At 37.2% G+C, this 120,866-nt stretch overlaps 4 protein-coding genes and 2 long non-coding RNA genes across 6 annotated transcripts; 3 read left to right on the plus strand and 3 right to left on the minus strand.

Moving 5' to 3' along the window:
* The first annotated feature begins 4,672 nt into the window (after positions 1-4,672).
* LOC126825280 (uncharacterized) lies at positions 4,673-16,182 on the plus strand. Its single transcript, XM_050554869.2, has 10 exons — positions 4,673-4,715; positions 5,575-5,689; positions 6,869-6,993; positions 9,375-9,465; positions 10,444-10,565; positions 12,213-12,303; positions 13,263-13,384; positions 13,743-13,830; positions 14,612-14,736; positions 15,126-16,182. Exons 1-10 carry the CDS (start codon positions 4,682-4,684, stop codon positions 15,197-15,199), a joined length of 987 nt encoding a protein of 328 aa, XP_050410826.1. The 5' UTR covers positions 4,673-4,681; the 3' UTR covers positions 15,200-16,182.
* Positions 16,183-19,677: 3,495 nt separating this feature from the next.
* Positions 19,678-22,096, minus strand: LOC126825293 (uncharacterized). Its single transcript, XR_007681870.2, has 3 exons — positions 22,018-22,096; positions 20,852-20,976; positions 19,678-19,765 (listed from the first exon to the last, which is right to left on the minus strand). It is a non-coding gene; the product is annotated as an uncharacterized LOC126825293 (long non-coding RNA).
* A 19,470-nt stretch (positions 22,097-41,566) lies between these two features.
* Positions 41,567-42,262, minus strand: LOC126825292 (uncharacterized). The gene is made up of 2 exons (XR_007681869.1): positions 42,143-42,262; positions 41,567-41,837 (listed from the first exon to the last, which is right to left on the minus strand). It is a non-coding gene; the product is annotated as an uncharacterized LOC126825292 (long non-coding RNA).
* Positions 42,263-75,961: 33,699 nt separating this feature from the next.
* Positions 75,962-86,376, minus strand: LOC126825268 (sialate O-acetylesterase). Its single transcript, XM_056101693.1, has 9 exons — positions 86,327-86,376; positions 85,746-86,065; positions 84,506-84,644; positions 84,095-84,260; positions 83,815-83,900; positions 83,519-83,649; positions 82,976-83,133; positions 82,541-82,736; positions 75,962-75,967 (listed from the first exon to the last, which is right to left on the minus strand). Exons 1-9 carry the CDS (start codon positions 86,367-86,369, stop codon positions 75,962-75,964), a joined length of 1,245 nt encoding a protein of 414 aa, XP_055957668.1. The 5' UTR covers positions 86,370-86,376.
* A 2,457-nt stretch (positions 86,377-88,833) lies between these two features.
* Positions 88,834-95,280, plus strand: LOC126824261 (sialate O-acetylesterase). The gene is made up of 9 exons (XM_056101694.1): positions 88,834-88,881; positions 89,112-89,431; positions 90,695-90,833; positions 91,098-91,263; positions 91,726-91,811; positions 93,417-93,547; positions 94,131-94,288; positions 94,438-94,633; positions 95,041-95,280. The coding sequence occupies exons 1-9, from the start codon at positions 88,839-88,841 to the stop codon at positions 95,278-95,280; spliced, it is 1,479 nt and encodes a 492-aa protein (XP_055957669.1). The 5' UTR covers positions 88,834-88,838.
* Positions 95,281-107,653: 12,373 nt separating this feature from the next.
* Positions 107,654-112,701, plus strand: LOC126824262 (sialate O-acetylesterase). Its single transcript, XM_056101695.1, has 6 exons — positions 107,654-107,685; positions 109,322-109,407; positions 109,938-110,068; positions 110,521-110,678; positions 111,370-111,565; positions 112,693-112,701. The coding sequence occupies exons 1-6, from the start codon at positions 107,654-107,656 to the stop codon at positions 112,699-112,701; spliced, it is 612 nt and encodes a 203-aa protein (XP_055957670.1).
* Positions 112,702-120,866: the final 8,165 nt, after the last annotated feature.

Genomic DNA, 120,866 nt, shown 5'->3' on the forward strand with positions numbered 1-120,866 from the left:
AAATTTCCCCCCACATCTGACACAAATTTAAAATTTATAAGAATTCAACTCTATATTCAAGTCAAATTTATTGATTATAAAACATACGTTTGAACTGATCCGCCATTACGAGAGCCGAACATGCGCAGACCGCATGTTCTTTAAATCGCAAAATTCTACTTAATAGGGATGAATAGGGCGTTTAGATGACATCGTCCGGTTAGAGATCGTTCCAAACGGAACTACTTTTGAATAAGAAAACTCGCGTTAAGGGTGTCACTCGTTAGAGTTTAAAATGGCCTTAAATTCTCAATTCTGATGTTAGCTAAAGATGGCATGGTTGGTGGTTGAAAAGAAGTAAATCATGGACAAAGATTATATTATATCTGTCCTTATACGACATAAGAAATGAAATGAAATAGATAGGGTTTAGGGTCGTACTACTACTACTGGCCTAATGGGCACGGGCATACGTCATACTGTATGGCGTATGCCCGTCGTTATTAGCCTAGTCGGAGCAGACCAGTAGGACGTTAAACCCCATTTCATTTCTTTTCATTTGCATACGCCATACTGTGTGCTATGAGGGAACTTTTGACAGGACAGCGACGCTACGACAAGCTCTTATTTCGTATACCAACTGTTTCTTTTACGTGCACACCAATGTGTAAACGGGACCTTGTGTTTTTTTGACAAGTCCCCATGCCTGTCAAACTGTCAAGGGTAAACCACACCTGCAAATCCCGAGGATCTTTCTCGGCCAACACCGGTAGCGAACCCCATGACCTCCCGATTAGACCAATATAAAACCTCAGTGATTCATTGAAAAACAAAACATCATATCGAAATGGAGCACTGGATAGTCCTGTTCAAAATCGCCTCGCCTCGATTGATTGCTGGCGTCACGTTAACGTTTAAGATCCCGTTCAGAGTAGTAGTAGTAGTTGTTAGTAGTAGTAGTAGTAGTAGTAGAAACAGTATTAGTAGTAGTGGTAGTACCAGCAGCAGCAGCAGCGGCAGTAGTAGTAGTAGTAGTAGTAGTAGTAGTAATAGTAGTAGTAGTAGTAGTACCAGTAGTAGTAGTACCAGCAGCAGCAGCAGCAGCAGCAGTAGTAGTAGTAGTAGTAGTAGTAGTAGTACCAACAGCAACAGTAGTAGTAGTAGTTGTAGTAGTAGTAGTTGTAGTAGTAGTAGAACAAGCCAGCACTGGCCCATGGATAATCTGTAGACCTAATAATGAAATATTTAAATGTAGTTTACAATATAGAGGCACAGTGCTTTGGAATTCTCTCCCATATTCACTTAAAACTATTAAAAATCTTCATTTATTTAAGAAAAATATCACTAGGCATGGTATTTCTTCTTCTTAACCTGTAGCCTATATTTAATATATCAACTACTTACTACATATTATCTATCATATTACTTTTAGTTTTGAAGTTAAACTATTTAGCTTATCAATATATATTTGAATGTTTTGTGTGTGAGTATTTGTTAAGTGTCTTGTTCTGTTAGTCTTTTTCATTTCTTTGTTATAAAGGGCAAAATTGTAAACAGACTCTAAGCCTAATTTTTCACCTTTGAAAATAAAGATATTATTATTATTATTATTATTATTATAATGGACTCAAATTCACCTAACTTTTATTTGACCCCCGCCTTTCGAAGAAAGCAGGGGACTATTAAAATAGGTTCGTCCGTCTGTCTGTCTGGCCGTCCGTCTGTCTGTCCGTCACATATTTTGGGACACAATAACTCTCCTTCTAATTGAGCTAGAATTTTCAAACTTGGTGTTGGTGTTTATTAGGTCAATGCTTTGATGGAGTTAGAAGATGATCATTTTCTGCTTAGGGTAAGCAGAGATAAGCAATTTCATTGGTTGATGCTTTGGGACACAGTAACTTTAGTTCTGATTAAGTGAGAGTGAGCAAACTTGGTGTATAGTTTCATTAAATCAACTCCTTGTCTAAGTGCGATAATGAACATTTTCTGCTCAGGGTAAGCAGAATGATAAGCAATTTGATTGGTCAAGACTTTGGAACACAATAACTCTCCTTCTAATTGAGCAACAATGTTCACACTTGATGTGTTTATCAGGTGGATGGCTTGACAGAGTTAGAAAATGAGCATTTTCTGCTAAGGGTAAGCAGAGATAAGCAATTTGATTGGTTGAGACTTTGGAACACGTGTTTATCAGGTGAATGCCTTGACGGAGTTCGAAGATGAGAATTTTCTGCTAAGGGTAAGCAGAGATAAGCAATTTGATTGGTTGATGTTTTGGGACACGATAACTTTAGTTCTAATTAAGTGAGAGTCAGTGCCGGACTGGGCCCACCTATCCACCTTTCCATGACAGGTGGGCCTAAACTCATTAAAAAAAGGTGGGCCTAAGCCTATGAAGAAAAAAGAAAAAAGAGAAAGAAAAAAGAAAGGAGAGGGGAAGGGGAGGAAAGAAAAGAAAGAAGGAAGGAGAGGACAGGACACAGGACAGGAAAAAGAAAATATAGGAAGAAAATGATTGACAAACAAACCAAAAAGGAAGTGTTCTACAAGGAAAGAACTTTATGAGTTTGACCTCATTATATCGAGAACCGTGTAATAATGATGGTGTTCTTAGGTCATTCTGTTATCTAATTGTATCAGGAAATCAAAAATTTGCCTTCTTCTGCTTTTATCTGAAATGCTTGAAAAATTGGTTTGCGGTTGTCAATTTTCAAAATGTTCGAGGGGGAAGACCCCCCCCCACCCCCTTGGACGCGCTCGTGACGCGCCTTTGGCGCATACTTGTGTGACCCTTGGTCAATGACCTGACAGGTGGGCCTTCACTGACAGTCCGGCACTGGTGCGTGTGGTGAAAGTGTATCGCTTCATCACAACAATACCTTGACTAAGTTTTCTGCTGTTCAACCGTGTTGTAGGCGTTCATTAGGTGAATGTCTTGATGAAGTCTGATGATGAACATTGCCTGCTTACGGTAAGAATAGATAATCAATTTGATTGGTTGATGCTTTTGGGAACAATAACTTTTGTTATAATAAAGTGACAGCTATAAAACTCCGATGGGAGAGGGGCGAGGGGCTCCTCAAGAAGATTAGCAACGATGAACGATAAATTCCTGACCAACGTACACGATCACCATGAAGGATCACATCTTAACATTGGCCAGAAAGGCTAAAGTGTCTGTTGGGTATGGCTAGTTTTGGGTCAAAAATACATACTTTATTGTATTTAAAGTCCTTCGATTATATTGAGACGAGGGTTGGGGATAGGTACTCCCACAAAACCCCCTCTGATTAATTCCCGTCAATAACCTTTACGATCAACATTAATAATTCCTTAACATTGGCCAGAAAGGCTAAGGTGTCAGTTTCGGGTCGAAAATACATACTTTATTGTGTTTAAAGTCTTTCGATTATATTGAGACGAGGGTTGGGGATGGGTACTCTCACAAAACCCCTTCTGACAAAACCCCTCTAGATACAGATTATTTAAGACGAAAAGCTTAGTGGGTTGTTCTTTAAATCCTTCGATTAGATTGAGGAGAGGGACGGGGATGGGTATTCCCACAAAACCCCCTCTGACAAAACCCCTCTAGATACAGATCATTTAAGACGATTAGCTTAGTGGGTTGTTTGCGAAATAATTCTAAAGCCCAAGTCGTCTAAAGAACAGTTTTATTCCGTATGAGTACATGTGCATTTCCCAAAACTTTTATGATAATTTTTCTGACGGCATATGTAACAAAACGTGGGTCACTGGAATGTGTAGGTTCAAATACACTATATACATGATGTTGCTCACGGATGTATCAAATTGTCAATGAGTCAACTGGCGTGGTTTCGATTCCCCATTTGTACGTAACAAGGAGTAGGGTCGCCTGTCCAACCTCGTGGGTTTTCCACCCACTGCTAAAGACCCCTACGCGCAAGCGAATTATGGATATAAAATTGAACCATATGTTAGTCCTGGTATGACCTAGTTTGTGTGGACGTTAAACCCCCCCTCTCTCTCTCTCTCTCTCTCTCTCTCTCTCTCCCTCTCTCTCTCGGGTGGGACGATTTACCCAATACTACCCAATACCACCCAATACCACCTCAATACCGCCACAATATCACCACATACTACCCAATACTACAACATAATGATGCAAAATAGACATATCGTTTTATTTTTTTCAAAATATTTCAATTTTCTGTAATTATCGAATATTCGTTGTAATTATTATACCGATGTGCTGCTAATTGACGATATTAGGTTTGTATTTTATAATATTGGGTAGTATTTGGTAGTATTTGATAAGTATTTGGTAGTATTGGGTTATTATTTGCTTGATTTGGGTGATATAGGGAGGCAAATGGAACAGCCAGACATCGGTAATCACATTTGAAGTACATTTCCCACGATATATCTCACTATTTTTGAAAAAGATCAAGTAATATGCTCATTTGGCACCATTATGTTGTAGTATTGGGTAGTATGTGGTGATACTGGAGTGGTATTGGAGTGGTATTGGGTAGTATTGGGTAGTATTGGGTAAATCGCCCCTCCTCTCTCTCTCTCTCTCTCTCTCTTTCTCTCTCTCTCAAATTAGGTATCAAATTAGATGTGACGCATGACGACCAATCTGTACTATGAACCTCAGATAAAACTGATAAGTTAATTACATGTTCCTCTTTTAGTTTATCGTACGACATCCATCAAGATGAAGATATTGATTTGTACAGGTTTATTGGCAGGTAGAATTTTTTTAATGATTTTGGTTGTATTTTAATGAACAATATGTGAAGGCTTTAATCTTCTTTTTAAAATAAATAGCCATTTTTGATGAAGTCACGACGAACAGAAATGAAATGAAAAGGGGTTTAACGTCCTACTGTTCTGCTCCAACGGGGCTAATGAAGACGGGCATACGCCATCAGTGTGCTATGAGGGAAATTTTTCCCGGACAGCGACCTACTCTTATATCGAATTCCAACAGCCAAGGGATCTTCGTATACATGGGACTTCGGTTTTTCGTTCCATCCAAACGACTAGGCAGCTGTCCTTGTTAGGCCCTCCGTCCTGCACCACTGACAAGGGGAAACCACGTCGGAAAATCCCGATGTACTTTCTCGACCAATGCAGGGATCGTACAGTTTCGTCCGCTCGGCTTTACCATATCACGTTGTCGAACATCACGAGCCGTTTTCAATGCTTTGAATCGGAAAATTATCATTATTTTGCTTTCTCTATACTGGCTCTAATTTAAATTAGTTCAGAATTCATGATTAAAATTAGTACAAAATTCATGATTAAAATTAGTACAAAATTCATGATTAAATTAGTTCAGAATTCATGATTAAAATTAGTACAAAATTCATGATTAAATTAGTTCAGAATTCATGATTAAAATTAGTTCAAAATTCAGGATTCAAATTAGTTCAGAATTTTGGATTTAAATTAGTTCATAATTCAGGTTTTAAATTAGTTGAGAATTCAGGATTCAAATTAGTTCATAATTTGGGATTCAAATATGAAATGCGATAAAATGAGTCTCGTATCTAGAAATCTTTAAAATGTTATCGTATCAGTATAGTTATTTTGTCTTATTTTCAGTTTTAGGTATTGTCACGGTATATTCGACACAATGTACAGAAGATGCTAAGGAATGTCAGGCCGCCTGGAACAATACTCTTCCAAAGATTGGTACAAACAAAACAGCTAAATGCGAGTAAGAATCATTTTACAGAATCTAATAAGAGAGAGAGAGACGGGACTAGGGGTCTTTAGCAGTGGGAGGAAACCGGAGGACCCGGAGAAAACCCACGAGGTTGGACAGGCGACCCTACTCCTTGTCACGTACAACCGGGGAATCGAAACCCCGCCAGTTGACTCAATGACAGACCGTATGATACAGCGCGCGTGCTAACCATTCCGCCACCCCCCCCCCCCCTAAAGTAATAAGAAGCCCAAGAGAAATTAAAGATACATTATGGGAGATAAGATAAAGAGCTGGCAGTTCTCACAATAATAGTTAAAAACTAGATAATGTAAAGGCAATTTGCTGAAAATTTCAGTCAAATTGATCCACTATGAACCGAGAATTAAGCGACTGAAATTTCGGCCTAGCCTCGATCACCATTACTCAAGTCTGTACGATAAAAAACATAGTCTCGATTACCCATTTCATGATTAAATTTATGAATGCAAGTCGAGCAGCAAATGGGATCAAAATCCCGTAAATATCACAGGCTAGCGATGCCATCGAGAGTTGATTATGGTCTGGATAAGTTAATTAATGTCTAATTAATAATTTAGATAACATTTCGGGCCTAAAGAAAGACCTGCAATCGGCAGATTTAGCTCTTGCATAATGTATGTTTAATATAAAATTAAATACAGATCTTTTTCCAGATAATTCGTAAGCACGGTTTAATAACGTGTATTTATTTTTTTTTAATTTTCATTTATTTATGTTTATATATTTTTTTACTGCCTACAAACGAAATTAAATTTCCTAGACTTTATATTATAAGTATATACTGTTATGTTATGGCGTGGTTTTCCCCTTGACAGTGGTGAAAGATGGAAGAGTGTCTAGCCATTCATATCGGACGAAAACCGAGATCCGGTGTAACAATTGGCGTGCACGTAAACGAACCATTCTAAACAAGGGTAAGCGGTAGTGCCGCTGTCGGGGCAAAATTTCCCTTATAGCACATCGCGAGACGTATGGCCATCTTCAATAGCCCAGTCCGAAATATTGACCGTTGGAAATATAGTGTCGGGGCAAAATTTCCCTTAATAGCCCAGTCCGCACACAACAGAAATAACCCCTAATTTCACAAAGTAGACAGTGTCAAAAGGGTGAATAATACAAGTTAATTCGTTTCATTAAATTATTTTTCAGTGCTCTTGTGTTGGAATATGAATGTTTGAGATTAACCGAGAAGGACTGTATAGCAACAGATGCAGCTACAATTCAATATATCCTGAATAATGAAGTGATTCCAATAATGATATTAGATTGTCCAGGTATGGTAAAATGGTACCAAAGACGTCTCCGGCAATGCTAAACGCATGCGCATTGTTTCAGTTACACTGTACACTGTGTGTGAGAGAGAGAGAGAGATAGAGAGAGAGAGAGAGAGAGAGAGAGAGGGGGGTGTTAAGGTCCACTCGACACAATTCGCTTTCTGTTATGAAATAATACAAAACGAGGCTAAATCTGGCAGGGCGCCATTTGCGCGTTGAAATGATTATTTTATTTAGATTATTTAATTAGGTCTACAATCTATAAACTAACAATAGGTACATCGATAACCTGGCTTTATAAATTCAAGATAAAAATCGATAAACATCAAATTATACAATAGAATCTACATTATATTATCTTATCTAATATACTTGATGGTTTGTCTCCATATCTACATCAAAGATAATCTAACATCCATATTGAAGCGCAAATCAGAAATTTCCTTGATTCTGATTGGTCGAAAGGTGTGGTCGAATGGACAATGAACTCCCTCTATTTTAACAAGGCGATTAACTGCGTTTAAAATTCAGATGTGACGTCATCCTTTGATGTTGGTGTACCATTATTTAAAATAATTTTACGGGCAATGTGCCAAGCGTACATTATTTATACTAGTTGAAATATTGGACACGCGTGACGTATTTCATTGAAATGCACGTGCTGGATAGTGTCTGTAATTTAAGTTGTTTAATGGTCTCGGGCAAGACATTGCGTAATAGATATAGATATAGCCCTCGTGCTAACGCACTCGTGCAATATCAATATATTACTTAATGTCTCGCACTCGACCGGTAAACTACAATAAATATTACAGAGTACTTTGGGTTTTTTCATTTCTGTGCTCAATGATCTTCCTCAAATCAAATCTTTATTGACAAATATCTCGTGTCTAGATATCCAAGCATGGTTAAATGGATAATTAAACTCGTCTCTAAATTCGAAACAGGAAGTGTTTATCTCCAAATTGTACATTTTATTTTTGTAATATCCGTATGTTCTTGTGTAGATGTCGAAAACATAATCTAGCCTAAAATTGCATAAATATTGCACATTTTTTTTCATAATATTCATAATATTGTGTTGATGCGTGTATATTGTGGGGAAAGGTTGCCAGAAAAAGACCCCTCCCGAATTGAGCTTATATAATTGATTATTGAATCTATTTTTATTATTTTCCTATGGCTGAATGGTTAGCACGTGCGCGCTGTATCATAAAGTCTGTCATTGAGTCAACTGGCAGGGTTTCGATTCCCCGGTTGTAATGACAAGGAGTAGGGTCGCCTGTCCAACCTCGTGGGTTTTCTCCGGGTCCTCCGGTTTCCTCCAACTGCTAAAGACCCCTACGCGCAAGCGAATTATGGAAATAAAATTGAACCATATGTTAGTCCCGAAATGACCTAGTTTGTGTCGAGTGAACGTTAAACCCCATTTCTCTCTCCCCTCTCTCTCTCCCCCCGCTCTCTCCCTCTCTCTCTCCCCCCTCTCTCTCTCTCTCTCTCCCCTCTCTCTCTCTCCCCCTCTCTCTCCTTTTTCTCCTCTCTCTCTCTCTCTCTCTCTCTCTCATGTATTGTAAAATTAACAGCTTGCAACAAAACGAAACATGCTCTCCCCAACCTCCGGATGTGGAAATGAAATGAAATGGGGCTTAACTTCCTACTGTTCTGCTCCTATACTGGGCTAATGAAGACGACCATACGCCATACAGTGTGCAATGAGGGGAATTTTGCTTGGGCAGCGGCACTATCGCCTACTCTTATATCGATTCCAACTGCAAACTGCCAAGGGATCTTTTACGTGCATTCCAATGTATACACGGGACCTCGGTTTTTCGTCTCATCCGAAGGACTAGACAGCTGTCCTTGTCAGCCCGTCCGTTCTGCACCACTGACAAGGGGAAACCACGTCGGAAAATCCAGATGAACTTTCTCGGCCGATGCAGGCATCGAATACCCGACCTCCAGGCTAGCAAGCCAGCGTCTTAACCACCTAGCCACCATATATAATCTAAAATGCCCAGTAGACATTTCACTTTTATAATTTCCCCATGTCCATGTTGTTGTGTGGTCATTCGTCCTGCACCACTGACAAGGAGAAATCAAGCCGGAAAATCTGGATGAACTTTCTCGGCCAGGCTAGCGAGCCAGCGTCTTACCCACTTAGCCACGCGTCTTAGAAACACTTAGCCCCACCCCCTGGAGGTGTATACAATATATTAACATGTGCGTGTATAAAAATATATATATTATTTTTACATTCCCGGTACATTATTATTATGTTTCAAAATATTTATGGGCATACAAATATGAGCTTAGATAATTATTAGTAATTATCTATATATAGACAGCTGAAGATGTAAGAAAATTTCATTAATTCTTTTTAGAACAGTTATGTAAAGCGGAAATACTAGGCTGTGTTAACCAATGGAAAAGTAATACTACAGCTGATGGCGATAATCTTCCCGCTAAATGCAGGTAATAACCACAGTTTACACATTATGTATTGGGGTGCCCGCGGTGGGTTCTGTTTTCAATTTATCAAATTAATAGCCTTTCTGTTTTGGATAAAGCTAAAATTATAGGAGATTACGTCCAACTGTCTGAAAAAAACGGGATAAAAAGACGGTCATGTATTATGGTTAATGTTTCGTGTGAGATTGTCATTTTCTAAACTTAAACAAATGAAACGAAAATGAAATGTGGTTTTAAGTGCTACTTTTATGCCTTGACTAATGGAGACGGATATACGCCGTGATGAAATATTTCCCTATTCCAGCGGTCAGGGGTTCTTTTAGAAACCGAGCGACGCTTTAACTTAGTTTTATCACCTTTCCCTTCCACTTGTTCAAGCCCAGTGCTTGATTGGTACAAAGCAGCAAGTCCTTCAGGCGAAGTCTAACAAACCATTGACCTTCATTGGCGTCAAGCAATACAAACGTTACGCCACATTATTACTAAGGCTAGCTTGCTGACTTCCGTTTTCGACCTGTGTTGAAAACAGTCGATGCATAACTACGGACTGCGCGCATTAACTAACTGACTAAGAAATGTGACCACATAACTCCTGTTTTATATCATTTGCGCTGGTTACCTGTTAGTATCGAATTGATTTTAAGATTCTATTACTTATTTTTAAATATAATTTAGCTCCTGTTTACCTATCAGATCTTTTAGAACTTTATACACCTCGCCTTTTAAAGCCCAAAACTGTTCAACTAGCCTCCTATGGTTCAATTCAGTTTTCCGAAGGGTATGCATCTACTTCATTTAAGTTCTATGTAGGCGACTCTATAGAGACGCAAGCATAGCCTAACCGCTAAGTCGAATTGGGAACTGGGTCCAAGGAAACGCCCTATTACAAAAGCAAGTGTAGCAACGGTCAATAAACTGGTATTTTCGTTTTGGTCTAATAAAAAAATACGATGTCGCCCATTATCATTCTTTTATTTTCAGAGATGCTGCAGCGTACGAGGCGTGCTTAAATGGTATTCAAGATTCCTGTACGGATCAACAAAGAGCTCAAATATTGTCAACACTGAATATGCTGAGACCACAGATAAATAAAGCTTGTAAAAGTACGTATATTACAAACTAATATAAATATGATATAGACATAATGTATCTTTCATTGTATCTTTCATAAACTATGGCCAAAGCGGCAACGTGAAGTTGGCACGTTATTCGGGATTCGGCAATAAAACAGGTGACTGCTGGAGATGACAGCCCCGTGCACTCTAACAAATCAGTCATTACCATACTCGCTAATCGGTCACCCAACGAGGAAATGGTCGGATGCAAGATAGATCCTTCTGTTTTAGTGGTGAATCCCGAATCCCGAATAACGTGCTGGCTCGTTATTCGTTATTCGTTATTGGCGAATCCCGAATAACGTGCCAACTTCACGTTGCCGGCCAAAGCAGGCGAGGATTAGGGTTAGAGCTAAACGGCATTTCATTACCTTTCAATTTCTTCGAAACTTGAAAAGTCTTGGGGTTTCTTTTGAGAATTGTTCATAGAGTGTTTTTGGTTCATCATACCCAGGATGTATCCCTCATGGGTTCTTTTGTCAAAAGTTGTGCTCAAAATAATCGACATACGTATAATACAAACCAATAAAAATGGAAGATTGGCATAATGTGTGACACTACGAGACACTATCCTGTGTCGCGGTACCAAACAAAAAGGCCGATGTGACTATCTAATCAGGAACTTCCAGAAAACCGCCCGTGATATTAGGGTATTTATTCAAAACCAAATTAATTTACCACAATCCAATAATACTGACACGCTTTCAAAACACAGACGTGGGTTTGTTTGACTCCCTTATAATCAACCAGCAATAAGTTGTCCTTATTTATTTAAAAAATAGAGACGGGGGGGGGGGGGGGCTTGTTTGACCAAACTATAATTCACAAGACAAGGACAGCTGTCTAGTCGTTCGGATGGGACGAAAACCCATGGTCCCGAGTACACATTGGCGTGCACGTAAAAGATATATTGGCAGATGGAATTCGATATAAGATTAGGCTGTTCGTACAAAATTTCCCTCATAGCTCACTGTATGGCGTATGCCCGTCTTCATTAGCCTAGTCGGAGAAGAACAGTAGGACGTTAAACCCTATTTCATTTCCAATCAGATTAAATTATAGATGTATATTTCGTTTCGTTTTTTATACTTTCGATGGCCTACACTACATGAAGATCTGGCAAGTTGTACTATAAGGTCGTGCCAAGAGTCGTACGAGCGGCTTTTGATACTATGACGTCAGACATTGATTAATCAATCAACGTTGACGTTTCTAGTGGTTTACCCAAAGTTCCGTGCATGACACGCCAAAAAGTCGCCGTAACTGACCGCTTCATTGGCAATTTATCCCTCACTTCAACCAAAACACCAGTAATATAACAACTATTCCAGATCCTTTTGTCGGGAAGACGAGTAAAACGAAATTTTGAACTATAAAAAACGAAACGAAATAGGATCTGTGTTTTAATCAGATTGTTTCATTTCATTTTTTTAAAATTGTTTGATATATATATATATACTGTAAAACATGAAATTATTGCGACATGAAATTATTGCGAGTTGGGGTGGTGAAACATAATTGCGACATGAAATTATTGCGAATTTCTATAGTGGGGAAAAATTATTGCGACATGAAATTATTGCGAATTTTAATAATTTTTTTTAGTAAATTTGTCTATAAAATATATGATTTCAGATGAAGATTGTTCAGTACAAATTAATACATGTGACACTGCATGGAAGGCGGCGTTATCAAATACAGGGGATGGTTTAATGCGTACTTGCATGTAAGTTAAATATACATTATGAGAGATTAGATAAAGAGCTGGTAGTTCGATCTATAATAGTTCAAAACTAGATAATGTAAAGGGTATATGCTGAAAATTTCAGTCAAATTGATCCATTCTGAAGTGAGAATTTAGCGATTGAATTTTGGCCTAACTTCGATCATCATTACTAAATACAACCTGAATGAAGCCGTGAGAAATTTGATGTTTTAACAAATACAAATGACGTATCGTGTTAGCGTCACACACAGAGAGAGAGAGAGAGAGAGAGAGAGAGAGAGAGATGAATGGGGTTTATCGTCCATTCGACACAAACTGGGTCATTTTGGGATTGACATATGATTCAATTTTATTTCATTAATTCGCATGCGCGTAATGTTCTTTAGTAAACCAGTGATTGTTGTCCCATATAACTGTGTCAGTTTTGTTATGTTTCCAATTGCTAAATGCCACTAAAGGATTAAATACATTGATTTATTTTTAGTTACTCCTTATTTCAATGTATACTATTTTTTGTTGACAACACAGTCGGTAAATATTCTTAAAGCCTTGTAGAACCATGGACCTTGTATTATAAGGTCCATGGTGGTCCCGTGTATACATTGGCATGCACGTAAAAGATCCCTTGGCAGTTGGAATTCGATATAAGAGTAGGCGATAGTGCCGCTGCCTGGGCAAAATTTCCCTCATAACACACTGTATGGCGTATGCCGGTCTTCATTAGTCCAGCATAGGAGCAGAACCGTAGGACGTTAAACCCCATTTCATTTCATTTCATAAGGTCCATGGTAGAACCAATGAATTTATCAATCGTTTCAGAAAACATGTCACGCATATTGGGCTATTAAATATCAGCTAATAAACTCCTGTAAACTGACTGTGATAATTATAATATTATTAAAATGATCTAACTGACAATACAATATTGAATTGTATATCTGATTCGAAACTGATTTCAGTGCAAATGAGGGACTTGAGGTATGTTTAGAGCGTATAGAGGTAGAGTGCAATCCTGCTGAAAAAGTTCAGTTGCAACAACTCTTAGATGCGACAATACCAATAATTAATTCAAAATGCCAAGGTGAGTAACTCTAAAATAATTCGAAGGTGGGTAATTTTAAAACAATGTTAAATAAAAAAGTTCTGTTTCAAAAAAAAAAAAAAAAAAAAAAAGATAACCATTAGAACGTGCATGTTATGAAAATGCAAAAAACGGTCGGGAATATGAATTCCTTCACACGGCGCAGTACAAAGACCCCTTGTGGAAAGGAGGAAAGTAGGGATGCAGTTGTCTGAAATCACCAGAGGATGAAAATAGGTCCGGGGACGGATCCAAATGGGGGTTTGGCGGGTCCCCCCCTTCTCCGCGCTCAGCTACATAAGTGTCACGGTCACGTGCTTTATCCTTTATAATTGGTTGGTTTCTTTTTAACTCGAAGGTCAAGGATGTGCCCCGAAGCTTTTCCAATGTACAGATAACTGGAATATGACCATAATGAGTGCTACTGATTTAACTCAAAAATGCAGGTAAATTCTTCATCATAACATATATTTTTTTTTGTTGTTTTGTAATTTAATTCGACAAATTGAACCTAATGACCAAATAATATTTGCATCACCACCCTCACAGTCCACCACTCTGTCCAAACTTGTCGGCTTCAAAACAAATAAAAAACAACCGATCAGACCGAGCACTTTTGGTGGCATATAGTCACGGCAGCTTCTTAACGTGCCCCATTGGTGTGATCAGTTATTGTGATCAGTTACATCGCAAAAGCGTTCTCGAAGAGTTGTGATGTGACGCCAACGATAGCTGAAAGGCCCGCACTGAAACATACATTATGCAAGAGCTAAATCTGCCCATTACAGGACTTTCTTTTGGCTTCAAATGTTAAATAAACTATTAATTAGACATTTACTGACATGACAAGTTATAATCAACTCTCGATGCCATCTGATGGGTCCGATTTTCAACAGATTCGAATCCGATCTGCGGTTCAACGACTGTTGATGATTAACCGAAAAATTGAATAATCGAGACGTTGTTCATTAACTTAACAATGGTAACAATGACAATCAAGGCTACAGTGATTTTTAAAATGATTTCTCGGTTCAGAGTGAAGTAATTTGACTGAAATTTTCTACATATTCCCTTTACATTATCTTCCTTTTTAACAATAATAGTGTGAACTGTCAGTTCATTGTCTAATTTTCCATAATGCCGCTTTAAAATACATGCAACATTTGAAAAAATATTATACATGATTTCAAAAATTAGTAATTTACTAACCCTTCCGTTCTTTTGAAGTGCCGACAACAAGTACGAAACATGTTTAAAGGCAACTAAAGGTTTGTGTAACGCCGACGAAAAGGCTGCAATGGACAAAGCTATGAGCGAAGTTGGGCCATATATAACACAGCATTGTGGAGGGGGTAAGTACCAGTATAAAAATATATAAGAAACCACCGAAAACAAATATTGATTAGATGTGAAAAGAAATGAGGTTTAACGACTAATGAAGACGGGGGCATACGCCATGCACTGTGCTATGAGGGGCATTTTGTCCGGACAGCGGCGCTACGGTCTACTCATATGTCGAATTCAAACTGTAAGGGTAGTTGCTTTCGTTTTTCCTTCAAACGTAGAGTGTGGACATTTTGTCCACCCTAACCTTAATATGGAAGCGCAGTTTGTTGACAAGATTTTGTGCTTGGAATCTAAATGGTGGTCGCTTTCTTTTCTTTCCTTCAGACACTGAATGTTGAAGTTCTTTTATCCTAAGCTATATGTAAATAAATGATTTAAATATTTTCCACTGCAGGTATGGATGTTAAACCCTGGACAATAACTGTGTTTTTAATGGCTGGTGTCGTGTTGATGAAATGGTACCTATAAATAACCCCAAACCGAACATTTAATTTTGATAATCCTTAGACTGTCTTTCTTGTGTTAAATGCGTTTGTTCGGGAACAAGATGGCCGATGTCTCTTATGGCTGAGATATATACTATAAATAGTTTCTGCACACCATGGATGACAAATCACAATTTCGCTTGAACACAATCACTAAAAACCAAACGATATATATTTCTGGCGAACATTTTATTTCTGTGTCCCTATTCTCAATAACTAAACTATTTAAGAATACGGTCGTTTCATTGGCTGAAAGCTAAAATATATACGAGGAATTTAACCCTCAACCAATGAAAACACAGCATTCTTAAAATATTTTAATTTAAGTTTTCATGAATAAAGTCCCTGATTTATCTCCCTTGTAGCACAATAATACAAAGTTGTAGATTAGTGAAATATCTTCACATTTAGCTATATGAAACGTTGCTTGACTACGTTGAGAGAACCCCCAATGAAACGTCTCTTTAATTAATATAGTAATTGTGTGCCCAATTACGTTTTTGTGTTTATTATGTAAGTAGTAGATCATTTGGAGTTTGGGGGACAAGGGTGCATGAGGATGTGATGGGGTCATACTCATAACACAAAAACATAATATGGAACACAATTACTATTTTATTTAAAGCGACGTTTCATTGGGGGTTCTCTCAACGTTTTCAAGCAAATGATAGTAATGGTGTTCCATATTATTTTTTTTTTGTGTGTTTATTACGTGTGTCAATTGCTAAATGCCGCTCAAAGAAGACTTACTTAAGTGATTACTTTTTATACGGGTGTCTTATTTGCGAGATATTTGATAAAGATGACCGCATGATTTGTGGGCACAAGCAAACTTTCGATTTGTAATCCGTGGTGAGAGGATTCCGGTAATAATTATGCGTATTATATAATGAAATGATACCAAATTGTACATTTGGTATATGACGTTATAATATTTATATTGACTGACAGCAGGTGTACATAGAATGAATATACATACTTATCTCGTACAAAATTTATATAAATTTCTGAAATAAATATTTTGTTTTTTCTTTATCATCTGGATTGATGGCCGTAAACGAAATACACCAATGGGGCACATGCCATAAAGATGAACCTGTGGTCAAGACAGAAATTTCTGAAATAAATGTTTTGTTGTTCTTTATCATCTGGATTGATGGCCATAAAAGAAATACACGAATGGGGCACATGCCATGTAGTGTGCAAAATAAAACCTACCAGATGAACCCGTGGACAAGACAGGGATTTCTGAAATAAATGTTTTGTTGTTCTTTATCATCTGGATTGATGGCCTTAATAGAAATACGCCAATGGGGCATATGCCATGTATGTGCAAAATAAAACCTACAAGATGAACCTGTGGACAAGACAGAACACATGGGCATTGCAAACAAATAAACAACTAATATCAAATCAAGTAAATGGATCCGGGGGCAAGTCGTAAGCATCCACTGCGCTGTACAGTCCCGAGACTGTAATGAGGGACATATTCCCCCGTTTTCACGTACTCTTCGTCGAATTCTCTCCTACGTGCATGAAAGAGAGAGAGAAATGGGGTTTAACGTCCACTCGACACAAACTAGGTCATTTCGGGACTAACATATGGTTTTTAATTTTATTTCAATAATTCGCTTGCGCGTAGGGGTCTTTATCATCTGGATTGATGGCCGTAAACGAAATACACCAATGGGGCACATGCCATAAAGATGAACCTGTGGTCAAGACAGAAATTTCTGAAATAAATGTTTTGTTGTTCTTTATCATCTGGATTGATGGCCATAAAAGAAATACACGAATGGGGCACATGCCATGTAGTGTGCAAAATAAAACCTACCAGATGAACCCGTGGACAAGACAGGGATTTCTGAAATAAATGTTTTGTTGTTCTTTATCATCTGGATTGATGGCCTTAATAGAAATACGCCAATGGGGCATATGCCATGTATGTGCAAAATAAAACCTACAAGATGAACCTGTGGACAAGACAGAACACATGGGCATTGCAAACAAATAAACAACTAATATCAAATCAAGTAAATGGATCCGGGGGCAAGTCGTAAGCATCCACTGCGCTGTACAGTCCCGAGACTGTAATGAGGGACATATTCCCCCGTTTTCACGTACTCTTCGTCGAATTCTCTCCTACGTGCATGAAAGAGAGAGAGAAATGGGGTTTAACGTCCACTCGACACAAACTAGGTCATTTCGGGACTAACATATGGTTTTTAATTTTATTTCAATAATTCGCTTGCGCGTAGGGGTCTTTAGCAGTGGGAGGAAACCGGAGGACACGGAGAAAACCCACGAGGTTTGACAGGCGACCTTACTCCTTGTCACGTACAACCGGGGATTCGAAAACACGCCAGTTGACTCAATGACAGGCTTTATGATACAGCACGCACGTGCTAACCATTCGGCCCCCCCCCCTACGTGCATGAAACGCCTAAAATGCGCCTTGTTTTTTCGTTCCATCCGAAAGACTAGATGCAGTTCCTCCGCTCTGTCCCACTGAAAAATCCTGAGGAAATTTCTCGACCAACATCTGGATCGAACTGAGTCCCAGCCCCATGACTCATTGGTCCACCATAGTTCCCCCAATGAATTCGAATGAAGCAACTAGTACAAATGTTCTACAATAAAAAAGATTAGATATGCGAAAGGGTGGGTGGTTGACTTCTCAATAATGTTTGGGATTAACAACGCAGGTGGAAACCTGTAACTCTCTCCTCAGCTCCACCTGATGCAATCTGGTTAAAACACAGATCCTATTTCGTTTCGTTTTTATAGTTCAAAATTTCGTTTTACTTGTCTTTACTACACTTGGATCTGGAAGAGTTGTTATTTAACTCGTGTTCTGAATGGTGTCAGGGATAAGCCAATGAAACGGTCTGTTACGGCGAGCTTTAGGCGTGTTTTTCACGGAACTGTGCTTAATCCACTAGTAACATCAATGCTGATTGGTTAATCAAATGTCTGACGTCAAAAGGGTTATAAGTCGGTCTTTTGACCCCTGACGTGACCTATCGCTATAACTTGTCAGATCTTCATGTAGTGTAGGCCATCGAAAGTATAAAAAACGAAACGAAATATACATCTATATTATAATCTGATTGTACCTGATGCCACCTCTTATCAGATTTGTGATATATTTGTGGCCTGTGACAGGTTTATATATCTGATATTATTACATTCATCTTGAAGGTTAATTCAATTTTCCCACTTGTGAATATTAATTTTAATTTCGTTGTAAAGGGCTTTGATGTCTCTTTGATAGGTATGCGGTGTATTGGTGTACTGTTGTATGTTATCTTTATACGACATATGTATATACAGCTTTATGGATAACATTCACTATGGATAACGTTTCAGTGAGAGTGTCCGGCGTAGTTCCTCCTTGTCAGTGATGCAGGACGGAGGGCCTGGCAAGGACAGTTGTCTAGTCATGCGGATGAGACGAAAAACCGAGGTCCCGTGTACACATTGGCGTGCACGTAAATGATCCTTTGACAGTTGGAATTTGATATAAGAGTAGGCCGTAGTGCCGCTGTCTGGGCAAAATTTCCCTCATAGCACACTGTATGGCGTATGCCCGTCTTCATTAGCCCAGTTCGGAGCAAAACAGTAGGACGTTAACCCCCATTTCATTTCATTTCAATGAGAGTGCTCACACCGTTATCAATCAATGATGCTGCACCGTCGTATGTTGGTTCCCCGTTATGATACGCCGTCTAATGGATGGGTCAATATAGTCTTCGTTCTTTAGATTGCTCTCTTTCTCGATCCCTTTATTTCTGACTTTGTGTTTTCTCTCGAATATTACTTTATTTTTGCCTCCATAAACTCTAGGTGTTTTTGGCCCTATGACCACAGATTAAAATGAATGGGTGCATGAAGCAAGCAGTGTATGTTTGCCACTCATTTTAACATTTACAATTTCATATTTTTAAGCTATATTTTGAAAATGTATTAAAATAAAGCCCTAAAATAGATGGTATCTATAAACAGTCCTACCTTGTTAAAGAATAATCCTATTAATCCTATAATTCACTATTGCCAGTTGAGAAATTGGCAAAAATATCATTTTCAACTTCAAATTCAAACGTTTGAAGATAGCTATTCCATGTTGGGGAATAGGAAAACAAGGGAGGTAAGTGGGAGGTAATTGTGTTATTATTTCCGGTGTGAAGATTTTTAAGTGTGAGAAAGATAACCTATGACCGTATAATAGTGAGTTGACAACTTATTGAGCAAAAGACATATAAATATTTATGTTTTGACTTTCTTAGAAAATATGAAATTGTAACTTTAAGGAGATGGTGTGCTGCTGTGGGTTTAGCCGCTGAGTAGACATGCTCCACTGTGCATAAACTATTATCGGATTATGCGATAAAATATTCCAAACAAATACACGTAAATATTTATTATTTTAAATTTATTTTATTTTTTAAAATACTTCTTTCGATCCTTTATCTATAGTTGAATACTGCCATAAGTGTAATCATACAACTAATGAAGAAACCATTTGGTGAAACAACACTGGAACTACTATCTATTAAAAAATAGAAATCTTAATTATAATATCTTATATTTAGCAACACTGAAATCAGGTACGAGCGTAGAACTATGAACTGGGAATCCTTCATTCGGGATGTTATCGGGGCACTCTTCAAATTGTAACGTCATATCAAAAATGCACTATGCGCAATTGTCAAAGGTACAGGTTTGTCAATTTTTGAACTCTTACAGCGTCTCCCCAAGACGGAGAAGAAGATTAACAGATGATATTTTTTACTTTTGTTTGAATTACGCATCTTACGAATGGTTGAAAATAAAGTCTACTTTCGTTTTTAAACGTTAGACTATCAGGAATCGTTACAGGGTTATACAGCTATCATTATTAACTCAATCTGATTAAAATACAGATCTATATTTCGTTTCGTTTTTTTATACTTCAGAAGTAAAACGAAATTTTGAACAATAAAAACGAAACGAAATAGGATCTGTGTTTTAATCAGATTGTTATTAACTGTAAAACATACCGATATGAACCGTAGTTTTGGTAAAGATTACGGGCGAGGAAAGGTGCAAACGGATATGAAACAAATGTAAAGTATATCCAAGCAGACACACCGATTATCAATATCATTAACTGTAAAGATCCTCCCGATAAGAATCCGAAAAACGGTCATTTTGGTAAGTATTAAGAGCTCTGTCGAGAAGAACTGTGCCATGTATCTGAGCAGAAACAGGGATTAACACTAGCTGAAACAGAACCCAATCAGAGCCACAAAAAATCGAAACGTTGAAAGGCGCAAACCGCAATGCAAGGTATTCTGTCAAGTCGGGCAGTGGGCTTAGACACGATTCGATGACAAGGTAATAATCTTTATGTCGTGTAAAAGAGAGAGAGAAAAAAAAATGGGGTTTAACGTCCACTCGACACAAACCAGGTCATTTCGGGACTAAAATATGGTTTAATTTTATTTCAATAATTCGCTTGCGCGTGGGGGTCTTTAGCAGTAAGAGGAAACCGGAGAAACCGGAGAAAACCCACGAGGTGGGACAGGCGACCCTACTTCTTGTCACGTACAACCGGGGATTCGATCGTGTAAAAGAACTAAACTGCATAATTTACCTGGACAATAATTCAATATATCTCTTTTAGCCATGTCTAGATAATTACTAACATCCATTTTACCAGATTGTGAACACATCAGATTATTTATCTTCTCGACACAAGTCTTAAATTGGTTACTTGCTCTGTTAAATAGGATAGAATGTTACAAGAACACCTGACAACACCTGTCGTATATTTGGAAAGGTCACATAGCTAACAATTAATGTCGTACTACCGGATGACCCGGTAGTACACGGGTAGAGCCCTGAACCGGAAGTAATACCCATAGTTTTGGCCCCAAGCCTGACAAAACAGACACACGTGTCTAAACAACTGGGTTGTTAGTATTAGTTTTTAGACACAACGGTTGGAAATGACTTCGATACCTTTTATAAAGTATAGATATTCGATAGTACGACGTTTCAACCACCACAGTCAGGACTGCAGAGGTTATATAGGAGCTAACCGGTTAGGGTTACCGATGTTAAATAGGTGCTAATAGGAGCTAACCGGTTAGGGTTACCCATGTTAAATATAAATACATGTAGGTGCTAATAAAAGCTAACCGGTTAGGGTTACCGATGTCAATAGATGCTTATAGGGTTACCGATATTAAATAGGTGCTAATAGGAGTTAACCGGTTAGGGTTACCGACATAAATCGAACGCACGATTAAATAGATAGGGCTTTGTTGTTGTTTAATGGAGTGGGGTATAAGGCCGTACTTCTCTCCACCAACGAGCTAATAAAGACGGGCATAGTGTGCTATGATTGATATTTTGCCCATTTCCTTCTACTCTTGATCAAAGTCTACTTGTCAGTGGGGCTTTTAATTATACACGGGACAACTAATATATCATTTAGAGTTTCTAGATGAGAGAGAGAGAGAGAGAGAGAGAGAGAGAGAGTAACGTCCACTCGACACAAACTAGGTCATGTCGGGACTAACATATGGTTCAATTAATTTTATTTCAATAATTCGCTTGCTGTAGGGGTCTTTAAAAGTGGGAGGAAACCGGAGGATCCGGGGAAAACCCACGAGGTTGTACAGAAGACCATACCCTATGTCAAGTACAAGCGGGGAATCGAAACCAAGCCACTTGACCCAATGCTAGATCTTATGTTCAAACGCCCCACCCCCACCCATGAAACACAAGATTTATTTTTGTATACCGATATATTACCTGCAGCGTGACATTCCTGTTTGCTCGGATCGACCTTCTCCCATATAACAATTCTCCGCTTTGAGTGTACAAACGTCAGCTGTAAGATATGTATTTAAAGGTACAAACTAACGTGCCCATAAAGCCGACACACACACCGCCCCCAAAATGGTGAGGCGCATCATAATGAATCAACGATTAACACCACAACTTGATTGACGGGCGCCCAAAACGGCGTGATCTATGAGGTGCCTTATCCCGGAGTGACGCCCATAATGCCGAGATTGGTGGGCCGCCCACGACGAGATCATGGCCATAATATAATGGCGGGGCGCCCATAATGCCGGTGAGATTGGTTAGGTGCCCTCGAATGAAGGAGTTACAAAAACGGCGTGATTGCCCCCCCTCCCCTCGAAGGGCATGTGTTATATGCGCCCGTTATACAGCGCGCCCCTGTATCATCACGGTCAGCCGATTCATTTTATCTTCGGTTTATCTTCGTATTGTTCGCAGCTAGTATCATAGATCAGATTTTAATTCAACTTGTACCTGAAAACGGCATTTTATTGTCAGATCTCGATACGAAAATACAATAGAAATGATCTCAGGGATGGACTGAGAATGAGTCTACGAGCATAGTTGACTCGGGGCTCATGGAGAAGTTAAGTTTCTCACATAGTTTTGAGACACTTTTTTTAGTTTGGGGGCTCTTTTTAGTCATTAATATAGGTCGTTTTTAATGAATTTGCAAGATTTCACGCGTTAAATTTGTAATAAGCTAGAAACATCAGGGTATGTTCTCGAAAACACCATTTACACTCAGTGTTTTCAAATAAATGCCCCCTTAACTGGGGATCCCCATTTTTAAGTTGGCAGGAATTATATATGGACGTAGATGAAAAGATAAACTATAACACATACTTATGTAGAGAAGTTACTGATTTATTTAGGCGATGTTATTGTTATTAATGTTTAAATAATATTAAAAAATGCGTAATACCTGTTTTTAATTTGTGGGATGAAACGACCCGATATATGTGGAATGAAACGCCCAGTGTAAATTTGGGATGAAACAGCCCAAGATGAACCGGTAGTGGGATGAAACGACCTCCTCCCATTCCGACCCTAATTGGTTCTAATCAGTTGAAAAAGAAAACTTACGTTTGATTGTTGTTGGTGTGGTTCCTCCACCTGTGGAATAATATAAAGATAGTGTCATTATTTTTAAAATAATATAAAGACAGTCTTGTTTTTTTTAAACTAACAAAAGCACAGTTAACATCTCATTGCCGCACAAAATTCTGAATCAGTTAACCTCAACACATTCACGACAGCAAAACTCTGGTCCAGTTTACAATCACAACAGCAAAACTCAAAAAAATTTCAAAATGCAATTAAATAAAATGAAATGTTGTTCTGCTCCTACTGGGCTAATGACGTCGGGCATACGCCATGCAGTGTGCTATAAGGGAAATTTTATCCCGGCAGTGGCGCTAAGGCCTACTCTGATTTCGAATTCCAAGGGGTCTTTTACGTGCACGCTAATATGTACACAGGACTTCGAATTTACGTCCCATCCGAACGACTATACGTTGTCCCTTGCGAGTCCCCCTGTCCTATACCACTGACAATCCCGATGAACTTTCTCTGCCAACGCAGGGTTCAAACACGGGATGTCCAGGTTAGCAAGCCAGTGTCTTACTCACTGAGCCACCGTGGCTCACGGCCACCCCCACCCTGCAAAAAATACAATTAAACAATCACTCTTATGTAGCACTAGATTGAATAGACGTGTATACTGCTCGAGAGAAAAAATATATACATAGTATAAAATGAAATCTATCATAATGTGTCACAGATGATTACGAAAGTCTTCTAATATCTCTGTAAAAGATGACTCTCTTCAACAGGTGAAGTCACATCGCGCGGCGTCAATCATTTGCTCAATGGCGCGTGCATTGTTTACATAAGACGTTACTTGTTCGGGCAGAATGGTGCCTTTTACACCTTTCAATGCCCATTTACACTAAATAGCAAATAATTTTACCTACATATAGAATTTAATTTGTAGGTGGAAAAAAAGTTAATATTTGGGGCTCCTTAAGTTGCATCGATGTCATCGTTATCAGTGATTGTAGCGGCCTAGCGAATATTCACTGCTGATCAGTGTGGAAACCTACATCTAAAAATGTAGACATATAACATTTTATTTTTTCCTAATCTTTGTATTTTTTATTTGAATAATAATCATAAGCCTATCTTTTATAGAGTAAATAATTTAACAATAGTTGCTGACTACTGCCATGTTAAACATGGTTATAAATATGTCTTACCATAGCAATACTGTTGGACTTCTTTTTTAGCCATGTCCAAAAATTCCATCCACATTTCTTGATCATATTCATTGCACTCTTTCGCTGGAATGGCCAACAAACATTTCTTGAAAAATCGACTGGCCCTTTAATTAAAAACAAGTCTAAAATTTTGAAAACTACAAAAAAAAAACCATGGGGCAAACGCGTTTGAAAAGACTGGGGTACGAATAGTTCCAGGGGACGAATTGTCCAGGAACCAGTTGTCTGGGGACAAGTTGTCTAGAAAGGAATTGCCCCGTACCCCAATATGGTGAGTTTACCGCCGACTCACTAACCAGAAGGTTCTGGATTCTATCCTGGTTGTAGCCGAGACAGTTTCGCGGGATTTTCTAACCCAGGTTCTCCGGATATGTCATGTCAACGGTGTATAGTCGTTCGGAGGTACGAAAACCCCTATTTTTCTGCAATGACTGGGTTAAGCCATGCCCTATGTATTGAGGGACATTGTGTCTGGACAGTCGTGTTTCCCTCTACACTTCCAATTCTCGAATTCCAACAGAAAACGGTACACAGGACCTCTATTTTTCGTGCCTCCCTAATGACTAGGCGCTGCTCCCTGTCAGAGCCTCCGTCCTCCATTGGGAGAAACGAGTCTTGGATTGAACGCCGTGTTCGAACCCGGGGCCTGCTGGCTAGCAATTTAGCACATGACCCACAGGGCCACCGCGGCTCCCGTGAACGAATCTACTAGATACATGGACATACTTACTAATATACTAACTACATGAACATAATTACTGATACACTACATACATAGATATTCTTACTGATACACTACATACATAGATATACTTACTGATACATTACATACATATATATACTTACTGATGCACTAACAGCATAGATATACTTACTGATACACCAACAGCATGGATACATTTACTATTTTACTAACAGCGTGGATATACTTACGTGCAGTGATCTGATGTCTTATTAAACATATCCATGGTTTTTGTACCACACACTTGAGACTGTGCGTAACAAGTTTGAGCTGTCAAACAAAAAAAAGGTTACTTAGTATATTTATACATTACTCCTCACTGCACCACATTTTACAGGAGTAAACAATAACTTCTAAATATCTATCAAGGAGCTGCCCGTGAATCCACAGGAGTGGTTTTAACTGTAAGTGTGTAAGGTAAGGGTGGCGGGATGGCCGAAAGGTGTAAACCGTGTGCATTAGATCATAAGGTCTGTCATTGAGTCAAGTGGCGTGGTTTCGTTTCCCCGCTTGTACGTGACAAGGAGTAGGGTCGCCTGTCCAACCTTGTCGGTTTTCTCTGGGTTTCTTACACGACTAAAAGCACATACCTCAAGCGTATTAATGAAATAAAATTGAATCATTTGTAATGATAAAGTCTCTCTCGCTCGATTACTCCATTAACTTTAACTAAAACTTTCCAATGATAAGAAATTTGTCAATATCGTTCAGGAATTTGAGCAGCAGTGGGGTGGGTTGGGTTGGGGGGCCAGGTCGAGAGAACGTTAATTCGGCGTGAAATCTGGGGGATTCTGATAAAGTCAGAAGCTCTGAGGTAATATTTTGCTTATTTAAGTGTATACATGTATAGGATTAGAGTGGGGTGAGGGCAAAATGCCGACAAAGGTTCACAGGTTTGTTTTTTGTGGGGTTTTTTTTTTGGGGGGGGGGGGGCGCGCTATTTCGGTGAATGTAGGGGATAAAAAATATGCTCTGTGCGAGTATGTGATTACATACCGACTGGTGTATCTAAAAAAAAGATGAACATGTCAAAATAATAAAATAACAATATAATAATTTAAATTGGGGGTGGGGGTGAATTTATGCCCAAAATTAGACTGCCAGTAAACGAAACTATACGCCCACATGCAGCTAAAGCGTCCGGACAGTTAATAATAGTCTCAAAGTATTTATCAAGAACTTAAGAAAATATCTTTGACTTCTTGATATTTATGTTTACAAGATTTCAGTGCCATGCTAAAATTTCATTTGATTCTGGCTAATGTAAGCATTAACAACAACTCTATATTTAAAGCAATTTGGAAAAAAAACCGTTATGACGCAGATACTTACACGTATTGTAAGGGGTGACAACTCTTAAATTAACTGATGGAGTCAGACCAGTAATTCTCACACGACTGACATCAAAGTTCAATCAATGATTTTTCGGGCGGATAAATCAACATTTTACAATCATCTGATAATCAACATTGACTATCTCAATTTTGTTCTACGCCAGTTTAATGGAATCCATTGACTGTGACGTTATTTTCTTATAATATATTCGTAGGTGATTTCCCTAAATTCATGCCTGTTTACCTCCTGATCATTCCGCCTCAAAATCACCAATATTCACGAAAAACTGGCAAAAAATGCCAATTCAAACGCCTGTCTTCGAGTCTAAATCAAAAAGTCATCAAGAATCTGTGACCATCAGGTCTAATGTAAGTTTTAAAACAACCCCAAAAACTGAAAGTATCTGAATCTGAGCGAGCGAAATGCAGGCGTATAAACATAATTAAACAAATGCGTTATTGGCATTATTTGATAATTTATTTTTATATCTGCGTAGATGGTGTCTTGACTGGTGTTTTTTTGTATGTTATGATGTATGTTTTGATGCTAAATCAATAAAGAATTACATACCTGATGTAGATGTTTCCGGAGGATCTTAAACGAAAAAAATAATCTTAATTTAGTTACGATACTCATCTACGTTTATTTGTTATATACGGTGACAATATTCATCTGCTCATCATTTACCAACCGTTAAAATATTCATTTGCTCATCTTCAGGAACGTGATCATTTACCGGCAGTTACAATATTCATCTGCTCATCATTTACCAACCGTTACAATATCTAAATATGTGGTCATTATTTACTTACCATTACAATATTTATCTACGTCTACGGTTATCCTTACTTACCATTACAGTATTTATCTACGTCTACGTTTATCGTTTACTTACCATTACAATATTTATCTACGTTTTGTTGAGCGTCTTGGTTAATCTGTGCTATAAAAGACTTGTCTTGTAGGGAACAACCCTTTAAGTTTATAGATGATACACATTTTAACATATCACGATAAACACTGAAATATATGAAACACAATATACACTGAAACATACATATCACATCTTAACATAGCAGACGAACCAAATAAACGTGTTAAAGCTAATTAAACAATACTTACGTACATAGATCTTTACCAGAAGTCTTCTCAGCATCAGCAGTGGTAGCACAAACTTGAGCTCTGGTAACACAACCCACGACTAATGCAAATAACAAGATTATATCTTTTTCAAAATTATAATCATTTCGAACCAAAATTGTTATGTATTATTCACTCAATTGGTGGTTATATATTTACACAAATGTTGTAATGAAAAAACGTTTAAATTTAATGCTGAATCTTGAGTTACCTGGTGTAGTTGTTGCTATAGTACCTGAAAAATAAAAAAAATATAACTGAAGATTATAATTATAAACAGTAGATCCAGGGTCAGATTTAAATGAAGAGAAGCCCCCCCCCCCTCAATCCCCCACCCTCACGACTAGAGGAATAAAAGGATGTGTTTTAAAAACAAAATGATCAAAGCTGAGGATCATGTAACCGTGAGGTCCGTCAGATATTCTTCAAATCTTTAATACCGGAAACTTATAATAACATAAATAAGCATTGATGTAATAATGTACAATATAAGAAATAAAACAATGGTAAATAAAACAATTAATAGATTAATCATACGATTGACATGTTCACCAGACAGGCCATATTGTCAGTTAATAAGGGATTATAATAAATTAACATGTCATTAGGATTACAGAACATTTCACCCTTGAGTCACCTTTTAATAGCACACATACAATTAATGTTTTATAGGAATAGAATAGTTATTGTCCCGACATTTTAAATAAATTCAATTTCAAGGCTTTCACTTTTAAAATTAATAATACATTATCTTAAATATTCAAGATTTAAATTATAACACATAACTACTAAAACCTGCACGGTTATAATCATGACCAGTGTTTAAGACTACACCGCTTGTAAGAAAGGCATGTGACAGTGTCGAAAATATTACACCTTGACGCGAGGTCCACTAGATCTTGAGGCCCTAGACTTCAGCCTGCCAAGCCTATAGGTAAATCCAGCAATGCATAGATCATATCTGTGATATATGTAAATTCATACGCCGTTGATATAGCTGTATCAGAGAATCGCAATGAGATGTGTATCTTTTTCTAAAGGGTACAATATGTATGAAGGCCATCAGTACACTGTTTATCTATATAAGTTTATCCTTACTTACCATTACAATATGGACCTATATTTATCCTTACTTACCATTACAATATTTATCTACGTCTACGTTTATCGTGTACTTACCATTACAATTTTTACCTACGTCTACGTTTATTGTTTACCTACCATTATAGTATTTATCTACGTCTACGTTTATCGAGTACTTACCATTACAATATTTATCTACGTTTTGTTGAGCATCTTGGTTAATCTGTGCTATAAACGACTGGTCTTGAAGGGAACAATCATTAAGGTTTATAGATGATACACATTTTAACAAATCACGATAAACACTGAAATATAGATATAGATATTACGATATACACTGAAATATAGATATAGATATTACGATTAAACACTGAACCATACATATCGTAATAAACAATGAAACATACATATCACAGCAAACGCTGAAACATACATATCAGAATGTATTAAACACTGAAATATAGATATACACAGTTCGTTATTCGAACCTGGAAAACATTACCTACATTAAAGATCATCAAAGATCTCCATTAACTAAAGGGATGATATATATTTCTTATCATTTCAACTACATGGGCACCATTAAAACTCTGGCACTCTAACTTTAAAACAATACTTACGTACATACATCTTTACCAGAATTCTTCTCAACATCAGCAGTGGTAGCACAAACTTGAGCTTTGGTAACACAACCTACAACTGTTTAATGAAAATTTAAAAATACAAATATATCCACTGAAACCACAATGAAGACACTATTTAAAGAAATATTTTAAAACAGAAATTGGTAAAGATGCATTATGTAAGATTTAGATAAAGAGCTGGTCGTTCTTGATACGATAATAGTAAACAGATAATGAAAAATGAATATATTGAAATGACTGTTTAAAGAGAGAGAGAGAGAGAAATGGGGTTTAACGTCCACTCGACACAACTAGGTCATTTCGGGACTAACATATGTTTTAATTTTATTTCAATAATTCGCTTGCGCATAGGGGTCTTTAGCAGTGGGAGGAAACCGGAGGACCCGGAGAAAACCCACGAGGTTGGACAGGCGACCCTACTCCTTGTCACGTACAACCGGGGATTCGAAACCACGCCAGTCGACTCAATGACAGACTTTATGATACAGCGCGCGCACGCTAACCATTCAGCCATCCAACCCCCCATGACTGTTTAAAGAACTAGCGTAGATCGTTTATTGTCGTAGTAACGGTACTTGACAACCGAGACTAAGTCTCTATTATCCATTTTATCGTTAAATTATAAATCTCGCGGATGTTCAAATCCATTTAAATCTCGGCCATCCGATATTCTAGAGAGTTGATTATAGGTTTGTCATGTGAATGATTGCCTAAAAAAAATTATTCGCACACTTAAAGATACATTATGGGAGATATTTATAGAGAGTTGGTCATTCTTGCTATAACAGATCAAAAATAGATGATGAAAGAAGAATATTTTGAAAATTTCAGTCAAATTACTTTATTCTGAACAGAGTTATCATCGTTGTAATATTTGACTAGAAATGGTAGTGAAATATGCCTTCACCTTGGCCGATCGTTTGGGTGACAGGCGTTAACTCCACCTACAAATCTTGATTATCAAGTAAAGTTTTCAATGGCATGCGGAACCGCTCTACAGCGGCCTCGCTAAGTACACTCTATCATTTAGCCTCGATCTAACTGACGTATTCTCATCAAGTTGCGCCATATTTGAATTAATCAATAGGTGAAATCCTATTTAAATCCGAGCTGTAGCCGAACCATCCGTGGGTCTACAGAGTTGATTTCGGGCTTGTTGTTTAAATAAAGATCTAATTTATAATTTCTATAACATCTGAAGCCTAAATTAAGACTTGCAATAATCAGAGTTTGCTCTTGCATAATGTATGTTTAATGGCGACATAAATTAGACATATTATGATTATTTTAATCTGGGATATTCTAGTGAGTTGATTATAGGTTTGTCATGTGAATGAATGTCTAACTAATAATTTAGCGCTTACATAATACACCATTAAGTAATCATTCACACAATTAATGGCGACATAAATTAGACATATGATTATTTTAATCTCGGCTTACCTGGTGTGGTAGTTGCTATGGTGCCTGAAAAATATAAATATAATTGAGAGAGAGAGAGAGAGAGAGAGAGAGAGAGAGAGAGACACACACCCACACACACACAAAAACTAGGTCATTTCGGGACTAACATATGGTTCAATTTTATTTCCATAATTCGCTGTTCGCGTATTGGTCTTTAGCAGTGGGAGGAAACTGGAGGACCCGATGAAAACCCACGAGGTTGGACAGGCGACCCTACTCCTTGTCACGTACAACCGGGGAAATATAATTGAAGTTGTGATAGAATAAATAAACATAAAATACTTAAACAATAGACTAGGAGACTACAATAGGTATGTATCATTTGCATAAAGTTACAATATGTTTCAAGGTCATCATTGATTCAAAGCTACAATATGTACCAAGATAATCATTTGCTAATAGCTACAATATTTATCTATATTTATCCTTACTTACCATTACAATGTGGACCTATATTTATCCTTACTTACCATTACAATATTTATCTACGTTTTGTTGAGCATCTTGGTTAATCTGTGTTATAAACGACTGGTCTTGTAGGGAACAATCCTTTAAGTTTATAGATGATACACATTTTAACAGATCACGATAAACACTGAAATATATGAAACACATTATACACTGAAACATACATATCACATCTTAATATAGCAGACGAACCAAATAAACGTGTTAAAGCTAATTAAACAATACTTACGTACATACATCTTTACCAGAATTCTTCTCAGCATCAGCAGTGTTAGCACAAACTTGAGCTCTGGTAACACAACCCACGACTAATGGAAATAACAAGATTATATCTATTCAAGATTATATCTATTTAAAATTATATTTATTCAAGATTATATCTATTCAAGATTATATCTATTCACGATTATATCTATTCATGATTACATCTATTCAAGGTACCAATTAATGAAATATTTCAAAAAGGATTCTTCAAATAACTATTCACTCAATATGTGGTTACGTATTTAGATATATATTGAGCGGAAAGGCGTTTTATATTTAATGTTGGATCTTAAGTTACCTGGTGTAGTTGTTGCTATGGTAGCTGAAAAATAAAAATATAATTGAAAATATGATATAAATAAAAAAAACAAAAACCCCAGTAAACTGTTGTAGTACTACGGTCTTTACGATCATATTGTATCTTTAACCAATTATTGGGTTCACATACACACATTGTATAGAAATAATGAGTGGAGGATTTAAACATAAAAAGAGTTATAATTTGGTAAACATAGATGGTTCCGTGGGAATCAGAATATCATGTTTAACATGTGACTGGAAATTTACTAATTATTTTATGATCAGTAGTGGAATACAGCGTTTTATCAGTGAAATAAAAGTGTTATTCCACTGGCTAGCAGTAGTCCATGTTGTTTTTACCTAAAATGATTGTAAAATCATAAAATAAATAAAACATTTGTCGTTTTGTCGTGAATAACATATTTTATTTCATCGAGAAGCAAGAAAACGTTTATATTTTCACTCATGCTACGCATTCGTGAAAATATAAGTTTTCTTGCTTCTCGATGAAATAAAATATGTTATTCACGACAAAACGACAAATATCCTCTATGTAACCATCCAATCATATCAGCAATTGCACAAATCTGAGCGTGATAGACTTCAAGGCCAACGGGTCCTATAAAAGAGATTGCCAGGCGTTTTAAGATTCAGATATCATTGGGTTCCGGAGAGATTACCATCTAAGTTCCTAGACCATATGATGTAGCAATTTCTACGGTTATCCTAACTTACCATTACAATATTTATCTACGTATACTTTTATCGTTTACTTACCATTACAATATTTATCTACGTCTGTTTACTTACCATTACAGTATTTATCTACGTCTACGTTTATCGTGTACTTACCATTACAATATTTACCTACGTCTACGTTTATCCTTACTTACCATTACAATATTTATCTACGTCTACGTTTATCGTTTACTTACCATTACAATATTTATCTACGTTTTGTTGAGCATCTTGGTTAATCTGTGCTATAAACGACTTGTCTTGGAGGGAACAACCCTTTAAGTTTATAGATGAAACACACTTCACCAAATCACGATAAACACTGAAATAGATCAAATACACTTTAAAATATCACAATAAACACTGAAATATCCATATATTTCCTAAGTATTAAGGTTTTCGGCTGGGGTGTCGAAGGTGCACAAATTCTTTAGGGTTTATTTTCTCGAGAGCGAAGACCGAGAGAACATTTTGTATCCCTAGTGCTCTGGAATGGCTATGTTTTGCCTCATAAATTACACAAATATTATATACTAAAACATAAAATATATTAATAATATCAAAATAGTTTAAACATGCATTAACTGTCCCCTTGTGCAAAAGATGGGGTATCTACTACGGCCTCGAAAATTGTTAAAGATGAAGTAACCCCCGAGATCCTTAGACAATAGTGTTGATAATTCTTATCTTAAAAAAAACCTGTACTATTTATGGTGAAGACATTTTCTCTGCCGCGGTCTTGCTCGTGCACTTGTCAAAATGACGCAGAAAAGGAATGATAAAGAGTTACCTCCCTTGCACTGTAATACAAATTATATTTCACAATAATATGAAATAAACCATATTATGCATAATCTGTAAGTGGCATTTGGTGATTGAGAAACCCCCTTAAACAGAACAGAATTTTTATGGGAAACAATCACTAGAGATTGTTCTAGAAGTACGACGTTTCGAGCGCATTTTGCTCTAAAATTGCTTAAATTCTATTTAAAACTAGATGCCGAAATATATTTATAAATAAACAATACTTACGTGCACACGTCTTTACCAGAACTTTTCTCAACATCAGCAGCATTAGCACATTCTTGAGCTGTGGTAACACAGCCCACGGCTGATGAAAAATACAAATATATATCCACTTATGACACAAAAAATGTATTGCAGGTATAGCCAAATTCCTGGTTAAAAGTAGAAATGAAATCATATCGGGTTTAGCGGCACTATGACCCACTCCTATGGCAATTTTTTCCCGGGAACTCGTTTTTTCGTCCCATCCGAAGAACTATATGTTGTCCCCTGCTCGGCCCTCTCTCCTGCACCACTGACAAGAGGGAACAATCCCAAAGAACTTTCTCGGCCAATCCCGGATCGGGACCTCCAGGTAAGCGATCCAAAGTCTTACTCCCGAGTCATTGCGGCTTCCGGTAGTTAAATATGTGTACTCTCTCGCCAGTTCACCCCGTGAAACGCGTTCTAATTTTCGATTTGAAAATTTTGAGATACGATAGGGTTCTTCCGTACACCCAAATGAACAACCCAGGGTTTTAAATAATTTTTTTTTCATGTTTCGCGTCCGAAATAATTAAAGTTTTTGCGTCATTATAGGATTCATCCTTACGACCCTGTGAAAAAGAATCCGTGGCGTGAAGAACTATTCAGATATATTTAAAATATGTCAATAAGTATTTTGACATTGGTACACATATCCTGCCCCACGCACAAGACTCGGGCATTGGGGGATATAAATACACGTATCTCTTTAATAGCAAGATATAAGAAATTTACTAAAGATTTTGATTTCAGTATGTTTGATAGTCCGGTGTATCTATATTGTAACCTAAGATTGATTGATGATTTCAGTATGTTTGATAGTCCGGTGTATCTATATTGTAACCTAAGATTGGTTGATTAAAGGAAAGTAAGTAGTCAGGTTGTTTAAAATTTCAGCTCAAACGAAATATTAAATCGAAATGAAATGAAATGAAATGAAATTGTTAAATTTTAATGCCCTACTTTTCTGCACCGACTGGGCTAATAATTGTACTTCATGCGGTGTGCTATGAGGAAAACTTCGTCCAGAGAGCGGTGCTACGGCATACTCTAATTTCGAATTGCAGCTGTCGAAGGATCTTTTACGGGACAAACGACAACCCTTCGCCCTGTACCACTGACAAGGACTTTCTCGAACAACACCGGGATCGAACCCCGGCTTCTCAAGGTTAGTGAGCCAACGCCTTATTCACTGAGCCACCGCGGCTCCTACTTATAAATTAAACAGTTTCGTTTCTTTAGTAGTAAACATTCATTATGTAAAAGCTAAATCTGCCTATATATTCTATATATTCATTTTGCATTACCTATTTTTGAAATAGCGAGAACGATCAGCTCTTTATCTAAATCTTACATAATGGCCCTTTAATACATATAATATACTTACCAGCAGCTGTTGTTTTTACAGTACCTATAGCTTGAAAAACAAGAATTAACGTAATTTTAATAGCATCAACATTTATAACTGGTCGGTAGAGTCTACGGAGTATATCGCATTTCAGAAGATCCACGCCACACAAACTAGGTCATTTCAAGACTAACACGTGGTTCAATTTTATTTCAATAATTCGCTTGTGAGTGTGAGTCTTTAGCAGTGGAAAGAAGCCGACGGTCCATGAGAACACTCTCGAGATTGGACATGTGACCCTACTCCTTGCCACGTACGATCTAAAGCGCATGCGTTAAATCATTCGGCCATCTAACCTCCAACGTTTATCCAGATCAAACAATATTCTGACAATTCGGTTAATTCATTACTGTTTTAAATCAAACTCAGTCGTCCAAGCAGGCCACAAAGGTTATCGCGTATTTATTCTTCTGTAGGCAATTGACAATCCATTAGTTTCTTGGGTCTAAACCTAAACCTGTGTATAAATTTCAAGCCTTTTCAAATTGATCATGGGCATAAGGTCTGTCATTGAGCCAAGTGACTTGGTTTCGATTCTCCACTTGTACGTGACAAGGAGTCGGGCCGCATGTCCAACCTCAAAACAGCTTGTCTCGGTCACCAAGAACCTGCTAGTATTCAACGTATTATAAACAAACATGGATATCGACGATGAATTAGGATTTATTTAAAAAACATGGAACATGAAGAGAGAAATAATAAGAAAATTTAAGTGTATTGGATATCAAACTGGCAATGCAAATGGATTTTCTGAAATGGCAATTCTTACATTACTTTGATGGGTGTCGACATCTTGTTTTAGGACTAATTACCTCCCTTACATTTTGTTCATGATAATGTAAAAGACAGGATAATCTAGCCAATGACCTAGTTATTCTTAAATGTTGACAACCCATTTAGACTAGTATTTGTAGAATATGTTTTCTGGATGATAGTGACTAAAAACCATCAAGTTATCAAAGTTAACTTGACAAATTCATTTAATTTAACATTTTACTAAGCGACCGACTTTTACAAAGGCATCGGCGTTTTTCTTGTTCATATATAACGACATTTTTGGTAATAAAGTTTAATAATATTGAAATTACCTATAAATATAAATAAAGTCTTCAGATACTCCATATTCATACTATCGCCCACCTGTACCTGTATTTAATATCAATATCTGATATGATAAGCTAATTTTATATACTTTATATACTTTAAACTATTGATAACAATCGATATACAATTACAAGGTGCGTGGTGGGTTGGGTTTGTCAGGTGATAATTACTGTATACCTTGGTGTGCACGTAAAAGATCCTTTGACAGTTGGAGTAACGAAGACGGGCATACGCCATACAGTGGGCTATAGGGGACATTTGACCCACACAGCGGCACTACGGACTACTCTTATATCGAATTCCAACTGCAAAGAAATCTTTTTACGCGCACGCTAATGTGTACATTGGACCTCAGTTTTTCGTCCTATCCGAATGACTAGACAGCTTTCCGTCCTACGCTACTGACAAGGGGAACCACACCGGAAAATCCCAGTGATATATATAAATTATATATAAATAATTCTAAATAATGTCTTTCTACCGTCTGAGGTGTTGAACCTAGCCTTTGATACGCTACATGATCTGAGGTCTTCCCAATAATAATAATACATATATTAATAATCTTTATTCGAAATCTTCATCAGAAGATAAGAGGGGGGGGGGGTGACTAAATGGTTAGCGTGTGCGCGCTGTATCATAAAGTCTGTTATTGAGTCAACTGGCGTGGTTTCGATTCCCCGGTTGTACGTGACAGGGAGTAGGATCGCCTGTCCTCCGGTTTCCTCCAACTGCTAAAGGCCACTACGCGCAAGCGAATTATTGAACTAAGAATCAAAGCCCGAAATGACATAGTTTGTGTCGAGTGGACGTTAAACCCCATTTCTCTCTCTCTCTCTCTCTCTCTCTCTCTCTTCTATCTCTCTCTCTCATCAGTAGGTACACGAATATATATAATATATAATAACATAGAAACAGTCGAACATGACAATTAATCTTTTAAAACATTTACCCACAGCTATTTATATATAATTTATCGTGAATGAAAGCTTATTTACTAAAGTAATTTAATAGAACTGATATAAATTAACATAATTTGATTACGTTTGTACCTTGAACTTAAATTAAGCTGTTATTTACAGGTTGAGGGAGATCTGTCATACAAACCGAGTTAAAAATATATAAAGCACTTTTTTTAAGGGACCTAAATCGCTAATATTTGGCACCTAGAAATTGACATCATAGTTTGATGACATCATCACTGTGTATTGTTTTCTCTTTTACCTGTATATTTAGTTATTAATATACATTAGCTCAGTTATAAATACATTTCATGGTTCAATTTAAGTTCAAACGAAAGTGGAAATCTCCTTGTAGTTATCTCCCTTCCATAGGGTCGACTCCAATAAAAGATCAATGCAAGATCGGTGGAAGCGGACGTAAAATACAACTAACTAACAACAACAACAACATTATGGTCTTCAAACTCGTTTGAGAGAGAGGGAGAGAGAGAGATAAGTCGTTTCCTAGCAGTGGAAGGAAACTGGGGGACCCGGAGAAACTCCACGAGGTTGGACAACCGACCCTTCTCCTTGGCATGTACTTGTTTTATAAGATAGGATGGTAAATAATATTCAGGGGAAAAAAACACAAAATGGTGGGATAGCAGAATTGTGAATTTTTGCGGTTGAGTGATACCATAAAACTTATCTTATTATTCGTTCAGATGGCAGTGGGTGGGTGGGTGGTTGGCGAGTTCATAGACATGAAATAGGGTTTAACGTCCTACTTTACTCTACCGACCGGGATAATGAAGACGGGCATAAAAGAAAATGGGGTTTTAGCGTCCTACTTGTGCGAATGAAGACGGATTTACACCATACAGTATGCTTTGAGGGTAATTTTGCGCTAAGACCTACTCTTATTTCCAATTTTTAAGTTATATTTTTAAAATTTATTAAAATAAAGCCCTAAAATAGATGGTATCCATAAACCGTCATACCTTGTTAAAGAATAATCCTATTAATCCTATAATTCACTATTGCCAGTTGAGAAATTGGCAAAAATATCATTTTCAACTTTAAATTCAAACGTTTGAAGATAGCTCTTCCATGGTGGGGAATAGGAAAACAAGGGAGGTAATTGGGAGGTAATTGTGTTATTATTTCCGGTGTGAAGATTTTTAAGTGTGAGAAAGATAACCTATGATCATATAATAGTGAGTTGACAACCTATTGAGCAAAAGACATAGAAATAATTATGTTTTGACTTTCTTAGAAAATATGAAATTGTAACTTTAAGTGATTCTTTTAAGTGAAAGTCAACGGGTTCACGGGAGCTCGGTTTTTCGTTCCATCTGAATATCTAGACACTACCGAAACAGGTCAAAAAGAACATATGAATTGAGATAGGAACTAGAATTTGGGCTTCAATTCGTCAACTCTGTACTTATATTTTGTTTTGTGATCGGAACGTATCCGCCTATTGTCTGACCTTCAAACGATAAACAGTTTGCATCTTTGAAAGCCTTTTAACTTTCAATTCAGCCCAGTTGGAGCAGAACAGTAGGACGTTAAACATCATTTCATTTAACTTTTAAGTACAGACATGTGGATTTAACAAAGCCACGTGCACTAAAAGCTCCATAATGTCCGTCTGATTGAACAAGTTTTGACACATTAAATCGTAGAGAAATAAGTCACCTTTTTTCATTGGCATTCGACACGTGAGTCTATTATGTATACCAAGTTAATCAACTGTATGTAATCACTAATGATAGCTTATTTTTGTTACTACTCTTTTGTTCAAAGTTTCACCGATTAATTGACACACGATCTAAGCTCCGTGGCATTTAGTAACCAGCTATTTTATATAAAAATGGTGTTCAAGCTACCGTACAACGATCTGTTTATAAATACTGTAATAAAAGTACCGTCAATTGTTGCTTTTTTTTTTGTTTGTTACTATCAAGTGGTACTTTCCACGCTAAATTACATCTGTTGAAAGCGGTCACGTGTGTGTCACATGACCAACCACGAGGTGCTCTTTGCAGACGTCGGGCTTTTTTCTTCTAATAAATGATATTTTCTCGGTCAGTTCGAGAAAACATCAAATGTTTTTTCATTAGTAAATAATAGATATTGAAATACACGTGTCGGTTGTTATTGTCTGCACGTGATAATATCGACTGACATTACAAAAAATACAAGCTGAGGGACGGCGATGACAAAACTCAAAAACAGTCCGACCAATCGCCAGAACAGAGATATTTGTTGCGCCATTATTTAAAGGGGCAATTACACTTTTGCTAGCTTGACAGCTCCAGAAAATAAAAAAACAGCCTTATTCTAAGTACTAGATGTGTTAGTGTCCTACCTGTTGTGTAAATTATCCATTAAATCCTATTTTACTTGTCCAGAGGGTTCAAAAATATTTTTAAATGCAAGTCACATTTGAAAAGCTTTACGTCAGGCTTTTCAAATCATTTAGTTGAATTTTTCCAATTTTTTAAATTAGGTGTGTTAAGATGAAATTTGTATCACCAATTAATTGGAATATTGTAAAATAGTACAATTTGTTGACCAGAATAAAGATTGGGACATATTATTTAGTTACAACTAGAGTGGTATTGAGCCTTTAAGGCGTTCAGTCATATACTTATAAGCGGGTTTTATCTAAAATATATAACTACACAAACAGGGCCCTGTTTCATGAAATTTTAACTAAAGATAAAATCCAAATTTTAGTAGATCCGTCAATTTTGATTGGCTAAACACTAAAATCAATCTAATATTATCCAATCAAATTACTAAAATTTGGATTTTATCTTAGTTAAAATTTCGTGAAACAGGTCCCAGGTTAATAGCATTTTCTGAAATCTAAAGCCTAGTTCACAACCCGCCGTACGTCTTTTAACACGCATGGGCAGTAGGGTTTGGTAGCTCGCAAATTTTGTATGTGCAGGACCAAAAGTCTCTACGGCCAGTCTGCGATCGTCTACGGTGTCGAATACACGGAAGTGAAGCGTAAGTCTAACGTTTGGGTTTACTAAAATTTCCTGCGTAGACTGCCCGTAGTAGCACACACGGGTTGTGGGCTAGTCTTTATACGAAGAAGCTTACCCGAAAGTGCAAAAAATAATAGTTTGCTAAGTATAGGCCTGGCGTTAAGTTATCGAAAGGGTAAGCCTACTCGTTGTCATGCACGACAATCGTCAGTACCTATAGGTCATGTTGTGTAATTAACTTTCACACTGATCAACAGTGAATATTCGCTAGGCCGCTACAATCACTCATAAGGATGACATCGATGTGACTTAATGAGCAACAAATATTAACTTTTTTCCACCGACAAATTAAAATCTAAAACATTTTTTTATGTAGTAGAAATTATTTCCTATTTAGTGTAAATGGCTATTACAATGAGTAAAATGGGCCAATGATTGACGCCGCGTGATGTGACGTAGTCATCTTTCTCTGTGAAATAGATTGATTAACTTTGTGAAGTGAACCAATTTATGTCAATATATTTTTAAGAGGATAGCAGGAAGGTACAAGAACGGTGGTGAGGTTGTGAAATGAAATGAAATGGGCTAATGCACCATGTGGGCTTATGAATACGGGCATACACCACATTGTGGTATGAGGAAAATTTTGCCCGTGACCAGCAGCGCTACAGCCTACCCATATTTCGATTTCAAACTGGCGGATTATTTTCGTCCCATCCAAATGATTATACGCTTATCCTTGCAGGCCCACCATCCTGCTGCAGACGGTGAACTAGTTTCGTCCCATCCAAATGACTATACGCTTATCCTTGCAGGTCCACCATCCTGCTGCAGACGGTGAACTAAAGGCTGGAAAATTACAAAGACTTTTCTCATCCAATGCTTGGATGAAACCGTGGACAAGTCTCGTGCTTACGCAACCAGCGTGACTCTGGTAAGGTTGGGAATATAGGGTAAAGACTGCCACAAATTTTACAAAAGTCATCGTTTACCACCTGCACTGTTTCGTGACAGACTCTTTCTATTCTCCCTTCCCCAAACTAAAATCACTGAAACATTCGTCCCTGTCTCAGTGCTGCAGGGTGGCCAGATTCTTCCTACAATACCTATAAGTACATGTACCAGGTTTGGGTTGCATTTGAGCTTTCGACATAACCATGTAGCACTTAGTTAACTGGTGGTTGTTCAAGATCCGCGAGAGAGAGAGAGAGAGAGAGTTGGGGTGGGGTGTGTCAACGTCCACTCAACACATACTCTGCCATCTCGTGAACAACAAATGGTTCAGTTTTATTTCAATAATTCGGTTGCGCGTTGGAGGAAGCCGGGGAACTCAGAAAAACCCATGAGGTTAGGCAGGCGACCCTACTCCTTGTCACGTACAAATGTAGGATCAAAATTCCGCCACTTCACTCCATGACCGACCCAATGATCTAACGCGTTAGACCATTACCTCCCCCCCCCCCCCCCAACACACACACACACACATACACACTCCCCACCCCTCCCCCTTTAAGTAACAAATGAAGACATGTAAATTTTTGAATATATTTTATATAAACAATGTAAACAACATTTTAATAATATTACAAAATACGAAACAAATAGAAACAAATGGAACAATTTTGGTATATTGCAACACAGGAATGTCATTTTTCAAGAGCATATTTCAATTTTAAACTTTTGAACATTTGACGGAATGTCTTTCTTTTCTTGAGAATGTTTCAAATTAATGGTCTTGTCCAGGGTCTTTTTTATTCACTGGAATCTTGAAATGTCATACTATAGAATATTCACTAAATACATTCTGAAAAAGACAAAAGCAAAGGTATTAGTATATACATAGTTTAATACTTGAAATGTAAGTTATATACAATAAGAGAGCCGTTTTCTATTTAAGACCGTCTTCATTAGCCCAGTCGGCGATATCACTTCGGTGGAAGCGGACGTTAAATATACCTGTTTCACACACAGCCCAGTCGGTGCAGAAAAGGGTGACATTAAACCTCATTCCATTTCTATTTTAAGATATAGATGATAATCAATCAAAAACATACAGTTTCTTTTAAATATAACATAATAGAACCATATCAAAACTTGAGAAATGCCTACCTGTTTTAGAATAGATAACTCGGTGCTTGTTCCTTTCCAATTATTGTCCATTTTATAACTATATACCAATAAATAGCACCGTAATCAATATCACAGACAGGCTTCTTTATAAATAAATCTGTAATAAATAACAAATAATCATGAGTGATCATACATATCGTCAGCATTCAGAGCTAGCTCTATTGTTTTCCGGCATGGTTCCCCCTTGACAGCTGTCTAGTTGTTCGGATGGGACGAAAAACCGAGGTCCCGTGTACACATGTGGCGTGCACGTAAAAGATCCATTGACAGTTGGAATTCGATATAAGAGTAGGCCATAGTGCCGCTGTCCAGGGAAGATTTCCCTCATATCACACTGCATGGTGTATGCCCGTCTTCATTAGCCCAGTTCGGAGCAGAAAAGTAGGACGTTAAACCCCATTTCCTTTCATTTCTATTGTATGTAGATTGGCCAGATAATATCCAATCCATAAAATGTATAATAAACCAGTGATTGTTGTCCCATATAACTGTGTCAGTTTTGGTATTTACCTTAATTGTAAGGCCATCGGAACCGAGAAAGAAGGGTGTGTTCATTATTTGTCCATTAGCTTCAAATTACCCCTCTTTTGGCTCCCGGCGCTGACAGACTCCCACCGCCCCTCCACATTATAAGTGCTGGGACTTATGTTTTTATTAACATGTGGTAAATAATGTTCATATTATTTCTTGATATTTTTACTTCAATACACACCTTTTCATGTTTAACAATCTTTGGGTCTTCTCAAGCTTAAATAACTCGCTCTTTTTTGTTGTTTTTCGTAATTTTTCCTGGGTTGAGTGGGTTGATTAAAGGCTAAGGGCATCATCTGACATACAAAAGACCTCATGGCATCTTCAGTTATTCCAGAATTGTCACCTGAAATTACATAAACAATAAATTAAGCTGATGTTTTTATGGACTTACACAAAAGTTAAAACGGTTGTTTAGAAAAAAAAACTGTATACAATTACCAATTACATTGTATTCAAACCACAAAAGACATGACACATACGAGTTTTCTAACAATTGTTCACAAATACGTTCTTTTATTTGTATACAAAGAAACAAGTTGCTACGTGCGAGTTTTTTTAAGTTAAGATATCATCTACCCGATCCATGACCCTATATTAAGGGTACCCTCTCATTTGCAGCTGTCGTTAAGCCACTTGTATTGTATATATAAAATATAGGTTATAGGTAATACTAGTATTTCAACAGGTAAACTGAGCTCATGTCAAAACACCGTAACATATAAGTAATGTGGGAATATTAACAGGTGCGCGCTCTCTGATTAGCTGCCTTTATGTCAAACATTCGGGGCCTTTCATCACTAAGGGTCACAGTTATGGTATGACAAGTGTGTAGTGTTTTTATCTCTATAAATATTTGAAATATTATCACGCATCGTATACAGTATCATGTTTCATAACATATTTGAAAGCAAATTCCTTTGTATAACCTTTGTAGCTGTGGGCGAGAGAGATAAATGGCATTTAGCGTCCACTCTATACAAACTAAGTCTTTTCTGGACTTATATATGACCTGATGAAAACCCACGATGTTGGCGACCATAGTCCTTGTCACGTACAAGTCGAGAATCGACATCACGCCACTTGACTCAACGCGTTAACCCCACGCCAGCATCTGTGGGCGAGTTATTATGGATAACGTGCTTAGTATTTAAAAATAACCAAGTCGGTCGTTACAGGGGATACTTTGAAAAGAATGCATTCAATTTCAAAAGAATGCAATCAGTCCGACAACGGAGCAATTGTTTGGGAGTTCAACAGATTTATCAGTCGAGTAAAATTATAAAATTGAGTAAAAGATGTCAAAGGTTAAGCCTGCTTACAGTTACATCTGTTTGACAAAACTCTAAAACAATTATTGAGTTCCACAATTATTGGGTTCAACAATTACTGCTCACTTTATAATCTTAGTTCTCGAGTTGACATGTCTGCTTCAATAAACGCAGTGTCTTTTAATTCTGACGTTTGAATGCAAATTGGTCCAGCTCTTCAAATGGTGATTGGGTGATCATGATGTCATTATTGTATCATGACGTCATGATTGTGACACAAATAGCCTACATTAATTCCGCTTTCCAACCAAGACATAATTAGGTAGGATAAACAGTGTAACATATGGTTATTGAATTGAACCAAAGATTGGATTGATAAACTGATTCAATTAAATCTCATGTTACCCAGGGCAACATCGGTAGTTAATGACTTGGCTTAAACTTACCAGTTTTCTTCTTAAATCTATCTAAGAGAGCTTGATGGAGTTCTTCAATATATCGAACAGCTTCTTCAACTACTTCCACTTTCGTCACTTTCTTTTTACTGGCCACTGAAGGAACCAGAGCTCGGAGTTTTGAGTATTCTCTTTCCCGGATTCTTCTGAGATGAAGCTTGAGATGCTTCTTGGCGATGATCTGAGATGCAGATTGGTTAAGACGTGCTGTCACTGCTCGTACCATCTGAAAGTAGTCGAATAAAATAAATAAATACAACTATACACGTTAAAAGTATACCTTGTCCAATATACAGAGACACGTGAAAGAAATTAGTTCCATCAGGTCCAAACTAATTTCAGGGACGTACATAATACCAATAGTCTCAGTGACGTACATGTACATAATATTAATAGGCTTAGTTTCATCAGCAGAGTCGTCATTAAAATTCAATCATACCTTTTACAGTGTATTCGATAATTGAACAGGGTCATTAATTTCTATTAAAAACAGTGGGGTTACCAAGAAGATTAAAGGGCTAGAGGAACCCCTAATCCTTCACACAAGGGAAATGACAAACAGCTGCAAGTTATTGCTACTCTTCCAAATAAAATAAAATTAATGGATTCTTTAACATCAATTATTAGAGATGTTATCTTGAGTTTTACTTAACGCACTGCTTATAAAAAGCCTTTTAAGAAGAGGTCATGCTGTAAGTTTGTTTAAGGGTTTTTACGGTTGACCACGGAACAACAATCCCTAAAGATTATAGAACAATGGCCAATCGTTTACCATTGCTAACATAATTATACAATCTTTCTTTTTTTTGTAATGACTTGTTTTGTTGTGGTTGTGGTACCTTTAATTTGATTAGACAAATACAATACATCAAAAGAACCGAACCTTGTTTGAGAGGTCCAAAGATTTGTTTAGGTACAAAGTTAACATAATTTATCACCTGTCGAAACCCCTAAGAAAGATTTCCAAAAAGATATTTCAGTATTGTCATTTTTGTTACAGATCTCATATTTACACATGAATATTCGGTTGTTGTATCCGACAAGATCAAACTGAAGAACAAACCATAACACATACTTATTTGGCCGACGTTTCGAATAGTGTTCTCTCAACGTTTTCAAGTAAGTAATTGAGAACACTTTTGAAACGTCGCCCTAATTGTTCTTCCATAAGTATGTGTTATAGTGTAGGCTCTATCCAGTTACTATATACCTCTAAAGTATTATTTAAACTGAAGCTTACAGACCTCAATAATTTTTAATTTATGAATTTTTTTTAAAAAAAAAATCATTAATTAAAATTCTATTCCTATGTTCAAACTGGTATTTTTAAAATAGCGAATCCGTGTTATACACATCTATAAGATCGGAAGAAATCTGACAGTTTGACTTTCAATGGATCTGGTTTTATCACCTGTCCCTGTAGCAAAGTGAGGTGACCAGTAAGATACAATCTCTTTCTTTCTCTATTAATTCAACTTTGATATTAAATCATGAATATTTCAGTAGATGTCGTTAGTGAACAGTCGCTATAGTTAAACCCGAAACAGTTTGTTTTTTTCACAGCTAACAATACCGAGAAGATACCAGATGTCCTCAACGACTTCAGGCGGACTTGGGTTCCAAATTACTAGTCTCATGCCTCAAGTATTGATCCAAAACTAATAATAAAGCTCTGAATTCCAGTAAAAATACTGAAAGCTGTATTATTAATAACCACTCCATAATTAACGCGTTGTTCATATAGCCAATATCTATAGTTACTGCCAGTGTCATGATTTAAGAAATTAACTAATATTAAAAATAATTTGGAGGTCAGAAGATTTCAATAAGATTTGAAAAGTCTTCAATATGTTACATATTCTGCAAACTATGCATATTAATACTCCACTATGCATAGCCTACATATGTGTCCGTCTAAAGACTCGTGACTGTCATACTTACAGTGATATGTGTTGTGACAATACTCCGATAGAAAACTCTCGACAAATAATATCCTAAGTGATGATACACAATTGAACTTCACAGCTAAGACAAGTTCAGCAATGACAAATTTCACTGAATCGTCGCTATTTATCCTGTTAACCACATCACTGCCCTTGATAGTAACGCTACTCGAATGAAAGTAGTTCTGGTATTCTAATTTGCATAATCAATGAAGCGTGAGCGTAACTATGTCCGAGAGGCTGGATTATTTGTAAACAAAGCCCTCGCGCTATTATACCGATAGACCCTTCGCATCGATTACATAATGAATTGCGTGGCGTAGTAATCCCATGTGTAGCAAACCCAGTGAATCGTCTTGAAAATGGATTTGTATGAGCGTGGGAAACTTACGGGGTGCAAGTCGGGCGAAACGGAGTAATAATCGACAGGCATTGTATCCAAGGAACGGCTGGTCATTTACTCATATATTAAACAACTGTCGTCTTTTACGTGCACTTGTGATTATCCCAGCGTTTGCATTTCTTAAATACTATGATTTATTTCTTTGCCGTTTGATAAACCAAAGATGCCTTTCTGTCCAACATAAAAAAAATGAATGGTTTTCAGAAAAATGAACAGATTGTTTTATTTGTGCACGATTTATAATGTGCCGTTTTCTTTAAGTTTATATTTATTTACCCAAGAGGGGCCATTGTTAATAATTGTTCATCATTGTTATTACTTGTTCATCATTGTTGTAAATTGTTCATCTTGGTGTAGGATAACCCATTCTTATTTACCACGACAAGTTTACGTTAATGACGTCATTCAATAGAAATTTAAAACACGTGTTATTATTCAAATTACGTTCTTTTAAAAATTTACATCACATGATAACAACTATACATGACAATAGCAGGATTGTTAATGATAGTGTCAGCATCTATTCCATTGCCGTAATTCATTGAAAATAGCGCACGCCGATCGCCGAGTTAATGAAACGCGGGTGATTTTAATAAGTATAATATTACCGAAACATTGGTCATTTGTGTACTCCTTTTGTTCATTCCAGTCAATTTCTAATTAGAAATGTAAATTTTTTGCACATGTACATTCTCGTTAATGTATATAACCCAGTAATTGAGTTTTTAATTAAAAATGTAAAAAAAAATTCCACATGTTAATTCTAGTTAAAGCATAAACCCAGAAACTTAGTTTCTAATTACAAATGTAGATGCTGCATTTTATCGTTATCTTTAAACAATGGACTAAGAAATTAATTTTTTAATCGCTACTGTCGAGATATTTAAAGGCTCAATACCACTCTTGTTGTAACTGAATAATATGTCCCAATCTTTATTCTGGTTAACAAATTGTACTATTTTACAATATTCCAATTAATTGATGATACAAATTTCATCTTAACACACCTAATTTAAAAAATTGGAAAAATTCAACTAAATGATTTGAAAAGCCTGACGTAAAGCTTTTCAAATGTGACTTGGATTTAAAAATATTTTGGAACCCTTTGGACAAGTAAAATAGGATTTAATGGATAATTTACACAACAGGTAGGACACTAACACCTCTAGTACATAGAATAGGGCTATTTTTTTTTTATTTTCTGGGGCTGTCAAGCCAGCAAGAGTGTTATTGTCCCTTTAAGTTAGATTTTTTTTTTAAAAAAGATAATCCATTTTGGTGAACCTACTATTCTGTGTTGAGGGCTGTCATTATTTTTTTCCCCCAACATATGATAAATATTCATTTCCACTTTTAGTCTACGTTCTACCGCAATTATTATTATATTACTCATTACAAAGGTGGGGGGTTGGATGGCTGAATGGTTAGCGTGCGCGCGCTGTATCATACAGTCTGTCATTGAGTCGACTGGCGTGGTTTCGAATCCCCGGTTGTACGTGACAAGGAGTAGCATCGCCTGTCCAACCTCGTGGGTTTTCTCCGGGTCCTCCGGTTTCCTCCCACTGCTAAAGACCCCTACGCGCAAGCGAATTATTGAAATAAAATTAAACCATATGTTAGTCCCGAAATGGCCTAATTTGTGTCGAGTGGACGTTAAACCCCATCTCTCTCTCTCTCTCTCTCTCTTTCTCTCTCTCTCCCTCTCTCTCTCATTACAAAGGTGGGAAAATTCAGAACTATAACGAAACAAGTAATAATATTTTAATGCGAATTTACCAATGAAATATACAGTTCCCAGGAATGTCGTGGGGAGTCAGAGAATAGAATAATATAAAAACGGAAGGGAAATTTAAATATATTTTGAACTAACTTCAGTTTTTATTGGCATCAATCGAATTATCGAACCTGTATTTCCCCTTTTTTTGGACAGAATTATGGGTAAGAACTTATTTTCTATTTCACACGAAAATATTTAAATATTATTGGCAGTGGAATCAAAAATAACAATCAACACGCTTCTTTAAAAAACGTGTTCGGCTACACAGGTTGAAAACTCCGATGAGAAAAATTATTAAAACCATTCAAGCACACTTATAATCTATCGATTCGAGTTTTTTTATTAGGTACCTTTATGTATGTAGCATATCGCACACCGGTCCCTGTAAAGGTAAAATGTATCGATTCCTTGTCGACACCGACCGTAACCAATTCTCATAGAACTACTTTCGTGGGAAAATGTCCGATGCCTTTTTTCTCAGCAAAACATCTAATAGTATTTTGTCAAAGCTACTTAAACTTGAAAAGGATGTCGCCAGCTTTTTTTGTTTTCTTTTCAGATGGATTATAGGTCCCGTACAATGCCAAACAGAGGTAGACATCTAAGAAAGGGAGATTTTATTGGATTCAAGATAGCAAACGATGGGCCTCGGTATTGTGTGAATGTCGCCTGCTTCCGAAACTCGCGTGGCAGTTCCCGCGCTCTCGGCGCGTGAGCTTCGGCGTCAGGTGTTGCAGGATTCACAGTAAATTAGCGGTAGGACTATCCCCGGACTTTTTTTTTTTTTTTTTTTGATATATTTACGAAATAGACCAGGCCGGCAGATTTGTATCGGGCATGGGAGATTTCATCTCAACTGAATACATATGAAACATGTTACCACCCCAGTGAACGCACAGTTGCCACCAGCCTGTCAAGCACTGCTTTTGTCGTCGTCAGTTCTTCAAGCACATGTAACATATGCCAATCCCTGAGAAAACTCTAAAATTTACAAAACAAGATTTGTTTTAATTGTGTCCCTTATGGTAACTCAAATATATTTTTTTTCGTGTGCTTTTCTACACAAAGAAACGCCTACGCAGATTCGGAAAAATTTATGGCATAATGTATCATTTTGGTTCTCAATGAGAGAAGCTGGCAACAGTCGGTTTTCAAAATTTGGGTATTATGACTCTAAGCCTTTATAAGTATCAGTTCTACAAAGGAAACGTCAGATTTTTATATAAATCAATTGAACCATCTTGTGCTCTGATAAAAAAGTGTGTGTGTGGGGGGGGGGGGGGGCATAAAAGGGTTATCGATATTATTTATGTTAGTATATTTTTAGGACTTCGAATTTTGTCTAATGGTTTGAATTGTTCGTACTTGGTTTTATTTGATTTAAAGAATACTTACGGATTGAGACGTCACTTATTTTATTCTATTTATTTGGTAATTTTATCTCATATGCATATTCATGGTAATTGTTAGTTCCGAGTACAGTTAATATATTAACGCAGCAACGAGTTTTTGCAAGCCAGAAAGTCGTCATTAATCACCCTTTGTATACTAATTGTTGAATATGCATAACCCCAACTTACAATAGTCTCGAACAACACCCATTTCTTGTCTCTTGGTAACATAATTTATACCTTTGCATATTCATTTATAATTCTAACGGTTTAAACCCCAACTTGCACTAGACTCGAGTAAAATCCACTGTTTTTATCTCTTAATAACATCGCTTACCTTTATTTAAACGTTATTTTGGTGGTCAACTAATTTAAGAATCAGAGTTTTCAAACAAAGCATTTGAGAAATGTGGAGATTTATAAGATTCCATAAGATTGTAGATCGCTATACATAATATATTTTGTTTTAACTCGATGTACATTTGGGGCATGCTTGGTGTTTTGAGTCTTTTTTTTTTGAATTAATAACCATATTGCTAATTTAAAGCCGTCTTCTTTAGGCCAGTAGGGGCAGAACAGTAGGACTTTAAACCAAATTTCATTTCATTTACTGCTACTTTATGAATTAATAACCATATTGTTAGTTTAAAGCTGTCTTCATTAGGCCGGGAGCCACGGTGGCTAGGTTGGTTAAGCCGCTGGCTCGCTAGCCTGGAGATCGGGTGTTCGATCCCTGCATTGGCCGAGAAAGTTGAGGTCCCGTGTATACATTGGAAAGCACGTAAAAGATCCATTGGCAGTTGGAATTCGATATAAGAGTAGGCGATAGTGCCGCTGCCCGGGCAAAATTTCCCTCATAGCACACTGTATGGCATATGCCCGTCTTCATTAGCCCAGTATAGGAGCAGAACAGTAGGACGTTAACCCCCATTTCATTTTATTTAAAGCTACTTTAAAGATGGTATGGCTAAAGTTTAATGACCGCTTCAACCAGTGATATCACTTGATATTACATTGTAAGTCATAAACTTGACACAAGTTAATCGTAATACAAGATGACAAACAGCATTCATTATCAGCCTGTCTAAGTTATAAAGTATTGTCCACGTGTGACATGATCTAAAATGACGGAAAGTAGTCCGGTTTGACCCTAGGTACACCGGTGTATATACCTGAAACTATGTATTCAATAGATGGGGTGTAACGGGATCGACAATTACTCTAGATGTCACAACAGTAACTGACGCTGTGACATGTCAGTTTAGCTTCACCACGCCACGGTACGGCTCGAAATACACGTATGACACTAGCCCTACCAGTTGGTGTCACAAACAACATCTGTCGGGCATGAACAGTCGTCGTGCTTGTACAATCATATAATCTATCGTGAGTAAGATTTATAACTAATCACTGTACGTATAGTTCATTGTATTGGACGAATTGCGGACGGTTTTATTAAAATTTAAAAAAATAAATATAAATAAATCTAGAGTAAAAATATATTGAACTGTATATATATATATATATATACCTCATTAAATTGTATATATGAGTGTAATTTGACTTTTGTAAATAAACTATTTTTTTTTAAAAAAAAGAAAAAAAAAACAGAGTAATTTAAATAATATTCCTATGATAAATAATTAAACGCAGTTTTAGTTTAAAACAATGGTATAATTTTTTTAGGTTTCGTACTCGCCACGTATCTAGATCGTTGTATTAGAGGAATCACGGCAAATAAGTAAAATTTACAATAGCAGTAGGCCCTAATTTAAATGGACTCAATAGGGACAACCATATCGTAACGCGTTGCACGACAATGGAAACCTAGCATAATTTAGATAATGTGTCTACGATACATAATTAACCGCATTTTTAGTTTTAAATAATGGTATGTTTTCTGTACTATGTCACGAATGATTTTAACTGTGAATATTCTTCTTTTTAATTTATTTGTTTCATGTTATATATTGTGTGCGATTTCTTTCCAATTCTAGTTAAGGTCGCTTTGATGTGTGCGGCTTATGAATAATATGTAAGACGATTGATACATTCTGGCGCAGGATCCTCATGGGTTTTACCTCATCTACCCAGTCTCTTTATATTACCCATAGATACATAGATAACAAATTTATTTTTAAATAAAAACTATTTTATTTTTAAATAAAAAACTATTTTATTTTTAAATAAAAAAACTATTTTATTTTTAAATAAAAAAACTATTTTATTTTTAAATAAAAAAACTATTTTATTTTTAAATAAAAAACTATTTTATTTTTAAATAAAAAACTATTTTATTTTTAAATAAAAAACTATTTTATTTTTAATAAACAATAAAATGAGCTGTTGTGCCAAATAAATTTATGATGTAGAGCTGTTGCAGGGTTCTCCTCTTAAACCGCGTGTCTTTATATTATCTATTAAAGAACAATTAGATTTGGCTCGGCCTTCGCCTGTTTCATTCTCTTATCTTCATTTGTGTTCGCAATGGTTCATCAGAATATATCGATTGCTGTTTATGACCCTGCTGACGATCAGTTTTATGACACACGGAAAATATGGCAGAAAGACGCCACGCTAACAGGTGCCTGTATGAAACCAGTGCTAAATGTATTGTATACTTTTACCGTAAAAATCTGAACACGGATTTTTATGAATGAAAACGTCGCATCCATAAACCATATGCTATCGAATTTGTGAATGAAGAAAGTCTTTACGAAAAAAACAGAACTATCCATAGGCGAATGTTTGTACCCTCATTTCCTTTGAAGAATAATCATTCTCGCCTTACCGTCATTATTAAACTAAATTGTATACATAATTATTATGTAGAATGTTAATTATTGACCTATATTTGACGAATTCAAAATACATAACAAAACGTTATCAGTTAATTTGAGTCCATTTATAAATATTCGAATGAATATAAATTATTGATAATTGTGATTCAAGAAATGTTAATTGATGAATTCAAAATAAATATTATCAAAGTTATCGGTTAATTTGAGCCCATTTAATGACTGAATATATATTGATAAATTTGATTCGGTAAATGGATATGTGGATTCGGGGGTGTTATTGTTTATTAAAGTAGGTATATTTATCTGAATTATTTAATATCTTAGACACAAACCAACCATAACCAATTATTGGAGAATGTTAAACGACAGGTTCTCTACATCAAACACGGTTATTTGTGTTTTGTTATAGACGTATATAGCATGATATTATACTGTTTAAAATCCATTATTGTTTTTTCATAATTCACATACATGACAAAAGCATTTAAAAGAGAGAGAGAGAGAGAGATAGAGAGAGAGAGAGAGAATTTAAAGTCCACTCGACGCAAACTAGTTCATTTTGGGACTAACATATGGTTTAATTTTATTTCAATAAATCGCTTGCGCGTAGGGGTCATTAGCAGTGGGATGAAACCGGAGGACCAGGAGAAAACCCAACAGGTTGGACAGGCGACCCTAATCCTTGTCACGTTCAACCGGAGATTCGAAACCACGCCAGTTGACTCAATGACAGGCCTTATGATACAGCGCGCACGTGCTAACCATTCGGCCACCCAACCCCCTTCTCAAATAAGAGAGCCACCGTGGTTTAGTGAGTAAAACACTGGCTCGCTAAGCAGGAGTTCTCAGGTTCTCCCCAGCTGTTGGCCGAGAAAGTTCCTCGCGGTTTTCCGATGTGGCCCCCCCCCATCTCTGGCACAAAACAGATGACCTGGCAAAGACAGTGTCTGGTCGTTTGGATGGGGCGAAAATCCTAGGTCCAGTGTGCGTACACATAAACGGGCCCTTGACAGATGGAATTCGAAATAACAGTAGTAGGCAAAAATATCCCCATAACATACTGTATGGCGTAAGCGTACATTCCATTTCATTTCTTTTATGATTGACACATGACACCAGCTTTAAAAAATAGAATGTATCCCATTCGTGAAATTAAATAAATGAGTTTTGAAAAGGAAACGGTGGGTAGTTAAGCGGTACAATAAGACACCCTTCTAAACAATTTGGAAAACATAAAAAACGAAATTCGGAAACTTAAACACGGGATCTTAAAACATGATTTTTATAAATGTATATTTAAAGTTACATTATGTTAGAGCCAAATCTGTCTATTGCAGTTTTTGTTTTATTTTGGCTCCAAATGTTATATGAATTATTATTTAAACATTTATTCACATGACAAGCCTATAATCAACTCTCTACATCATCGAATGGCTGCGATTTAAACAGATTGAAATACGATCGACATTTAATAATTTAATTCAAAAATTGAAAAGCGAAACTGAGTCTCGATTAACAAGTAACGTTGCTACGATAATAAACAATCTGCGCTATATCTTCCAACTCCCATAGCCATTTTCAGAATAAAGTAATTTAAATGAAATTTTTAATATATTCATTTTTCATTATCTATTGTATAACTATTACAACAACAAGAACTACCAGTTCTTTATCTAAATTTTACATAATGAATCTGTAATGCAAATTTGATGGGGTTTTTTAAAATTATTTCTCATTTCATATAAAAAAAAATTAAGATGCCGCTGCAATTACCTAGATCTGCAAAGTGTTCAAAATTGAAATTCTATAACATATCCATTATTTTTATTATGATCTCGTTTTTAAAAAAAAAATCAACAAAGATCTATTGGCTGTTATTTCAATGCGTAAGACAAGATTTGGTGATAACCTGTTATATGTTTGAGAGTAAATCTCACACCTTGTGGTGACAGAACAGCTGGCAAGCCTGTAGGAGAAAATATATATGGTTAGAGGTTAATATGACAACCAAATTAAAACTGATATCATCGGTGAATCTATTGAAATATGACACCTTTTTATTGAAACAGTTTACGTGCCTTTACAGACACCGGTTTGATTTAAAACAAATTGTATAAATTTTTGAAATTTGAATCATAACCGTCGAGATTTTTTTTTAATTTAGAACACCTTTCTGCGAGATTTTAGTTAACTTTTCTACGATATTTAAAACAATTCTACAATTCTACATAGTTAACTTTTCTACGATATTTAAAACAATTCTACATAGTTAACTTTTCTACGATATTTAAAACAATTCTACCTAAAGGAATATTGGATGACATTTGATAATTCAGTAGAATAGGTTTAACTTTTCCATATTGCCTAGGTGATTTTAAGACTAACATGATTCTTTATATACATAAGGAGTGGATGTTAAACCCCATTTTACGTCATTTCATGTACATATTTAGAGAGAGAAATGGGGTTTAACGTCCACTCTTTTCACATATAAAGAAGCATGTTAGTCTTAAAATCACTTAGGCAATATACTAGAAATGAAGTTTAACGACCTCCTGTTCTGTCCCGACTGGGCTAATGAAGACGGACATACGCTATACAGTAGGCTATGAGGGTACGGCATACTCATATTATATCGAATTGTCAGGGATTCTTTTACGTGCACGCCAACGTGTATACCAGACCTCAATTTCGTTTGATCCTTAGAACTGGGAATACGGCTTAATCCTCGAAAATCTACAATTATTTAACAATAAATTTTAAAAAAAAAATTAAAAAAAATATTAACGATAGTTAATATCAAAGCTTCGATTCAACTGGATTAAAAAGAGACCCAACAAAAGATTTTAGCGAAGATTACAGTTGGTGTCGGCTTTTGACCATACCCCGTTAATAATGCTAAAGGTTGTGAAATTTTCATTGAATAATCTTTGTAAACGACGACCAGAATTGGGTCATTATTGGACTAATGTTTCTTTTAGAGATCCAACTTCTTATTGCAATATTGTGGAGTTCATCGGGGTTTCCCCTTGTCAGTGATGCAGAACGGAGGGCTTGACAAGGACAACAGTCTAGTCGTTCGGATGGGACGAAAAACCGAGGCCCCGTGTACACTTTTGCGTGCATAGATCCATTGACAGTTGGAATTTGATATAAGAGTAGGCAAAGTTTCCCTCATAGCAAAGTTTCCCTGTCAGTCTTCATTAGCGTAATAGGGGCAGAACAGTAGAACGTTAAACCCCATTTCAATTCAATTCAGAATCTCTCAAATGACATTCGTCGACTTTAAATTACGGCCAATGGCTTTAAGTGAACGTCGGAATCCATTCCTCTTTGTTTCTCATAGGACAGTCAACTTAATTGGTTGATTTTAAAAAAAAGTATTGATGTCATCTTTATTTCTCGATTTCATAGTTGTTCAGTTTGAAATCTGTGGTTAAATTTTGAAATCCTGTGTTTTATGAAACAAGAGTAACGGATAGTTAAAGACAGGTGTGAGATGTATATATAGAGAGAGCTATGAATCTGTCAATTATAATACCCACTAAAAAACTTGTTATCAAATACAACTTGATAATGTTGCGCTTTGTGGGTAACCGCTGACAACCCCATGGCGAATGGCGATTATAAAATATCGTGAGAATATCATAATAATTACAAATCCCTCTTTTTAATGTTTCATTGATAAAATGTGCGATCATTGACAAGTTTCCGGAGAAGTTCATGAATGTAGCTTGCACCTTTTCCCTCCATCTACCAGCTGACGTTGTTTCCCGAGTGTCTTTAAAACTTAAAGATAAAGGCTGTTACAGCTCTTGGCGTAACAATACACCACCCCCTTCAAATCACTACTAGGTCAAGATAAGATCCTCGTTTATACATAACTTTAGACGAAATAATCTCACCCTTCAAATATTTCTATAGGAGTAACATAAATGTAACGAGGACATCGCCCCGTCAGGTGTTCTGCGCGTCCCCTTCTACTACAAGCGTCAAAATTATCATCGCTTCCATCCTCTCATTCATTCATACCTTTCTTGTGAATGAAATGAAAATTGTAGTAAAATCTTGTTTTGTTTTGAAAGGAGAGTCTGTTACGCGATGTAGGCGCTTTCACCTCGTGTCAAAGATACGATTTCATTCACACATTCACCAAATGTTAATAACATGAAACGATCACATTAATCTTTTTTCGAATTATGTTACAGGTTATCAAAACAAAAATTCATTCAAGATTATGGAAATATAAAAAAAGTCGAAGATTTTTTCTGCACAGGTAATAATACACGCATACATTAACCAACTGTTCATAAAACTGTGGTTTCATCTTTATCTTTCTTTCATATGTTCATCCACGATTTCAGATTCGTGAAATAAAACATTTCTTTTCCGTCTTCATTAGCCCAGTTCGTAGCAGAACAGTAGGACGTTAAACTCCATTTCATTTCATTTATGACACGTGGAAAGAAATAAAATTGGTTTTTGACGTCCCACTTTTCTGCGGTGTGGTATTAGGAAAGTTTTGCTACAGCCCTTTTTTAGAATTCCAACTCTCAAAGGTTCCAACGTGTACAAGGGATTTGTTTTTTTCGTCTCATCCGAACGACTAAACGTTGCCCCCTGCCAAAACCCCCGTCTTAAACCATGCCGAAAAACTCTTTAAGGACACTTTCTTAGCGCGCGCTTTTGAGCATATCGTCTGTCACTGAGTCAAGGAGTAGGGTCGTGTGTCCGAGTCCCAACTGCAAACTCTCTCTCTCTCTCTCTCTCTCTCTCTCTCTCTCTCTCTCGGGTATAGAACAGAGGGCATGGCAATGTACAACGTAAAGTCGTTCGGATGGGACGAAACATCGATGTCCCGTGTACACATTGGCGTGCATGTAAAAGATAGGAGTAGACCGTAGTACCGCTGTCCTCGCAATGTCCGTCTTCATTATCCCGGTCAGGAGCAGAACAGTGGGACGTTAAACCCCACCTCATTCATTCCATTTCTCTCTCCTTTCGGGTTATTTTGGGTATCCCCAAGATAGTAAGTGCAGGATGACCGCACTGCACGCAAAACTAAACAGATAAGACAAACCTGCGAACAAGATAAACCATACAAATATCAAATCAAGTGAATAGATCCGGCGGCCAGCCGCGATGTAAGTGTACAACAGGGAAGGGTTTAGTTCCAGTACACGGCTACCATTACCAAACTTTACCAAAAAAAATCGATAATGCACTGTTACTTCATCTGAGAAGGACAAAACATTTTATTAGTTCTAGTTTCCCGATGAATAAATTTGTGTTGGTTCTCATACGGGAAAACAATTTAAAAATTATGAATATTAGTTTTATAATGTGTATATTATTCATAACAAAATAATGGCGTTTTAATTTGTAATCAGTGACATGTGAACGATGGATATAGAGATATTAAATGGTTATCGACTGTAAAGTCAATGCGGGTATTTTGCTGTGCATCTCTTTGAAATATTTAATAATCAACAATATTTTCAGAATCCAGAACAGCTGTGGATACATATGTTTTGTCGCAGTACCATTTACTTTTATTAACATCATACGAGCCTGCACTTAAGCCTTAACAAACGATTAGTTAGCCTGCATCCCTATAACAATGAATAATTCAATGAACATTAAATAATGTCGATCAGGGTTAAAGTTATATATTTGAGATGGTACCCAAAACAACATCGTATGTGTTTTGCCAATATAATCTTTTAAAGGGGCATTATGTAAGATTTAGATAAAGAGCTGGTCGTTCTCGCTATAATATTTAAAAATTAGATAATGCAAAATGAATATATTGAAAATTTCATTTAAATTACTTTATTTTGAGCGAAGTTAACAATGGTTGTAGTTTTGACAAGATGTTTGAATTGGTTGTAACCACCGTACTGGTCATTCAAGCCTTGGCCTCGATTTTTAATTTTTGAATTAAATCATTAAATGGCCGAACTGTTCTAATCTACTTAAAATCGGAGCCGTCCGATGGCATCGAGAGTTGATTATGGTCTTGTCATGTTAATAAATGTCTAATTAATAATTTATATAACGTTTAAGGCACAAAGAAAGGGCTGTAATAGGCAAATTCAGCTTTTACATAATGCCTATTTAATTACAAAATACAAAAATTTGGAATAGCGAGAATAAAAAAAGAATGAAAAGGGGTTTAACATCCTAATCATCTGCCCAGACTGGGCTAATCAATACAGGTATACGCCATGCAGTGTGCTATTTAGAATTCCAACTATCTGCGGTTCTTTTACGTGCACTCCGATGAGCATACAGGACCTCGGTTTTTTTTTTTGTCCCTTTCTAGCGACGATGGGTAACCACGCTAATAAATTCCGGGGAACTTTCTCAGACCTTCTGGTTATTGAGTCGAGTGACCCATTACGGAGCCAACGTGACCCGAACAACGAGATTTGGTTTAGCTATTCAACTATCTATCGCACACTAGCCTGGAGGTCGGGTGTTCGATCCCTGCATTGACCGAGAAAGTTCATTGAGATTTTCCGAAAAACCGATGGGACGAAAAAACCGAGGTCCCGTGTACACATTGGCGTGCACTTAAAACATCCCTTGGCAGTTGGAATTCGATAATAAGAGTAGGCCATAGTGCCGCTGTCCGAGCAAAATTTCCCTCATTGCACAATGTATGGCGTATGTCCGTCTTCATTAGCCCAGTTCGGAGCAGAACAGTAGGACGTTAAACCCCATTTCTATCGCACTGTGCATGTAATATAATGGTGAAAATAATTTACTCTCTGCTGAGTGTGAATAGATTGTCCGATATTTCGGACAAAATCACACTCTGTTAGCTCTCAATATTTTTGTGTTCAAGAAACATTAAGCACACTCAAAAAATTACAAAAACTCATGGGCGTGGGGATGGGAGAACAGACTAAGCGTTTGTAAAATCCCTCTCCCGTCGACTTGGCCTCAAGTTTTCCCGAAACGATACGCAGACACCACAAGGCGGTAAGAACCCGAGTTAGTAAGCCAGGTCTGAAGAATTGTTAATTAATAATGTACAATGCATCGGCTTTGAATCTTATTCTTGTTTAACTAATACAGGTTAAACAGGGCTATTGTGTAGCATCAAATATAAGGACACACCGATGTGATTTTCTTTTCTGCGGGAGCACCTGTTAAAATTTTCTTCTTATTTCTTCAAGAAAAAGATTAATTTAAAAATCAAAAGTAGTTGGTTGCACTGTTAAGAAGCTTTTAGTTTCCAATTTCTAAGTTTTTGAATTTTAAATTCATGGGATTCAAGAACTGAGAAATAAATTGTTCTGGCCTAATGAATGCACCGCACCATTGACGTCCATCAAATAATCAAATCACCTGTATGAAAAGATAAAAAGGAATAACAGAGTACGCGCCATCGATTTTCTTAAATAAAATCCGAGTAGTTTTATATTTCATATTATAGTATTTTTTGTGCAATAATTAAACAATTTAGATTTAGAGATATCCATTGACAATTCACGTTAAACACTCACATGACAAATTACACATGTATTCGCCAAAAAAACGGTGAACCTTTGAATAAGGCTGATTATATAATTACTTCACCTTTCAAACTATAAAACATCATTTAACTGGAGGAGGTTAACGAGATCATGAATAAATGAATAGATATGCTTAATGTTACATGATTTCATCTCTAGAAAAGACCGTCGATCTTTCTTTTTCCAAATATATGCTATGAACTATTAAATATTCAAATTTGAATGTGCTTCCCTAAATAATGAGAGGGTTTCAGGATCTATTAAATATGCGAATTTGAACATGCTTCCCTAAAAAAATGTACAAAGGATTTCTGAAATTATAAATATTACCTACAATATTTTATATTAAATCTGTCTGGAGGAGTCATACAGGGTTCTGTGCTAAGCCTGGTATGCTTCATTGTGTTCATAAACGATACTGTAAACAAAAACTTTTTCAATTTCCCTTTGTCAGTGGTGTAGGACGGATTATTTCGTTTCATTTTAACATTCAAAGTTATGACAGTGTCCGAATTTAGATTATATGTACTACCCTAAATTAAAAAAAAACAATATTGAATTCTAATTCGTGTTTTTAACTTTGAATATTATGGATAACATTGAGTTAGAGGTTTGGCTCCTTTAAAGTAGAAATTTAAGGATTAAGGAACAATCGGTGGAGTATCGTTGAAATATAATAGGGTTGATATTAACCCGAAATTTAAAAAGAAAACTCATTTATTAAATATGTCCGGAAGGATGACTTAAAACACAAATGATGAAGGTTGAAATGCAAATCGGGGAATTAAAAACGTAACAAATGTATTTGTCCGATAATATCAATGGGGTCTATATGGTTTTAGCGTTAAAGATTTCGAATTGTAAGATTCAATGCTTTAGAAAAGCCATGAAAAGCAGGAGCTTGGAAGGTGATGGGTTTAATTGTTTGGTCCATACCTTTGAACTTGTGTTGAATTACCTGTTAAAATTGAGGAAAGATTAAACCATTTCAAGTCATCCGATGAAAAACATAGTTCACATTCTTGTTGCCGATAGCGGCTAATATACCAGGATTGAGGTGTCACCATAACTTTTCATTGGATAATCTGCCCCTTTTTGACCCCTCGATTGATAATGGGGCGTATTTACTTGACTTGACCTCGGACACGACTGGACACAATAACCCATGTATAGAAACACGACCATGAAAAGGTGGTCGGTTGTCCTTAACAGCAATAATCAATGATATAAGGAACAAAAGCAAGGGCTTAGACTGAAAGTTTGGCATTGGGTAACGCCAGGCACGCACAATATGCCAAGCTTTGACATGCAAACGAAATCAGTTGAATGGATGACTGCGACAAAACGTGTTCAATGAACAGGTCATCTTCGGTGATGGTTTCTAGAGCTCCATGACGGTGGGCGAGACAAAAGCTTGTTTCACAAGTTGACAAACTAATAGACATAACCGGAGAATCGAGCGAATGCTGTGGGGAAAAACTACAATTGCATCTGAGATGAGACAGAGATTTCACTTCAAGATAGACCGTAATAGGGAATCGGACGAATGCCAATTTAAAGACTACAATAGCATTTAAGTTTGATTTCTGCCAAACAGAGCTCAACGGGGATTTTAAGCAGCATCCTAAAAAACTACAATAGCATTTAAGATAATTCCAGATTACCCATTTAGATATAATTTTACTTTGTTGAACATTTGGTGCGTTTATTTTTAGAAAGATGCAAATTTTGATTACCGTTTTGGACCTACAGCCATTAGTAAATCAGAGTAATAAACCGTAACAGATACTTATGGAAAACAACTACTAATATATTTAGCAACTGGATAGAGTAATAAACTATAACACGTACTATAATCTTTTAGTAGCGTTTAGTAACAGGATAGAATAATAAACTATAACACATACTATAATCTTTTCATAACTGGATAGAGTAATTAACTATAACACATATGTACTATAATCTTTTTGTAACTGGACAGAGTAATAAACTATAACACATACTATAATTGTTTAGTAGCGTTTAGTAACTGGATAGAGTAATAAACTATAACTTATACTTATAGAAAATAGCTGTACTAATACATTTTTTTGAAGGGTATTCTATCAATTTATTGTGGTAATGAGAAAGTATTTGATCTGAAGGGGTAATTGTGGGATCTGATACCAAAGACGTATGAAAAGGTTGTTACGTTGCCCAGGACTAAAGATAATATTCATAATCTAAGTAGTGTGTGAGTGGGCGTATCTGTTCCGAAATCATCTTTTAAAGTCTGGTTACTATACAGTATTACTTTAAGGTTATGTTTAATTTCTGTACATTTATAGCACTTAAAACAGATTCTCTGATACTAGATCTGAAAAATGTGAGCAACGGGTTGTAAAAATGAAATTATTTCATCTCTCAGCTGGTGCCAAAGATGTAAGAAACAGGCATTATGTTGCTCATAAGGTAAGTAGTGTGTGGTTGTGAGGATGACATATATGTTCTAAAATCATTTTTAAGTGAAATTATTTGATCCCTGAAAGCAACTGCATAAGACGTAAGTCTGGAAATATTACAAAACTGCCATCATTATTATTACTTGGTTTCTCCAACAAAACAGATTGTGCTAATATTCTCTAGCTGATAGGACTGTATTGACAAAGATCAGCAAACATTATATTCAGACAATTTATTGTAAGAACGGATCTAAATGAACAGTAATAAAACTAATTTGTACATTAACTACTTCTTTAAATGGATGTATTAAGATTCCTTTAATGACGTGTACCTTATACCCTTTAAAAGAGTAATGAACCTTGGTCATGCAATTATCGTAAATCGATCATGTAACTCGATAAAGCCATTTGAACTGGACATACTTTTATTGTGCCTGATTTCGATTAAATCTCGTCCCTAAAATAATCAAATCAAAGACATTGCTTTACGATCAAAGCCCTAAATTACCATACTTCAAGGTATAAAAGGGGTTAAAAAGAAACCGAGAGTTTTTGATAAGATTGTCCCCACCCACCCAAGTTGTACAAAATCCCACTAGATGTTCATTTTCCTTGTTATCGGCTTTTTTAATACCCACCTAATCTGCTTCTAATTGTTGTTTAGAAGTCCCTGTTTAGGTTTATCTCATCTATAAAGGGCAGACCGTAGGACAATAACTAGGCTGTTTGAGGGGCGCTACTTTTGATGAGGACACTTGAAAGGTAATCACCGCGGGGGTTTACAGTCACCTGGGAAAGAATTTGTGGTCGGCCAGGTAAAGAGTTGTAAAGATTAGCTGCGCCCAAAGGAGATAAAATTACCAGATAAAAGGACCATTAAGATTTTATAATGAGAAAATTTCTCCAAAATTATATGATCTAGATGTGTATGATTTAACGATCACCACATGCAACTAAAATGAAGAAAATGAAACATTATCCTATTTCATATTCGAAGGTGCGTTACAATGAAATTAATTTACAAATTTAATGTTGCTGTAACCCCGTCTACTTGTTTGGATACAATTCTGTCAGTAATATTTATCTATAGTTCAATATGTTCTTCCGATTAAATTGCTAGTAGCCTAATTTCCATTCCAATCCATTCGCTTGTCGGAAACACAGCAAGTATATAAAATTAACGAAAAGAAAGGAGTTTTTTCTGCGATATTACCCCGTTACATCAACCTATTTAACCCGCACACAAAGAGAATATAGTTAAAACGATTTCGTGTTTCTTAAGATTCAAGATGAGCAGAGAGAGAGGGGGGGAGAAATGGGGTTTAACGTCCACTCGACACAAACTAGGTCATTTTGGGACTAACACAGTGTTAAATTTTATTTCAATAATTCGCTTGTGCGTAGGGTCTTTAGCAGAAACCGGAGGACCTGAAGAAAACCCACGAGGTTGGACAGGCGACCCAACCTCTTGTCAAGTACAACCGGGGAATCGAAACCACGCCAGTTGACTCAATGGCAGACCGTATGATACAGCGCACATGTGCTAACCATTCGGCCATCCAATCCCCCTTAAAATGAGCAGAATTGTTCATGTAATGGTAGGCTTGTGGGTCCCGGCGTTGGTCGAGAAAGTACCTCAATTTTGCCGCGTGGTTTCCATTTGTTCGTGGTGCAGGACGTAGGGCCTGACAAGGAACGGTGTCTAGTCGTTCGGGTGGGCCGAAAATCAGGGGCCCCGTGTACACATTATCATGTACGTAAAAGAATTCGAAATAAGATTGGGTCGTAGCCCCGCTGTCCGGACACAATTTCCCTCATAGCACACTGTATGGCCTTGCCGGTCTTCATTAGGCCAGTCGGTGAAGAGAAGTAGAGCGTAAAACCCCATGGGGGATCACGTGGCTAAGTGGGTAAGACGCTGGCTCGCTAGCCTGGAGGTCGGATGTTCGATCCCTGCATTGGCCGAGAAAGTTCATCCAGATTTTCCGGCGTGGTTTCCCCTTGTCAGTGATGCAGGACGGAGGGCCTGTCTAGTCGTTCGGATGGGACGAAGAACCGAGGTCCCGTGTACAAAATTGGCGTGCACGTAAAAGATCCTTTGGCAGTTGGAATTCGATATAAGAGTAGGCAAAATTTCCCTCATAGCACACTGTATGGCGTATGCCCGTCTTCATTAGCCCAGTTTAGGAGCAAAACAGTAGGACGTTAAACCCCATTTCATTTCATTTCAGTTAAACCCCATTTCATTTTCCCCGTACTACTCTATTCTTGTATACTGAATTCAAGAAGGTCATTGGGTTGATGATGGGTTCTGAATATTTAACATTTTTTCTATCGCATAATTGACTTTATTTTCTTAACGTTAACCGGAAAAATTTCTGTAAATACGATAAAATCAGTGAATTCATTAGATCTTTTATCCATAGATTTGTGACAGGTAGCGAAACCTCTTAAAAGGCCATCGTATACCAATTGTGTCCAATTTGCCTTTAAACCATCAATGTGTGTGTGGCAGTCGTTATGCTAATTCTCTCGCATTGAAATGATATTATATTAATGTGTCACGCCTTTCATATCGAGTTTATATTATTGTAAGACTTAGAGGCGATGGTAGAAGGCTCGAAAAAGAGGATATTATTTAAACTTGTATGGATAAGCGAGAGAAAGACATTCCAATCTCCTCGCTTGATCAGTAGGGGCGCTTATTGTTCGTGAGTTGAGCGCTAGCAAAAGTTACTCCGGTGAATAGCTGCACACCAGTAGCAGATGGTCCTGTCTATTAATCTAAATTTTCACGTCTCTCGTCTCGCACTTTCCCACGGCCAGGTAAAAAGAAAGATATAAATGAATATCTGAACACACCTGGGTATCTACACCGTGCAAAAATCTTCTTCTTCTGTGGGAAAAACTTACACGCCATCTGCCGTTTATGAATCTAATATCCCCTTTTTCCTGTACACTTTTTGATGTTATGTTAATTTCAATCATGATCTGTTGGTATACATTTACAGTTTTTTGTTCAGACCCACAATAAAAATAAAAGATTTAGAAAGATTATTGTATTTGAAGTGTTAAAACATCAATGATTTTGGTGGAATGTTTTCTAGAGAAAAAAAAAGAACTAACTGAATTCTGTTAATTGTCTATCGGTATGTATCTTTGAGAAAGAATGAATGCGGGGAAATTGACTTTATACGGGGAATTTGTCATTGTCCAAAACCCGACTTATTCTATCCATGAGTTGTCGTGGTTTAGTGAGTAAGACACTGGCTCGCTAACAGGTTATCTCGGGTTCGCTAACGGTGTTGACCGAGAAAGTCGAGAGTTTACGACGCAATTTCCCCTTGTCAGTGATGCATGGTAGGTAACCTGACAAGGACAGTGTCCTGTCATTCGGATGGACAAAAAATCGAGGTACCTATTACACATTGGCATGCACGTAAAAGAAACCCTTGATAGTTAGAATTTCGTAATAAGAGTAGGCCGTGGCCCTGCTGTGCGACCGCTGTGCTGGCAGAACGTCCGGGATATCATACTGCATGGCGCCTTTTAGCCCAGTTGGTGCAGAAACGTAGGGCGTTAAACGACATTCCATTTTCAGTCTTACTTGATACATGTGCACACCTCCACAAACAAATATATAATGAACGCCCACTGACTAAAATATAATGACCGCCCACTGACAAATATATAATGATCACCCACTGACAAATATATAATGACCACCCACTGACAAATACATAATGACCACCCGTTGACAAATATATAATGACCGCCCACTGACAAATATATAATGACCGCCTACTGACTAACATATAATGACCGCCCACTGACTAACATATAATGACCGCCCACTGACAAATATATAATGACCGCCCACTGAGTAATAACTATAAAGGATAATAAGTAATCATTAATTGAACACCTTTCTCACTAGTGTACTAATAAAGTGATGTCAGGTCCGAACAGTTTTTATAACAGCCGATCTCTTACCACTTGTATTTATCTAAACTGTGAACACTTTTGTTGAACTTGTGCAAATGTGAAACGGAAACTACTGGTACTTGAGAAATTGGGGAAACCCCGTTTTTTCCCCTTTTTTCCCAAATGGGATAAAGCTAGAAATCGATGCTACATGAGACGTTTCTGACAATCGGAATTCTAACTTTCAAGAGTTCTATCAAAGAATCAAGAGGTATTTTCTACAACATTAAGTGACAGCTTTGCATGTACAAAATAATGATGGAAATGAAATGGGGTTTAATATCCAACTTCTCTACACGTATGAAGACGTCATACGGTGCGTCTTGAGTTAAATTTTATCCGAAAGCAGAATTACGGTTTACTCTTATTTCGAAATCTAACAGTCAGTGGTTCATTTTAGTGCGGGCCAAGGTACACATCCGGAAGACTAGACGCGGTTTCTTGCCAGACTCTCCGTTCTTCAATAACCTACGAACAAGGGCAAACCACACAGGAAAACCCCATGGCTCGAACTTGGGACCTCGTGGCTAGCAAGCAGGCGTCTTAGTCACTGAGCCACCGCGACCCCAGTAATTATTGAACTCTGTCAATGTAAACCTAGATTTTTATTTTCTTTCAAATTTGACAAACCCTAAACGGGTTGTTTTAATACGTTTGAGATGACGTTGATAAGTTGCCAAACTTTAAAGACGCTTTATTTTATTTGTTATCAGATTTTCACAAAATCTAATAAAAAAAATTTTTTTAAACAAATTTCTGTTGAAACTATAACTATATTACCACACATGTAAAATACAGGTGCACGAAAACATTATCTCTCACGGTAATCTATAATTATAAAATCCTATTTTATGGGACTTTTTTATCAAAATTATAGTAACGCCTTATAGTATACATAGATATATAAAGAATATACACAAAGTGACCAGTAAAGCATTAAGAAATATATAGGATGTCTATAGAATATAGCGTACTGTGTGGTGTAATAATCGGTATAAATGTAACCGTTGTGTATATTCACCATCTGCCGATTATAAAGACGTATATTATTATATTCAATATACTGTTATATATCTATATGTTTATATATACAGTGTCAACAGTTGGTTAGCAGACGATGTTGTTTTCCCAGAAAATCAAAATTTCAAACCTGTTTTTTTTTTTTCTTTTTTCCTTCTTTTTATAGATATATATATTTATATAAAATAGATTCAAAATTTTGAATTTTTGAAAAACAGTTGGGTAATGTACGGTTAGGTTTAAGTTGACATCTATTCTTTGAGAAATATTATAATTGATAGCTTCAGTTTGATAAATAAACAGTTGGTATATGTGTCCGTTAGAAGCAATATTTAAATGAAGATGTTCGTATTTGAAGAGATTTTTGAATTGACAAAAAGCAAATTTGGTTAGTGTTATTTATAAGTGCACTTAGAGCTTTTCTGTTTTGGAAAATAATGGAGTACAATTTATATAAATGCATTAAAAGATTTTCTGTTTTGAATAATAATGGAGTAGTGGGATAACTGGTACATAATTTTAATATAATATATTATTTTTTTGACATGCAGTTTTTCATCTCCTTTGATCGTTTGTCATCACTAAAACCTAATAATTCATTTTATATACTCCACAACAAGTTATCCATTAATCAATTAATCAAATAACACACTATTTATGGATAACAATTACTATGGTTTATTTCACTGCGACGTTTCAACAAGATTTCACAAGTCGTTATCATTTTTTCATTTTATTTATTTGTGTTATATGCTTGATAACGACTTGTGAAATCTTGTTGAAACGTCGCAGTGAAATAAACCATAGTAATTGTTATCCATAAATAGTGTGTTATTCGATTATGTTCCAATTACTAAATGCCATTTAAAGAATAAATCAATTAATCAATTTGTATTAATTCTTTAGACAAATTGGTCTTATTGAATGTTGTTATTAGCATTAAACTTTATAATCCTTAATTAAATTAGATCCCCTTTAGGTACGTGTAGTTAGGGGATATCTCTGGTTGTTCAGCATTAACTAAGTGTTGTTGTGTACATGTATATATTGTCTTGTCATATTTTCATATTTTATCATTGCTTGATAATGACTAGAGAAGCCTAGTCGAAACGTCGCTCAGTAATAATATGCAATAATTGTATTCCATAGAATTGTGACCTGTATATGCTGTTTTTCATCACAGTATTTAAAGCCCCAGCCCCAAGTTCGCAAAACAATCTCAGACTTAAGTTAAGAATTCACTCAAAATTGTTCGGCTAATTTTATCTAAAATAGAGTCCTTTATAAAACTTTTGCTGTTTTAATGTATCAATAAGAATCTATGAGTAAAGTTTTGTGTTTCTAGATCAAAGATATTTCTCATAAACAGTGATTGAAAGAACATTTTGTGAACCCGGGCCCGGTGTGCCAGTTTTAGCAATAGGAATCACTTGCAATTCCTATGCAATAAGCCCATCGCCATATTGTTGTCTACGAACATTTAATAATAGGCCTGTTTTAAATCCGACGGAATCCAAGCCGGGACCTTATCTGGCGTTGGGTTTTTTTATATTTATTTGGCCCAGAAAGTTTTCTAGGTTGGAATGGTACGAAAAATCGAGGTTGACATACGTGTAAAGGGGCCATTCACATCTGGAATGCGATGAGGAGTAAGCAGAAACGCAGCTGCGCGGACAAAATTGCCCTAACTGCGCCGTCTTCGTTATACTAGAGCGTTGGGGGTCGAGTGGTTAACTCGTGCGCGTTGGATCAGAAGGTCTGTCATTGAGTCAACTGACGTGGTTTCGATTACCCGCTTGTACGTGACAAGAAGTAGGGTCGCCTGTCCACCCTCGTGGGTTTTCTCCGGGTGCTCGGGTTTCCTCCCACTGAAATAAAATTGAACCATGTTAGTCCTGAAATGACCGAGTTTGTGTCGAATGTACGTTAAACTCTCTCTCTCTCTCTCTCTCCCCTCTCTCTCTCTCTCTCTCTCTCTCTCTCTCCCTTCATTATCCTGGTAAGTACAATAGAATAGGATGTTAAACCCCATTTCATTTTTTCAAACGCACCAATTAAAATCTAATTTAACAATAATCTTCCATCATTGATAGTTATAGAGATAGAATTGTATCGATGTAGCGAATGGTGTTAATAATATTTAGATTAATCATCACTTATATAATAAAATCATAAAAAAAATGGCCATCGGAACATACACGGGCATACTAGACCGTTGTTTACATATCTTAAAGATCAAGATCTGGAAAGAAGATAGAAATTTAGGTAAAGCCTCGTTCTCTTTTTTACATTATCGACTTGTGTTGATATTTTTGTTAATTCAAAAAAGACTCGTAGGAGATTCTCTATTTACCATCACTTGTTTAGATATCTTAGAGATCTAGATCCATTAAAATGATAAAAAATCTAGGTAATTTTATGTTACATATAGCAGTTGTTCCTGTTAGCACAATACAGTTATTGTAGTGTTTACTTTTTGCTGATGGATTCATAAAACGGCTATGGCCACATTTAATATTTCCAATATGAAGGTTTATTCATTTTTTTTAAAACTACAATTATGATTTAGATCAACAAAACCGATAAAATTTAACCAACATATGGAATATTTATCAGAAGTTCCTACAAGCACAATACTATCTTTCTATAAAATAAATCCGTTGCGGACACCTTTCTTGTGTTGATGCGATATTACGATGACTTTTTTTCTCGCCGTTTTTTTTTCCACTTTAAATATGGTGAATACGTTTTAAATGATGAATATATTTTTTTAATGACGCTGTTGCACATTGGTGCCAAATTCAAATTATTCTTGAATTTACTTTTTCCATTTATGCTATATTTTTTAAAGTTTTTAAACAATAATTGATGGAAATTATGACTCTTTATTGTGGAACTACTTTCGATAATTTTCATAAATGTAGCAGCTGGTCCTGTCTGCCAAAACACTTTAATTGGCAATTTTGTCTGTAAAATATATTTGAAACACCTTCTTGCAAACTGGCTTACTCTACTAGGTTTTTGTTTGGGGTGCGGGGGTCGGTGCTTGTCGTCATACTTTTCTGCATACGCTATGCAGTGTCTTATCTTATGAGGGAAATTTTGCCCGAACAGCGATACTACGGCCTAATCTCAAGGATTTATTTACATGCAAGCTAATATGTACTCTGGACTTCCGTTTTTCGTTCCATCCTAACGAATAGACGTTGTCCTTGCAAGCCCCCCCCCCCCCGCACAACTAAACAACTATCAAGGGGAAAAACGCACTGGAAAATCCCGAGAAATGTTCTCGAAAACACATTGGCGTGCACGTAAAAGAACCCATGATCGTTCCTTACTCACTGAGTTACCTCGGCCCCTTCTGGGTATACCTGATATGTAAATATATTCGATCAACAATTACTGAAATAAAACAGCTGTAATTAGCCCGACAATAGACCAAGGATGGTACATAACACACCTATCATCTTCAGGTGTGATCATCACATATTCAAGGTGTCAAAAACCACTTAACCTATCATAGCAATAATCTATCGTTTAACATACAATTACCATTTCAAAATCAAAACTTGCCAACCACATGATTAACACTAAGAACAAAACACATGCCAAGATTTCAAGTTTTTCTCACCCGGTAATTACAATAAAACGGTAATTTGTGATAAACGAGGGAACACAATACGAAATCTACACTTGGACAAAAATAAAAACACGTTTATGGTTTTATAATTGAACTGCTAACAGCTTAATGATTATATACAACAAAACGGCAATCATTCCCTTGGATGGGTTATCACAGTTTTTGACCATTTCGCTCCAGTGGTCATCATTGGTGTCAGAAACGAGATGACCATTTCTAGCGAGTATAGCCTCCTCACGCCACTTAACCCACTGTCCATTCAGATGTCAAAAAAGCAGATAAACGTTTTGATGGTATAAGTTGGGAATTGTTTGACCATAACGGTGAATATGATAACGTTTGGACAAAACGTGTCATAAACATTGTTGTTGGCCCTTTGTAACATCTGCAACAATATCTGAGAGATAAAGGAACGTTTAACGGCTGTTGCATTGGTTACCTATAGCAATAAGAAAAACATACAACCCACAAGGACTACCACCCCCACCTCCGCACACCCCCCAAATACGGAATTTATTACCTTTGAATCATAAATGAGTTACAACTTAGGGATAGGAGGTTTTACGCCAGCTAAGCCTGTTCCCGTACCACATCCAGATATCCCGTATAAAAATATTGTGTTTATAAAACCAAGAAATGAAATGAAATAGGGTTTAACGCCTTACTGTTCTGCTCAGAACTGGGCTAATGAAGACGGATAAAACCAAGATATAATTAATTAATCTATTGAATACCTAAGCCTTTATTAATCTACCGGATAATCTACCAGATCTATTTAGAGACAATAGACCACTAATCGAGAATAATTCCCCTTCAGATTCAATAAATCCATTTGACATATTGCCAAAAAGAATAAACACAAAACCCAAAGTATATAATTATAGTATAAAAATGAAGTGAAACTATTGCCTAGAGCTTAATGTCGATACTTACAATATAGGTCTTTGTGAAAATCAAAGTCAGAAAATTAAGATAATTTTGAGAATCAGAACATGACAATAATACTTAAACCTTTCGCCTTAAATAATGATAGTTGAAGGAAGATATTGTCACACGATAGAGGTATTCATTTTCATATTGCCAAAAAGAATAAACAAAAAACTCAAAGTATATAATTTTAGTATAAAAAAGAAATGAAACTATTGCCTAGAGCTTAATGTCGATACTTACACTATAGGCCTTTGTGAAAATCAAAGCCTGAAAATTAAGATAATTTTGAGAATCAGAACATGACAATAATACTTAAATCTTTTACAGTTGAGAGTAGATATTGTCCTATGATAGAGGTATTGATTTTCCCAATATTACGAGGGGATAACAAGAGAGCGAGAGAGAGAGAGAGGGAGAGAGAGAGGGAGAGAGAGAGAGGTGGGGTTTAATGTCGACTCGACACAGACTAGGTCATTTCGGAACTTACATATGGTTTTATTTTATTTCAATCATTCGCTTTATCGTAGCGGTCTTTAGCAGTGGGAGAAAACCGAATAACCCGGAGAAAACCCACAAGGTTGGACGTACAACCAGGGATTCGAAACCACGCCAGTTGACTCAATGACAGGCCTTATGATACAGCGCGCACGTGCTAACCATTCGCCCCCCCTCCCCCTCCCCCCGAAAGGATAACGAGAATAGAAAATGTACAGGTTGCATTTAATCCCAAATAATATAGATAGTCCAGGATCTGACTGATAATCAATAACATTTTCACAAAAAATATATTTTTCTCTTTATTTCACATAAACAGCTTCATTCTGGTATTTATTTCATAGGAATTTACAGAAAAAAAGAGCATCTACGATAAAATGACTATTTTACGTCGGTGGCCACCTTTGATGACGTTAAAACGGGAAAATCCTAATTGGTGGTAATTGTCCACCTAATTCAAAATTTTTACTAAGGCACCTGCTAAACATTTATGAAAAAAGAATCTCCCTTTTCAAACTTCCTACAGAACGCTAGTTAGATTCCGGATTACATGGGAATATGACCATTGCCCTGTGGCGTTAAGAACATTTAATGATATGCGAACAGATGAATTAACACTGCCCTTAGACCGTTAATTAAATATATTGTTCTATATTGGGTAAAGGGTACGCTTTTGTTTCTTTTCAAATATCGATTGAAAGGCATTTGGGTGCTCTTCTCCAGAACACAGACTAATGCATTATTAATCTCTAAGTTTATTCACCAAACTTTAATTATTAGCGAGCGCACTTTCAATTTTAAGTGAACTCAAGAACGAGTAAACACTCGAAATGTTGCAATTTCAGAAATAGCATAGACGAATGACCATTTGTGTAGGACCAGACACGCGGCCATTTTGAAGAAACCGTCGCGCCATCCACGCGCATGTCATTAAATAATTTCAATGAACAGACAGCAAGAGAATTAAAATAAACAAGCGCCTATCGTCACATTAATAAGATTATTGTGAGAAACGTGGGGAAACTTTCCTTGGGGCAAGAAATTGATTCTTTGACGATATTTTGATGAACTATTATTGGATACATTGTAAGATGTTGTACGACCTGCGATTCATTCATAGATATCTCATTTATTCTTCATAATTAAGTAATTATGACGGCGGTTAAAGCTCGTATGTAAACATGGCGACGTTGCGTCTGCGTTAAGTCATGGTTCTCTCAAGATAGGTGTGGATACAATTACTGATTAATATAAATATCGACTGGTTTTATTTTTAAATATCCACGAATTAATTAAAAGAAAACCTGAAATATGGCTCTAAGGCTAATGTTCTAACGTTTATTGATACGTGAGAGTTTCCATTTTGAATCATATTAAAACACACTTTGCTGATATTGATTTTAGCTTGTGAAAATATTTTGTTATTTATTGTTTGTCGAAGAATAAACACACAATTTATAAAAAGAAATATGGTTTTGTGTATCAAGTCTAAAATGAACCCACTTCATCGTTTAAAAAAGAAATGGGGCGGGAGGAAAGGGAGGAGGAAGGGGTGAATGTATCTTAAGTCAAGACATTGAAATAAATAAAATGGGGTTTAACGTCCACTTGTCTGCGACGAATAGGATACAGACCACAGACCCAGAGAAAACCCACGGGGTTGGACAGGCGACCCTACTCTTTGTCACGTACAACCGAGGAATCGAAGCCACGCCAGTTGACTCAATGACAGACCCCATATATACACAGTATATAAGAATTTTGCAGTAGTAAGAATTTTTATTTTAATCCCTTCAAGTGCCTGTGCCTATATACAAGAAAACGCTAGGTAATTTATCACTCAATACAGTTTTGTTGGACCTTACGCTAACGCTTTAGTATGGCTTACCGAGATTTCTGACTTCAAAAGAAACTCCTTTATTATCAATGATTGATTATTTTATAATTTGAAACTTTAGAGCGCTACTTTAAAATAAAAAGACAAGTAATTTACAAAGTACGAAGCTCTATTTAATTGTTTGGCCTGTCTCCATATTCAATAGACTTTTATATTATAGAGATCCCTAACCCTTTTTTGTCTGTTGACCCCGTCAGTGGTTGGCGATATAGTCAACTAAAGAGCATTTTACATAATGTTGATCCCTTATACATGTCGTGTTTGCTGGGCCAACAAAAGACGAACAAGCTGCTCTCAATACTAATGGCTTTAAGATATTCTCTACACCCATGTCATAGGGCAGGTGTACACATGATTTAAAGGGACACTCAGGCGACCATAAATATGTAGAGAAATAAATCACGAACTTAGACGCACTCGTGGACAGTACAGTCATAAAACCGCTAAACGTGTTTAATAATACAATACATCCAACAGGTAGACAAGAATCAAAATCCAATGCAAGAAGTCTAGGAAAATTATTTGAAATGGAAAAATAACCAAATAAAAAAATGGTTATCATACCCATATATCGTGTACAAAACCTACCATTCTTGTTTTAAAGGGCCAATCCTGATAATATGTTGCAGAATAAAACTGCTTAATTTTGTGTTAAAATCCCTTTAAATCCTCTACCTAAGGGCCGAGCAACTAACCCAATATTTGTGATACGTTTTCAACAACTTAAACTCGTCAGTCTTCTACTGGAAATGGAGACCGGTGTCCCAAGCTGTATTATGCGGTGTCTGGAAAAGAGACTTTTATAATGTGTAGGTGAAATTTACCTTTCTTCGTTATCAAGTACAGCACATGGGTCATTGACTGTATAGACCTCTAAAGGAACCGGAATCGATTATCAGGTCACCCAACGAATAAAATGACCCGAAATCTTCAAAGGGTTACGTGTCCGGATAAGCATTGAGGTTCACGTCCAAACGACTCAATATTTTTAGCTGAAATTTTGGGACAGTGGAAATACAGCATTCCTCTATATTTTGGCGCTTAAATTTCATACGTACTCGGGCCTTTTATTTTTGAGACTCTGTTTAAATCGGGATAGTCCCTTTAATATCAAAACAAAGTTCCGAATTAATAGAGAAACACCATTGGTGGCAAATCCGCATAAATACTTCCATCACATTGATATTACCCGCGACCAAACCAAATGGATATATGGTCTAATACACAGAGAGAGGGGGGCGCGGAAGTGGGGGGGGGGGGGAGGACGAGGTCAAAATCACGCTACTTGTCTAAATTTTAGGCCTTAAGATATTGTCAAACAGAATAGGTTTATTTTTAATGCTATGCAAAAATATTAATGAGTCTCCGCAAAAAAACGTTGTCGATTATTCCCGTTTAACCATAACAATTCTACAAAACCGTTATCGGATTTGTCGAAATATTAAATTTTCCCCGGAGGTGAAGATTGTTCGGGGGATTTACACCACCAATGGTAATAATTCAATGAATTCCGTAACTTTTGTGTAAAAATCACATTTCAGGCCGATGCGCACTTGAAATGTGTAAGGGCATCATGTGGTAGACCCACTGTTACATTCAAAGAAATCTTTCTTCTACTCTGTTGGCCAGTCATGTCAGACCAACAATAGTTCTTGTTTAATGGATGGTGTTGATCAATCGACGTAACGAGCCTTCTTAGCATCCTGACATCTTAATAACAATTACACAATAACCACAAACAAGACAATCACGAAGACAATCCGAATGACCCATCTATTCTTCTGAACTCCGATTTTCTCACGCACTTGTGTGGACAATAGGACGTTATTGCTTTTAGATTCATCAAATAAAATATTGCTCGTTCATTTACTAGTTAACGCATCTGCATTCTAACATGGATGCCTTCTTATTGTATATTATGTTTGGCTGACCGGATGTTTGATTAGCTTGTTATTGAGTCGACAAGGATCCACGTTATCAATCATTATATCAATTTTTATTGGGCCAAAAAAAAAATAAAATACGAAAATCTGATTGCTCTTGGTGCCAGGAACCTGATAGTTTTGGCACCCTTTTCATTACCAAATTATACATAATACAAATAGGAAAGGACGGCGGAACGGAGTCAGGGAATCTCTCAGTTTGATTTTCCCTTGTCAATGGTGCAGGTCAAGTGGATGGTACGAAAAACCCAGGTCCCGTGTATATCATTAGCAGTACGTTAGCGATCCCTTGACAGTTGGAAGTCGAAAAAGGAGCAAGCCGTAGCGCAGCTGTCCCGGCAAATTTTTCCCCTCATAACAGCCTGGATGGCGTATTCCCGTTTATATATGAACTTACATACTTTGATCAATGAAATGCGGGATAATTGTTTACTTATCACCTTAGTGGGCCTGGTTTAACACATTTACATAATGCAAATATTTTAATAGTATGTGCAACTTTTATTAGTTGAAACCGACACGGAAAACAGAGAGAGGGAGAGAGAGAGAGAGAGAGAGAGAGAGAGAGGGAGAGAGAGAGAGAGATAGAGAGAGTAGCGGTAAGACATTTCGGGACTAACATATGATTGTTATTTCAATAATTCGCTTTGTGAAACCGGGGGAAAGGGAGAAATGCGGGGAATCGAAACTACGCCACTTAACTCAGTGACCAACCCTATAATCTAACTCGTGCGCGTTAAACCATTGGGCCACCCAACCCCCTAAATTATATTGCCCAAAGCCACAAATAATACACAATTATGACTTTAGCAGTTTGTTTGATGTGCACGTATGATATATTTGATCGTTTTGTACAGCTTAAATATTTTATATGATAATTTAACGGTAATCGCTTCTTTAATCATCTCCAATCCAACAAGAATGGGATAAAAGAGAAAATTAACGAACGCCAAGATTAAACAGAATGGAATATGTCCTGGAACAAAAGGTACAGTGATGATAGAAGGTTACAAATGCTTCACGATCCTTAATGACCGCAGTCTATTCAAGGGCCGTCGTTGAAAGCTAGATAATATTTATCCAGTGGTCAGCCTTTAATAGAAGTGACCAGTGTCCACCTTGTAACCGGTCGGTAATTGTCGAGTTTATTAGAGAACAAATTGCACGCCATATGTTCTATTGTCCGAGACTTGGAGCGTGGTGGGTAGGATGCAATAAGGCAGATGCAATGAGCTGATGATCATTATACACCACTGGAGATCCGAGATCAATGGTGTATTCGTACATCCAGTTATGAAAAACCTTAAAGTTATTCAGTTACAGACAAATAAATGGGAACGTTTTTTGTAGATTTCACATATTTTGGCATGTCATCTTTCGGATTCAATTCACCATTCGTTAACATAGTTTTAATCTATCGTAAGTCTGGATAATCGGGATGAACATACAGGTGGGAACACATGATACGGTTAATTAGTCCCGATTACTGGACGTTTGCCCATCAATTACAATCCAATTACTGGACATGGTATTAAAGAATTTTCATAATATTTTATTCCTTTTGATTAACTTATGAATAAAGGCTGGTCTCCAAAGTCGATAAACTGCAGCTGGACAAGCTGTTTATATTTTACCTTCTCTTAATACGTTGTCTACGTCACATATTCGAATAAGCAAATCCGATTATACAAAATTTGAGAAACTTTTATGCTCTCTAATATTTTTACTAAATATCCTCTTTTGTAGATCCTTCGTTAGAATGGAGCCGAATCCACGTTGAAAGTCTATAATTTACACTGGAATTGAAATTTCCATTTCTACTGGATCGAAACAAAGGACTCTGCTGCTTCTGTGTAGGGGTCATTAAGTGTGGGAGAACTCGGAGAAAACCCACGAGGCTGGACAGGCGACCCTTCTACTTGTCACGTACAAGCAGGGAATCAAAACCACACCACTTGACTTAATAACAGACCCTATGATCTACAATACGTTCCAGTTAAACAAAATCGAATTGTGCAAACTTCGAGAAACCTTAACGCTGTCTAATTAAAATTTAGGTTCCCTTCAAGGTATTTAGAAGGGTGTCTCTAGTTGGTCAAGGTTTTCGTTGATAAATCGTTATTAGTATCATATGCTATTTTTTTCTCAAGTAATTCTGGAAAACCAAAATTCCACTGGTCAAATTCGTACCTTGTGAATTTATGTAACATATATATTAACTTTGAATATTTGATCAATCTTTCGATAGCCGACATTTGTTCAAATATCATCAATTTTCTGGAATAACCAATATTCTAGAAGTTAGCTAGACCTCGTTTCAAATATCTTTTACGCCGTCTCAATATAAAGTTTCACTGTTTAAAGGGACAAATTGAAATCAGGACATAAAAACAGTTTGGTGAAATTTCAGTAAACTTGTGTTTTCGATTGATACATACTGCGCCAAGAAATATGTTACCCGTGATCGTCGCAATCAAAATTGACAACGTTTAATCAGAAATAAATCGAAACTGAAATATGGACATTTAATTTTGTGATCTGATGCTTATAGACAGAGAGAGAAATGGGGTTTAATGTCCACTCGACATAAACTAGGTCATTTCGGGACTTACACATGCATCAATTTTAATTCATTAATTCGCTTGCGCGTAAGGGTCTTTAGCAGTGGGACAAAACCGGATGACCCAGAGAAAACCCACGAGGTTGGACAGGCGATCCTACTCCTTGTCACGCACAAGCGGAAAATCGAAACCACGCCACTTGACTCAATGATAGACTTTATGATGCAAAGCGCAGTCGCGCACGTGTTAAGCATTAGGTCACCCAACCCCCATAGGTGAATTCAAAGATGAACATAAATAAATTGTTTAAAGGGAGAGAGATGGGGTATAACGTCCACTTGACACAAACTAGGCCATTTCGGGACTAACACATGGTTCAATTTTATTTCAATAATTCGCTTGCGCGTAAGGGTCTTTAGCAGTAGTAGGAAACCGGAGGACCCGGAGAAAACCCACGTGGTTGGACAGGCGACTATACTCCCTGTCACGTACAACCGGGGAATCGTAACCACGCTAGTAGACTCAATGACAGACCTTATGATGTAGCGCGTACGTGCTAACCATTCGGCCATCCAACCCCGCAAATAAAATGTTTAAACATAGCAGCTTTCTGCATTATACGAGTTTTCGAGTCGGCCCTGTAGGCGATGGTAGTTAATACATTTGATTCACCATATACATCCATGAATAATTCAGCTGGCAGCAAACCTTTTTGTCTAACAAGCAGATATGCCTATCAAACCGCCACCATCATTGAATCGTGGGCGGATACCCCGTTACTTGCAACCCAGACAGTTGAATTATGATTTGCCATTGCAAAATTTATGATCATAATAGGTTCGATGCCTATCAAACCGCCACCATCATTGAATCGTGGGCGGACACCCCGTTACTTGCAACCCAGACAGTTGAATTATGATTTGCCATTGCAAAATTTATGATCATAATAGGTTCCTAACGTTTCCGTTACGAGACATCTCATACCAGATCAGGCCTCGAGTTCACAAAGCATTCTCAGACTTAAAGGATCAATACCACTCTTGTTGTAACTGAATAATATGTCCCAATCTTTATTCTGGTTAACAAATTGTACTATTTTACAATATTTCAATTAATTGATGATACAAATTTCATCTTAGCACACCTTATTTAAAAATTTTGAAAAATTCAACATAATGGTTTGAAACGTCTAACGTAAACCTTTTCAAATGAAACTTAGATTTAAAAAAATATTTTCGAACCCTCTGGACAAGTAAAATAGGATGTAATGGATAATTTACACAACAGGTAGGACACTTAAACATCTTGTACTTAGATAGAGATACTATCTATTTTCTGGAGCTTTCAAGCCAGCAAGAGTGTTATTGTCCCAATCACTGTTTATGAGAAATATCTTTGATTCAGAAACACAAAACTTTGCACATAGTTTCTTATTAATGTATTCGATACATTAAAACACAACAGTTTTATAAAGGGTTATACTTTAGTTAAAACAAGGCAAACCATTTTGAGTAAATTTTCAACTGAAGTCTGAGAATGCTTTGTGAAACTGGGGCCAGTTCTGTATGAATGATATCCAATTTATGGCAATACTACAACGTGTACGGCACATTGAAAAAATATCCGTAAGAATGAAAACGACACACACCAATAGTTAGATTGCAGATGAACGAACAGTTCACCTATTAATATTAAGGTTGGGTGGCCGAATGGTTTAACGCGTGCGCATTGGATTATATTGTCTGTCACTGAGTCAAGTGGGGTTGTTTCGTGTGTGTTTGAAATTGGCTTATCCGCTTCCACCGGGTGGGTTGGATTACCCGATTGTACTTACGAAGGGGTATGGTGGTCTGCCCCCCCCCCCCCACAAGTCCCCCAGTTTCCCCCCACTGCTAAAGACCCCTATGAGCCAACGAATTATTGAAATAAATTTAACAATATGTTAGTCCCGAAATTACCTTGTTTGTGTCGAGTGGATGTTAAACCCCATTTTTGTCTTTCAACTACTTACATTAATCACATCTAAGCAAATATGTACTACACTTGGTTTGTCGCTTTGTCCGAGTTATCTCCCTTCTTTATACTTGGGAAATCAAAATTAGTTTGAGTATCATAATGTTAAAACCAGAAGGGAATCAAGCCATAATACCACAGTCCAGTGTCAAAGTTGAGGGTATTGTTTTAAGGATAAATCTAATATCAATTCTAATTTCTGAAGATTCCGTATTTTGAGATTAAATCGAAAATCCATTTTACTATCCAAAACATCTCAGCAAATCTGTGAATAATAACAATAAACACATAATGTTCACACTTTTCTTTGGATTTATTCAATACATAGCCAATTTATCAACATCACCGTTCTTAAAATGCTGTATTTCTAATAAATGGCGGAGCTGGCAGATCATTGTCTCGTCCATATAAACAACATTTCTTAAATTCACAAGGACTTTCTCTCCACGAGTATCTTAATCCTACCCAGTGTTTGTCTTGACAACCTGTGACATTTAAGGTAACAGTTGCACCATGATGTGTTAAAACGGGTGCAGCAACCCAAGCATCATTTGTTCCACAAGTAGTTTGACTGGTAGCAGAACAACAGATCTAGAAATATAAATTCATAGTATATATATTTAATCAGTATTCGAAATTTAGTATTGATGGGCGAATTACTGGCCCAAATATGAAGGACAAATTCCTCCTGTTGCGAGATTTATGTCCACAATGACACATTCCAGTGAGCAAACGTGTTGTGATCACCAGAAATGAAAAGCTCTGGGATGCCTACTCCGTCTATTTCAGGCCTGAGCATAACACCCTGGACCCCCCCCCCCCCCCACACACACACACACACCTTCGGGACCCACGCCATATACAATCTCTAATTGTTTTGGGGTGTTTTCGTAATATAGTATTAGTATAACAGCTTATATTATTCTACGAAGATCGAATGAGTTAAGATTAACGAAACATCCCTGCGAGTATATGCGTGTTTACTTAAAATCAAACATCTAACTAATACAGTTGATATCTAATTCCATTTGTATTGTAGAGCAATAAAGAACCGTAATGCATGATGATGGCAAAGAGAAACGGACACAGCTCACCAATTATTCCTACGCCGTCACCCACGAAGTAAGGGCCAAAGTAATTGTGATTTTTTCTCTCCCGCTCTCTTTCCCCCTTTCTTATGGCGATCTTTATTAACGTTTTGGTATAGACTAGTTAGAAATGCGTCGATTTGCACATCATTATGGTTGGTAACACTATGTATACATATGGGAATGGAATGAATGTATATTGACAATAATGTTCATTCTGTCGTAGTCTAGATTGAATAATTATTCCTATATTTCTAAAAGAAAACATACCTCAAAACCAGCTGTTGATCTTATGTCTAAAACAGTATGTCCATGATCATACTCAATAACCAGATGACCTTTAGTTTTTGTATTAAATGATGTAGGATATGGTCCTTGATAACTCAGACCCTTTTCACCATAAGCTACAGCTAAAGCAGCTAGACCCAATCTTTCTGCTACATCCTGTTTAAATCGGGAATGGATACTGAAATAAAAGATTAGATATTTGTTATTTTCCTGAATTGAATGTCGCATCTATCGTGTTCAATAAACAGATGATGTTGGTGTTGTGTTGAACTACTTTTGCAAAACAGATGACACAAAACAACCTTCATAATAAAATATTTCTCAAGAAAGAATTCGGTGTCCCTATTTTATGGAACAAACGTGTTCCAACCATGGTCATATACAAGCTAAATTTCAATGCAAAGAAATAGTACTAACGATCCACGGGGTGAATGAAAATCAGGAAGGTCCATTGCCACAGACATGAAAGAATGAGGCATCTTGGTGTTGGGAACGTAACCCATATTGGCTGTCTGTGCCCATCTTAATCCTGGAAAACCACCGATTTTGCTGTGATCTGCATGGTTAGCAGCAAGCTACAAAAAGCCAAAAATGTAATTTTACACTTATACAGTCTAGATTTTAGGTATTCTATATATATAATTGAGGTCTCACTCTGGAATATCATTTCTTGGGTGCTTGAGGTAATTCAGAAGAATTGTGGACACACAAAAGGACAACGCGACAGTTTAGTTAGCAATATTAACTTCCCAAACAAATGAGAAGTCATATCCAGAACAATGCGGCTGACATAAAAAGTTTAAACATTTGAAATGGATGTATTGATTATAGATAATTAAATTAAACAACAGAGCAGTAAATGACATAACTAAATTAACAATGAAAATTTCCACGGGCGGTCTGATAGGCATTTTTAGGACTTTTATCCATTGTTTGATGAGGCTTCGTTATTATAATTACCTGTACGAATCCGAATGGAAAATTTAGACTTGTCTCACCCATTGAGGCATGGTGGAATTTATTTCTCCATTCCTTAACCATAGCAGGCTGCTGACATGCATATTTTGCATAACGACCGGAATTTGACTCACCTGAAATGGTTTCAATAAATAGCATTAATACCAAAAATATACAAATAGGGTTTGAATGGTTATTGAAAATCGAAACCACAACAACGGCTTTCACAACCGAACTCTGCCAGCTTGAAATGTACTTCACGAAACATTAGTCTTTTAAAATCTGAAAATATAGTTTACCTTGAAACCAAATAGCACCATATATGGTTGTAGCCAGCAAAGGGTTAATCATGGCATTCCATAAAACAGATGTATCGTGTTGATTGCTGAAATAAATATATTAATTCTTTAACACGGTATTGGTCCTTAGATTAACGGACTGTCTCAATTAATGTTTTTGTTAAAAGGAATGGCTATATAAGACACTTTATTTCAATGATGCCAGTTCAATATCGCAAGGTCAACCAATATCACTCTGACACGGTCCTTCCTTAATTATTCGTATTCAAGCAAAGCTCACCGTTTCCTAGCATGTCCAGTACAAGCTTTTATAGCATCTGTTCCAGACCAAGCTTCTATAGGAGTTCCTCCCCATGCTGATTCAATCAGACCGATGGGATATTTACGATGGTTGTATAGGTATTCTCCATATAAAAGACATAACGCCGAGAAGGTCGGAACTGAGGCTGAAAAAAAGTTTCACACAAAAAATATGTTATTCGGGAATTTGGCAATTATAGGATTTAAGATGATGCGAACCTGAACAAATAAAAAGGTATACTTTCCATTTACATGCAATTCTAACCTTGGGCTTTGGTTAGCAGAGCAGACCTGAGTACTTATAACAATGATTGCACTTGGGAGGGAACATCAGTTTTTTTCTTCCAAACACCATCGATTACCTTCCAGATATAAAAGATCCCTTTCTTACTTGCTGATGGAGCTGTCCATGGTGTTTGAACCGTCTTTATGTCTTCCAGTGGTGTCGGTGATTCTACATCTCTGACGTGAAATAATCTGATTTTATCAAAGGTCAAGGCTTTCTTTAATTCATAGGCACTGTTATTGACCTGCAATGATTTTGAAAGTGTGGACCGTTTAAATTTCAAATAAAATGAAAGATAGGAGCAAATATTTGGGGAATGTTTTTCATCTGCAGTTTTGATGTTGTATTTCCATTTGACTTTACTAGCGTGTTCGATCGTTTGTATTTCTTAATCATGCTTTACAACGTCGAATTGAGATCGCGTGACCTGAAAATTGCAAGGTTCTAACTAACAATTTGGTCATATTGAGAAAATCTCTTCTCGGACTGTCCATTTTTTCAACTTTTTACGTTTTAATTTAAAATAAAGTGAAAGATAGGGGTAAATATTTGATGTTGCAGTTCCATTTGACAATACTACCGTGTTCGATCAATGATATTTCTTAATCATGGTTTACAACATCGTACTGAGATTGGACAACCTCTACTCATTTAATACTGTCAACGGCTGTGAGGCGGGAATTTTTCAACAATTACCATGGTCATGTTTAAAGTCAAGGTCTTGTGACATATCAGTTAGTGGGGGGCCACGGTGGCTCAGTCAGTAAGACGTTGGCCCGCTAACCTGGAGATCACGTGATCGATCCCTGCGTTAGCCCAGAAAGTTCATCGAGAATTTCCGGCGTGGATCCACCTTGTCGGTGGCGCATGACAGAGGATCTGGTAAAAGACACTGTATAGTCATTCGGATAGGACGAGAAACCGAGATTCCGTGTACACATTAGCGTGCATATAAAATACCCCTGCGAAGTTGGAATTCGATATATAAGAGTAGGCTGTAGCGCCGCTGTCCGGGCACAATTCCCTTCATTGCACATTGTATGGCGTACGCCCGTCTTCATTAGCCCAGTCGGAGCAGAACATTAGGATATTACACTACATTTCAGATTTCATATCCGTTTCATACGAAGAAAATATGAATGAATTACCCAGAATGCAAAAATGAAAATGACAGGCAGATGTTAATTATTCGTAGATCATAAGTGGAGTTCCAACAGTTGCAAGAAGATGTGGACTACCAGAATAAATATTTATGAATTATTCTTTACGATCCCATCTGACTGATGACCAATGATGGAAGATGAGATCAATCTAGAATAACATTAAAGTAATATCAAAAAATTACCGAGTTCATGGCGAAAGCCATATTACTTTGTCCAGAACAAACCCATACATCTCCAAATAAAACATCGTGGAGACTAACACTACCTTCTGAAGATGTAGCTGTGATAACAAAAGGACCTGGACTTGTCATAGCAGGTAGTTTAGCTTTCCACATTCCATTAGCTGTTGTTGTTTGCACTGGAGATCCATGGCCTACGATTTGAATTGTGACCTTTTCGTTGTTTTTGTCCGCATAACCCCAGACAATAGCTTTGTGGGGACCTCTCTGTAGTACCATATGGTCTCCATAAGAAGCTGAAAATCGTAGTGCTGCATCACTACCTGAAATACAACAGTAACACAATATTTTGTATACCACCTAATCCAAATATTGTTACTCGTCGTCCAGTACATAGTATGTTCACAATTCCTGTCCATGTATGCACGAAAAACAACGACACAATCAGCAAACACCAAGGGGAAAAGCGAAATCGAAATACGTAGATGTTTAAACTATTTTAGTAAACGATGGAATATAACCGAGCTTAGAAAGCCTTGAATGTCCTAGCGAATAATCTCCCTTATATCTTAACAACTTTATACCTGTTACAGCGGTTACTAGTAAAATTAAAGTTATAAACACCATATCGCGGAATACTGGTCAACTAATTTACATAGCTGTATGAAACAATATTTAAAGTAAGTAGAAATTTATACGTGCTTAATCTTGATTGTATCGATAAGAATCAGTAACTTTCTTAATGTTCTAGACCTAGTAAATAATCTTAAACCTGTGCAGAGCTCTCATATCTGCGGCCTTGATTGTATAATGGCAGTTGTTATTTTCTCACCATTCTTCTTGTGATCCTTTAACAATGAAAAAACATTTAACCTACAAGAAGATAGGTTATCAGATCGTGATTCATGACAGGATTTTATTTCAAGAAAGTGAGAATTGTCTATACAGCAGTTGTTAATAAACAGTCAGCCAAATCAAAAACATAATTTCATTCATGTACATAGCTGCACAGCATCATTCCTGTGTCTGGCAGTCGGGGGCAACTTCTTGCTTCTTATTTACCAGAACTAATGATATTTCAGATTACGAAATGAAATGGGGTTTACCGTCCTAAATTTTTGTTTACTATTTCAGATGATCACACTTAGATTCATGTGTTCTTATTGAGGCAACTCGCATTAAAATGGTTCATGGTCTACCACATTTCCGGTGTTGTTTGCCCATGTCAGTGGTGTAGAACAATGTCTGATCGTTCGGATGGGATGGAAAACTGAGACCCCGTGTACCTATTGGCGTGCACGTAAATGAACCGATGACAGCTGAAATTCGAAAGGGCAAATTACCCTCATAGCACACTGTATTATTATTATTATTATTTACAGTCCTTATATAGTGCTTATCTAAAACATTACTCTAAGCGCTTTACAATTCATAAAATCACATAAAATCCACAACAAAAAATGCTTATATATATAAAGTCATATATAAGAATCGTATGGCGTATACCCTTCTTTATTTGCCGTGTCAGTGCCGAACAGTAAGACATTCAAACAAATTTAATTTCATTTCAAAACATGAATTAGATTCAGCTCTGGTTTTATTTGTGTTGTTGTTTTGGCATTTTTGCCATTTCAGCATCTGTCTTATAATGGATTTAACAGGACTAGCTATAGGATGGTGGACCATATTTTACACCATTTAACAAGTACAGGTCATCTGGTTATTGATGTCAGTTCCAGCTTCGAGGAACATAATTATTGATTTCACTTTCAATTAAAATATATTGGGAGTGATAACTGGAATCAGAGAGGCTGGTCGGGAGGCTTCCACCCACTAGAACACCCTTGCGCCATCATTAGTGCCGTTCTTGCTTTTTAATGAAAGCAGGGTTAATGGTCTGGAGCAAATCTTAGGTCTTTTAGTACAAACCAAACAGTCTTCCTGTTAAAATATCAGAACAGGTATTTCCAATTAAGTTAAATTGTTGGGATGTGAATTTTAGAAACGTTATGTATATGAACAAGGTAATGATTTACCAGCTCCAGCATTTATTGAAAATACAGCATTTTAACAATTTCTAAACTGATCCCGCATTGCAAATTTGAATATTTTATGCATTCTCAGGCGTCCACTCGACGCAAACTAGGGCGTTGTTGGACAGTGGCTCTGGTCTGCATGACTTTAGGCAAATGCAGAACTTCTTTTTCGATTTGTTGTCTCGCTAAAAGAGAGAGAAAGAGAGAGAGGGGGGGGGGGTAATCTCGACACAATCTCGGTCATTTCAGGACTAACATATGGTTCAATTTTATTTCAATAATTCGCTTGCGCCTAGTGGTCTTTAGCAGTGGGAGGAAACCGGAGGACCCGGAGAAAACCCACGAGGTTGGACAGGCGACCCAACTCCTTGTCACTTACAATGGTAACTATTCGGTCATTCCCCCCCCCCATCAATAAGAGAATACAGACATCAATCTAAATGTGATCATTTGAAATGAAATACAGAAAAGAGTTGGGTTAAAACTGATTCATTTCATTTCCTGATCTGAAATATCATTAATTCTGGAAAGTAAAAAACAAGAAGCAGACAAGCATAAAAACGCCCTGTTTCTGTTGCTGTGTAACGTCTATTATAATACGTGACACCATTACCTTAAATGCTTCTGACTGTCAGACAACAGGAATGATATTATATATATAGACGACATTGTTTTACTCCCGACAACAGCAATGACGCTGTGTACATGATTTGGCTGACTGTTTATGTAATAACTGCTGTATAGACAATTCTCACTTTCTTGAAATAAAATCCTTTCAGAAATCACGATCCGATAACCTATCTTCTTGTAGGTTAAATGTTTTTTAATTGTTAAAGGATCACAAGAAGAATGGTGAGAAAATAACAACTGCCATTATACAATCAAGGTCGCAGATATGAGACCTCTGCACTGCAGGTTTAAGATTGCTTACTAGGTCTAGAACATTAAGAAAGTTACCGATTCTTATCAATAAAATCAAGATTAAGCACGTATAAATTTCTACTTACCTTAAATATTGTTTCAGACAGCTATGTAAGTTAGTTGATCAGTATTCCGCGATATGGTGTTAATAACTTTAATTTTACTAGTAACCGCTGTCACAGGTATATAGTTGTTAAGATATAAGGGAGATTATTTGCTAGGACATTCAAGGCTTTCAAATTAGAGCCCTGTCTAAACTCGGTTATATTCCATCGTTTACAAAAATAGTTTAAAAATCTACGTATTTCGTTTTCACTTTCCTCTTTGGTGTTTGCTGATTGTGTCGTTGTTTTTCGTGCATACATGGGCAGGAATTATGAACATACTATTTACTGGACGAGTTGTATTTCAGGTAGTGATGCAGCACTACGATTTTCAGCTTCTTATGGAGACCATGTGGTGCTACAGAGAGGTCCTCACAAAGCTGTTGTCTGGGGTTATGCGGACAAAAACAACGAAAACGTCACAATTCAAATCGTAGGCCATGGATCTCCAGTGCAAACAACAACAGCTAATGGAATGTGGAAAGCTAAACTACCTGCTATGACAAGTCCAGGTCCTTTTGTTATCACAGCTACATCTTCAGAAGGTAGTGTTAGTCTCCACGATGTTCTCTTTGGAGATGTATGGGTTTGTTCTGGACAGAGTAATATGGTATTCGCCATGAACTCGGTAATTTATTGCTTTTATTTTATGCAATTTTATAATTATCTCATCTTTCCATGGTGTCCAGGCAGATTTCGTTCCAAACCCTATATATCTACGGTAATTAATGGTTTCGTGAGGGATACTGCGTAAATATATTTTTCTGGTAGTCAACATCTTGTTGCAACTATTGGAGCTCCAGTATTTTTCCACTTCACTTATGATAGACCTATAAATAATTAACATCTGCCGGTCATTTTGATTTTTGCATTCTTTGTAATTCATTCACATTTTCTTGGTATCAAACTGATATGGCCAAAGACCGGGTTTTTAAACCTAAACATAGGAATTGTTGGAAAATGATTTGTGCAAATTCTAACCTCATGGGGTTGGCAGTTTGACTCTTATCTCAATTCGGCGTTGTAAAGCACGATTGCGAAAGAAATGATAGAACACGGTAGTATTGTCAAATGGAACTGCAACATCAAAAGTGCAGACGAAAAACATTATCCATGCACTCTGCGTCATTATCGTCTTTTCATTTTATTTTAAATAAAAACAGTTCACATTTTCAAAATCATGTCTATTTGGCAGTATCTAATGTATAACAGGTGTCAAAATTCGCGCCCTGAAAATTACACTAACATTTTGGTCAATGTTGAGTTTGATAATGGATATTGTTGGCATTACAAAGTTCTATCTGATAACAGGATTAAGGAACAATAAAATATAGTGGATTGACGTCCACAATCCAATTACAAGATTCCAATTCACTAGTGGACACCTTCTTCAAAAATAATAGGGTTCTATCTCTGTCGCTTTCCACGAAGTTTTAGGAGGACCAATCAGATTTCAGCTTGCATTTTAGTTAGGTGATTATTCCTCAGGCATCATGGTTAAGCCTAGGCATCATTCGTGGAAAATGGCAGATATAACTTTATTATTTTGAAGGTGTCCACTAGTGAAAAGTTGAAAAATGGACATTGGAGAAGAGATGTTCTCAATATGACCAAAATTAGTCAGAACCTTGCAATTTTCAGGTCACGCAATCTCATATTTCGACATTGTAAAGCATGATTAAGAAATACAAAAGATCGAACACGCTAGTATTGTCAAATAGAACTACAACATCAAAACTGCAGATGAAAAACATTCCCCAAATATTTACACCTATCTTTCATTTTATTTGAATTTAAAACGGCACACTACTACATTGTCCTTTTGGATAGAGGGAGAGGGGGGACGGGTAACGTCCACTCGGGACTAACGCATGGTCCAAAATCATTGCAGGTGAATAACAGTGCCTATGAATTGAAGAAAGCCTTGACCTTTGATAAAATCAGATTATTTCACGTCAAAGATGTAGAATCACCGACACCACTGGCAGACATAAAGACGGTTCAAACACCATGGACAGCTCCAACAGCAGGTAAGAAAAGGATCTTTTATATCTGCGAGGGAATCGGTGGTGCTTAGCCGGCGGATTTGGAGTGCACGAAAATGATTTTCCTTCTCAAGTAGACTCATTGATTTAACGACTCACGGCTGCATTGTTTACGGGCCGAAGGTCCTCAGCTGCTCAACAATTAAAAGCACTCTCTCAACCAAAACGAAAGCTGAATAACAAACATTTTGTTTTTTGTTCAATCATATAATCTTGTAAAATGGAATAATTCTTGTATATCTATTCCAGAATCCGTTCCGGCTTTCTCGGCGTTGTGTCTTCTATATGGAGAATACCTATACAACCATCGTAAATATCCCATCGGTCTGATTGAATCAGCATGGGGGGGTACTCCTATAGAAGCTTGGTCTGGACCAGATGCTATTAAAGCTTGTACTGGACATGCCAGGAAACGGTGAGCTTTGCTTGATATAAAGAACAATATTGTCAGAGTGATATTTGTCGACCTTGTGATATCGAATTGGCACCACTGAAACAAAGTGTCTAATATAGCCATTCCTTTTAACGAAACCCCGGTTATACGTGGCAAGGAGTTGGGTCGCCTGTCCAACCTAGTAGGTTTTCTTCGGGTCCTCCGGTTTCCTCCCACTGCTAAAGACACCTACGCGCAAGCGAATTATAGAAATAAAATTAAACCATACGTTAGTCCCGAAATGACCTAGTTTGTGTCGGGTGGACGTTAAACAACCTCTCTCTCTCTCTCTCTCTCTCTCTCTCTCTCTCCCTCTCTCTCTCTCCTTTTAACAAACACATTTGAGATTTGAGACGGTCCGTAACAAACACATTTGAGACAGTTGGGGGTGTCCGTTAATCTAAGGACCAGTACCGTGTTAAAGAATTAATATATTTATTTCAGCAATCATCGCGATACATCTGTTTTATGGAATGCTATGATTAACCCTTTGCTGGCTACAACCATATATGGTGCTATTTGGTTTCAAGGTAAACTATAGTTTAAGATTAAAAAACTAAATTATGGAATGTATTCCGATTAGACGAACAGAAGTCGGCCCTAAATAGAAAGTAGGAGTATACCTTCCCCATACATGAGATGGAATTATTAGCCATTAGCCCATTATGTTATATCATAGTTGTTGTTTGTTAGGTTCGCACCATATCGCTACTTCTTTTTAGTATTATATAAATATTTAAAATATTTTTAAATTTTTTTATTTTTTATTTATATAATTTTATTATTGTACATCCAATTCATTTGGGTGGGTTGGATGGCCGAATGGTTAGCACGTGCGCGCTTTATCATAAGAACTGTCATTGAGTCAACTGGCGTCGTTTCGAATCCCGGTTGTACGTGACAAGGAGTTGGGTCGCCTGTCCAACCTCTTGGGTTTTCTCCGGGTCCTCCGGTTTCCTCCCACTGCTAAAGACCCCTACGCGCAAGCGAATTATTGAAATAAAATTAAACCATATGTTAGTCCCGAAATGACCTTGTTTGTGTCGAGTGGACGTTAAACCCCATTTCTTTCTCTCTCTCTCTCTCCAATTCATTATCTGGCTTTTATATAAGTATTCACCACGATTTCTTAATCGCGGATAATATTTACGGGTATCCGATTAATTCCTGTTAAACACCAATTTACACAATGCTACTGACAACTACTTATCTATTTATATGTATTTAGGGTTTCACTAATTAGCTGACTATATCGCTTTGACTAAGTACTTGTTATTATATACTCTTCAAAATGCACGGGTGCTTTTATTAGAGGTAAGCAGTGTATGTTAATAACAGGCCAATTGCCTACACATGAACATAAACAGTTCATATGGGCGGCTTTTATGTATTCATTTAGGGTTTCACTAATTAGCTCACTATATCGCTTTGGTTATCTATACTAATATTTGTGACTGTCGTTTGTCTGTCTGTTTGTCTGTCTGTCTGTCTGTCTGTTCGGGGTTGGCGGCTACACTAGGTCTGCCCCGAGTAACATAGGCCAGGTGGCGTTAGTCTACCACTTCCGGTTTCGGGGTATGACCCCCGAGCGAAGCCGGGTATCCTGCTAGTTATATATAGTTATGACTTCCTTTTAATGTATATAAATACTTAGGGTTTTACTTATATGTAAGCTTCTCCTCTGGATGAAATTCACCTTGGGCGCTTCCCTGCAAAGACACTATGTCCTACCCAAAAAAAAGAGCTGGACCAAACCTATTTTTTGTGGCTTCCTCTGGCAAGTTCCTTAGGAAACACTTGTCCACGATATTACCCTCGGTGGAAGTGGACGTAAACTCCAGGAACGAACAAAGGAACTTATTTGTTATCATTTGCTCGATAACGACGAGAGTATCATCGTCGAAACGTTGCATGTTAATAAACCAGCAATAGTTGTTAGTGTGTGAAAGACTCATATTTCGTGAAGTACATTTCAAGCTGGCACAGTTTGGTTGTGCAAGCCGCTGTTTTGGTTTCTATTTTCAAAAATCTACGACTTGGAGATACCATTATAACCCTTTCAGACCCATCTTGGTGTTCTGTTATATTTATTTATATATTTTTGGTATTATTATTATTTGTTGAAAACTTTTCAGGTGAAGCAAATGCCCGCCATTCTGCAAAATATGCATGTCAGCAACCGGCTATGGTTAAGGAATGGAGAAAAAACTTCCACCATGCCTCAATGGGTGAGACAAGTCTAAATTTTCCATTCGGATTCGTACAGGTAATTATTATAATAACCAAGCTTCGTCAAACTAAGCAAAGGATAGTGTCCTAAAAATGCCCAGTATTTGTCTCCCAGTATTCATCGCAATCTCTGAATGTTACCATTGTATGTCATTCGTAATGTTCCCACGCGACTTCTCATTTTTTTAGGAAGTTAATACACCTAACTAAACTGCTGCATTGTCCTTTTAGATAAAGGGGGGGGGGGTAACGTCCACTCGACACAAACTTGGACATTTCAGTACTCACACATGGTTCAATTTTATTTCAATAATTCCCGTGCGCGTAGGGGTCTTTAGTACTGGGAGGAGGTCGGAGGACCTGGAGAAAACCCACGAGGTCGGACAGGCGACCCTACACCTTGTCAGGTACAAGCGGGGATTCTAAAACACACCACTTGACTCAACGACAGACCTTATGATTTCACGCACACACGTTATACCACTACACCCGCCATCCTTCTAAACTATTTCAAGCACCCAATTAAGACATGATTTTCCAGATTGAGATCTATATATGTTCAGCCTATCTGAAATCTAGTCTGCATAAGTGTAATAATTATATTTTTTCACTATTTGAAGCTGGCTGCTAACAGTGCAAATCACACCAAAATCGGTGGTTTTCCAGGATTGAGATGGGCACAGACAGCTAACATGGGCTACGTTCCCAACACCAAGATACCTCATTCTTTCATGTCTGTGGCAATGGATCTTCCTGATTTTCATTCACCCCGTGGATCGTTAGTACTGTTTCTTTTCATTGAAATTTAGTTTGTATAACACCATGTTTGGTCCATATAACAGGAATAACAAACTCTTTGTAATGAATTTTTGCATTGCCGTTTCCACCGTTGAGTACTAAACACTAAACGTCACCTGTTTATTTCAGCATCCATTCCCGATTTAAACAGGATGTAGCTGAAAGATTGGGGCTAGCCTCTTTAGCTGTAGCTTATGGTGAAAAGGGTCTGAGTTATCAAGGACCATATCCTACATCATTTAATACTAAAACTAAAGGTCATCTGGTTATTGAGTACGATCATGGACATACTGTTTTAGACATAAGAACAACAGCTGGTTTTGAGGTACGTTTTCTTTTAGAAATAGATGAGTAATTATTCAATCTAGAATACGAAAGAATGAGCATTATTGTAAATATACATTCCCATGTACATACCTTATCAAGCTTAATAATTTGCAAACCAACATATTTCTATGTATAGATCAATTGTCTTAATGGAGATATAAAAATCGAGGGGTCCTGCTCAGGCTCAATTGAGGTGGGGGGGGGGGCTGGTGCCTTTAATAATAGGAAATGGCATCTACAGGGTTCCAGGTTTCCAATTATGTTGGGTAAGCATCTCAGAACACCGGTCATGTGCTTTTTGCATCTTTGGCTCTCGCGAATTGTCACTACAACACTTCAATTTTCACATCAATTCCAAATTTCGAATACAGATTAAATATATATACTATGAATTTATATTTTTAGATCTGTTGTTCTGCTACCAGTCAAACTACGTGTGGAACAAATGATGCTTGGGTTGCTGCACCCGTTTTAACACATCATGGTGCAACTGTTACCTTGAACGTCTCGGGTTGTCAAGACAAGCACTGGGTAGGATTGAGATACTCGTGGAGAGAGAGTCCTTGTGAATTTAAGAAATGTTGTGTATATGGACGAGATAATGATCTGCCAGCCCCATCATTTATTAGAAATACAGCATTTTAAGAACAGATTTATTTTAAATTGTCTATGTATTGAATGAATTCGTAGAAAACTGTGAATATTATGCTATGTGTTTATTATACAGATTTGCTGTTCTGGAGGTCAAGTGGGGTAGGAAATCTTTAGGGGCAGAAATTAGAATTGATATTGGAGTCCTCCGTAAAAACAAATCTGGACTGTGATCTTGGCTCGATTTGCTTCAGGGTTTAAAGAGTTAGGTGTATAACTCAATATAACCCACAGTCTTCGACAATGCAAACACGACTGATTGGTCAATTTAAATCAACACTGATGCTGTTATCTTACCGAAAGGATGGGCTTCTGATATCCAATATATAAGACAAAATGAAAACTTTCAAATTTGCGCAGCAATCGCGTGCCAGAATGCTTTCGACCGCCATTTGAAGTGACTCGATGAACGAGTCTAAGTATACCAAACAGGAGAATACTACCGGCGTAGACTGCCATTCAATTTGGACTCTTCACGTATTTCGCCGTTCGAGGAAATCCGGTTAGAAATTACAGTAATAACAGAAACGATTGAATGTAAATCAATTTATGTACATTCATATTACAATATTATATGCGTTGCGATCCATTTGGGGGTAGGGGGTCTCATGGTCGAATGGTTATCGCGTGCGCGCTGTATCACAAGGTCTGTCACTGAGTCAACTGGCGTGGTTTTGATTCCGCGGTTGTACGTGACAAGGAGTAGGGTCGCTCTCCAACCTCGTGAATAACTGGGGCACAGCTGGGCACTGTTTCAAATGAGTAGGCAGATTATTCCAATGTGAAGCTGCCATTTATGAAAATGATTTTGCTCTAAAACATTTTAAATTATGAGTTGGTAACTGTAGCTGAGGTTATTTTTTGATCTTAGGTTCCTAGAGATCTTAGGTTACCGCTTCTGGTAATATGTCCATACAGCAAATATATAAGTCTCGATTAAACGATAACCATAGACAGCAGCTTATCCGAAAGGAAACCTTGGTCGTTGACCAAATATAATAAGGATATGATCCTTCAAGAAATCTAAGAATTGGTGGAGTTCAGTCACCCATTTCCTCAAAAATCCGTTCAAAACTGTATCTTCGGTCATATTAACACTGTTTTCAAGATAAGCTGATAGGCCATGGTACGCTGATTGGGTTCGTCACTCTGCTGGAGTTCATTTTTCGGGACTCAAAATTCAAGAAGCTTTTTTTTTGGGGGGGGGGGCAATGTAACCCCGAAACGCAAGGTAGATATGCATCGATCCGTAACTACCCAAATTCCTCACGCAAAATTTGAAAAATTTAAGTTACAAACTGTAGTATTTTGCTTTTTTTAGAAAAGGGAAAGGTTGTGGAATGCTAAATATCAACAGGGTTCGTCTTCTGATGACAATGCAATGCTTCAGATAAAATTTGAAGAAACAAAAATATGTTATAATCCATATATATATAACCTCTGTCGCGTTCGCAAGCTTTTCAGAAAAGTCGTAGAATACTAAATTTCGATAGTGTTCGGCCTCTTACGACTCCAATGCTTCACAACATTCAGTTACAAACTGGTAAAATTGGATATAATTCAAACAAACAACCAAGTGTGATTTTTAACAGTCATTTTAATTGGAATATCGAGTGGGGTTTAACGCCCATTATTCAAACTAGGTCATTTCGGGACTAACACATGGTTCAGTTTTATTTCAATAATTCGCTTCCGCAGTGGGAGGGAACCGGGGACAGGCGACCAACAGGGGAATCGAAGTCACGTCAGGTGATTCAAAGACAGACCTTATGATACAGTGCGCACGTGCTAACCATTGGCCATCTAACTCCCCAGTTGGAATATCAATCTTCCCATCTAAAAAATCTAAAGATATACTAAACTGTCTTCGAACACTATCAAACCCAAACAATAATTCTCAAGGTTAGTTATAAACAGTTTATCTTGTCGTTGTCTATGTAAGAAATGTTAGGGTACCCCACCCTAAATAAATATCTCCAAAAAATAATCACACCACAATATTGATATATCTATAACAAGTCTTAATTTAGTTCCTCCCATTTATCGTCACTAACTAAATGGCCATGTTGTATTTAACAAGGTATAACCATTTAAAGTGCAATAAAATAAATAGACAGAAATCAGACACGACAAGCGGACTCCACTTCCTGGCAATGTTTAATGAAAAATAGGTAACGTGCGCATGGTTTGAAATTAGTCGCGTTAACTCAGTCTGATTGACATTCCTTTTACGCAACATAGCATACAGCTGGGCTGGAACAACAAATTTCAATTTAGCAACACGACAGTTCTTGCTCAAGACACGAGCCTCAGGGATAATAATCGTACTAAGCCATGAGATGGCGTTGCTAACGGCTTAGTTAAAAGAAAACCGTATTTTTTAAAATCTACTGTAACACTATCAAGCTAAACATTATTCAGAACCGTTGACAACAACTTCTCAGAGCTTTATTAGTTGATAGATGTGTAGACATTTTTACGTGTGATGGCTACTTATAGAGTAATAGAAACTATTCGGGCTTATCCACTTGGGAACCCACAATTGAGCGTGAACATTCGCTTTAGTAAGTTCTACTTTTAATATGGAAAATTTGACTGCGTTGGTCATTCTATAAAATGTAGTTCAGGTGAAAATTTACGATTGAAGGAGCCGATATCCGACATATATACTACGTTAAAATTATGTACTGGTTCTGGTCCATAAGAAAGTCATTGATTCTTATCAATAAAATCAAGATTAAGCACGCACAAACGTTTACTTTGTTTAAATATGGTTTCACACAGCTATGTGAAGTGAATTAGTACATAGTTTTCCTCGATATGGTGCTTATAACTATAATTTTACTGGTCACTGTCATCACGGGTAATATTTGAATATCCTTTTTTAAGATATGAGAGAACATTCTAGAGGACATTTGAGGCTTTCAAATTAGAGACCATGTTTTGGCTACTGCAATTCGTCCTCTCTCTAAACGTTGAGGATCAGCTCAAATGTTCAATTATTTAGTTGATTACTGAAAGAGTTAAACTGATTTACTACTCGCCAGAAATTATATTTTTCGATTTTTTAAAAGCAGAGCTGGTAGCTTTGCTCTATTTTGCTTGCGTCATTATACATAATTGCACGGCGAAGACAAACATTTTGTTTAGGAGGTATACAAAATCGTGACTAAATTGGCTAAAACTTTTATCATGTTGTTGTATTTTAGGTAGTGATGCAGCTCTGCGATTTGCAGCTTCTTATGGAGACCACATGGTGCTACAGAGAGGTCCACAAAGAGCTGTTGTCTGGGGTTATGCGGATAAAAATAACGAAAAGGTTACAATTCATATCGAAGGCCATGGGTCGCCAGTTCAAGTAACAACAGCTAATGGAATGTGGAAAGCTAAACTACCTGCTATGACAAGTTCAGGCCCTTTTGTTATCACAGCTTCATCTTCAGAAGGTAGTGTTAGTCTTCATGATGTTCTCTTTGGTGATGTATGGGTTTGTTCTGGACAGAGTAATATGGCATTCGCCATGAACTCGGTAATTTATTTTTCATATTTTATATATTGTATCACCTATATCATATAAAATGTTTTCAGGTCAGTTTTCGTTCCATACGTATCTATTGCATCTTCGGATGAGAGTCGCTTTCCGTTATTCATAGCGGGTGGTAGAGCACGGTAATGGCGACGCAGATTACATTAATGATATGGGGCTGCTTTTTATATGATTGCCAGATACCAGTGGTAACAGTTAGAGGTAATCTCAATGGCCAAAAGTGCCAAATAGAGATCCATCAATCTTTATGGTCGGCAACGCTAGACCACACCGTGCCCGAGCCGTTGTTGATTTCCTGCGCTAGTAGGCCGTTGCTATGCTACCTTGGCCAACCAGAATCCCTGGCCTACATCCAAATGAACATATCTGGGTTATCCGCCAGGCACTACAGCAGGAAAGAAACTTATTAACGCGAGCTCAGCCAACATGTGGTCCAGCCTGGCGGAGTCTACACCAGATATGGACATTTTTCACTGCTTTAGCGTCTCAGTGGACAACTTGAACATGAAATGAAATGAGCTGAATTGAAGGATTTCTGATCAACCACTAGTACTATATTCAAATATTATTCTATATTTTAATAATGTATCAGTTAACATGTGAATAAAATGCATGTCTCAATTGTCAGTGAAAAAAATGTCGATGTTCCTCTTTCTAAATTATTCCAACCCCAACTATCATAAACCTATAAATCTTTAACACACCTGCTGGTCATTTTCAGGTTAGAATCTTGACTTAAATCAATCAAACTGCTCTGGCCCGAGACTCAACTAGAATTCAAACATCAACATAGGAATAGTTGAAAAATTTTATTTTTTTTTGTTGTTGGGTTTTTTGTTTTATTTTGTGTTCAGCAGTATGAAATACATAAATCTTATCCAAAGGAATACACTGACCATCTCGATCGCATGATATAAATGATCGACAACGGTATAGTAACCGTTATATTGCCAAGAACACTCCAGAAGCATTTTCTAACATTTTATTTTCAATGTAATCGCCCACACCTTACAATGACCTGTAATAGATGAATTATTATTAAATTGCAGGTGAATAACAGTGCCTATGAAATAAAGAAAGTCCTGACCTTTGATAAAATTAGATTATTTCACGTCAAAGTTGACGAGTCACCGACACCACTAGTAGACATAAAAACAGCTTCCGCAACATGGGCGCTTCCAACAGCAAGTAAGAAAATGTATTTATTGTATTATGATTTGGATCTATGGGTCTTTGACCTAAATCCTTAATAAAAATAATAATAATAATAATGATATTTGATATCTGGAAGGATATGTATGCGGTTTGTCCAGATTTTTTGTATCAGATGGTTAAATTCCCAATGTGTCATTTTAGCTCTATAGAATTACTTTCAAATTACGATATTTTAAACGATGAATCCCAAGTAGGAATATCAGTCCAAACATGGTTCAATTCCGTTCAGTATTTACAAAGATGTGGAAATTTCATCGATCCAATATGCTGCTCGTTATACAATACGACCGCCTTTTTAAATCCGATTGAATCCAAGCCGGGACATTGCCTAGCATTGGTCGTTTGAGTTTGTGTTCTTAATTAAATATTAAATAATGAATATGCGCACATATTAGCGTCGATTATACCATGGGGAATTTGATAGTTTAGCGAAAAATGGAACTTTAAATGTCTCACATTGAATAGTTTATATATTTACGACGATTTAAAAGAGTGGGAAGGGAATAGAACGATTTTCCTCCTGAAGTACAATCATTGTTATCAACTCTTGGCCCCCGGTGCAACAATTTAGGTCACTCGCCTAATCAAATATCAAGTTGTTGAAATTCATTAATGTGGCTAATTGTAAATGGCGAAAATATATTTCCATTTGTTCCAAGTTATTTATATTTCCGACTGTCACTGTTTATTTCTTGTATAACATATCTTTTGCGTGAAACTCTTTTTTTTTTCAGCCTCAGTTCCGAACTTCTCAGCGTTATGTCTTTTATATGGAGAATACCTTTACATCCATCGTAAATATCCCATTGGTCTGATTGAAACAGCATGGGGAGGTACTCCTATAGAAGCTTGGTCAGGACCAGATGCTATTAGAGAATGCATTGTATACGCTAAGAAACGGTGAGCACTGCTTAAATACGAATAATTAAGGAGCGACAGCTATATTTGTCGATCATGTTATGTCGGACTGGCCCCATTTACCTTTTCAAAAAGAGTTTACCATGATATGTCAATAGTCATTATAGTGTTTAGAATACGTGGGACATCCCTTAACCCAAAGGTAATCGCAATGTTCAAGAATGGATATATTCATTTCAGCAATCCTCAGGACACATCTGTTTTATGGAATGCCATGATTAACCCTTTGCTTGCTACAACCATATATGGTGCTATTTGGTTTCAAGGTAAACTATATTTTAAGATGAAAAGACTAAAGATCCATGAAGCACATTTCAAGCTGGTAGTGTTCCGCTTTGCTTGTTGATCTGCCAAGATCCATCCCTCGCGGATACGATTGAATCCCATTATATCCACCAGATTTTTAACATCACAGCCTTCTCGGTGTCCGGTTTTGGTGTGTTCTTTTTGTTTGTTTAGCGGTGGTGGAATTTATTCATTTATGTTTGCTATAAATGTTATTTGTTAAATAAACCATTTTTAGGTGAGTCTAATTTAAACAACCAATATGCAATTTATACATGCCAGCAGCTCGCTATGGTTAAAGACTGGAGACGCAAATTCCACCAGGCCTCTTGGGGTGAGACAAGTCTAAATTTTCCATTCGGATTAGTACAGGTAATTATGCTAACATCAGATCCACCCAAATAAGCAATCTCTGATATAAACTTCTCGCAAATTAAACAACCAGAGGATTTATCTACCATGCTTAAAGCATTATATCACTTATCATGTAGCCATTAGGTTTCAATGATTTTAAAACTTTTCATTTCGGTGTTAATTCTATATGACTACACCCATCACAAATGTTAAAAAATTTTTAAACACGTTATGCCGGTCGAATAGTTTGAAGATGTGTTTATTATATACTATTCAAAAAAAGTAGGGGATATTTGATTTTGGGGGCATAATACTAAAATATGCAAATGACTACGAAAAAAGTCACTATAGAACCTAACAGAAGAAACATTTCCAGTTACATGTGACGCCCAAACGCACCAATAGCTACCGCATGGAATGCATGTGATGCTTGGGATCATCATGGGGGTCCAACCCAAGATTTGCACGACTCTGACTTTGAATGTTACAGTCATTGTGGCATTGAATTCCAGGGTGGAAACATCAGTTTAATTGTTTTAGTGACCAGAAAACAAATTTTGATATGCGTCGGCTTACCCAAAATGAAAGGTTACGTGCCCTTGGCATGCTACAGATCGGCACAACACAGGCGGTTGTGGCGCGGACGATGAATGTTTCTCAGTCTGTTATAAGCAGGCTATGGTCCAGATACCGTGATACACAATCTGTACAGGACAGACCACGCTCAGGTCGACCAAGGGCGACAACTCAAGCCCAGGATCGATTTATCCGTACCTTGGCCTTGAGAAATCGTGTCATCACAGCAAATCAGATCAGCGCTCGTCTTCAAACAGACACTGGTGTGAGAGTGAGTGGCCAGACGATTCGGAATCGACTGCATAGGGGTCACCTTCGCGCCCGACGTCCTCGCGTGATCCCTTGTTTGAGAGATCATCACATTCAGGCAAGACGTCGTTGGTGTAGGGATCGTCAACACTGGGATAATCGACGCTGGAGCAATGTGATGTTTTCAGATGAGTCAGGGTTCACTGTTGATTTTTTGGACAGACGTAGGAGGGTGTGGCGTCGTCAAAACGAGCGCTTCCAAGACGTTAACGTCATCAGACATGATCGATTTGGGGGTGGTTCTGTTATGGTGTGGGGAGGCATCACTGTTGCTGGAAGAACGGCTTTACATGTTGTTGCAGGGCGTGTTACAGGCCAGTACTACCGGGACAACATCTTGGCAGTCCATGTTGTGCCGTTCGCACGACGTCATGGCCGCTGTTTCATCTTCCAGGATGACAACGCAAGATGTCACAGGGCCAGGATCGTTACAGGTTACCTCCAACAACAGAACATCACCACATTACCTTGGTCAGCACTGAGTCCCGACCTCTCCCCCATCGAGCATGTCTGGGACATGCTTGGACAGAGGTTACGTCAACGTCAACAACGTCCTGCCAATGTCCAAGAACTTGCTGCTGCGTTGCAACAGGAATGGGACAATCTGGACCAAAATGACCTTAGACGTCTCATTAGGAGTATGCCACGTCGGATCAATGCTTGTTTGGCAAACAGAGGAGGATTTACCCGTTACTGACTTGGTTGTGATGCTGTGGTCACTTTGCTGTTTGACCCCGGGTATCATTTTACCCTTATAATGGCCAGTCTGTGCCTTACTTAGTCTAACGATCATTTGGAATAAATCGATGAATGTGAACTTCATTTCATTTTGTCATTTGTTTCTTCGTCAGTTTCATTAGGTGACTTTAATAACACTTAAAAATCAAATATCCCCTACTTTTTTTGAATAGTATATATCATTCTAAGCATATCTGTAATCTGAACCATATAATTCAGTCAGTCTATACATAGGCATGATACACTTTCTCTGATACCATTTCTCATTGGGGAGTTAAGAACTAGAAATGTGCATTGTCCACTTAGGTGTATACAAAAGTATTGCCACCGCACTGAAATACTTCAAGAACCCATGAATTATATCAGAGATCTGTGCTGCAGACATGTAATAATTATATTTTGTCCATTTGTAGCTTGCTGCTAATCGTGCAGATCATAGTATAATTCAGGGTTTTCCACCATTAAGATGGGCACAGACAGCTAACATGGGCTACGTTCCCAACCCCAAGATGCCACATTCTTACATGGATGTGGCAATGGATCTTCCTGATTTTAATTCACCTCTTGGATGGTTAGTCCAGTTTCTTTTACATTGAAATTTTATTTGCTATATGGTCATAGTTAAAACAATTTGCAAAGAATTGATGCGTCTGAAATCTTTTATGACCAGGAACGTGATTTTGTACTTTCAGAATTTAATTCCTTCTGATATCTTTCTGCATGACATCATTTTCGATGCCCAATCTAGCTATTCACAAAATAGCAGAAAAATTAGGTTTAGCAAGCCTAGCTTTGAGTTATCATAGACCATATTCTATATTGTTTACAGCTAAAACTAAAGGTGATCTGTTTATTGAGTATGATGCTGGATATATTGTTTTAGAGATTAGATCAAATTCAATAACATAACAAATATCTAATATTTATTTCAGCATCCATTCCCGATATAAACAAGATGTTGCAGAAAGATTGGGTCTAGCCTCTCTAGCTGTAGCTTATGGTGAAAAGGGTCTGAGTTATCAAGGACCATATCCTACATCATTTAATACAAAAACTAAAGGTCATCTGGTTATTGAGTATGATCATGGACATACTGTTTTAGACATAAGATCAACAGCTGGTTTTGAGGTATGTTTTCTTTTAGAAATAGATTAGTAATCATTCAAATGAAACGAAATTGGGGTTAACGTCGTATTGTTCTGCTCCGACGAGCATACGCCATACAGTGTGCTATGAGGGAAATTTTGCCCGGGCAGTGGGACTACGGGCCACTCTTATATCGAATTCAAACTGCCAAGATATTATTTACGTAAACCCCAATGTGTATATGGGACATCGTATTTTCGTCCCATCCGAGCAACTTTACGTTGTACTAAACCCTCAGTCCTGGGGGAGGGGGCGGGGGGCACACCGGAAAATTCCGATGAACTTTATCGGACAGCACCGGGATCGAACACGTGACCTCCAGTCTAGCGAACCAATGTCTTACTCACTGAGCCATAGCGGCTTCCGAGTGATTTGACTGCTCATCCCCACGTGAATACGTAATTTTAACACGCATATTAATTCCTCCAGAATTATTATTTCTAAATCAAACCACCCAGAGAATCAATGGCATTTGTATGAGTACATCGGACAATGACAAAAGAATGTGCCCACTTTTCACTGTTGATCCAAGCGTAAACCGGTTCTGACCTAACTCGATTCAAGGTGTTCATATAGAGCACGGTCTGTTACTGCTCAAAGGAATACATGTCAATGATGATTTTAATTCCTCCATAGAAGGAATTTTGATCCTCCATAATTGAACCGACAACTCGCCTGCTAATAACTATATTTCGCATAATTTTAAATACTGACTACATAGACTTTGAATTTTATTTTCTAGATATGTTGCTCTAATACCAGTCAAACTAACTGTGCGAAATGGAACACATGGGTTGCTGCACCCGTTTTAACACATCATGGTGCCACTGTTACCTTAAACGTCTCAGGCTGTCAAAATAAACACTGGGTGGGATTGAGATACTCGTGGAGAGAAAGTCCTTGTGAATTTAAGAAATGTTGTGTATATGGACGAGACAATGATCTGCCAGCTCCACCATTTATTAGAAATACACCATTTTAAGAACAATTTTATTTCTAAATTGGCTATTCATTGCAAAGTTGGTTAAACCAAGAAACCTCTTGAACACTATGTGTTTATTATATTTTATGTGTCCTCGGATTTGTTATTCCATTAAGGGATGTGCCGGAGATTCCATGGATGTACAACTTAAACTGAATATAATTTGTCCACAGGCACTACCGGCATAAAATGATGTTAGAGTTATCATCTAAATATTATACAAGAAACACTATTGAATAAATATTATACAACAAAAACTTTAAAAATTATGTTTGTATATTATTTTATGGATTCACCGATTTGTTCCTGCAATTGTGGTGTTAAGTCGACCCCGGGGACGATAACTAGTCATGAGAGATAGTTATATGGAGTTTAACGTCCACTCAACATAAACTAGGTCATTTCGGGGCTATCATAAGGTTCAATTTTATTCCAATAATTCAATTGTGCATAGGGGACTTTGGCAAAGGGGGGGGGGGCGGAGAAAATTCAGTAGATTGGAAGACAACCCCAATCCTTGTCACGCACAAGCAGGGAATCGAAACCACGCAACTTGGGTCAATGACGAACGTTATGATCAAAAGTACACGTGTTAGACCATTGGCTAATCACAAAAACGCACACTAAGCATAATGAGCTTCTGAAATAAGTGACTTGGTGGTTGTTCACAAAGCTGATAAGGCTTAATCTTTCTAGAACATTGTCTACTTGGTACAGCCATCTATTTTCACACAAGGTCGTGAGTTATAAGGACTCGGGTCTTATTTGATTTATAACAGTGCCAGACCGAAGGAAAGGGGGTTCAGTCGGTACATAAATATCTTTTTGACGTCGAGATGGCTTTTAGTCGTGTCACAGAGACTCCGATGCGAACCCCGTTTCGAAGAACCTGACAAGGAACAGTGTCTAGTAGTTCGGATGGAACGAAACAGCGAGGTCGCTGGCAACTGGAATTTGATAGGTATAAGTAGGTATAGCATCCGAGCAAAACTTCCCACATAGCACACTGTGTGGCATAAGCCAGTCTTCTCTAACCCAATCGGTGCAGAACAGTAGGTCGTTAAACCCCATTTCATTTCATTTGACCTTTGCTTTAAGGCTTTTGTCGACTGGACGTTAACCCCATTTTTTCTCTCTCTTATGGCTGTACTTATCTGTATTATACGGACTGGTTGTTTACATGCGGTTCTCTAATACGTCAACCTTGACCTGGCATTATCGGTAAATAACGGACCATTAGTCTTTAGAGTACAGCTGGAATGTCACCATTAATGTTTCTGCTCGTGTTAGCTTCCGTCATCTCAGGTAAAATGCTTTATTACTCGTCTTGAAATATTCTATAACCTCTTTTAGTTTGAGATTTGTGTTAATATACCTATGGATATATATTATTTAGAGCAGTGTTGGGGGGGGGGTATTTTCTACATACCTTACGCCAATTTGTTCACAGATGAATTCAGATGTGCCAACGCGTATTCAATAGCAGAACAAATGACCATCAATGCGCCTAGTTGTATTCCGTAAGCATACTTTAACTGAAAACAGATTAATGTAAAAGAATATAAGATTCTCTACAAATAATGCGCCAATCATCCCCGATTTTGTGTCTTTGAATTCGCCAGACAATTAAATAAGCACTTGATCCTAATTCCATTTTTAGAACATCGTTCTGAGGTTCCAAAAGGCATTTACCCTACCCCATGTCTGAAGTCCATCCATTCATTAACTTTCGAACTCTAACCCAACCCACCAAACGACGAGTAAACCCACTGGGTCTTCTGTGTTTTTTTATCATCGGTTAGGACGGTTGAATTCAACATATTCTGTTTTGGGTGCCATCTGATTCAAATACGTTAAAGGTGTCATCCTGCATTTCATTATAGGTAGTGATGGTGCTCTACGGTTCGCTGCATCATATGGGGACCACATGGTGCTCCAAGCCTCCCCTTACCGTGCTGTCATCTGGGGGCATGTTGATAACGACAATGTTACAGTAGCTGTTTTTGTAAAAGGACACGAGACAGCGCCAGTCTATTCTATATCATCTAATGGAATATGGAAAGTGCAGCTTCCTGTTTGGTCTAGTATCTCTTCTGAAGCACCTTATACAATCACAGCTGCTTCATCTGAAGGAAATGCTAGTATCCACGACGTGCTGTTTGGAGATGTATGGGTTTGTTCAGGACAAAGTAACATGGGTGCTCCCATGAGTTGGGTAAGCTGTCGCATTACCTACTTTGTAGGGGGTCTTTCGCCAACTGGAGGTTCAATAAACATCGCTTATATAATTACTCATAATGCTAGTTTTCACGGCTTGCTGTTTCGAGATGTATGTGAGTTGTGTAAGCTACCAAATTACCAATAGACATTGCTTATATATTTACTCTTAATGCTAGTATTCGCCACTTGCTGTTTGGAGATGTATGCGCTTGTTATGAGTGAGTTGTGTAAGCTACGGCATTACCTACTTTGTAGGGTCGTCTGCCAACTGGAAGAGCAAAGGAATTCGCTTATATAACGTCCCAGCCTTTTGTGTAATCCTTAAGAACAGTTTGCAGATGGTCGGGATTTAATTTTACTATTTTTAATTTAGATTAATAATACGGCATATGAAATAAATAAAGCTTTAGCGTTTGATAAAATCAGGATATTTCAAGTCCACACCTTTGAATCTTCCGTTCCACTGACGGACCTACATTCGATTCAAACCAAATGGACAGCTCCCACAAATGGTTAGTAATATCGATATTTCATAAAAATGTATAAAAATCATTCAATTAAAAATGTAGTTGAGGACAGTATGGTACTAGTAATAGAGAAAGTGCAGACTTTCTGAATCGAAGTTTTTTTAGCTAACACGTGATGAACACGGGGGCCTTGAAAATGGATCACCTCTAACATATGCTACTTTTGCTATAACATGATCCCGGACACTCTCCTTGGGCTCCATACAAATGAAATGAAATGGGGTTTAACGTCTTACTGTTTGCTCCGAACTGGGCTAATGAAGTCGGGCATACGCCATACAGTGTACTAGGATGGAAATTTTGCCCGGACAGCGGCACTACAGCCAACTCTAATATCGAATTCCAACCGTCAAGGGATCTTTTACGTGCACTCCAATGTGTACACGGGACCTCGGTTTTTCGTCTCATCCGAATGACAAGACAGCTGTCCTTGTCAGGCCCTCCGTCCTGCATCACTGACAAGGGAGAACCACGCCGGAAAATATGGGTGAACTTTCTCAGCCAATGCAGGGATCGAACACCCGACCTCCAGGCGGGCTCCATACATCTTGCGTAATGAAAGCAATGTTAAATATATTAATACAGTAATTTAGAACTATTACTTTACTAATCCACAGCGAGTAAACATAGAACGGACATATATTATGTGGAGAATTTAATGCATATAATCGTCATGTTAAAATAACAAAAATGTAACTTTTTACTTATAGAATCTCTTCCTGGATTTTCGGCACTATGTCTTTTGTATGCGGAGTATATCTATAGGCATAATAAACAACCTATAGGTCTCATTGAAACTCAATGGGGTGGATCTTCCGTAGAGGCGTGGTCTGGTCCCGATGCTTTGAAAGAGTGTGAAGAACACAAAGAAAAACGGTAAAAATTGTTGTTAATAGTCAATTTTACCGTATTGTATAGTACTTCCCCTTAAAGATATATTCCATTCAAGCCTAATTGGGTCATCTGTCCGACACCGTCAGTTTCTCAGTCTGCTACATAACATCGAACATTAATGCCATCTGCATATCAATTAATCTAGCTATTTTCATAATAATTGTGTTTCCGGAATCCTGACAGCAATGCCATAATGCATATATGTAATGACCCTAGTTCACGCTGATTAGTAAATGTGGGTTTATGTGGGATAAAACTCTATAAACACCGCCAATATACAGTACTGGGCGGTGAACCCCAACTAAAGCATCTTGCTTTCTTCAGAGGTCCACGAGCCGCTTCCGTATTATGGAACTCAATGGTTATACCTCTACTTCCACAAACTATTTACGGCGCCATCTGGTATCAAGGTGAGTATGGTTAAACTTTAAAGCTTGGTGATTTACAACTTAACATGTATTTCTGATGCAAATATAGCTACTTGAGTGATATTTGATCCTCGTCGTTGTTGGGGAGCTACAGTGTCTAAGTGGGTAAGACGCTGGCTCGCTAGCCTAAAGGTTGCGTGTTCGATCCTAGCATTGCCCGAGAAAAATCATCGGGATTTTCCAACATTAGGGCCTGACAAGGACAGTTGTCTATTCTTTTGGTCCCGTGTATACATTGGCGTGCACGTAAAAGATTCCTAAGCAGTTGGAATTCGATAGTGCCGCTGCCCGGGCACAATTTCCCTCATAGAATATTGTATAGCATTTGCCCGTCTTCATTAGCCCGGTTGGAGCAGAACAGTAGGACGTTAAACACCATTTCATTTCATTTTCCTCGCCGTTGTTGCTCTTATATTATACAGTATTTATTATTCATGGAAAATCTTTGGGAAATCGGAGTTTGTAAAACTCTTACTGATTTTTTATTCTTTTTTCTCTTTGTTGAATTATAGGCGAATCTAATACCCATAATTCTGATCAGTACGCATGCCTCTTCCCGTCAATGATTAAAGATTGGAGACTGAAATTTCATCAGGCGTCCATGGGTGCAACAAATCAGAATTTCCCTTTTGGATTTGTACAGGTATTGTAACTATTGAAATATCATGATACATTTACAGAGGAAGACTTGGCCGCTAACCGGACCGTCGGACGTACAGGTCAGGGGTCTATATCTTAATTTCCACAGTTTTTCTTCCCTAAAATATACTGATAAAATTTACCTACGAAAACCCAACCAAAATATCAACGGTTGACAATCTCTCAGCTCGTATTCAATGGGACCAAAAGCGACATATCTAAGGATTTTGCGTAAAAGATTTATAGGCGAGACTGTAGTGTTTATATTGTCTGTCGAGAATGTTGCAAGATTTTCAGTCTTTGTAAATGAAATGAATCATTGTTGAATCGATATTCAGCTTTCACAATCCCTCAAATGACGACCAACGACTTCAAAGGATGTGATTATTTAATTGATATGTGTCCACGAAACTAACTGAACGTCTAAAATCAAATATTTTGTAATTTCTGTCTTAGCTCGCTGGTAACCAAAATGACTCAAATAGAATAGCTGGATTTCCTGCAATAAGATGGTCGCAAACGGCCAAGTATGGTTACGCCCCAAATCCTAAGATGCCGTACACATTTATGGCTGTAGCAATGGATCTTCCTGATTTTAAGTCACCCCATGGAACGTAAGAACAGTTTATTTTATCATAATTTATAACCGCCTTCATTAGCCCAGTCGGAGCAGAACATTGGGAAGTTAAACCCAATTTCATTATTTATAAAATCCAATTATACGTTGGCATTGGTTCCTATATACAACCCATGGGATTTTAATGATATGATAACGTGTACATGGAGATTGGACACTGGTGTTTCAGTTTCAGCCTATATTCCAACTATATTCCAACTCGGATGTTTGTCCCACCCAAACGGGATTCTTAGCTGGGACTTTTTAGTTCCTTGAACCTCTTGCTTCCAAGATGACGAAATAATGTAGTAGTTTCCAATCCCAGTAGGAGAGAGAGAGAGAGGGGGGGGGGGGAGAAAGAATGTGTCTAACATCCACTCGACACAAACTAGGTCATTTCGGGCTATCATATAGTTCAATTTCAAGAATTCGCTTGCGCGCTAGCGGTCTTTTAGCAGTGAGAGGAAACCGGATGACCCCTTAGAAAACCCCCGAAGTTGGACAGGCAAACCTACTCCTTGTCACGTACAAGCGGATAATTGAAACCACACCACTTGACTCAATGACCGACCTTGTGATGCAACGCACACGCTTTAACCATACGGCCATTCAACCTCCTTTCCCAATAGGATACTTACAGTATACATAGACAATTGCAGAACACGTCAAGTAATTGGTATTTATTTCAGAGTCCATCCTCGATATAAACAAGATGTAGCAGAAAGATTGGGTCTGGCAGGTCTAGCTGTAGCTTATGGTGAAAAAGGTCTGAGTTATCAAGGACCATATCCTACATCATTTAATACTAAAACTAAAGATCAACTGGTTATTGAATATAATCATGGAAGTTCTGTTTTAGATGTAAGGTCTAATAACGGATTCGAGGTAATTATTGTAGCTATTGTAAGCAGCATGAGCTGTCAGTACAGTGCTCGCCCCCTTGATGTTTTTCTCGCACAGTCCAGAAGCTCTGGGTTTTGGGAATTCTATTGACAACTTCTTACATCTCACATAGAATACAATTTCATTTTGTGTATATTGTTTCTCATTTTTACCCTACATCGTAATCTACATTGGAATTCAATTGACCGTTAATCGCCCCGGCATATATTCTTTGTCGTTCAAGTTTATGCCTTTCGCCTTGTATTTACATTGTTACTGGTACTTGTGGGTCGGAAATGTTTCATAAAAAGTGGGTTTTTTTATGTTCTGCAAATATCCGGAACCCTGTTTCATGATAATTGAAGAAGTGTTACTGGTACTTGCGGGTCGGAAATGTTTCATAAAAAGTGGGTTTTTTATGTTCTGCAAATATCCGGAACCCTGTTTCATGATAATTGAAGAAGTGTTACTGATACTTGTGGGTCCGAAAGGTTTCATTAAGTGTCCTTTTTTATGTTCGGCAAATATCCGGAACCCTGTTTCGTGATAATTGAAGATGTGTTATTGGTACTTGTGGGTCCGAAAGGTTTCATTTAATGTTCTTTTTTATGTTCGGCAAATATTGAAAACCCTGTTTCATGATAATTGAAGAAGTGTTACATTACATTTCTTATTCCTAGATATGCTGTTCCCCATCTACTCATCCTACTACTTGTGCAGTTCATGATCATTGGGCACCAGCTCCCATGTCAGCTCACCATGGAACGACCGTCACCTTGAACACCACCGGATGCCATCCGAAATATATAACTGGATTGAGATATGCCTGGAGAGAAAGTCCATGTAAATTCAAGAAATGTGCTGTGTATGGGAAAGAGAATGATTTACCAGCTCCGCCATTTATTAAATATCTCCCATTCTAACTTATGTGTTCAGTTTATCTGTGTACAATGAACATACAGTGGCTGGTGTATAATATTTGGTTAGGGTGGGGTGTAGATCCATGGAGCTTCCTCCGAGAAATGTTTGAAGAATCGGAGTGTCAATGTACCAAAATATAACATTCAACTGCATCAGCTACATCACCCCAATCAACGAAAAGCTCAAATATACTCGTTTCATATAAACAGAATAATTAATGAATATTTTGTACTGTTATGTAGTGGGGGGGGGGGCATCTGACAGTTTGAACATGTCAATGAAACAGCGCTGGCCTTAGGATAATCTAGTCTCCGTGCAGAGTATACAGCACAGGTCCAATTGTTTTCCAATGCAATGATATAGCAGATTTAAGGATACTTGATTTCAAACATCCACTTCAAAACAAGATAAATGGGCACTGAAATGCCAACCGAAAATGACATCAATACAGTAAGGACGTCAATGGTAAATTTCTTTTAAATATTTTGACTCCAAGTAGTTGCGGGATCAGTGTAAAGCCTAGCGCATGGGTCGTTAGGTTTGATAGCTCGCAGACCAGTGGCAAGAAACCGAGTGAAAATTTTGTATGTGCACGGTCAAAAGTCTCTACGGCCAGTCTGCGGTGCTGAAAACACGCAAGTAATGCGTAAGTCTCACGCACGGGTTTATTCAAATATCCCCGTAGTAGCACGCACGGCGGGATGAGAGCTAGGCTTAACCGTGCAGTTTGCCGACCACTAAGTCTTGCTCTGAATGATTTATAATATACCGGTCAATTTGCATGCTAAAATCATGTAATCTCTGATATGAGACTTCACATGATTGTTTATCCCGATGCAATGTCTAAAATACGCATAAAAGTGGATTTTGTGCATGAAATTACTTTATTTTTGATTCACAGATTAGGAAATTTGAAAACTGTAATCGTTATGGTTTATAACCATTTGGGATCTGTTTACGATTCGGGTGACAATACTGACCTGTTCTATCTGCAGCAGTGCCGGATTTATATGAAGAGAAACCCTAGGCTATTCCACTTCTGAACATTTGGTGTTATTGAACAAATGTTGCATTAGTGGGGGAGGGGGTACGGATGGGGGAGAGTAATAAAGTATCGTTCATAATGTGTAAAATAGTAAAATCGTATTTTGTTGGGGGTTTCCCTGGTGGGATTATACTTTATTGTTATCTATGTATATTTAATTTACAATACATACTATTTATATCTGTAAATATATATTTTGGCTCTAGCAAACTCTTTGCTTCGCCTGTATTAAAAGTACAAGTTCAAGTTCAATAAAAAAAAACATTTTCATCTAAGCGGGCTCGGCAAAATAGTGACTGACACAATTTAGTTTTATAACTAAGATGTCCTCACATAATGATTTCCTGAATTTAAGACGACGTGATTTTATAAATTGATAAATTTAACGATCTTGTTTAGCATGGAGAATTCATTAAATAAAACAGTTTATGACGTGTGTTCTTTGTTCTTTGGGGTCGTGGGTTGTTTATTAAAAACTCTTCAAATGCTTGAAATAAATAAAAAGTCAATGAAGTTAGAGCGAACGAATTCTTTGTTCTTGAGGTCCCGGAGCAGTTTATTAAAATCTCTTCTTGTGCTTTTTTTTTGTTGGAAAAAAAATCACTCCAACGTTCAGAAACTCAAACCATACGTTTAAAATCCTTTGTTTTCGGTTGCTGTAGTCGTCTTTAGTTTTCAATAAAAATTGAAGAATACAAAATCATAGGGACATATAATTAAGTGTATTAAACAAAGGATTCTAGCCCCCATTGTTTCGCCTTAAATGTTTGAATGTTATAATCGATTTAATTCTGATGAGTGAAACGTGTAAATCGTCATCAAAAACGCCACTAATGGCGTTTGATTAAGAAGACCGGAAGCTCTGTCGAATTATCGGTCCCAGTTATCAATTTTGCTTTTTATTCGTTCGTTTTGTGTTACTCGGGAACCGGAAGTAAGCAGGTCGGTTTTGATCGTTGCTATGGCAACTGTGCAAATGCTTTTCTGTGTAATTATGTGCCTCTCTGCATATTGAATATTTGCACGTGCGTTTCCCGGCAGCTCGATGGTTCGTTTAAACACACTGTGTTACGTTAGCGATGCACGTGTGCCTTAAAGCCTGGAGATTTCCTGTCTCGTGAGCCATAGGGGATGAGCCTTTATTACAGATCAAATTTATGTGGTGGCTCCAACACCATGATTATCTAATAATTAACATTAAACATGATCACTTTAATAGCCGAGAAAAGAAATCAGCTGTCATGTAATCCGAAAATACCTTATAAAATATTCAACTACTTTTTATTATAAATCACGAAGCGTTATAATCTGCTATTACATATCATTTTATGTGAGGACGTTCATTAAAGTTGTCCCGCAAATCGCCAAGTAACAATCATAAGAGTTTAAAAATTGAAGATAGCTAAAAGAAAAAACATTTTTTTTTTAAGTTTTGTACCTTCTTACGGGCCCTGAGATTCATTCCCGTGATTTGATTTTGTTGTTTATATCTTGCAATGCCTGTGTAGTTTTTGTCGTGTCCGCAGGTTTGTCTTATCCGTTTTGAGGGGTTGGGTGGCCGAATGTTTAACACGTGCGCGTTGCATCATAAGGTCTGCCATTGAGTCAAGTGGCGTGGTTTCGATCCCCGCCTGAACATGACAAGGAGTAGGGTTGCCTGTGTAACCTTGTGGGTTTTCTACGGGTCCTCCGGTTTTTCCTCACACTGCTAAAGACTACGCTCAAGCGAATAATTGAAATATAATTGAACCATATGTTAGTCCCGAAATGATTAATTTTTTACGAGTTAACCCTTGCCTGTCCTTAATAATATAGTCCAGCATCTTTCGGACTGTATTTAATTTTTGATGAGTTTAATTAAAAAAAAGAAAAAGAAATCCATTCTTTATAGTTTTGTATATATTTCTTTAAGTAGCCTGATCCGATCTAGCGTCTTGCGGACTATATTTAATTTTTTTGATGGTGTAGTGTATGCTAAATGTACTCATACTGATTAGTTAACATGTAATTCAGATAAAACCATAATATCCACGTTAGATAATCCCATGGATTCAATCGGATTAATAAAGGTGTTCGTCACAAGATTTCCACAAAACTTAGAGCTGGCACTGGATTGTTTATATCACATATAGGGGATCTTTAAAGAAAATTCTTTAAAGAATCTCAATTTATGTCAAATGAACATTTTAATATGAATATTGTTTGCACAGTCTACGAAGAAAGTCGAGGGTAAGGGGTAACCTTGCACTACACCATACTTCGAAGTGATTGCACGCCGTAAATCCTTTGTCTTCGATGCTTAAAAAAATGCTTGGGGTTAATATAGCCATACAAGCTCCTTCATCGTACGCTTGTTTTACTTCTTTTTTAAACTTTATATTTTTATACAGTGCGTCTAATATGAAAGAGCGCTGGTCGGTCTATATTGGATTAGTGAAAAACGTGTTGAATTTAGCATGTGGCATATTGTTTGATATCAATGTCGGTCAAAAATTAAACATTCAAAAATTTAATTGCCAGAAGTCGAGCCCGTATTTTCTTCACGCAGATTTACAACCAAAGCAATTTTTTCTCAAGTGATACTACAATTTTCAATATGGAAAAAAGCCCTGAAGGACAATAGAGAAGTTGTACAGTAATATACGCAACGTGTTTCTTTTTTGACTGAACCCTCCACGTTGTAAAACTGAATGTGTGTCGTTGAACGTGGCCGAGTCAATATTCTTGCAATCCAGTCTATAAAATGAATGGTTTCGTTAGCAGGGACATCGTCATCTATACAAATAATCTTGTAGTTCTGCTCTTGTCTTTCGTATATTCACAATTAAAATTGCCCCCATGCTGATAAAAACACGTGGCAAATTTTTATACGCTATGTATCGACACGTGTACGCGCGTGTTGACACGTGATATGTGACGTTCAAAAATCTCCTTTACGTGACCGAGAAGTGGGCAGACTGTTAATTGCTAACGGGTAGAACCTAAATGCCAGCTGTTTTCGGTTCAATATGGCGGACAAGTGGTATTGGGGATAGGCAAGAGTTCTATGGAGGGTACGGGTCACGTGCTTACGGTAGGTATGGAAGTCAAATAAAAACCCGGTGGTTTTCACGTCATACAATGTATGGCCGTCCCAACAAAGAGAGTTGATTTCGTTTGATTTTAGGGTGGGGGAATTGGGCGTTTAACCAAAAGTTGGATGGCACAGATTAGAGCCACCAGCTGCATTTAAAGGGTTTTAGCAGCAGGAACAGAGAAAACGCTAAAATTGTCATCTACGCACCATAATTCTCGCACTACTGATGAAGATTTATAATTTTCTGTTAAAGCGACGTTATGCATGACGTTGGTGTCTCTGCCAATTCTAACATCAGTGTAATAATGAATTTCATCCATTTCCGTAAAACAAATAAATCAGACATGAGCCCAGTTGGGATTTGAATTGAAGAAACTAATAATTTAAATCGTAAAATGATATTTATGTGGGTTTAGACAAATGTCTTCTGTCATTGTATAAATGGGAAATTTAAAGAACATCGCGAAATATAAAGAAGTTTGCTTTCATAATTCAGGGGAAAACATTGCAGCTAATGCAAAATGAGCAGTTCCTTTGAAACGTGCTATTTCGACATAAGGTAACTAAAATTTAAATACAAAATAGATCTGTAAAATGAACACATGTTTCTTCCCAATACGGCTCAAACATATGATTAAAAATATAATTATTCTAAAATTTTACATATCGAGGGTTTTTTTACAACAAATTATACATGAATAGTTGTCTCTGATTATTCTGGATAAAGTAGCTCAGAGCGGAAAAGGATATCACTTTTCCGTTACTAAAAATATATATTGTACTTTTGTTGCATGGGCGAGGTTTCTCCTTGTTGTCAGTGGTGCAGGACAGAGGACCTGACAAGAAGCAGTGGCTAGTCGATCGGATGGTACGAAAAACCGAGGTATGCACTGTCTTGCACATAAAAAGAAGCATTGGCAGATGAATTTCGAGATCAGAGTAGGTTGAACACTGTATGGTACATGCCCATCGTCATTAGCCCAGTCGGTGCAGACAGTAGGCCGTTAAACCCTACTTCATTTGCTAGATGTATAAACAGAATTGTGAATACATCTGTCAGATTAATCTATGAAGTAGGACAAAGGGTTGCCCCCTTGCGACCACCAATAAAAGCAAATTACTAGAACAGGATTAAATAAAGCAAAAAAAAAAACAACTGTAAGACATTTCCTTTTGTGATATTATACAAAATAATGAGATAAACTTTGGTTTAAACAATATTTATTTAATTTATATAATTATTTATATACATGTACTTATTTATTTGGGCGACGTTTCGAAGAGTATTCTCTCAAAGTTATCAAGCTAATACACTAATACAAATATTATGATGCTAATTTATACAGAAAAACTATAACAACAATTCCTGAAACCACACAGGACAACAATAAATGAAATGAAATGAAATGGGGTTTAACGTCCTACTGTTCTGCTCCCAAACTGAGCTAATGAAGACGGGCATACGCCATACAGTGTGCTTTGAGGGAAATTTTGCCCGGGCAGCGGCGCTATGGCCTACTCTTATATCGAATTCCAACTGCCAAGGGATCTTTTACGTACACATTGGCGTGCACGTAAAAGATCCCTTGACAGCCCAGGCAAAATTTCCCTCATAGCACACTGTATGGCGTATGCCCGTCTTCATTAGGTCAGTTTAGGAGCAGAACAGTAGGACGTTAAACCCCATTTCATTTCATTTCATTAAATTAGTTGCCCACCAAATTGGTGCAACCCTCAACCCTCTCCTCATACAAGGAATATAAAACATATAATATACAGATCTGCTATATAGTATATGTTTTATATTCCTTGTGTGAGGAGAGGGTTGATATTATAGGATATGCATGTTTTCTGATCCCTTTTCATAAATTTGCATATTGTGGAATTCTATATTAATTTGTATTGTATATTTAACAATTAATATAATAACATTGCGCCTGATTACTTACAAATTATTCAAATGTTCATAAACGCATTGCTACTTCAACGAAATAGGTGTATGTTCGTTTTAGTTTTGTTTTCGGGGCTAGGATTGAGAGGAAGCCGAGTGACCAGGAAAACAACCACGAGGCTGGAAAGTAGTCCCTCTCCTTGTCACGTACAAGCGGAGAAAAAATAGACAATAAAAACATTTCACGCCAACCTTCCTGAAAATCGTCTTTTAAATAAAATTTAAGTTTAGGAAATGTTTACTCGTTTATTACACAGAAAACAGAACGATCCGTAAAATTGCACCGAATATTTTTATTTTGACAAACTAGTCCAATAAACTGAATTTTTTAATCTTATCAAAATAAACAATTACAATTTGTTCAGCCATCCTCCCCGAAAATCATCTTTTAAAGTAGCTAAGTCTCTAACTCAATATCGCTATAATAGTTAAAAAACTAGATAGTGTAAAGGTAATTTGCTGAAAATTTCAGTCAATTTGATCCACTTTGAGCCGAGAAAGAAGCGGGTGAAATTTTTGCATAGTCTCGGTCATCATTACTAAAATCATTAATATAAACAGCATAGTCTCGATTATCCACTTTTTTAAATTTAATTATCAATGGCCGTTAGCGGCATATAGGAATCTAATCCAGCCAACATCGAAGGCTAGCCTTGACATCGAGAGTTTATTATGGTCTGGATAAGTTACTTAATGTCTAATTGATAATTTAGATAACATTTCAGGCCTAAAGAAAGACTTGTAATAAGTAGATTTTGCTCTTGCATAATGCATGTTTAATAATTCGGATCATCTGATTTAAGTTTGACAGAATGCCATATTGTTTTTTTTTATTTAAATATGCATTATGTAAGAACTATATCTGCCTATTGCATGTCTTTATTTTGACTTCAAATATTATATAAACCATTATTCAGACACTTATTTAGGGGATCACGTGGCTAAGTGGGTAAGACGCTGGCTCGCCAGTCTGGAGGTCGGGTGTTCGATACCTGCATTGGCCGAGAAAGTTCATCCAGATTTTCCGGCGTGATGCAGGACAGGGGGCTTGATAAGGACAGCTGTCTAGTCATTCGGATGAGACGAAAAACCGAGGTCCCGTGTACACATTTGCTTGCACATAAAAGATCCCTTGACAGTTGGAATTCGATATAAGAGTAGGCCGTAGTGCCGCTGTCCGGGCAAAATTTCCCTCATAGCACACTGTATGGCATATGCCCGTCTTCATTAGCCCATTTCATACTAAAACAGTAGGACGTTAAACCCCATTTCATTTCATTTCATTTCAGACACTTATTCACATGGCAGAGATTTAAACGGATTAAAACACGGCCGCCATTTAATGATTTAATTTAAATATGTGGAACCGAGGCTAAGCCTCGAATACCAAGTACCGTTGTTACGATAATAAACAATCTATGCCACATCTTGTCAAAACTTCAAACGATGATAACTTCGCTCAGAATAAAGTAATTTGAATGAAATTTTCAATATATTCATTTTGCATTATCTATTTTTGAACTATTATACCACGAACGGCCAGCTGTTTATCTAAATCTTACATCATGCATCTTTAATAATTCGGGCCTTCTGATCTAAGTTTGAACAGAAAACTATATTTTCACAAAGCCTATAGGGCACAATGGCGTATTGCTATCGTGTCGTAAAACTTGTAATTATATAGACGTAATGTGTTTTATATTCTTGAGACCTGTTAATAGAGAAAAATCAGTCATGTCATTACAGATAGCCTAAAGTCATAGTAACTACATTCAAAACACGCGCTTATTTCGGTCACTTGACATTATAACACGTGAATGCTAGTACAATTCAAACGAGTTTATATAAATTCATTTATCTGATAAAAACCACTACACAGTGTCGTCGAGCAGGTGGAAAGATGGGCCTCGTGTTCAATAGTAAAGCCGTGTTATTACCGTGGTCTCTTCATGACAGCGTCTCTATAAATTAACCCACCAAATTCTTTCAAGCAATCTAGTCACATCGAAAGCAATATTTTAAAAAGTCAATCAACCGTGGTGTAATTTTTAATTAACCCCCTAGACTCCGATAAAAATTATATTGAACTTTAATGTGTTTGAACTGACACGCTTTTCCAAACCGGCTGTTTTAGTTCGAACATCCCCCAACCGACTGATTAATGAAGTTGAAACGGTTTGTATTTTTCTTTATTTGTTTGTTCTTGGAGTTTTAGAAACGTGTGGGAAACGTACTGAACGATGTTTGTCAAAAGAATATACTTGACTGTACAAAATAAAATAAATGTATATGGCAGATGGCTCTTTAGATA

The sequence above is a fragment of the Patella vulgata genome, chromosome 6 (genome assembly GCF_932274485.2).
Source record: "Patella vulgata chromosome 6, xgPatVulg1.2, whole genome shotgun sequence".
Lineage (NCBI taxonomy): Eukaryota > Metazoa > Mollusca > Gastropoda > Patellidae > Patella > Patella vulgata.

Bases quoted from the DNA above. Each gene is read 5' to 3' on its own strand.
- LOC126825280 (XM_050554869.2), top strand. From the start codon at position 4,682: ATGAAGATATTGATTTGTACAGGTTTATTGGCAG. The intron at 5,690-6,868 runs GTAAGAATCATT...ATTATTTTTCAG, and splicing joins AACAAAACAGCTAAATGCGA to TGCTCTTGTGTTGGAATATG. The intron at 10,566-12,212 runs GTACGTATATTA...ATATGATTTCAG, and splicing joins GATAAATAAAGCTTGTAAAA to ATGAAGATTGTTCAGTACAA.
- LOC126825268 (XM_056101693.1), bottom strand. From the start codon at position 86,369: ATGGTGTTTATAACTTTAATTTTACTAGTAACCGCTGTAACAG. The intron at 84,261-84,505 runs GTAAGAAAGGGA...ACTTTTTTTCAG, and splicing joins ATGGACAGCTCCATCAGCAA to CCTCAGTTCCGACCTTCTCG. The intron at 83,134-83,518 runs GTAATTATAATA...GGCTTTTTGTAG, and splicing joins TTCCATTCGGATTCGTACAG to CTTGCTGCTAACCATGCAGA.
- LOC126824261 (XM_056101694.1), top strand. From the start codon at position 88,839: ATGGTGTTAATAACTTTAATTTTACTAGTAACCGCTGTCACAG. The intron at 93,548-94,130 runs GTAATTATTATA...CACTATTTGAAG, and splicing joins TTCCATTCGGATTCGTACAG to CTGGCTGCTAACAGTGCAAA. The intron at 94,289-94,437 runs GTTAGTACTGTT...TGTTTATTTCAG, and splicing joins TTTCATTCACCCCGTGGATC to CATCCATTCCCGATTTAAAC.
- LOC126824262 (XM_056101695.1), top strand. From the start codon at position 107,654: ATGCTAGTTTTCACGGCTTGCTGTTTCGAGAT. The intron at 107,686-109,321 runs GTATGTGAGTTG...TGCTTTCTTCAG, and splicing joins ACGGCTTGCTGTTTCGAGAT to AGGTCCACGAGCCGCTTCCG. The intron at 110,069-110,520 runs GTATTGTAACTA...TTTCTGTCTTAG, and splicing joins TCCCTTTTGGATTTGTACAG to CTCGCTGGTAACCAAAATGA.